At 36.9% G+C, this 141,703-nt stretch overlaps 1 protein-coding gene across 4 annotated transcripts; it reads right to left on the bottom strand.

The window, feature by feature from the left end:
• Positions 1 to 47,074: 47,074 nt before the first annotated feature.
• On the bottom strand, positions 47,075 to 139,577 carry LOC5578330 (FMRFamide-related peptides). 4 transcript variants are annotated; one of them, XM_021843996.1, is made up of 3 exons: positions 88,749 to 89,021; positions 51,161 to 52,049; positions 47,075 to 47,570 (listed from the first exon to the last, which is right to left on the bottom strand). In XM_021843996.1, the coding sequence occupies exons 2-3, from the start codon at positions 52,039 to 52,041 to the stop codon at positions 47,420 to 47,422; spliced, it is 1,032 nt and encodes a 343-aa protein (XP_021699688.1). In that variant the 5' UTR covers positions 52,042 to 52,049; positions 88,749 to 89,021; the 3' UTR covers positions 47,075 to 47,419. The 4 variants fall into 4 exon arrangements, with proteins under 4 accessions (XP_021699688.1, XP_021699689.1, XP_021699690.1 ...); XM_021843997.1 differs by lacking the exons at positions 47,075 to 47,570; positions 88,749 to 89,021 and adding an exon at positions 139,265 to 139,577 and having other exon boundaries at positions 50,665 to 52,049; XM_021843998.1 differs by lacking the exons at positions 47,075 to 47,570; positions 88,749 to 89,021 and adding an exon at positions 88,611 to 88,733 and having other exon boundaries at positions 50,665 to 52,049.
• Between the last annotated feature and the right edge of the window lie 2,126 nt (positions 139,578 to 141,703).

Genomic DNA, 141,703 nt, shown 5'->3' with positions numbered 1-141,703 from the left:
ACATTCGAATGCGAGAGGGTAATTCCTGAAAATGATCCCTCTAACGAACACTGCATGAGCGAAATCACCCCGGCGGACGTGTTCTCCGCCATAAAGTCCAGCAGCCCGAATAAATCCCCCGGCGGGGACTCTCTTCCTCGTGAGTTCTATCTGAAAACGTTCGATATAATCTGGAGGGAGATCACTTTGGTGATGAATGATGCGCTTGCCGGAAACTTTCCGGCAGATTTTGTCAATGGTGTGATAGTGCTCGTAAAGAAGAAGGGGAACGTCCAAACTGCTCACGCATACCGGCCAATTTCACTGCTCAACTGTGATTATAAAATATTTTCACGTATCTTGAAGCAGAGACTGGAAAATGTAATGCGTGCTCATCAAGTGATAAGTGACGGTCAAAAGTGCTCCAATTTCGGTCGCAATATATTTCAAGCAACTCTTGCTTTAAAAGACCGAATTGCGCAGTTGAAAAAACGAAAACAACGTGGTCTACTTGCTTCATTCGATCTGCGACATGCTTTTGATCTGGTGGATCGTGAGTTCCTCTCGCGGAACATGCGCTCACTCGGTTTTCACTCGGGTCTCGTGAGACTGCTCAACAAAATTGGAGAGTTGTCTACATCGCGCCTGTTGGTTAATGGGCGACTATCTGAAGCTTTCCCTATCGAGAGATCGGTTCGGCAAGGGGACCCTCTCTCGATGCATCTGTTCGTGCTTTATCTCCATCCTCTAATCAAACGACTCGAACAGATAGGAGGACCTGATCTAGTGGTGGCATATGCTGATGACGTGTCGGTGATCTCAACCTGCAGAGCAAGACTCGAACGGATGCGAGAGACTTTTCGTTGCTTCGAGCGTGTCTCTGGTGCGAGGCTGAGTTTAGAAAAATCCTCGTCAATATCGGTGGGGTACACTGATGACATGCCGCTCACCGTACCGTGGCTACGGAACGAAAATACTGTGCGAATATTAGGAATCACGTTTGCAAATTCCGTACGTCTTATGAGCAAACTAAATTGGGATGAGCTCGTTGGTAAATTCGCTCGTTTAGTGTACCTCCATGCTCAGCGCACACTCACTTTGCACCAAAAAGTAACGTTGCTCAACACGTTCATCACATCCAAACTGTGGTATCTCGCTTCCGTACTCTCAGCATCAGCTGCTCAAACGGCAAAACTGACTGCAACGATCGGAACGTTTCTGTGGCGAGGCATAACAGCAAGAGTTCCAATACAGCAGCTAGCACGTATCAAGAAAGAAGGCGGAATGAACTTACACTTGCCTGCATTGAAATTCAAAGCCCTGATTTTGAACCGGCATTTGCAAGAAATCGACTCCCTCCCGTTCTACAAATCCTTCTTTACCCAAACCAATCCTCAACCACCTGCAGACTGCCCGTGTCTCAAAATTATCCTGACCGAATTCCCATCACTCCCGCCTGTATTACAAGATTCCCCCTGCGCTGGAAGCATCTACAGTACGTACCTTGAGCGAACAGACCCACCAAAAATTTCGCAAAAATATCCGGCAGCAAATTGGCCTCAAATTTGGCAGAACATTTCGCTGAGACAACTTTCATCGTATCAACGAAGCTCTCTCTACCTGGTGGTGAACGCAAAACTTGAGCACCGTTCTTTGATGTTTCGTATGAACAGAGCCGACAGCGAAAACTGTCTGCATTGCGGTGGTGCACGTGAGACGATAGAACACAAGCTAAGTGGATGCGTACGAGTCGCCGCAGCTTGGCGGATGGTACAACAAAAAATTAATTCTGTTCTCAATGGATGGCGCAGACTGACGATAGAAGAGCTCTTGCGCCCGCAACTGCAAGGCATAGAAAAACTGAAGAAAATTCGAATTCTCAAAATGTTTCATGAATATATCATCTTTATTATGAATTGTAATAATGCAATTGATGTATTGTCGCTAGAGTTTGAAATTGATTGTGTATAAATAATTATATTGTAATTACTTTTTACGCTACGGTCAAATAAACTAAATTTTACAAAAAAAAAAAAAAAATCGGTAGGTCAGTAGTTCGATCCCCAGTCGAGCTGTTTTCGAGTTTCTTTTTATGATTTTGTTCAAGGATTTTACAAATCGTTCGGTAATTTTTCATCGAACCTTCAGCAGTTGAGATTACGGTGAAATTTTACCGTTATCCGTAATTTTCTTTCAAGTGTGTAAGATCCACTAATACATCTTAATACAACATGTAAAGCATGGCGCAAAAATATCGAAATTTTTGTGGCCAAAAATGGTGTTGTATATAGAGGGTTTAATTATTTATTAATGTTTTTCATACAAAGTTGTTCCTAATTACAAGATTACAGTAATATCAGTATACACCGGTCACGTAGCAGCCTTCCAAAAATTGTCGAATTCTTAGAAGTTCAAAAATAAGTTATGACGCGTCGATTGTATTGAATTTTACGCTAATAATTTGTGTTTTACTATTTCCTTATGAATGAAACATAAAAACCTGGCTCTATTCTTGTAAGGACGTTACGTCAGAAAAAAAGATAATTCTGGTAATTTTTATTGTCTGTTGGATGAACCAGTTCCAACTAGCCATCGAACATTTTTTTCTGAAATACAATTTGATAATTTATACTAAATTAATTAATAAACTATAACACTTCTTTTGAATTTGAGTACTTCTTATATAAGGCTCAGGTGATTTCTTCATTCCCTATTTTAATTGGATTGGAACACAATCATGCAAATGCATATTGGTTCTCGTGTGTATGCTCCAAATATTGAAGAATCTGTGAAACTTTTCTTATGAGACGTCCCATTCCCACTTGGGAGTAGAAGCGCCCTCTGAGTTATAGTAACGCCCCCTTCAAAAAGGGACGACTAAGAAGCTCAAATTTTGCGACGACAGGGCTGCTGACAGTTAATGGAAATATCTACGGCAAACAAAAAAATCTTTGCTATTACTATCCAAGTCTCGATGAACTTATTTATTTATTTCGTAAACCGACGTAGACTAGTACATGTTACATATACATATTTATGTTTTATTTGTTAATGCATAATGTATACATTACGAAATTTATAAAAAATATTGAAAAAAAAAAATATTTTAGTTTTTTGGATATTTTAATTTTGTAATACTGAACTTTCCTATGCTAAGCATTTCTCACTCATTTTATACCAAGAGCCCCCATCAAGAGGTATGACCCGGGCCTCCCGAAGCCCAAATTCGTCACCGCCCCTAGATGATTTGCTTCGATGCATTAATACCATATAAGGCTTCCACAATGTCAAGAAGAAGAATAGTTTACTTCAACAGAATATATGAGATATTTGCAGGCTGCATATTCTGTAAAACGAGCGTATAAAGCATTATTTAACGAAAAAAACTGCCACGAACTATCCAACGCAGAGCTGAAGAAAGGCTGCAAGATAGCATTCAAGGTATCGAATCAATTTTGACTAAAAAGTGGAACAACGGAAGCAAACACTCGCCTTTTATTTAAAACGGTATTATTGAGCTCAATTCCTTCGCTTGGGATCCATAATAATTATTTGGAGAACAAATATTTTTGGGTGAATTAACGGGTATTCAGTGAAACATGAGAATGATTTCAATACCTCTCTGTAATTAAAGTATAGAGCGTATTTTCTTCCGAGAGAATTACTCTCTGGAGTCCCTAAAAATAGTGACATGTTTCTTTTCGCTCGATTGCTATCAGTTCAATCGAAGATGACGTCGAAGACAACAAGCACTCTGCGAGCGTGTTGTATGGTTTTACAGATTTACCGTACGTGCCGAAAGAAAGGAAACCGACCAACTTGCCCCAGTGCCGTCCCATCGAGGATTTTAATGGACAAACGTAATTGGCGGGCCAAGAATACGAAGCAGTTGTCCATGAGGATCCGGAATTGTATCCGGAAGATGGACGTCATGAATCTGTGATGCCAAAGTCGATGAATGAAATGAAAACTCTAGAGAGAGTCACACTAGGGAGAGGGGTAAAAAATCGTTAAAATTCATACTCTTTCATAGGGTTTGTACAGAAATTGTAACATAAGAGAGATGACTCAAAATGGTATTATATTTGCGTGAAGTAATTGATCTGTGTGATGATGAATTTCTCCGACTGGATTTGGTGTAAGACTACGCATATTCAGTGTTGACCAGACTCATTTCCCCGAAATTCGAATTGTGAAGCAATGAACTGTTATAACTGTGCGTTGTATTCTTGAGATGGAGGGGGAGGTGGTTGGGCTTGAGTGTTGCACATGGGATCCGACAGTTTCGATCTCGGTAGGCCGCAATTCAAGTTTCGGTGAAATGATTCGCACTCACTCACTCACTCATTTCATTTCACCGAAACTTGATTTGTGGCTCTCTGGGATCAAAATTGATCGTTTTTGTGTGCAGTACTTAAGCTTAACCATCTGCTTTTCTATCTTAGGAGGATAGAGCATGGTTGTAGTAGTTCGTGGCTTCGTAGTTCAGAAAATGTTATTTTCGAGCAAATGAGTCTGAGCAACACTGCGCATATTAATAAAACATGAATTATCTAAACTATTCTATGATATTTCCCGGAATGCCGTTTCCCGGAAAGCATTTCCCGGAATGACTAATTTTACGGAAACTCATTTCCCTGAATACTACTTCTCTGAATGCACCTAAAATAGACTTTCGCGATTTATTTTTGCGGTGTGAAAGTCAATACTGAACTGTTTAGAAGAGCTTAATACTCGTAGCTATTAACGCGTAACCATTCAGTAAGACCACAGTTTATTGTCGCGGGTTTAAATCCCGCCGAGGGTATAGAGTTGGGGCAAAAAGTTGTAAAAAAATTGTGCGAATTAGTGATATGGAAACATCAATCAATCGAATCAATCAAAGTTTTCTATTAGGAGTAACTCACATATTTTACATACTCTCTTGTGCTGTATGTTAGAATATCCTACGGATATTGAAAGAGTTCCATTTGGACGTTATTTTTACTAGTCTACCAAGCCCAACACACTTTCTGGCGCCTTCAATAGAAACCAAAATTTGACCTAATTTAACATACACTCCCGTGCATAAGTTTGGGTTCACCCCCTAAAAAACATACAAAAGTGTTCAGTCTATATCTCTGTGACTACACGTACAATTGAAACTCTCTAAGCCGTTTTTGAAAGACAAAGAGTTATTCTTACTTTGTATGTATTTTTTTCAAAAACATTTTTTGCATTTTGTATACTAAATTTTTACTTAAAATTGTGACATTTTTCAAAAAACACACTGAAAAAACATAGCTAATTTCTTCAGCATTGGATCGACAAAGATTTTAAAACAAGATGTCATTAGAATCGTATTTATATATTATTTGAAGAGCAATCACGAAATTTTTGCGAAAAAAAATCCGAAAACTAGTCAAAATCACAAATTGACGCTTATATTGAGCTGTTCGGTAATCCAATCCGCATGGTTATTAAATTAGTTAACTCATTACGCGTGGTAAAGATGGACAAATTATGAGTGAAATTATGAAAAAAAATCCACGTGCTCGGCTGGGATTTGAACCCAGGACTCTTGTATGCTAGACGAGCGCTTTACCAACTAAGCTACCGAGCCACTTGGTGACCCAATAACTGAGTTGGTTACAAGTTTAGAATTCAAATCCCTAGTAGTAACATGAGATGGATGGATATGGGTTATGAAAAAAGTCCGCGTGGTCTGTAGGGATTTGAATTCTAAACTTGTAACCAACTAGGGTAGGTGTACCAATTATGGATGCAGTATGTCAACTGGATGGATAAAAATCAAGTTTAAACCGCGTTTCTAAGACGTAAGCATGACTTGTTGATGTTAATTACTAGTTTGAAGCCTTGCAAAATAGTTGAAATAAGCAGTTTAAGTACTAAATTGACTTTTAGCTTCTAAAAATTGGTTTTAAAAAACGTTGTCTTTGTACCAATTATGGCAATAGTGTTCCTAGCATTCGACATAAAAGTGTATCAATTATGGACTATCGAACGATTGCACGAAATGAACTCAAACGCCATCCAGAACGAATGATAATGCAACGCTAATATGTAATGAAGTGATTGCACATAAAATTTTCCAAAAAAAATTGTGTTTAATAGATGTTAAATCAATTTATTGCAATGAGTTCATGTGAGCAAATTATTTTTTGAAAATATGTCTAAATGCAGTGAAAATGCAAATTATTATACAAAACAGCATTAATGAACTCATATTACCTTTCCAGCGCCTAATTTGAACGAAAAAGTAAGGAAAAAATCAAAAATTGAGTGTCGCTGAAAACCCCTTTCTACCATGAAATTAGCATCTTCCGCTTACGAACGTTTTCGAACGTGTGATTCAAAAATCTTAGTAATTGAATATGAAGATAATGCCTTACCGAACCATCCCGTCGTGGAAGTCACCCGTAAAATAGCTTTACTTCTTTTATTTCACTGATCAAAAAATGTAAACAAACCACCTCCAGAGTATAGCCATAATTGGGCTCTCATACACTCTTTGTACCAGTTATCGACATAGTGGAAATAACACGATTTCCAACTTAAAACAGTAGATTTGATTGCTCACCAGCTAAATCTATTCATTTGTTTTCACTAGGCAACATACATTTATCGGCTGAAGCAGTTTTTCCGGATGAAAACATGAATTTCGTAACGGGTGTTCTTTAACAAACTGCTAAGAAGGTGTTATATGTGTGAGGCAAAATTTTCAAATGTTCATTTCTCGAAGCTTATTGCACGAATGATCTCATCAAGGTTTAGTTACCATCAAATACAAATAGATTTATCATTCCTGTGAATATTAGCCGTTATATTCTAGTGAAACAATAAGAAAAATTTCTTGTTGTTCCCACTATTGCCATAATTGGTGATATAATTGGTACTTCTACCCTACTCTACAACTCGATGGATTTTTCGGTCCCTTCATATTTCCATACATCGTGCTCTCCATAAGTCGATATTTCTATAACTCGATATCTCCACTAGTCAATGTCACGTGAGAGATGAATTTCTCTCCATACTCGATATATATTTAAAAATCATTCTTATTTTAAGAAAATTTGGTCTAATTCATGTTTGGAGATGAATAAATAATCGCCAGTTGTAATAAAAGTTGAAAAACATGAAAATAATGTCAATAAAAATAAGGAGATTTTTCGAGCATTTCGAAAAATGCCTTCAAATAATAGTTTGTAAGACACTATCAACAAAATAATATTGCTTTCTTATGGAACTGATCATATATGTATTGAAAATACAGAAATTTGTTCCTTCGATTTTGTAATTTTTTATGTCGGTATATTCTATAACTCGATAATTCTATAAGCCGATGGTCCCTTGAATATCGAGTTATGGAGAGTTAACTGTATTTAATCTGATACTGTGTGAACAACTCAGGTGGACTTGGTGCGCTTTAGTTGTTCAGAAAATGGCATTATCACCATCAAACCCCGTCGGACAAAATGCACGTTACTTGATTCAAGTGTATCACCATTCTTCGTTCAAGAAGTGAAGATGACCTATTGATAGCACACTAGATTACCACTCAGAAGGCACGAGTTCGAACCTCAATGAAACTTTTTTTTTCTGATGTCCAATCTGATGGTGATGGAAATCAAACAACTTTTAGATTCTGTGGTTATTTTTATATTGCAATAAAACATCAGCAGGTCAATTTACATCTGAAATGGTCATTCCTAGTGAAAACTTCACGCATTGAACTGTGAATCTGATCAGGAATAGTGTACCAAATGGGAGCAACTTGGTGCGCTTTAGGATCTATGCATGAACACGTGAGAAGTTACAATCTTCTATTGCCACGATTAATGCGTTATATGTTTAGGTTAAGTTAGGTTAAGTATATTAAAAACATTTTTTTTTCTCTTATAAGCAGGTGAAATCAACTCACCTGTAAAAAAAAAAAACTGAACTGCTACGGCAAATGAAATGTAATATGTTGTTAACAAAATGTTAATTAAATCTTAAATTTGTTTTACCAAATTAGGATGATAGTGTTGTCAAATAACACAGAACACCTAGATATAAGAAATGAATGTAATGTTTGGAATGATACTAATAAAGAAATTAAAAAAAAAAAAAAAAAAACACGTGAGAAGCTTAATTCAATACATACGAATCCATCCTATAAACACTTGTGAATGGATTCCAACATGCACGGTGATGATAAACATCATTTGTCTCCAATTTTACTTGTGTTGTTGAAAACTTTGAAACACTTCCAACCATACCGAACCAAGAACCATATTTTTCAATTTTTGTTCAGCCAGAGTGAACTGAGTGCTTCATATTGTTTAATAAAATCCAATTATATCGTAATTTTTTCATGATTTACTAGTATATTTAATCTCGGTGTACTTATTGAACACTGTTAATCGCATGTGAGCGATAAAAAAAAAATTAAAATTATAGTACGCGATAAACTAGTACAGGAAAAGACTTTTAAGTAAAATATCTCGGAATAAAGATGTTGGCACTTGGTGCGGTTTAGCAGAACCCCTACCAATTATAGGGTAGAAGTACCAATTATGGCTATAGCACAAATTATGGCAATAGTGGGAACAAAAAGAAATTTTTCTTATTGTTTCACTAGAATATAACGGCTAATATTCACAGGAACGCTTGCAGAGAAGCTTGAAAGGTCGGGCTTATGAAGTGGTCAAAAGTCGACTGTTACATCCTTCGAATGTCAGCGGGGTCATGTCGACACTCAGGATGCTTTTCGGGCAACCGGAGGTAATCGTCCACTCGATGATGGCGAAGATCAACTCTCTCCCTGCACTGAGAGAGGATAAATTAGAAACAATTGTTGATTTTGCCGTCAGCGTCCAAAACTTCTGCGCAACAGTGGACGCGTGTGGTTTGGAAGAATACTTTTACAACATGACCTTCCTTCACCAACTCGTCAACAAGCTTCCACCATCGATAAAGCTAAATTGGGCACAGTATCGATTATCTCTACCGACGGTCAATCTTTCGTCTTTTAGTACCTGGCTCTACTCTCTTACAGAAGCAGCTAGTGCCGTTACCATACCAAACACTACTTTCGAATCCAAGCCCGCACCTAGTGATTCACGTGCAGCCAAGAACAGCAACTCTTTTGTCAACACCCATTCTGAGGAAGCATCGCCAGGATATCACTCCGCATCGCCATCGAGCGCAAAACTTGCAGCTGCCTAGTGTGCAAAGGAAGCTGCAAGTCTATCCCGAAATGCGAACGATTCCTGGAGTTCTCTCGAGATTCCCGCTGGGCAACTGTACGAGATTTAGGCCTCTGCCGCCAATGTCTACGGCAACACAGTGGTGGATGTCAAGCAAAACTGTGTGGAAGAAATGGCTGCGAGCTGAAGCATCATGAATTGCTGCACAACGAGCAGAAATGCACACATATTCCGTCAAATACTTCTCCAACTGACGCTAGCAGATCAGCAAATCAGTGTTTAGAGTCTACATCACATCCAGTGGCAAATTCTACAGAGCACGGATGCCATACTCACCAGGTCACCTCTAATCAGGCTCTGTTCCGTTACCTACCTGTAGTGCTTCACGGAAAGAATAAGTCGATCGAGACATTTGCCTTCCTGGACGACGGTTTAGAACTCACTCTGCTCGACGCAGAACTTGCGGACGAGCTGCAGCTAGAAGGAGAAACAGTCCCGCTCTGCTTGATCTGGACTGGAGGAACGAGGCGTCGAGAGAGTGGCTCTAAGAGTGTACAACTTGAGATCGCCGCGAAACACAACGCCATGCATGGAGTACGCACTGTGGCCGAACTTCTTATTCCATCGCAAACGCTAAAAGTTGAAGAGCTATTCTAGCAATATCCACACCTTAAAGGTCTGCCGATCACTTCTTATCAAGATGTGTGACCGAAAATTCTCATCGGTGTAAAGGATCAGCACCTCAGCCTTGTTAAAAAAAAGCCGCGAGGGAGCGATACACGAGCCGATCGCGGTCAAAACTAGGCTAGGATGGACTATTTGTGGGGCAGGAAATAGCAACAATGCAGCAAATCTCGTGCATTCCGTTTTTCACATCTGTGCCTGTAATTCGTCTTTGGATGTGACCTTACATGATAAAGGAGTATTTCGCCGTGGATAGCTTGGGTGTTGTTCAACCAAAGAAACGTTTCCTCTCGACAGAAGAAGAGCGAGCGTAGATTCTGCTCGAGACTCGCACAGTCTTGAGGGAGAGCCGCTATGAAACAGGTTTGTTGTGGCGATACGACAATGTTCGACTGCCTGACAGTTTTCCGATGGCCCTCCAACGACTGCGTTGCCTCAAAAAGCGAATGGACAAAGACTCTTTACTAACGAATGCTCTTAACAACAAGAACAGCGATTTCGTCGAAAAGGGCTACGCCAGGAAGCTCACCAAAGAAGAACTTTCCGAGAATATCCCTCGGACGTGGTACCTTCCGATATTTCCCGTGATGAACCCCAATAAGCCTGGGAAAATTCGAATGGTGTGGGACGCTGCCGCGGTAGCTCACGATATGTCTCTGAATTCAGCTTTGCTCAAGGGACCTGATCAGTTTTGCGACCTGTTTACCATATTGGTCCAATTCCATGAAGGGCAGGTTGCTCTAACTGGAGACGTACCTGAAATGTTCTTGCAGGTGCTCATGCGTCCGGAAGACCAGCAATGTCAGCGATTTCTCTGGTATGAAGAAGATGGAACCTTGTCCGAATACGTTCTGCAGGTAATGACATTTGGAGCGTGCTGCTCCCCTAGTAGCGCCCAATATGTGAAAAACCTAAACGCCGAGCGTTTTAAGGACGAATATCCAGCGCCTGTCGAAGTGATCCAGAAGCGCCACTACGTTGATGACATGCTCGTGAGTGTGGCGACCGAAGAAGATGAGAAACACATCGAAGAAAAAAGCCTTGATTTGTCACCGGAACTAGCAACAGAGAAGATACTCGGTATGTGGTGGCGTACCGACTTGGATACCTTCACCTACAAGGTTGGGTGGGAACGATACGGTCGAGCACTGCTAGAAGGCGAATATCGTCCAACAAAACGACAAATGCTACGTGTACTCATGTCCGTGTTCGATCCACTTGGGCTAATTGCCCAGGTCCTTATGTACCTGAAAATCTTGCTGCAAGACGTCTGGCGCTCTGGCATCGGCTGGGATGATCAAGTGGATGACATCGTCTTCGAACGTTGGCAAACATGGCTCCAAGTCCTGCCGCAAATCGAGCAGATCAGCATTCATCGATGCTACTTCAGTGCTCGTAGCATCAACAACGAAGAGTTGCAACTTCACACATTCGTCGATGCCAGTGAAAATGGTATCGCAGCCACCTGCGGTTTGCGCTTGAATCGTGACGACGTCGTGGACTGCAGTATAGTTGCCGCAAAAACCAGAGTTGCGCCATTGAAGTTCCTCTCTATACCTAGACTGGAGCTTCAAGCTCAAGCAGCCTTGATTGGTGCTCGACTTGCACGAACACTCTCCGAAGCGCTCACTCTCCGGATCACTCGTGAAGTTTTCTGGTCTGACTCACAAGATGTCTTGTGCTGGATCAAATCTGACCACCGCCGCTATTCTCCATTTGTTGCGTTCCGGATTAGCGAAATTCTCGAGTTAACAGAGATGAATGAGTGGAGATACGTTCCCACTGACCTCAACGTTGCGGATGATGGCACGAAATGGAAGGGACTCCCGGATTTGAAACCTGAAGCAAGATGGTTCAACGGCCCCCCATTTCTCTATCTCTCCGAAGATCTTTGCCCACGCACGTCGAGAAGCTTAAGCACCACCGATCTTGAACTACGTCCCAGTGCAATGTCACACTTTGTCGCAGCTGAACTTATCGTAAGAGTGAATGATTTCTCCAGTTGGGTTCGATTAGTTCGAGTCGTTGCGTTCGTACAACGTTTCTCGAAAAATTGCAATTTGACGCGCCAGCCAAGAAATAATATGTGCGGAAGCATACCTACTTCGTCAGACGCAGCTAGAAGTTTATCCCGACGAAATGGTTCTTCTCCAACGTTGGCATCATGAGCCGAAGCTGTCCAAAACACCGTTGCCTAAAACAAGCCCACTACACCAAAAATCGCCGTGGCTGGATCAGAATGGAATTTTGCGAATGCGAGGCCGTATCGCAAACTGCGATTATGCAACCGAAGACGCCAAAAATCCAGTTATTCTTCCACGTGACCACCCCACCACTCAGTTAATCATTGCACATTTTCACCAAAAATTCCACCATCAAAATCATGAGACCGTAATCAACGAAATCCGACAGAAGTACAATATTCCAAGGCTTCGCGCTGTCTTCGCCAACGTCCGAATGAAATGCCAACGCTGCAAAAACCACCGAGTCGTTCCAAAGGTGCCGATCATGGCCGATCTACCAGTAGCCAGACTTGATGCCTATGCACGTCCCTTTACTCACGTCGGGATTGATTTCTTCGGGCCATACCACTATGGCTTATCAGGTGGCCAATAATCAAAAAAGTGATGTGCCCCAAACTTCAATTCTTGTTCGCCATTTCATTGTAAACATGTCTGCTAAGAAATCCCCAAAATATTAGGGCATGATTTGCATTGCACACTCTGATATGAGGTGCCAAAGTTGAGCCTATGGAGAAAAACTTGTTTTTATTAACAAAAACTATGGTTTACTCAAATGAATATAACTTTTTTTCTATAATACTTACGTAAAATGTTTTTACACCATTTGAAAGCTTACAAAAAAGGCTTCCTAGAAACACTAAAAAACTAAAAAAAAAGTTTCTAAATAGTGGCTTTTATGATGTTTTTTTTATAAAGCGTTTAAAAAATCGAATAATCTTATAGTTAACACATCAAGTACTTTTTTGTCCCAAGTTGTCCCAGGCTTAAATTCAGTTCCAAGGGTACTTTGAGATGTAAACTAAAGGATCGTGAAGAATTTAGCTGCACAAATTTGCACTTTTTTAATTAAAGGCTTTTTGAATTTTTCCAATATTTTTAACCATTTTCTATTAAAAACAGCTTAAAACTAATTTAGAAAATAACTGAATTTCGCTAAATCATTCATATCATCATTTCTATGTAAGTCTTAATGTTTATAATGGTTTGCACAACGTTAATCGCATAAATGGCTTATATGCATTATAAACAACAAAGTTTAATATTTCGCTATAGGCCCTATTCAAAAGTTAGCCTCGAAAACTTGTTTTTGAAAATAAAACATCAAATTTGTATCATAAAACTCATAAATACGACATGAGATGGAAAAAATATTTTTGGCCGCCAGTCTGTATGGAAACCGCCCATAGTGCATACGAGACCGTCATCGGCCGCCGAGTGGAGAAGCGTTGGGGTATGCTGGCAACTTGCCTCACTACTCGCGCAATTCACATCGAAGTCGCCCATTCTCTCAGCACCGACTCGTGCATCATGGCACTGCGTAATTTTATATCGCGTAAAGGGAAGCCGAGAACAATCCATAGTGACCGGGGGACGAATTTTGTTGGAGCTAATCGAGAGTTGAAGGCAGTGACACTCGCCGTCGACCAAGCAGAACTGATGAAGGAGTTCGTTGACGTAGACACTACATGGCAGTTTCTCCCCCCTTCTTCACCACACATGGGTGGCAGTTGGGAACGCCTGATTGGCAGTGTAAAAAAGAATTTAATGGACATCCTACCAATGAGAAAACTGTCAGACGAAGTCCTGCGAAATCTACTTACCGAAGTAGAAAACACCGTAAATTCTCGACCACTGACCCACGTTCCCGTAGACGCCGACTCCGCTCCAGCGCTAACACCCAACCATTTCTTGCTTGGATCGTCTAATGGGGTAAAACCACTCTGCACCATCGATGATCGTGGCAAGACACTACGACAGTGCTGGCGCCTGTACCAAGTCCTGGCCAATCGGTTTTGGAAGCGTTGGATCACCGATTATCTGCCAGAATTAACCCGACGAACCAAGTGGTTCACCGACACCAAACCAATGGAGATAGACGATGTGGTAGTAATCGTGGATCCCAAGCTACCCCGCAATTGTTGGCCAAAGGGCAGAATCATCTGTATCCAGTCAACCGAGTCAGCAACAATGGTCAACCGAGGTCAGCAACAGTGAAGACTACGACAGGAATTTACGAACGCCCGGTAGCCAAATTAGCTGTGCTAGATGTACGGCGCGTTGTGGAGTAAGCTGCCCTAGTAGGCATCGTACCTGGGGGGACTGTTGGCGAATTTACGCCAGCGCGCCTCTCTAATGTTGGTCTCTATAGACGGATTGTGTCCCCGTCGATAGAAACGCTTTGTAATGACAGTTTGATGGGCCGTCGTGAGATATTGTTTTGAGCCATCCATTGTGCAGGCCATAGTGAATTCAAAGGTGCAAATACTAATCATTTCCAGTGAATTTATTGAATTATCAAATTATATATTATTACCATCATTCAAAGGAGTCTACTCGCCGAAAGGCAATCATGCACACCTGAAGTGATTGATAAAACTTATGAACTATTGTGTACGATTGTTACGACGATTGATAGTACGGCTAGCGAACATACTACGAAAGAATCTGTATTGGATCTGGTTCTCCAACCCAACATTAGACTGGTTCAAATACTGAAAAGACTGGACTCGACACAAAATCGGGACTAAATGTAAGTGAACTAAGACAACTTTAGGTAACAGCAAACGTCACACTATATAATGAACACAAAGATGAATTAGTTAAAAATCAATAATTTTCCAGAGGAAAATAATAATTATCCGGATTGGAACCAAACTTAAGTCTCCGGTTGTTCCATTTCCGGGATTATTATTACGGAACCCCCGAATTCGGTTGGCAATTTCCAACACATCCTAAACCATGTTCCAAAACATTTGTAATGGCTAAAACTAATTAAGTATTGATAATGCGCAATTTCTGCCATGGTTTTGAAAAACTGGACCAATGTGCGACGATAAAAAAATGGTATGTTTTTAATTGAGCTAGAAAGCTTAGGAATAAAGTTTAAGTAAAAGTATCAATTTCTTTTACTTTCTGAATTCATGTGAGGCATGTATTTTTGACAATGGCAATCATAATCTGGTTGGCACCTTTTCAGTCAGTTCCATTGTGTTTTTTTCAAATAAAATAAACATTAATTAAATCATAGTTTTTATTACCTTAACAATATTGCTGTCTGCGTTAAGCGAACTGAAAATGAAACAATTGAAAGGATTTTGGAAGATTTTGCAAACAACAATACAAAGCATACTTTGGGTAGCTTTTTGACGTAGAAGTACGTCTTTCTTCTCTATACAGGAGTGAAATTGGAATTTCAAAACCAAGAGCGTTACGCTGGCATGAAATATTTACATTACGAAAAGATCCTGAACCGACCGGGAATTGAACCCAGACACCTTCAGCATGGCTTTGCTTTGTAGCCGCGGACTTTAACCACTCGGCTAAGGAAGGCCCCAACTTATTCACATGCATTTGAAACTTTTTCAATTTTCCATACAAAATGACCATCTTTGGTAAGTTAGATCTCAGTTATTTATGGAAATATTTTCGAATGAAACTTTCACAGAACATTAGATGTAACTTGAGTTTTAACATATATTTTTGAATAATTTTTCCAATTACAAGTTTATAAGTAATAACGGTTTGACTAAACTGTAATTTTCGATGAAAATTTCAAAACTTTTTATCTTAAAATCTGATAGCCTTACGCAAAAACTGTCTTCAGCAAACTTATTCATCTCGTCAAAATCTACAACTTTGCTCAAGATACCATGAAGCTATTCCTTCAATATGTTTAGTTACGTCAATTATAAAAAATCGTCACTTTAGTCAAACCGTTACTGCTTTTCAACGTGTGATTGGAAAAATCACTCAATAATATATGTTAAAATTTAAGTTATGTCTGATATTCTGTGAAAATTTCATTCAAATCGGTCCATAAATAACTGAGATATAGTCTATCAAAGTTGGTAATTTTGCATAAAAAATCAAAAGAGTTGCAGTTTTTTTTCTCAGCGAAGAATCACACCATCAACGAAAATAGCGCGAAAGCAATAACCAATCGCGTGCGAGTAGCGAACGGAGTGACGAAACAACCAAGCGAGAACCCCACCACTCGCCATCGGTGAACGGAGCTCGAGCAAATAAAACCACTGGTTGTTCTGCTCCCAGCTCATTCACAAATCGAACGGCATAACGAACGGATCAAGCAGCGGAGCAGCAAAGAAGAGCGCGTGAATGCCACAGCAGTGTGCGAGTAGCGAACGGAACCAGAGCGCAACGAAGCGAAAGCAACAACTGAAAAACATTCAGTGAACGGATTAGTAGTCAGCGCCAACCGGCGACCTGTTAGAAACTAACGCCAGCGAAGTATACACCATCTGCCTCTCCTTACCATTCATATTCTTGTACTTGATGAATTCAATGAAATGGTTTGGTTTGGCGATGGAGCAAAGAGTTATTTAGGATGATTTTACTTGACAAAGAGTTGTTGATAAATATTCCAATCAAAAAGAATTGTTTTGAAAAAGTTCACATTTAGCAGAATTTTCCTCGGAAAATTTCTGCTTTACCAAAGAGTTGTTAATGAAATTCCTGCAGCAAAGGGTCGAGTTTCTCCCCACGAATATTTCCAGCCAGGACCAGTCATGGAGGACAATCCATCCCGAGCATCACGGCCCCCGCTTCCAAAATTCTCGAGTACGGAAATTGGAAAATGTATTGAAACTGCGACAGATTTCAAATACTGTTCAATAAACTGTTTCTTGACCAATTGTAATGAGCAACTATTGATCTGAATCAGTGGTGCATTTGAACGCGTTCAGTTCGCGTTCCAGTTCAGTTTATTGAACGGGAGATCAAGTAGGCTTGCTCATTGTTCAGTTCAAAAATTTGAACCCTCGAGAGCAGAAAAGTGAACGCAGATTGTTTTGACACATTTTACGCCATCTCACCATGCTAATGTTGATTTTAAGGAGCTCAAAGTAAAAAAAAACACATTGATTTATGATAAAATTGAATGTATCATCAATTCAAGAAATGTTTCCCAGGTAAAACATTAAATTCATGCTTCAGTTACAATTGTAATGATTTGCGATCGAACGGCCCGAGAGCAGCGGCATGCTCTGGCTCGAAAGTTCAAAGTTTACTGCGTTCTCGTGCAAAAATTGAACTTGCTCCGTTCATTTTTGGCTCGCGTTCAGTTCAAAATGCATCACTGATCTGAATTGATTTTTCTACATGTTGTCTATTGCGTTAATCTGAGAAATAGGCTATATGAAATTGATCTTGGCAAGGGATGTACAAGATGAACATTATGCTGTTATGGCATCCCGACGGCACTGCAGCAGCGTTCTCGGAACATGCTACGAGATGAATTAAGAGACTATAGCTAGTATGTGGTAAGCACATTAAAAAATATTACTAGCTATACTGTGTTTATCATGAGAAGTTCTTACTAGCTCGAAAGTGTAAATGAAATGAACCGAATCCTGTTGTTGTTACAGAGGGATTTTAATCCGAAGGTCATTCGTCCCTTAAATGAACCGAATCTGTCGAAGATAGTTGCAATTGAATTGCAGACGATGCTCCTACCTTTCGTATTTATTTATTTATTTATTCCACCGTCTTCGACTGTAAGTCGTACAGACTGAACTAACTATATCTAAATTTCCTATGGCCTACTTATACGGTTTTTGAACAAGTTTTTGGATATATCAAAATCGAATTCGTTACAAATCTCGTTAAACGATCGAATGCAGGAGTCAAGCGGGTTGTTGTAGCCGTAATTTGTCCGGTGATATGGAACAGCAAGTAATGGAGAGTTTCGGAAACTACGAGGAGGGATGTAAAGCGGTGTTTGTTCAAGAAGCACGGGACAATCAATCGCATTTGTGATGATGTCGAAAACTAGCAACCGTTGACTTCTCTCACGTCTGCAAGATAGTGGCTCTAATCCTATCAGTTGACAGCGTTCAGCATATGGAGGAAGATTGTTTGGATCGTTCCAAGGAAGCAGTCGCAATGCAAAACGTACGAATTTCTTTTGGACACGTTCGATTGAGAGTACATCCGTAACATGATATGGGGACCATATCGGGGAGGCGTACTCTAAGATGCTACGTACTAACGCACAATATAGCACTTTCAATGCGTATACATCGGTAAACTCCGCAGCATGTCGACGTATAAATCCTAGCACTGAGAATGCTTTGGCACTCGTTGTCTTCACATGTTCCTTGAACGTTAGTTTTTCGTCAACGATAACTCTCAAGTCACATATGGATGTTACTCGCTGCAGTATATCGGTGTTCATGCGATATTGGTGGTTGATTGGAGAGTTTGAACGAGTGAAGGATATAACCTTGCATTTTTTGCAGTTCACGCGCATACCGTTATTGCTACACCAGGTTAACATTACATTGATATCCTCTTGCAATGCCGCACAATCGTGGAACGAACGTATGACTCGGAAAAGTTTTAAGTCGTCGGCGAACGACAGCTTGAACGAGGAAAGGAGATAGCACAGATCGTTTACGAATATGTTAAACAGTAATGGTCCAAGAACGCTGCCTTGGGGCACACCAGACGTAATGCTGAATGATCGGGAGCTTGCTGAGTTAACTACTACGTGTGCGGTACGTCCAGAGAGATACGAGCAAATCCATTCAGAAATTCAGTTCGGGAAGCCGATGCGGTTCAGCTTCTCAGTGACTAAAGCGTGTGCAACAGTATCGAAGGCTTTGGCAAAATCTATGTACACCGCGTCGACTTGCCTCCTCCCTTCAATTTCACGTGATAAATTGGTAACATAACACATTAGATTGGATGTTGTCGATCGATGCTTCATGAAGCCATGTTGACTGTCGCAGATTATAGGTGAGGCGATTGTATATAGTACTCCATGCATTAGCTTTTCAAGAACTTTGCTTAAACAGCACAAAATAGAGACGCCACGATAATTTTCAACGCGACTCATGTTTCCAGACTTATGGATGGGCACAACAGATGCTGTCTTCCAAAACATTGGAAACGTTCTTTCACTGAGCGATCGATTGAACAAATACGCAATAGGAATCGATAGTTCCGCAGAGCATTTTTTCAAGAGCACCGGTGGAATACCATCTGTCCCCGGCCCTTTTTTGATGTCAAGATCATCGATGGCTTTCAATACTTCTTCAGGAGAGAACTGGATCATAGGAAGGCGGATGTTATACGACGGAATATGAGCAAAGTTGTCACGACGCCATACGGGAGAGACCTTACTGAACACACTTTCAAAAAACGAGCCGAAAAGATTGGCGGCTTCCACGTTTGAGCTTGCATGAAGATCGTGGTAAGTTACGTTGTTAGGAACGCGAGCAGATGATTTTTGCTTTTTGATGAAATCCCAGAAACGAGATGGATTTTGCTTAACATTGTCCTGAACCTTGGTTAAGTAAGCTCCATAAGTCGATAGCAGTAATGTTTTGTAGGATATTTCCACTTCACGTAGATTATTTCTGTCGTTTTCAGATTTGGTGAGAAAAAAACGGTGACGAGCCTTTCGAAGCACGTTTCGAAAATGACGCAGTTCAGAGGTCCACCACGGTTTGTTGAACATAGAGTTGACGACCCTTCGTTTGAGAGGGACAGAAGAATTGCATACTGCGAAAATCTTATCGTAAAATAACGAAACCGATTCATCTACATTAGCGCCTTGCAGTTGCGAGTCCCAATCGGTATCTGCAAATGCTTCTTTTAGTTGGTTGAAGTCACAGGTGGTAAAATCGTATCTGAGATTGTCGTCACGGCTTTCAAACTCGATCGAATTCTCGTCGCTCACGTCAAATAGTAAAACAAGCGGCATGTGATGAGTGTCAATAGGTAAAATTGGTACAGGAGGTTCTGTCAAATCCAAAAACTCTGGTAGACTTACGAACACAAGATCAAGAAGTCTACCGCGCGTATTCATTACATTGTTGACTTGTCGTAAGCCAGATGAGAACAAGGATTCAATGAGACATTGTTCTTGTTCGGAAGAAATGTTCGTTGGAATATAACCATTTATGTCGTCGTCCAAAACCCATTGCAAATTAGGGAGGTTAAAGTCACCTAAGGACAAAATGATGTCTCTGCCCGATGTACGATTCAAGATTGTTTGCACTGAATTTGCATGAGCAGAATACAAATCGGCATTTGTGTTTGGAGGGAGATAAACAGCAACAATGTAGAGCGAACGAAATTGCGATTTCACACAGACTGCTATCTGTTCCAATTCTTCGCTGTTGGACAATGGAATCGCCTCACAGTGAAAAAGATTTTTCACAGCAATTAATACGCCACCACCGCGTGAATATTGACTAGTTGATGGACTACGGTCGCAGCGAAAAAGCGTATAGTCTGATGAGATTTCAGCACTTTCAATATCATCACACAACCACGTCTCGGTAAAAACAAGCACGTCATAGTCGCAGCTGGTTAGCAGGAGTCGCAGGTGGACAAGTTTGGTGCGCAATCCTCTGACGTTTTGATAGTACACCGAGATAGAACGATGTACGGACCTCGATGTTGCACGATTTTCAGTTGCTTCGGCAATGGAACAAACAGGGCTTGCCGACGATACCGTGGAATGATGAACAGAGCACGCGAACGAATCAGTTACGTTGCTGGAAACGGTAGGCATTACCGGAAGAGAATTGTTCGAATTACATGCATACTTGCCTGCAAATGCGGTTCGGAAGACCCCGTCACCAAGCTCATACACAGGACCGGGATGACTGCTGAACGCTGGCAGGAGTGGCTCGACTGTGATGAGAGGATTAGGGGCTTCCACGATACTAGCAGGCGTGCATCCCGGTGGCGAGAGAAGTGCTGAAGATGATACTGTCTGATCACGGTTGGCGAATACGTCGAATAAGCGTTGAGAATTGGAGCTGTTGTCGTTAGAAAAATTTCTGGAACCAACAGAAGTTACTGGAGGGCAGATGTTCAGTGTTGATGCATACTTGCCTGTGAGGACGGGTTGGAAGACCCCCTTTCCGAAATCGTACACAGGACCGGAATGACTGCAGGACGCTGGCAGGAGTGGCTCGACTGTGACGAAAGGATCAGGGGCTTCCATAAGGCGTGCAGGCGTGCATTCCGGTGTTGACGTAGCATTAGTTGAAGTGTGGGTTGGAACAGTCGAACTAAAAGCGTTTGAAGTAACTGATATGACATTTGATTGAATTTGATGATACTCGCCTTGACATTCGGTTTGGAAGACCCTTTCTCCACACCCAAACACAGGACCAGGACGACTAACGAACGCTGGCGGGAAAAACGGGACTGTGATGGGGGGATACAGGGCTTCCAAAACACTTAAATTGTTGCGTCCTGGGTTGAAACTCGGCTCAAATCCATGACGGGAGTGATTGGAGATAAATTTGTTCCTAGCGGTGTTGATTGCACATTGATCCTCAGAGGAACGCGAAATTTTGGGGCTCCATAGTCTTCGAATTCACGAAACAGTAGGCCCTCAGGCCATGTTTCTGGATCAAGCGCTTTATTCTTGAGCGAAGGGTCTAGTCCAATTTTGAACGAGACGAAGGAAAGTGATTCGATAGCTTTACCTTTTGGCACAAGTTTCACCACCATTGGATCATTTTCGATATTCAGGTTGGCTTTTGTCATTGCCCGAACAGCTTCCACGGTGACATCTGGGCAAATCTTGGAGAGATAAAGCCAGAATCTTGGTTCCACATCGGCTTTGCTAATTGGAACCGAAGCGACATTATCTTGCGTTTTTTTGCTGCCTACGCGACAAGCTTCCAATTGAGGCGCATTAGTTTCATGCACTCGAGGACGCTTTGTGCCTCTACGCTGATCAATAGCAGGCCAACGTATATTAGCTGCTGGTGATGCATGAGCTGTGGGCTTCACATTAAGCTGCTTTATTTCAGTGCGCAGTTCAGTGATGGCAGAAACAAGCGATGTAAGGGGTGATTTCTCATCTGCTTGATTTGAAATGACACGAAAGTGAGAATTTCCGAACAGCTCTGCACACTCATCACACATCCAGAACAGATTTTTGTTGGATGTAAAATATGATTGCAAAGCACGAGTAACTCCAGAACAGTCATTGATGTGGAAGAAAGCTCCACAGTATCCACGGCAGATTACAAAATCGATACCGTTTATGGCTTCTGAGCACTTTCCACAGGTTTTCGACATGGTGAAGCGCCTACGGGTAGATAATCTGGTGTACTCCTCGATATTCCTCCGAACAGGCGAAAGCTCAGATGCTTCAAAAACGAACAGCAGTTTTTGGTGTTGACCAGCAGATGTCGCTCCAGTTGGAAAAAATCGGCGTGGATGGTAGAAGGCTCTTGTGGTTTAATAGATCAAACAAAAACAAACTATCGCAAATATGCTAAATTTCACACGATCACAATGGGGAACCACGAATTCACTTCACATGAGGTAGATGCGAAACGGCAAAACAAAACGATGATTTAAAACTCAGAATTTCACAAAGAAAATCAATAAAAAAGCACGACCGAATTAATTGCATACATGAACATAGCAGTGATGCCAGAATATCTTCGTATTCTTCGCCTTCTTCTGATTGACCAATCTAGGATAAGATACATGAAGTTGATGTCTTGGTTAGGGATTTACATATCTTGGAAAATTCACATGCGCGTTCGTATGGACAGTAAAAATATCAACATTATTTTAACAGCTTACAATAAATTAAAATCACGCATGTTTTGGTTTCGTGCAAATTTTAAATATTTCTGATCAATGTTCATTGTGTTTTGATTTATATACTATGACATTTGCAATAGACTAACCTGTAGAAAAATTTCAGATCAATAGTTGCTCATTACAATTGGTCAGGAAACCAGTTTATTGAACAGTATTTAATTTTAATACATTTTCCAATTCCCATACTCGTTTAGGATTTAGGAAGTGTTCCCCCATTATATGATAAATCAACGATGCTGTTAGAAATACCATACAATGCCGAGTAGTATGATGTTATTACGGTCCGACGGTGCTGCAGCGGTAAATTCTCAAATTCTTGTAATTATATGGGGTAAATTATGTGAACCAAATTATAGTATACCGCGATATTTATATCATTATAGATAAATCAGTAAATATCATCCAATAAACCCATTTATGAACGTATGTTGGCCCTGAAAAGGGCCGATTGAGCTTGGATGCTGTGACCACGAGTTTACCACGAGTCGAAATTTAGAAGCGCGGATCGGTCAGCCTAGAAATCTTGAGCGGTTTCACAAACCAGATGCTGGATTGGCAGCTTGAAGATTAACAGCTCAGCAGATTTCTAGCAGCGAGGTACTTCTCGCTGAGCAAGTTCGGAGGAGCTCTTACCAGCTCGAAAGCGGAATTGGAATGAAACTGAATCCGACGAAGGAAGCATGTTTTATAACCTCAGAATAGCAGATGATGCTCCTCCCTTTTGTGCTCTTCGCTTTCTGATCGACCAATCTGGGAAATGGGTATGTGCCAATAATGTGTTGGGCTTGGAATTACTTGAAAATTGCGGAGAATGCTAATGCGTGAGAAATTGGTCGAACATGAATTGCTGGAAGGGTTGATATCAACTAAATATTCAATACGAGCTATTGATAATCAATAGTTTTCTTTTTTATGAAGGTAAATTTCCGATCCATGGGTGCCAAAATTATTACAATTGTTCAATGAGAATGTCTTTTCAAAAGCATTCTTAATATGTCGCAATTTTGTTACATGTGATAATTTTCCTAATCAAAGTGTTCCCTTAAAATATGGAACATCAAAGACGCTGTTGGAAATGCCACTCTATTTTACAATTGTTGTGCAGCACTCACCCCGACGGCACTGCAGCAGCGTCCGCGATTACAGTCTGAAAATGTTTATTCATAAATTATTCATGACAAATGAAATTTTGTATGAAGCTGTGAAATTGATTTAGGAATATTAGAAGTCATAAATAAAGTCGGAAATATTTCTCTTTTAACTCTTTTCCACTAATTTGATGGCCCTGAAAAAGGCCGATGGCTTTGTTAGCTTTGATGCTCGTGCACATAAATAACACTGCGGGATGTTATCAGTTGATTGCCATGGTCAAACGGGGAATCCTCAACTCAAATGTATAAATTTGAGCAAGTTATTTGCTTATACGATGAACCGAAAGTTTCGTGGCGTGGATGGCGCACAACAGTAACAGGTAGTGGATCACCGGGCTTAAGTCGAAATCTGATGATGGCGGCGATGACGATGGCTGGGTGAACGCAAACAAGCGGTGAAGCACAAAGCGAGAATGACTTGCCCGACCGTGTTCACAGTTCGACCACAAATTTTTCTGTGGACTGCTTCCCCTTCTTTTTCTTCTAGGCGGCGGCAGCGGTGATGACTTTGGCTTCGGACGGCATCTTCTCTCGCTCGCTCGACAGTTTGATTTGAGCGAAGCAAGACAAACGGGGAGGTCCTTTGCTATCGATGTCTGTGCCTGAGAAGCACACCCGGTCAGAGCCAGACGATCTATTGCCTGCTGGGATGCGATCCAAGCGGAGAATGGAAAGCAAATGACGTCAAATTTTCTCTAGCACCCCTATTTATAAATTTGCTTGAAATCAACGTTCTCTTTTAAAACAGTTATTAAACTATTTGGACAGGTATGTGGGATTCAGTAAGTAAACGACATGACCCTTTGATGTCTTGTCTTTCAATTGAGGTGCCATTCAAGGAATTTCGTTAAACCAGCAAACAGTTATAAGAGTTCAAAATATTTCATTCCAACGTAAGGCTCTTGGTTTTGAAATTCCAATTTCACTCCTGTATAGAGAATTTTTATTTTACTTTCAAACTGTGCGGCATAATCAAATGCAAACGCATTCAGTTCCCGATGGTTAGTGCCTGTGCTTTTACTGTTCATAAGTCGCAAGGTGGAACTTTCCCCGAGGTCGTGTACGACTATGACAAAAGCCAGGATCAGCAATTGGTATATGTTGGTTTGTCGCGGGTTACTTCATTGCAAGGACTATTTTTGACAAACTCTACTTTTTTCAAGTTCCATCACGCCAAAATCACTATCGAAGCACCCGAGCTATCAAACATCTAATCTACTGGAGGAGTTTGGCGAACTACAGTTGGAGCCAGAAACCGATCACCCAACCAAGCAACACAAGGAAGCAACGACCAAACAAAGTCAATCATCTGGCATTATTCCTGGAACACCAAACACTGGTTCTCGGAACCACAGAACGACAAATGGTTCTTTTCAGGACTACCAAAATGAGTCCAAAAAGAGTTAACTTCTGAAAACTTCATCCGATCAATAACAACACAAAACTAGTACACTTACAAATTCATACACATGACAAATCAAATTATTAATCATCGTAGTTCTACGTCAACCCCGCGGTAATGTAATAGACATTACCCGCCCCAAATTTTTTTATTTCACCCACGTCATATTTTAGAGCATGCTTGATGATGTAAATTATAGAGATGATAGATTATTGATCCTTAAAAAGAATCTTAATAGAATGACCACACACTCAATTGTTTAAAATACAATTCAATCAAATTCAGGAATTCAATTTTGCAATGAATTAATTTCCATACTTCCCTTTATAGTAAAACGAACCTATTTTATTCAAATTTCAAGATTGTGAACTGTTTTATAAATAAAGAATAGACCAATGAAAATGTCGGAACTTTAAACATGTAGAAATAATAAAGTGAAAGTGATTCACCCTGACTGCACAGCCAAAAATGTGTCATTTGAAATAATCTCAAATCAGCGTTAATTTGAAATAAACATGTGATTACCACACTATAAATGGCATTTTCTTGTTACGTCCTTCGTTTCCTACGCTGCCCATCCGATATCACATAACTTCAACCACCCTCTATTAAGGTGAAGGTTATGCACTAGGTTTCAAACGGTTCTCTTGGTCGTTAGTTTTGTTCTGAACACAGTTCGATTTACATGCTTTCACGCATCGGCAACCCTCAGAAGGCAAAAGTTTAAATCGAACATGAAATTGCTTCATACCTGTGCGGAGGAATCCTCGGTGCATGGTTTGGCGCATTTGGTTGCACAAAATCGACATTGGGCGGAAAAATTGCTGTGGGCAGTCATTCTGATATTTTCTATTTACTTCTCGTACGGTGTTTGTCTAACCACATGGACGCGATATCAAGAAAGTCCAACGGTTTTGACCTTGGAAACCGATTATAGAAGGTGGATGTATCGCCGACCGGCAGCCACGGTTTGCCCTATGCGAGTTGATCAAACTCAGTTACATCAAATGATTAGGAAGTATGTAAAGAGTGTTTCTGCGTTGCTATCTCAGTTCTAAACAAATTTGATTATCTCATTTCCAGAATCTGGAATATTGACGAGAAGGATGATAAGTATCAATACTACAGCCAGTATCTGGAAACCATAACCAATGCCACCTACCAAAACTTGAACACATTCGAACCTTTCAAAGACGATAGATCTTTGGCCAATATTGATATGCTGGAAGTTGCTCGAAATGTAAAGTATGAATTCATCCCCTCCAGTGAATTCTCACCTGTTGTCACTGAAATGGGAGTATGCTTCTCAAGCTCAAATTTATCTTATATACAAAAAGTAAGGTGAGTAGTTTCTGGTACCAACATACGGGATAACTTACAACAGTAGGAAATCTTTCATCACATAGATTTGATATCAAATTTATGTTTGTTTCTATTGGTTTTAGATATGTGATGACAGGTTGTAGTACTAATGTGGATATTTTTAGGCATATAAATATTTCTCCATTGCACTTCAACGTCTTTATTCAAAGTAACAGTAATAAGGAGTGTATCGAAAAGTAGTCGGAAACATTCAAAACGGTGTATCTCAGAGCATAGTTTATCTTTTTAAAAGCTTTTTTTCACGCAAATCTTCATCATGTCATTAAATATTGACGCAACTAAAAAAGTATTGAATAATATGCAGTTTTAATATAAATACAACAAGATTTATGAAGCATAGAAAATAAAATCTTGCACAAAATTACATTTTTGAAGTGTCTTCTGAAGATTCCATGATTTGTATTGAACAAAATGTATATCAAACAAAATAGGATGAAAAGCTTATTCTATCGGAAAATATGTTTACTTTTCACAGCATGTGAAACGGATTTCAAAAATATAAACTATTGCTGTAAGAAAGCTCAATTATTGGAATAATGTCGGTTTTAGAAAGTCACTTTTGTATAATCAATTTTTGAAGCTCTGTCATTTACAGCGGTACACCCGATTCTGTTTTTTTTTCACGGCCGTGCAAAAAAAGTTTCCATACATTTTTTTCCGCCAAACCCTTATTTTTGCATGAAACGTCGAGAAATGGTGTTACTTTTTTTGAACGGTTTTTAAAATTATGAACTGAAAACTTTTTTTGCACGGTACGCATCCCCAGTGCAAAAACAGAATCGGGTGTAATTATATAGAGTACCATTTTTTGCTTACGTTACTGCATAAATACGTAAAGAAACTTTTCCAATCAAAAAACATTTTTTTATTCGTAACAATCGTTCGATATTACCATTAACGTGTAAAAAGAAAATATGAAAAAACGAGGTCCTTGAAAAACGACTTTTATCGATTTTCGTATTTGCTCTCAAATGCTTGTTAATGAATTTTTCAAAATATTTTTTACAATATGTCATGAGAGTTGTGGCACAGAATATATTAACATAAACAATACCATTTTTTCTTAAAATTCAACACATTTATTGACATATCAATTTTTTAAGAGGTGTGCAAGATTTTCATCGACATATGTTAGCAATTTGCAAAATTATCATACAAAATGCCACTTTATTGAAACAATATCACCGCATCATATTTTTTGAATACATTGTAAAGCATTTCTGATCAAAAAAATTGGTTGTGGGTACAACCCAATTTTTTTGAACTGTTTTGAATGTTTGCGACTACTTTTCGATACACTCCTCAATGAGTGCACAAAAGATCCTGGTGAAAATTACAATAAATCAACAACAAAATATGAGGAAACATCAAAAAAAAATTAATAACCATGTTTTTTTTAACCTAAATTCTTAAAACTTCTGCGGTTTTATCAAATTAAAAACATATATGAACATTTTTTAAAACGTATTCCCAACTTAATTTCAAATTGTTATTGTGAACGTTCAATTCAATTGATTTAGATGCGGTTTTCCACAAATACAATCCAAAGGCTTCTATTTTTATATAAGTACTGGCACAAGTAAACCAATTTATTTCCTATGGCCGGAGTTATTCCGGTGTCCTCCTGGGTCAGGTAGGGTTCTTGAACAGATTAATCAAAGTAAATGGTGTTAAAACACTTCTAATTTAACAGAAACCGGAATTTATGTATCCTCAGCTAAGATTGTGACATCGTGAGGCAACCGATTGCGATCAAGATCATCTTATGGTCCTCCGGAAGATCCGGCATATCCGCGAAAGTGGACATTTCTTGAAAATTGCGCTACAGAACTTGGATTTTTTTTTTTCAAACGACTTGCAGTGATGAGCGTCAAGATAGTATACCATCGTTGTCCCTGAATTATCTCGAATGGCCATTTCTTGGTCCTCCGGAAAATTCAGAACATCCGTAAAAATGGACATATGCTGACAATTAACTAACAGAGCTGCGCTTTCTTACAAACAATTTTCATGTGTGGTTTCAGAATCGTATTAATGTCGTCGTTGTCTTCTGATCCTATATGGTAGTTTTGGTAATCCTTCGGAAGATCCGGAATATCCGGAAGAATGAAAATCTCTTGAAATTTGGTTTTGAGAGCTGTGTTTTTTAACGACCTCCGACCAGTGGATTAGACCAGAGTTTTAACAGATTTTGTTACTCAGTTAGTGCGTTTTTTCTAACAAAATGTGTTACAATTTTGGCTAGTTAGTAGTTAAAATAACAAAATATATAACACAATTTTCTCTGCACTTAACAAAATTGAAACAAAATATGTAACAATTTGAACAAAAATTCAAACAAGGTTTTAAATCAAACAAAAACTTTTTGTTATTTACGATAGCTGAATTATAGCAAAATTTGTTGAAGCAATTACTCCCAATTTTGTATAAGAAATTATGTTATAATTATGAATTAAATTGAAATAAATTTGAAACAACCGTTGTTATTATAACTCATTTTGTTTTAATGATGATATAGTTTCTTTCATCAACTCAAAGTGCTTCTAACAAACATGAAACAAAATTGTGCTACGATTTTGTTGGTCGGGCTGTTATATTTTACACTTGTTAAGTAGGTTTGATACTCCAGATTAGTGCTCTTGAAAATTTGAGGTTTGGCTTCGTTGCATCTTCACCTTAACGAACTAAGTTATATTTGGAGAAACGCAAAACTCGCGGTTTGGTGGAGGATTTTTAAACCGCTTGTAATGATGTCCACGTGGCTATCGTTGCCTCCATAAGATATTGAATGGCCATTTTTTTTGTCCTCTATAAGATCTGAAGCATTCGTAAAAATGAACAAAGGCTGACAACTGACCTAGAGAGCTACAATTTCTTTCAAATAGTTTACATGCGTGATTTCAGAATCCGTCTTCTGATGATGAATGACCACTTTGGTCCTCTTGGAAACCTGGAACATCCGGAAAAGCGGGCATTTCCTTGAAGTTGACCTAGAGAGCTGTATTTTATTATATACAATTTGCATACGTTGTTTTAGAATCGTATTAATTTTATTGCCATCAACAGATACTTAAGCTGAGGATGCATCGAGGCGAGTAAAAAACGTAGATGATTGGAAAAGTCCTAGAAATTCCAACAATTTCGGTTGTTATTCCATTTTATTATCATTTTAAATCAATAAATTCATGATGTATTTTATTATAACCAGTTTGTCCGAAAAGTTGTGATAAAATAAATTCTTAATTCCTATAAAAAATACTTTTTTGTCTATAGTTTCCGGCAAATCCGCGAAGAACTAATATTCGATTTTCTTCTGCAGTGACTTTACAGACTACACAAATCGAACATGGTCTGACAGTTGCTATTCATTTGATTTGTGCAAATCTGGTATCAAGAGGAACGCCTATGGAAAAATGAAAATATTCATGGTATGTTATTAATTATAAGAAATACTGATTTTCTTGTCCTATTACAAGCAGCAATATGTTAATAAGGATTCCAAATAACAGGTATAAATTTAAATAAAACTGGATTTTAAAGGCGTTTGAAACACAAAAAAAAAGATTTATTTAATTAATTTCATTTTCCGGTAATTTAATTCGATTTTGGAAAATATAAAAATAAAACTTATATTCACTGTTTTGAATAATTAAAAAAAATAAATGAACATATGGACGTGTACTTCATTCTATCTGATACTTCTAGATTTGAAGTGTGCACATTATTAAAATTAGAGACGTTAGTTAAAAATTGGCAACTACTTTCCTCAATACTTCTAGTATGTTCATTCCGAAGACGAGGTAATGATGGCGTCAAACGTAATCCAAATCGAAATGAAGGATTCCGAACAAATTGAACTGATACTATGGGTAGATCAGATTGTATCTTCGGCCAATCTGAAACATCTGACACCAGCTCGAAGAAAGTGTGTATATCCATATGAAACTACCTCCTACTATAAGGTAAGTGTAATAAACCACTTGTTTCGCAAAAAAAATAAATAATCTTTTTTTTAGCTCCATACTCCAAATTTATGCAAATTGGATTGTCGAATAAGAAAGGCGCTTCAAGTGTGCAATTGTGTGCCGTATTTTTATAATATTGGTAGGGAATGATGTTATGGTATCCTGTGTGGAAAACCACTTTTCCTCCTAGAACATTACCAATTTCGATTATTTTTTTCATTCTTGTGCTACAGACGGCCTCCGTAAATGTGATGCATCAGGGATGGTTTGCTTGTCAAAGAAATTCAAAGAATGGTATCATGTTAAATGTACATGTATGGATCTTTGTGACTCAACCAAATACACAGTAATATCTTCGAAGACAATGGTAAGCATTCTTAATTTACGTAGTCTGCTTAACATCGCTCAATATTCCGTACTAATAAATCGAGTTATTGAAAAGTAAAAGTTGGTTGTAAAGGCTACGTTGCTTAAACTACAGTTACACGTATTTTGTGTTATATAACTCTTGATATCTCGCTAAAATTTTTCACTGATTCCTTGCAGAAATTTTCTACAGCACACCCATTTGAACTGACATTTCTTTTCGACTGCGTACTGTGATAAGAAAAAAGCCCTTTCTTGATCGAATCCTTCCCGGAATTTTCCATGCATCAAGATAGGACAAGGAATTTATTTTCAGTAGCGAATCAGGCTTACGTCTAAAAGAGCAGGACCAGTAGAATAGCCTTTAGATTTGTTGGAACGAATCACATTCGTTACATGTAAAAGTTAATGAATGGTCGAATGACCATGTTGGAGTCCGAGCTGTTTATTGGTAAATATTTAATTTTTCGTAGATGTCGACCATCATTTTGTTCAAAATTACCTTTTCAAGAAGATTACTGATGGATGAAAGCAAGCTGGTTGGACTATAGCTGGAATCTTCAGAAGGATTTCGTCCAGTTTTAAAATTGGTACAACCTCGGCATTTTTCCATTTGTCAGGAAAATATGCCAACTGAAAATATTTGTTAATATGTCCACTAAGAATGATAATCTGGAAGTTTCTTGTTGAGAATGTAGCAAATTCCATCATCGTCCGGGGCTTTCACATTTTTGATATTTATTTTTTAATAATGCTTCTCATTCTTCCAAATCAGTCTCCCAAGAATATTCTGAAACATTCTCTTGATTGAGAAAGCTTTCGATCCTGAGTAACTTGATATTCAATTGGACTAGTGAAATTAAAATGATGCGCGCTTTCAAACTGCATAACAAGTTTATGAGATTTTTCGCAATTAGTTAGTAATAATTTGTTATCCTCTTTCAAGACCGGAATTGGCTTCTTTTTTTTGAAGTTTTTTTTTTCAAAATTTCCAAAAAGGCTTAGAGTCAGGTTCCAATCGAGAAATTTTATTTCCACAATTTTCGTTTCTTAGTTGAGAAAAAGTTTTTTAGTTTCTTTTTGCAGTTCTTGCCTTATGATTTTATATGAGGATCGCGAATGCGTTGAAATGATCTTCTCCTTACGTTCTTAACCCGTTAACGCCCAGCGTCCCAGGACAATGATTTTCGCAAATAACTTGAAAATGACTCAAAATATAATGATAATATGTTTGAAGAACTTGTTCATAGACCTGATATCTTCCACTCAGTGGTAATTATATTTTAGAATTCACTCACCAGGTGGCTCCACAGCTTGATCAAATGTACCTTACTTCTGCACATCCAACCTCCTGAAAAAGTCGGCATATGACAATGCATATCTTTGTTGTTTTCGAAGCAATTTTGAAAATTCTTACAGCAATGGGACCAAGCATCATGCAAGATCAACATTTATTTCAATTGGTTGTTAATAAATGCGTTTAACCAAAGTCATTTAGCAATAGACGCTTCCTAACAATTTGGAAAATATACTGCTTCGCGTTATAAAATGGGTAAACCAACGTGCGAAGTTTGATTTTTGACCAACTTCACCGCTTCGCAACTCGATTCTTAATAGAGCGCATAATGCACACGGTGGAGGGCGTAGATGCGCACTATAGCGAAATGACTCGCAACGCGGTGCGGTCAAAAATCGAACTTCGCACGTTGGTTCATCCATTTTTAGTCGCGAAGCTGTATACATTCAACAATAACACGAATTTCAAAGCAATGACAAATAAACTTTTTCGACATGAAATTTTTTGTAGAAGAGCAGTGAAACTGTTTTGGCAGAAATAGAGTTTTTGGTTACACTTAAATTTAATTTTACTAAAATATAATATTAAATCCTGTTTATTAGAAACTGTTTGCCTATAAAACAAAATTCAAAGCGATGACATGTGATTTTATTGACATCCATTTGCCTGAAGTAGTCCAGTGAACATTTTTGGGAAGAATTATAAATGATTGATTAGACTCAAAATTTGTTTTACTCTGTAAATTACGATACACTTTAGGTTTCCGATCTGTTTGCATATAAATTAAAATTCATAGCGATGATATCGGGCCTTTTTGCGCATAGATTTGCTTGTACATGCCCAACGAACATATTTGAGCAGACATAGTTATTTTGGATTACACATAAAACATGTTTTACCAAAAATTTACGAAAATTCCTAGATTAACAACCATGTTGCCTAAAAATCAATGTATAAAGCAATGACATATATTTTTTGGCATGAACATACTTCTAGAAACTCAGTGACCATCTTTGGGAAGAAAAAGTAAATAATGAAAACACTCAAAATATAGTTTACTAAAAATAAATATTGTAAAAACTTATTCTGTATAACTGAAAGCCCATAAATCGAGATGCAAAGCAATGACTTGTAGTTCTTAGTAATAAATTTAACATGTTTGGGGCAAAATTTAAATTTCAGATTACACTTAAAATTTATTTAGCTAAAAAATTCAGAAAACCCTCATTTTTTTAAACAATTTGCTTGTAAACATAAACTTGAAGCGAAGGCATTCGTTTTTTATTCGACGTAATTTACATTCTAGAACTCTATAAAAAATGTTCGAGCATAAATATAATTTTTGGAAAATACTCAAATTTTCTTTTAACAAAAAATAACTTAAAAACTTTGTTTTTGCCTGTAAATCAAAATTCATGGTAATTATATGTATTTTTTCGACAATGCATTGATTGTTGGAGCCTAGTCAACGCGTTAGAGCAGAAATAAAGCTTTTTATTTACACTTATATTTTTAACCTAAACTCAAGGTTTTAGCCTGTTAGTCTGTAAAACAAGATGCAAAGTAATAATATGTAATTCTTGTTTTTTTTTTTTGCAATGATTTGCTTTGAGATGTCTGGTGAAAATGTTTAAGCAAGAATTACATATCAGATAACACAAAAAAACTAGGATTCATACTATTGGGTCTTTCACGAGTGTTTAGATTTCTGTGATAATTCTGTGATAATCCCTCCAAGGGGTTATGCACAAATTACGTCACGCTCCAAGGGGGGGAGGGAGTCAAGTCGAGCGTGACAAGCCTTACAAAAATTTCAGAGGACTCATACAAAAAACGTGACAAAGGGGGGCGAGGGGGTCAAAAAAGTTGAAATTTAGCGTGACATAATTTGAATACCATCCCCAAGCATGATTTTGCTGCGACATTTTCCCCCGATTAGACTCAACGATTATCACAGTACGATTTATTGTGCACAAATCACACAATCGCGCACAGCAAGATCTGTTTAACTAGGTAGGCCAACTGGCCAACTGTCAAAAAGCTGGAACAACCTATCTTATGTCAGACCTTGCTTGTATACATTTGCACTGTGAAATTGTATGCAAGATTTGACTGTGATAATAAGAAATTTGGGGTGAGTCTAAATGGGTGAAAAAATGGCAATATTAATTAACCTTTTTTCACTTTAAATCAAAACTCAAAACAATAACATGTTGTTTTTTTTTCAATCTGAGATTGCTTGCATGAAAAGTTTGGACATAAATAAACGATTTCACGCATTACATTTTGGTGTATAAACAAACAATTGAAACAATTTCATTATTCGCTAAAAAATGAAAGAAAAAACAGCTTCAAGCTTTTTCCGGATCGTTTATCGGGGAGCGTGGAAGTCGAAAAAATTGTTTTAATTCTTGATTTGCAGGCAAAAAAATTAAAAAAAGCTTTTCGTAGTTTTTGAAATAAAATAAATTTTGAATGCACTCAAAAATTTTATTTTCTGGCCGAACAGTAGACTTTTATAATAAAATTTTTAACGACAAAACATCGTCATCGCATTAAATTTTGGTTAATTGGCAAATGATATAAACAGATCGGATTTAGACTCGATTCTAGTACACGACACTGAAGACGGCCTTACAGTTGAGGTCGAAATACGCGTATCTGTCAAAGGATACAAACTCTAGTGCCACGTTTCTCAACAGGGGGTCCGCGGACCCCCGACCATGTAAAAAGCACGCTGAAACGAACACCTCCCAGCGAGCCGTTTTTTCGCCGTCACCAAGGTTGAGAAACAGTGCTCTAGTGGAATTAAATGGTATAGTACAAAATTCGGTTTTTTCATCTACTTATAGGTATTCTACTAAACAGGTCGAAGATTTATTAGCATCATATATAATATTGTTAAAATGCTTGGAAATAGTAGAACTTTCTCAAAACAAAACCGATCAAAATGTCAATTTGCGTTTGAATTGAGGGGTTTCTTTCAATTTCCAGCCAAGAGTTAATTTTTTTTAGCTTCACTGTGCACAAAACATTTGCCAACGTTTGTCCTAGCCATGGTTTCGAACATGGACGCGCCTCTGAAGATTACTATCGATATGTTTCATATGTATTCCAGTCGGCTCGACACAAATCTTAAATCTAGCTCATATTTAAAACGGGCACTGGTTAATAGACTGAAGCAAAATTTGAAGTTTTTGTTCCCCTGTGTTTAAAAGGAATCAATTATGATTGAAATCGTCCCAATGTTTGAATGGCGTTTGAAGAAATGTGGCTATGTACTAGTATAATCATCTTAGTATCAACCTTCAAAGTTGTACCAAAATTTTAAAGGGCACAGATCTCACGAAGAAAACAACAGACAGCAACGACATTCTTATTTTAGTCTAATGCATTTGCAGATAGAATAAGAAGATCAGCTTTGTTGGCTCACCATTTTTTAGATTAGTGAGGGCATTTGAATTTCGGTCATCTTTGGATCCTGCAATGTTACACTTTAAATAAACTCCATCAATGTAAAGATTCCATTCACATTACATTCTATATACAATTCTGTTATTATTTGCTTTTATTATTTTATCATAGTTAGCTATTGTAATCAAAATCAGTGCATAACTGATATTCGACATTATATGATATCATATTGTTTTCGTATTTTTGTTTCAAGTATTTCCAACAATTGAACAGCCAAGCATCAATGGAGTTATTTTTTCCCAAGAGTCGCATCAAAAGAAGTGTACTTTTCAGTTTGAGTGATTTAGTCGGTAAGACATGCATGATAGAACCAAGGCGTAAATAAACTAATGTCACTACTTTCATATTTCAGTTTCTTTCGGAGGTGCTGCTGCTTTGTTTCTTGGATGTAGTTTCCTTAGTGGAATTGAATTTATATACTTCTTTTTAGAATACGTCGCAACAAAGTTTCATAAGTCTAAATAGTATCGTCAAACAAAAATCATAAACAATCAATCATAAATTTGACTTTTCTCGTTGGCTACCGTAACAAGTCTTAGTTCTAGGTTGAAAACACGTTTGAGAATTTTCTCTAACATCTCTCATCTAGGAGTCGGATCCTATACTTGGAACTTTTGATTCAGCAGTGGATTTTTTTTTTCATACTTGGCCACAATATAGGGCCACGCATTAAAGTGCTTCTTATGGCAAAGTTTCAGACAGTTCGGCCGAGAAAAACCCCTCATGCCAAAGTGAGTCATGGAAGTGCCCAAGTAGCTCTGCCTCCTATATGTGTTGCTTACCGATTTCACCAGGCAACAGTGTTTCACGCACTTTCACAATAAGAGAAAAATTGTTGTTTTGTTTACAAAAATGCATGTTTTCATGGCAATTTGACTTTTTGTTCTCCAACAATTTGCTGTATCTGATTATCAAAATATTTGCTTGGAATGTAATAAAAAAACTTTAATCAGATCATTCATAACTTAAGATTCAACATATTTTTTTTTAATTTTCTTTACTTCATTCGTACTTAGAGGAATGACATTTTCCAAAATTGTAAAATTTTGAAATTGCATAATATGGTTTGTTTGGGCAGGTCGTGGCTCACCTAGGTCCGGAATCATGCAAATCACCAGAAGCAAGGTGATGGTGGTACAAGCTGGTCCATAAACCTAAGCAGCAGTCGGAAGTGATATAACTTTCACTACGAAGCACTATTGAACACTCGCGTAACTTATTGAACTTTTATTGAGGTCGAACAAGAGGTATACAGTGCGAAAAGTAATCTTTATTTTCCAACGTTTGCCTTCACCGGTGGCTAGCGCTAAACTAAAAACTGAGTGGACAATCGGGATGTTGATCACCCGATCTCCTATCGTGTGCTGAGAGAGAGTATGAGAAACTCTCCACTCGATAAGGGGTATCAGACCCTTATCTATAACAGATAATTTCGGTGAAACAGAACATCGCCGCCACCTTTGAAATTACCAAATTTCAAATCAAATAACTTCAGCTAATACTAACGTTACAAACTATTACAAAAGAATTCATTTTTCATATTTGCTTACACACTACGTTACAAGTTTCTCTCATCTAAACCTTTTGGATGCCTTCGTTGTTTTCGGCCGGCTGATCATCATCTCGTTTTTCGTTGAAATGCTGTATGCCTTCTGCGTTGACTGCTTCGGTAGGTAGAAGGCATATTTTTGTAGTTGGTCGTGTAAATATGCCCTTCGATGTTCGCAACTTGACTACACGAACTAAACCATCAGCTCCAGGAAAAACAGCTTCTATGCGAGCAAGTGGCCAATGAGTAGGGTGTTGGAACTCGTCAACCAGCACAACCAGTCTGCCAGGGCGTATCTCGTTGTTAGATTGACACCTAGTGGTATCCCGTTGGAGTTCTTGGAGATACTCCGTTCTCCAATGATGCCAAAACTGTTGGAGTAAGTGCTGCAATCGTTGGTGGTGAGCCAGACGAGTCATGTTGATTTCGCTGACGTCTGGATCGGGTACAGCATGCATACTCGTCCCGATAAGGAAGTGCGCTGGAGTGATGGTAGAACAGTCGTCAGGATCTTCAGTCATCGGTACGAGTGGGCGGGAATTCATGGCTGCCTCTATTTCCGCCAGTATTGTGGACATGTCCTCAAATGACAGGTGCGAATGTCCTAATTGACGGTATAGCTGCGATTTGGCTACCTTCACGGCAGCCTCCCAGAGCCCGCCAAAGTGTGGGGCTTTAAGCGGGTTCAAATGCCAGGTAATTTGATCTTCGGTGCAGACTCGCTGGATTTTTTCGACCTCCTTGTGATTAGCCAACATACGGTACAGCTGATGCAGTTCATTCTTCGCTCCAATAAAGTTTTTGCCGTTGTCTGAATGTATGTGGGATGGACGGCCACGACGTGCAACGAAGCGACGAAGAGCAGTGAGGAAAGCGGGTGTCGAAAGATCGCTCACCAGCTCTAAATGAACTGCCTTCGTTGTGAAACAAACGAACAGACATATATACGCTTTCGTTGGCGAGTCTCGTTTGTGTATGGCCTTCAAGTAAACGGGCCCAGCATAGTCTACCCCTGTCACTGCGAAGGGTCTACTTAGGGTGACTCGGGCAGCTGGAAGTTGGCCAATCTGCTGACGAACCGGGACGGGATTTGCTCGGGCACACCTAATGCAGTTGCGAATGACGCTGCGCACCAGTCGTCTGCCATGAACTGGCCAATATTCTTCTCGCATTGCTGCCAGTGTTAATCGGCCGCCACCGTGAATCAATTTTGTGTGGAAATAGCTTGCTATGAGTTTAGCAAGGGGATGGAAATCTGGGAATCAAGGCTGGGTGTTTGAAATCGTAGGAACGTTGTGCCAATCTAAGCCGCCCCCCTACCCTCAACACACCTTTTTGGTCTAGGAATGGATGCAGAAGACGTATAGAAGATTGCCTTTTCAGTGGACGATTTTGCTCCAGATCTTTTATCTCTTCTTGGAAAGAATCTGCCTGGGCGAGAACAATTAATTTGTTTCTAGCATGCGAAAGTTGCTCAACGGTTAGCGATAGGCTAGGATTGGGACCAATAAAAGCGACAGGACGTGTTCGGGACTTCGATCGAGCGTTTTCTACAAATCGCATGCAGTATGCTACTATGCGGGTCAATCGAGAGAACTGCGAATAGCGGGAAAATAGCGGATTATATTTTGAATCAGCACGAGCTACTGCGGATATTGCTGGCTTGCGTTCACTATTTGCTTCGGCGGAGTCGATCTGCTTGGAAATTGGCCAATCATCTTCGGAGCGGGATAGCCAATCTGGTCCTGTTGTCCAAAGCGCACGTTCCAAGAAGTCTTCAACAATCATTCCACGAGAGAGTAAGTCAGCAGGGTTCTGTGAGCCAGCTACGTGGTTCCATCGAGCTCCGTGGGTTGTCGTCTGGATTTCGGACACTCTGTTTGCTACAAATGTCTTCCACGTGTTTGGAGGGGATTTCAGCCATTGGAGCGTAACCGTGGAAGCAGACCAAAAAAATGAGCACGCTATATTCATATCCAGCGCTTTGGTGATGTGGACGTGGAGTTGAGCTGCAATAACTGCGGCACATAGTTCAAGTTTGGGTAGTGACAACCTTTTGAGGGGTGCTACCCGGGTTTTTGCAGCTAACAGCTGGATTCTTACCCTTCCTTCTGAGTCCACAGAACGTGCATAAGTACAAGCTCCGTAGGCGGCTTCTGATGCATCCGCGAAGGTGTGAAGCTGGACTAGGGAATCTTGCTGGAAGGCGTAGCGTGGAATACGAAATTCTGATAGCTTCGGAAGTTGGTGATGGAAGCTCTCCCATTTCTGCTTCAGAGGATCCGGAACATCCTCGTCCCAGGAACAGGCAGTTAACCATAGCTCCTGCATTAACATTTTACCCCGTACGACGATTGGAGCCACAAGTCCCAACGGGTCAAATAGTTGAGATATTGCGGAAAGGATGGATCTTTTAGTTGCTCGAATGATATTTTGGCTCACGTGGTAATTGAATCGAAATTGATCTCGCTCGGGCTCCCAACAAATGCCCAATGTTTTTACGGTCTCATCTGGATCAAATCGGACACTGGATTGAGTGCCAATGGAATCGGCTTCGAGTCCTTGCAGAACCTCTAATTTATTGGATGTCCACTTACGGATTGGGAATCCTCCTTTCCCTAGAAGATCTGTGAGCTCCTCACGTAACTGGATAGCTTCCGGAAGAGAGTCGGCACCGCCTATAAAATCGTCGACATTGAAGGATTTTTGGAGAGCAGGTTTGCCGAGCATGGCCTGCATCGACTGCGAGTTGCGAAGGACTGGATCCCCAAACAATTCTTTGGAGTGGTGCATCTTCGGGATGAATAAGCACCTGACGATACATTTTCGCAATGTCCGCCACAAGAGCCACAGGATGTTTTCGAAAACGGATCACCAGAGTTAGCAGATCGTCCTGGACTACTGGACCTACGCACAACGCATCATTCAAGGAGTAACCAGATGAGGTTTTGCTGGATCCATCGAAGACGACGCGTGTCTTGGTGGTGGTGCTCTCCTCTTTTATGACCGGATGATGAGGAAGGTAATAAGAGAGCGTGGCGTCCTTCTCTTCCTGAACTGGGCGCATGTGGTCCAGGGCTAAATATTCCTTCATGAAGGATTCGTAACTTTCCCTCAATTCCGGATTTTTGAAAAAGCGTCGCTCAAGCAGTGCAAAACGTCTAAGAGCCGTGGACTTGGATTCCCCGATCAAGGTGATAAAGCTCTCGCGCTTTGGGTAACGCACCACATAACGTCCTTCCTCGGTTCGGGAAACTGTTGATACGTAGTGGTCCTCGCATGCCTTCTCCTCTACGGAATATGTGGATCTGGTGGGCAGCTCTTCGATTTTCCAGAATTTCTCCATGCATTCTTCGAGGGGATCCACTGAAACCGTAACTGTTTTGCAACACACTGCTTCCATGGATGGAGGAACAAGATAGGTACCGCCTGCTACGATCCAACCAAATTCGCTGTCAACTAATATCGGGAGAGTGTCCGACAGCTGGATTCTAGCTGCAGTAGGGAAGCAATCGAAGAAATATTGCGATCCTAGAATCAAATCTACATCACTGGAATGGTTAAAGCCCGGATCTGCCAAGAACAAATCCTTTGGAAGTTTCCAATGGTCCACTGACACGGAACTGCTAGGAAGATTGGAAGTCATCTTCCTAAGAACCAAGAACGTAACAGTTCGCGCAAATTCCCCCTTCCTCGAACGAACTTCGGTGGTTACGGACTCGTTGGAGTATTCTGGTTGTTCTCCGATTCCTTGCACTTGCACGTTGGACCTCTGTCGTTTTAGTCTCAGTAGCTGAGCCAACCGATCCGTAATCAAATTCGGTTGGGAACCACTGTCGAGAAGAGCACGAGCATAGTGTTCCTTCCCGTATACATCAACGATCTTCAGGACTACTGTAAGCAGGAACGCGGTGGGAGCGGCATCACGGGCAACATTGCTCTTTTGGACGTCATTCGATTTTGTGGTTGCTGGAGTGGACTGTACTCGGCGGTGATCGCTGATCTGCGAGTTGGTGGAAGCTACTGCAGCACTGGAATTACCATGGGGTTGGTTGGAGGGAGGATCTGGATTAGGTGAGTTGGATCCACTGGCAAAACCCAAATGCAGGAGGGAATGGTGACGCTTTCTACACACTCGACATGTATAATTCGATGAGCAATCACGGGCGAAGTGATCTTGGCGGAAGCAATTTACACAAAGGCGCTTGAAATTCACGAGACGCAGCTTCTCGGCGACGGCCATTGCCATGAACCGAAGACATTTCACTAAGAGATGACGGTTGTCACAAGCATGGCACTTGGGAAACGAATTTTCCGTTACGGAGTGGGATGCCATCTTGAAGAAAGGTTTGCGGAAATGCGATCCGCTCGGCTGGGTAGCGGAAGTAGATTGAACACCATGATGGTTGGCGGAAATTGATTCAAGCACTCGAACCCGTTTCTCCAAAAACTCAACCATACAGGAGTAGCTCTGATCGTCGACGGATGCGGCATGGTCCTCCCAGGCCTTAATGGTGTCATCATGAAGTCTTGAACACAGCAGGTGCTCCAACAATGTACTCCACGCATCCGTTGGCTCACCCAGTTGCTTAAGGATCTTGTTGTGTCGCTGGAATTCATCCAAGGTGGAGTGCAAAGCCGCTGCAGTCTCTTTCTTCATTCGTGGAACATCCATTAGGTCCTGTAGATGTCGCTTTTTTAATAAATATTCGTTAGAATACCGGCTTATTAATGAGTCCCATGCTAGAGGATAATTCGCAGCACTGATCGCAATGGATTCGATCAGTTGCGCAGCTTCACCTTTCAGCGCAGCGCGCAAGTAGTGAAACTTTTGTATCACGGGCAACTCGTCGTTGTCGTGAATGAGGGCTTGAAACTTGTCGTGAAACGTTAGCCACTGACGGTAATCACCGTCAAACTCTGGGAGCGAAATGGTAGGCAACTTCAAACTAGACAAGGTGGAGGGTACGCGAGAGGGGTTATCAGGGCGGCTGGTTTGTGGAATGATTGGCGGAGGCAATTTGGCTTTTAGATTGGCTTTAATTCGGAAAAGCTTCGGTTCAAACGAAGCACGGATTTCAAGGTTGGCGGTCTTACCCTCACTGCTTGTCTCCAGGTCCTCAAGAGCTGCTTGTACTTCCTCGAGCGATGCCCACAGTACGTCCAGATTTTCCATTCGTAGTGGTACCTCGAGCTCATCCCGTCCGGCGTCATATTTGGTGATAAATTGCTCAGCACGACCTAGCTGCGCCAACAATGTCGTCCTCCTGGTGGTGAGCTGGTCTCGCATCCGTGCGTTGCTTGCGACCGAGTTGGAACTACCACCCTCCATCTTGCTCGATGGATCGACACTCGATGCTGTTGACGGTGTTTAGTATCGGCAAGGAAGACGGAAAGTGCCTGGCAAATAAAAGACCAGGTAGACCTGGATGGAGACAAATAGGCAACTTGGACAGGTACTAACCTTTGCCAAGGCTATTCGAGCCTTGTATAATCAAATTCTGGAGCGCAGGAATAAATTTGGAGCCTCACACGGGTCCAGTGTAGGGAAGTTCGGGTGATTTATTCCGGAATGAGTGCGGATGATCGCTGAGATGGCATGCAAATATCCTCAGCTATGGCATGCAGGTGTCTTCAAAAACGGAAATGGTTTGTCGATGTGTATCCGAGCGGCCGCCACCTTGTAGCAGGTAACTATGGCCAGCAGCTTAACGAATCAAATGTATGCCGACGGGTGTGAATGGTCGGCGAGGATGATTTCGTATTGGGAGTGATCGTCTAGATGGTATATCACGCTAGCAGCACCGATGCAGTAGAAATCATGCAAAAGGAAAAACACATCTAAAAGCACCTAAAGATGCGCTTGGAAACGTTGGAGAGGTACATTACCTTGTACCTATATAAAATAGGCCTTGAAATATTTCAATCGCAGCAACGTGGATCAGGAACAATGGTGATGATGGCGACATGCAAATGGCATCTGCACAATACCCATGCAGGAACGGCGTCTATCTTCAACTGCAATGGCAATTCTTAGTTCGGGTAGCGTGGGTTTTGTAACGTGATGGCTGCTAAGTCACAACTCTCACTAGCTAGGTGGATAACAATGGTGCAGCTCACGATCCTGGTCACGGCACCAGAAAATGTTTGGGCAGGTCGTGGCTCACCTAGGTCCGGAATCATGCAAATCACCAGAAGCAAGGTGATGGTGGTACAAGCTGATCCATAAACCTAAGCAGCAGTCGGAAGTGATATAACTTTCACTACGAAGCACTATTGAACACTCGCGTAACTTATTGAACTTTTATTGAGGTCGAACAAGAGGTATACAGTGCGAAAAGTAATCTTTATTTTCCAACGTTTGCCTTCACCGGTGGCTAGCGCTAAACTAAAAACTGAGTGGACAATCGGGATGTTGATCACCCGATCTCCTATCGTGTGCTGAGAGAGAGTATGAGAAACTCTCCACTCGATAAGGGGTATTAGACCCTTATCTATAACAGATAATTTCGGTGAAACAGAACATGGTTGATTAACCAGCTTCGTATCTACCAAAACTTAAAATCAATGCGACATTAGAACCATATTTCTAAATCTTCTGAAGAGTACTGAATTTTGTATTATTGATCAATAACAACGCCGACCAAGTCCTTACAGTCAGTTGGGATGGGGAAAGAATATTAGGGTGTAATGATTGTTACTTCTAGAGACCGAGAATGCCTCTGCATCTCCACAATCACCACGGGAAGGGTGTTTATTAGTGGCGGAGGAAAAGATCTGGGAGTCACCTTTGGTCAGTGATGCGATTCATGGATAAGGAGGAAAAATACGACCTATAAAGCTTGTTTTAATTTTTGCCTCGAGAAGTTTTTGGTAGAAGATTTAAAACAAACGTCAACATCTAAAATGTCGAACCATTCAAAAGAAGTTTTTATACATGGCGAAAAGAGAAAAATATATGCATATATTTTAAATTATATGAAACATGAATAATGCCGACACTTGTAGTGACGAACCATACATAGTTTGTTTGAAAATCATATAAGAGTATTGCTGTGCATTTTTGCCTCTAGAAGAAAAGTCTGTGGTAGAAGTTTTAAAAAATACGTCACATTCATAATGTCGAACAATTCAAAAAATATTTTAGGTAATGTCCGAAAATTGTATATGTATATTGGAATTGTATAAAACAGGCATAATGCCAACACTTGTAGTGATGAACCATACAAAGTTTGATTGAATAGTACATAAAAGTAAAGCTTTCATGAAAAAATGTGTTATCAGAAGCATGAAACGAGCTCACCAGTTGGTAATCCATCCTCTACTGAACACGAATATCTTTTCGCACTCACACAGCGCGAACAGCAAACCACCACGAAACACAAAACCAAAGCGTCTTGCTTGGGCTTTCCAAAACACTCTTGGAACGAAGGCAACACTACAAAGTTTTGATAAAAACACAGAAAAAACGAACAAAATAGCAGAAACAACGAAAAAAAACTTTGAAAAACATGGAAAGAATAACTTGCAAGTCGGATTAGCTTTGATGTTGTCGATATCGATGACGATTAAGTTGTTTTTGAATAGTTTGACAGTTATTTCGTTCACAGTGCACAGTGGTCCAGCAAGCAGATTTACGCGGGAAGATGCATTAGATTAGCTTTAGATTGAAACATTAGAGTAAAACTGTCTTTTACAAAGTTGTTAGGCTTTTTATTTGGTATTTGTATTTGGTAATTTTCATAGAAATGGTATGTTTTTTTTATTTCTATAAACCTTTCGGTCGTCGCGCGAATTTTTGTAACGCGAGTAGTCGCGCGTTGTACTTTGTACAACACCCTTGGTTTTGCGAATATCCCAGGAGTCTGACCACTTAGAAAGATGACGTCTTCGGCAAACTTGTTCAGTATCTCAAGGACTATCATTATTTTAGCCAAAAAATTCTTGATTTTGCCACTAGGCGGCGCTAGTGAGCATGAAACTTTTGTATCGCAGATCTCAGAATCCTGACCACTTAGAAAGATGGCGTCTTCGGCAAAGTTGCTCGGTAACTTATGGTAACTTATGTTAGAGCTAGTTGATTCAAAATTTTGCCACCTGACGATGCTAGTGAGCATAAAACATTTGTTTCGCAAATATCTCAGGAGCCTGATCACTTAGAAAGATGGCGTCTTCGGCAGAGTTGTTCAGTAGCTCAAATTATTTCTTTGTTTAATCTTTAAAGTTCGAGATTTTGTAAAATAATGATAGTTCCTGAGCTTCTGAACAACTTTGCTGAAGGTGCCTGTCTAAAAAGTCAAGATCGTGCAGTATCCGCAAAACAAAAATTTTATGCTCACTAGCGCCGCTTGGTGGCAAAATATTCTATTTCTTGCCTCAAATAATGATAGTCCTTGAGCTACTGAACTACTTTGTCGAAGACACTATCTCTCTAAGTGATCAGGCTCCTGAGATATCTGCAAACAAAAGTTTCATGCACACTAGCGTCGCCTTGTGGCAAAATTTTGAATCAACTAGCTCGACCAATGATAGTCCTTAACTAACTAAACAACTATGCCGAAGACGCCTTCCTTCTAAATTGCCAGGACCCTGAAATATTTGCAAAACAAAAGTAAAACTTCCATGCCCACTAGTGCCACCTAGCGGTCAAATTCCGAATTATATGCGGTACCATCAGATAGCGCTTCACCTCCAGAACAACTTTACTAAAGACCCCAAGTTTCTATAGTATCTGGATTTTGAGATATACCGATTTAAAACTGTGGTTTACTCGAACCGTATATAGTGCGTTCATTATTATGCGACCTTCATGTATATTTGTTGATTTTACCGCATTATCAAGGGTCATACTGTAAATAAAAACCGTCGAGTATTGTTCTCAAAAAGATTCATGAGGAATACATTTTGGTTTGGTGTCGATAGATATCTTTGTTGCAAAATGATAGCATATAAATCACAACTGTTGTACAAAGTACAACAGCGCGACAGCCCGAAGGATAAATAAATTAAGTATAAATTATGGTTTTCTACACACTTAAATTATTTTACGGATTCCTGTGAAATTTCAACAGTTGAACAGTTCGGTAAAATAAATGAACGGAGTACGGTAAATTTTTACAGTATTCGGTAAAAAATCAACGGAATCCGTTAAATTCCGACGAAGTTACGGTGTTTTATTTCACCGAACTGTTCAGCTGTTGAGATTACGGTGAAATTCACCTTAAGAGCTTAGTGTATAATGTCAAAATTTTGGGAAAAAAATGATATGGATATAGCGTTCATTTATGCGGAATCATCAGCAAATATGTTCATCCTAAAGTAATAAAAAAAAGGTCATCCACGGGGATTCATTTGTAGCTATTCGCAATATTCAATTGTCAAAGTCACGTGATATTCATGACATTTATCAGCACTGGCTGTCAGCCAGCGTTCAAATGGTACCAATAAATAAAATAAGCATTAATGTTTATACCAGATAGTTCAAGTGTATATTACGAATTGCAGCAATAAACAATGAATCGTAACCAGTTGTGTTTTAATGACTTCTTATTGAAAAAGAAACGTACTTGCCTTACACAAATTAGCCTACATGAAGTTAAGCTTCTCCGTTAAACAGTTTCGAAAAAATGGGTCGGCTATCGCTGATTGTGATTTGGTGAAATTCACTCACAGGTGTAGAAGAGAATGAACTAGATTGAAAGCATTAAGTATAACGTTCACCCATAGCAAACATGACAGAATTATTCCAGGGAAATTCGAACAAATTAAAAGGCTGTATCATGTTTCCAATGCGTATTTTGAATTTTATTTTATATTACAGTAAATCAGTATGACTGAGATGATAATGATAATAACGACTACAATTTACGTGTAAATTTATAAATATAGCTAAATGTACAATAAGAATCACTTCATCTGGTTTGTTCACTAGGTATTTGGCATTCTCGAAGTTAAAGAGTGAAAAGATTCACCATGATCCACCATAATCAGATTGTTAATCCCAGCCTTATCATATCGGTTCAATAGCAACAGAACATGTATTGAACCAGTTATATATCATTAACAATTTGACTATAGTGAACTCTATCAGTTTAATAATAAAATATTTTGAGCCATTACACGGTCAACTAATAATTCGAAACGAAAACTGGGGTAAGGATGTCCTCTTCTCTCAACTGTATTTCATAATCCTCGTCAGATTTATAGGGTGCATCAGTTTTGTCCAGCGATAAATCATCATGATGCTTTGTTTCACTTATAATTTCATTGTTGTGAGATGTTGATGACTCTGACCGAGAGACCGAGAATGCCTCTGCATCTCCACAATCACCACGGGAAGGGTGTTTATTAGTGGCGGAGGAAAAGATCTGGGAGTCACCTTTGGTCAGTGATGCGATTCATGGATAAGGAGGAAAAATACGACCTATAAAGCTTGTTTTAATTTTTGCCTCGAGAAGTTTTTGGTAGAAGATTTAAAACAAACGTCAACATCTAAAATGTCGAACCATTCAAAAGAAGTTTTTATACATGGCGAAAAGAGAAAAATATATGCATATATTTTAAATTATATGAAACATGAATAATGCCGACACTTGTAGTGACGAACCATACATAGTTTGTTTGAAAATCATATAAGAGTATTGCTGTGCATTTTTGCCTCTAGAAGAAAAGTCTGTGGTAGAAGTTTTAAAAAATACGTCACATTCATAATGTCGAACAATTCAAAAAATATTTTAGGTAATGTCCGAAAATTGTATATGTATATTGGAATTGTATAAAACAGGCATAATGCCAACACTTGTAGTGATGAACCATACAAAGTTTGATTGAATAGTACATAAAAGTAAAGCTTTCATGAAAAAATGTGTTATCAGAAGCATGAAACGAGCTCACCAGTTGGTAATCCATCCTCTACTGAACACGAATATCTTTTCGCACTCACACAGCGCGAACAGCAAACCACCACGAAACACAAAACCAAAGCGTCTTGCTTGGGCTTTCCAAAACACTCTTGGAACGAAGGCAACACTACAAAGTTTTGATAAAAACACAGAAAAAACGAACAAAATAGCAGAAACAACGAAAAAAAACTTTGAAAAACATGGAAAGAATAACTTGCAAGTCGGATTAGCTTTGATGTTGTCGATATCGATGACGATTAAGTTGTTTTTGAATAGTTTGACAGTTATTTCGTTCACAGTGCACAGTGGTCCAGCAAGCAGATTTACGCGGGAAGATGCATTAGATTAGCTTTAGATTGAAACATTAGAGTAAAACTGTCTTTTACAAAGTTGTTAGGCTTTTTATTTGGTATTTGTATTTGGTAATTTTCATAGAAATGGTATGTTTTTTTTATTTCTATAAACCTTTCGGTCGTCGCGCGAATTTTTGTAACGCGAGTAGTCGCGCGTTGTACTTTGTACAACACCCTTGGTTTTGCGAATATCCCAGGAGTCTGACCACTTAGAAAGATGACGTCTTCGGCAAACTTGTTCAGTATCTCAAGGACTATCATTATTTTAGCCAAAAAATTCTTGATTTTGCCACTAGGCGGCGCTAGTGAGCATGAAACTTTTGTATCGCAGATCTCAGAATCCTGACCACTTAGAAAGATGGCGTCTTCGGCAAAGTTGCTCGGTAACTTATGGTAACTTATGTTAGAGCTAGTTGATTCAAAATTTTGCCACCTGACGATGCTAGTGAGCATAAAACATTTGTTTCGCAAATATCTCAGGAGCCTGATCACTTAGAAAGATGGCGTCTTCGGCAGAGTTGTTCAGTAGCTCAAATTATTTCTTTGTTTAATCTTTAAAGTTCGAGATTTTGTAAAATAATGATAGTTCCTGAGCTTCTGAACAACTTTGCTGAAGGTGCCTGTCTAAAAAGTCAAGATCGTGCAGTATCCGCAAAACAAAAATTTTATGCTCACTAGCGCCGCTTGGTGGCAAAATATTCTATTTCTTGCCTCAAATAATGATAGTCCTTGAGCTACTGAACTACTTTGTCGAAGACACTATCTCTCTAAGTGATCAGGCTCCTGAGATATCTGCAAACAAAAGTTTCATGCACACTAGCGTCGCCTTGTGGCAAAATTTTGAATCAACTAGCTCGACCAATGATAGTCCTTAACTAACTAAACAACTATGCCGAAGACGCCTTCCTTCTAAATTGCCAGGACCCTGAAATATTTGCAAAACAAAAGTAAAACTTCCATGCCCACTAGTGCCACCTAGCGGTCAAATTCCGAATTATATGCGGTACCATCAGATAGCGCTTCACCTCCAGAACAACTTTACTAAAGACCCCAAGTTTCTATAGTATCTGGATTTTGAGATATACCGATTTAAAACTGTGGTTTACTCGAACCGTATATAGTGCGTTCATTATTATGCGACCTTCATGTATATTTGTTGATTTTACCGCATTATCAAGGGTCATACTGTAAATAAAAACCGTCGAGTATTGTTCTCAAAAAGATTCATGAGGAATACATTTTGGTTTGGTGTCGATAGATATCTTTGTTGCAAAATGATAGCATATAAATCACAACTGTTGTACAAAGTACAACAGCGCGACAGCCCGAAGGATAAATAAATTAAGTATAAATTATGGTTTTCTACACACTTAAATTATTTTACGGATTCCTGTGAAATTTCAACAGTTGAACAGTTCGGTAAAATAAATGAACGGAGTACGGTAAATTTTTACAGTATTCGGTAAAAAATCAACGGAATCCGTTAAATTCCGACGAAGTTACGGTGTTTTATTTCACCGAACTGTTCAGCTGTTGAGATTACGGTGAAATTCACCTTAAGAGCTTAGTGTATAATGTCAAAATTTTGGGAAAAAAATGATATGGATATAGCGTTCATTTATGCGGAATCATCAGCAAATATGTTCATCCTAAAGTAATAAAAAAAAGGTCATCCACGGGGATTCATTTGTAGCTATTCGCAATATTCAATTGTCAAAGTCACGTGATATTCATGACATTTATCAGCACTGGCTGTCAGCCAGCGTTCAAATGGTACCAATAAATAAAATAAGCATTAATGTTTATACCAGATAGTTCAAGTGTATATTACGAATTGCAGCAATAAACAATGAATCGTAACCAGTTGTGTTTTAATGACTTCTTATTGAAAAAGAAACGTACTTGCCTTACACAAATTAGCCTACATGAAGTTAAGCTTCTCCGTTAAACAGTTTCGAAAAAATGGGTCGGCTATCGCTGATTGTGATTTGGTGAAATTCACTCACAGGTGTAGAAGAGAATGAACTAGATTGAAAGCATTAAGTATAACGTTCACCCATAGCAAACATGACAGAATTATTCCAGGGAAATTCGAACAAATTAAAAGGCTGTATCATGTTTCCAATGCGTATTTTGAATTTTATTTTATATTACAGTAAATCAGTATGACTGAGATGATAATGATAATAACGACTACAATTTACGTGTAAATTTATAAATATAGCTAAATGTACAATAAGAATCACTTCATCTGGTTTGTTCACTAGGTATTTGGCATTCTCGAAGTTAAAGAGTGAAAAGATTCACCATGATCCACCATAATCAGATTGTTAATCCCAGCCTTATCATATCGGTTCAATAGCAACAGAACATGTATTGAACCAGTTATATATCATTAACAATTTGACTATAGTGAACTCTATCAGTTTAATAATAAAATATTTTGAGCCATTACACGGTCAACTAATAATTCGAAACGAAAACTGGGGTAAGGATGTCCTCTTCTCTCAACTGTATTTCATAATCCTCGTCAGATTTATAGGGTGCATCAGTTTTGTCCAGCGATAAATCATCATGATGCTTTGTTTCACTTATAATTTCATTGTTGTGAGATGTTGATGACTCTGAAGATCTTGTCTCGTTTTTATCGACTGATTTCAATGCCTTGTCCGATCGTCCAAACCGCATAAAATTATTATCCATTTTTACGAGCCGAAGGAACCGCGGATCTGATCGTCCAAAACGCATTAAGTTTCCCTTTGCACGTCCGAAACGCATTAAGTTACCACTACCTCGACCGAAGCGTAAAAAATTCGTTCTTTGCAAATTTCCACCAGCCTCTGAACCAGCTCGTCCAAATCGCATGAGGTTAGCACGACTCAGTCGAAGGAATTTATTCGTATCATCTCGCTTACCGAACCTCATCAAATTTTTAGGGGAGTCTCGTCTGTAATACACCAATTGCTTGGGCTTAATTTGCTCTCCAGATTCACTAACTTCCGTAATCTCATCGGAATTGGGCGTTCGTTTAGAATACGTAGTCTCTTCGCTTGATTCTTCACTATCTCCGTTGTAATCCTGTCTGCTATCATCGTCGTTATGCACTAACGAGAGAGGAACATTTTCAGGAATCCTTCCAAACCTCATGAATCCCTGACCTGCTCGACCGAACCGCATTAGATTAGCTTGTTTGCTTGCACGTGCCACACGTTGCAAAGCCGTAGGATCTGTTCTTCCGAATCTCATAAAATTTTTGTCTAGAGCACTCCGCCGCCTGGCTTCTATTTCCGTGTTATCACTTTTGATACTCCGTCGGAATTCGAAAACCATCCCATTGTTATTGTTGGTGAAATCGTTTTCGCTTTCCGGATTGAGGTCCAATGCAATGCTAGGTCCGTTCACCGCCTGACTCGCTTCCGCCAGCTCATATTCAGCGCAGGAGAAATAATTGCTGCATTTGTAAATCAGGATCGCCAGAAACAAATACATCTTCATTGCGAAATCTGCAAGTAAGAAAAATAATTCTTCTGTAAGTCACTATGTCAACAGATTATTGTTGGTAAGATTGCGGGTTTTATGATTAATTTACGATACATGAGGGGGTAAGAAGCGAAGGGATGTAGAGTAAGGCTGGACAAAAGTTCAACCTTTGTATATTGATTCTACTATCCAGAGAAACTATTACAGTTGAAAAGAAATAAATACCACACAGTGAACCTTCAACGCCTTGGCTACAATTTCACTGAACAAACATGTATCAAACATGAAAACAATAATTTTTAGTTATAACAGCTTCAAAATTGATTATTCTTAACGAACTTTTGCCCGACCGGTGGGGCAAGAATTCGAAACTGACGGTAAATAAGTGTCGCGGATCGCGTTAGTAGTGTTAGATCGTTTGATCGTGTCGCTCACTCCTGCGAGGCGAGCGATAAACACTTGTTCAGAGTACAATGAAATTATTGAATAATATCACGAATCCAGTAGGGCGTAAATACATCATTTACCTAATCCCACAGAATATCCTTTCCATGACAACTGTGGAGATGCAGAAGATTCTTCGGTTTCTAGTAACAATTGTTGTCTAACTAACATTCCTTTCCTTCCCCTAAGACCGTAAGGACGTGGCCGGCACCGTTATTGAGTTTCAAATTTTGAGCTCTCACATTGAGAATAGTAATCTAATCCCAAGCCCCATTCAATAAATAACTGTGCAACTTCGATTGTTCTGGTCAATCACGGAGTAGCAACTACGAATTATACGGTCATCTATGCTCATGCTCGTGCTCACCGGTGGGGCAAGAGCTCGAAACTAGTAGGGTAAATCTGGATAATACGCCCCAACGGAACAACACGCCCTACTTTATTTTCAAGGGATTAAGGTTTCTTCAAATAACTTTAAACATATAGGGAAACACACAAGAAACAAATCGTTGAAAAATGCGATGGTGTCAGAATTTTAGGTGTAATTTCAGACTTGAATCTCATTATTATCGATCATTACAACATCAATAAAATAGAACATCTGTGTAAAATACTTTAAAAGTCATACATAATAGATAATAAGATCAGATTTTGACTGAGCCCTTCTCAATCAAGCCAAAAATTTAAAATGTTCCAGTTGAAATCAAGAGTATATGATTCATCGAGACTTGGATAACAATAGTAAATATTAAATCAATATTTTTCAATTTTGCTGCAGATATTTCCATTCAATGATCTTGAATGACAGTCGTTATTGAAGCAATAAATAAATCTTTTATTATTTTTTTTATTATATTGTATAGATACTATCTGATTTCTATCTATTTTTTTAGAACAAATATCCTATCGTGACCTGATTAAAAAATCTGGCACAAACGGAAAAGAGCATAGTAGAATATGTTAATTTTGAATTGCTTGTAGAATATCAGATGTGTTTGATAGAATAGTAGTTTCAGTAGTGAAATCAAGAGGGTGTATGAATTACTGATTAAGTCGAAGTCTCAAATATTTCTCCCGAAAGCTGTAACAGTTTGCTGTATATTAACCCAAGAAGAGTTTTAATGTTTTTGATATAACCTTTGTTGCTTTTCATAAGCAAATAGAATTTTCTTTGAACTGATTTTCTTTGAAACTGAAAAATTTAAATGAAAATCGTCACCAATTTACTACTGACTACAAAATGACATAATATCATATCATAATATCTCTGTTTGAAATCGTATCGCATTGTATCGGGGGGCCTCCTTGATCGGGGGGCCCGGGGCATTTGCCCCCTTGGCACCCCCCTAAATTCAGGCCAGATCGAACGCTTTGGTTTTAACTTCAACGATCTCACTTTCAAACTTTTGTGGGTTGCTTACGTGATGTCTATATTAGAGTATTTTAGTATTGTATGGTCTGCTTTCACGAAGACATATGAAGAACGTCTTGAATTAGCACAAAAGCAATTTCTGTTCTATGTTCTTCGTAAATTGGACAAGCCTTCCTTCCGTCTACTATTTTACGAATCAAGATGCAAGCTCATTAATTTTCTGACATTGATAAAGCGACGCGATATCGCTATGGTTTTATTCGTGAACAATATTGTTTTGCATCGTATTGATCCTCCCAACCAATTATACAGTTTAAATTTCGGCAATCAAAGAATCGTAACTTATTTTCTATCATCGTTTAACTAACTATGCAAAATTTTCTCCTCTAAATCGAATGGTGTGTTTATAGAATCAACATTGCGAAACAATTGACTTAACAATGTCGCGGAAAAACCTAAGAATATACTTTAACTCTGTAAAACATAGAAGTATTCACATTTAAGTGTGAGCATGTAGTCTACTTTTGATTGATTTTATTTCATCAATCTAAATAAAATACTAATTACCGTGTTGATTCGGATTGTCCGGACACTCGACATATGGCTACTCGAAGATTTCAAACAAAGAGCTTCTCCCAATTGCGAACTGCTTCATAAATGAAAAACCGAATGTAGTACTAAGTAGCTATACCATTTAATTCCACTAGAGTTTGCATCCTTTGGCCGTTTTCAGTGTCGTTTACTAGACTCGACTTGAAGGAATCCATCGTATGCACACATTATATATTTAAACAAGATATAGTTCTAATTCCCTTTCCTATTTTGTGGAGACTTAACTTACTAACGAATGGCCATAGCAGCCGGTGGTTCTAAAAATGCTTTTGGAACCCTCAGCTTTAAAGCTTGGAGTTTGTACATATTAATATGGTTCCGGGCATGTTTTGAATTCGCCACATCCCCCGGGGTACTTGGAACCTTCTATAGGGTGGTCATAACAGCCAGTGGTTCTGGAAATTATTGAGAAAGCATTACTTTTCAAAATCTTTAAATTTGTTACCCATATTGATATTATTCCCCACATGTTCCTAATTGGCCACTTCTCGCAGGGCACCTGGAACCTCATATAGAGTGATCAGAGCATCTAATTCTGCTTCTGGTTAATATATACATGATTGGAAACACAAACGAGACTTACCATATTTTCAGGAACAAGTTTTACTGAAAAGGTCATGTTTCGGAAGATTTCAATCTTCAATTGGTTCTTGTTTCATGGAAGAATGTTAACATCTATAGAACTTTATACCGCACAAAGTTACAAGCGCCAGAAAAACCAGCTCTTATCTTTGAATTATTCTATCAGTGTATATTGGAAAATTAAAACTTCTAAATTTTACAATCCATCCTCATATCAAACACTGTTGAATGCATTTTTTCTGTATCAAGAAGAACCAGTTGGAAAACCTTCAGGTTAGGTGGAACATACAACAGTTCAGTGATGAATTTTATTTCGTGGTCAGTCATTCCAATTCTTGACAGCCGGAATGATTCTTTTAAATAGTTTGAATGATATTGGGAACGTTCAATGAGAATAAGCAACATGATTGAGTGTATCTGAAGAAGTTTTAGAGATAAATTGGAGGATTGTTAAATAAAAAAAAGAAAAAAAAATTCATCGAATGGAGCGTGAATCGAACCCACGTTTCGTGGCATGGACAATACGCCCAAACGACTGACGTCGCTAGCCGCACAACCACTAATGTGAACCATCATTCCGTTCGAAATTATTTTTAATAAAGAGATTTTTGAGTATTTATTTATTTATTTTATATTGAATACCAAATGCAGGTTGAGGGACAAAATGTTGGAAGAAAAAGTGTCGAAAGACAAAACGACGAAAGCTGTGAATTTTCAACATTGTGTGCCAGACATCTTTTTTCACGTTGGGATCGATTAAACATGAGATAAATAACGTTTGGCACATAGTGTTATTGATTCTTTCGAAAGAGAATCATTCTTTCAAGAAATTTCGTTTCCTTCAATTTCTTTCTTTTAGACGTTTTGTCCCTTCGACGTTTTGTCCTTTCGGCGTTTTAGCATTCGACGTTTTGTCACCCAACCGTTTTGTAGTTCATTGATAATGTGTTTCTTTGCATTTTTATTGCAACCTAAGCACATAACACAAAAATTACGTTTTCGTCTAACATAATTCGAAAAATAAAGAAGCAGTTTCATTTTATCTACAGCAAGGTTGTAATTATGACGAGAAACTCGCTAAAGAAAAAAATATTGCGGACGTCTTTCGGATATTGAGTCTTTAAACACAGAGGATTAGCCTTTTCAAATTGACCCTTTCGTATGTGAAATTGATAAATGTTTTAATTTTTTTTCAAATAATTACCGTCTTGAACATGTAGCGGAATTTGGACAAGTGTGCCACCTTAAGCAAATTGTTCTCTAACTTTGTCTAAAGCTTATGAAAACCTACCAATTTAGCCTCATGATGTTAGTTTCGCATCTTTTCATAAACACTGTGCCATCTTCTTTTGAGATAACTTCAAAAAGTATTAGTTTTGGAGCTTCTCAAATATCATCCAAAATAACCTATTTTCCAACACTATGAGGCAAGTGTGCCACTCATATGGGACAAGACGGCCACTGAATAAACATCGCATGTAATTCTACTAGTAATTTAATTTCCTTCACTTCCTATTAATATTCATTTGAATACAGAGTATAATTGATAATTTAAAAAATATTTTTAGGTTTACCGTCATAAGGGGGTACTTTATAAAAAGGTTCATCACATGCGGAACTCTCTACTAGTCAATTCGAATGGGTCGTTAGGCCGAATGTCGTGAGCCGAAAGGGTCGTTCAACCGAAAAGGTCGTTAGGCCGAAAAGCTATTTTATCAATTACTACTCTTTTAAAAGCTTACACACTAATCAGTGTTTTTCCTTTTTTTAACCAAAGGCTTTTCTTTCTAGTTATATTTCAGAGCGGATATTTTGAGCTTCAATGAAATTGACCTATCCCTGTTAGTTACCCATTCGATCTAACGGTTCATTAGAATTTTCGGCCATTTTCGGCCTAACGACCCTTTCGGCCTAACAACATTCGGCCTAATGGCCTTCGGCTTAACGACATTCGGCTTAACGGGGTAAAACCTTTTTAGGTTTACCGTCATAAGGGGGCGCTTTATAACAAGGTTCATCACATGCGGAACTCTCTACTAGTCATTTCGAATAACTAAAATTATCATTTCAATACGATATATGTATTACCATTTTACTACGGTGGATATGTATAATATTGAACTTGATCAGCACTATACAACGATAAAATCTTGATGTAGACAAAACATGTTATAATTGAATATTTGGAAAAACCGAAAAACATGTTATTATTGAATATTTGGAGAAAAATCACTCAAGGGAGCAAATATGTCAGCTATTACCCTACTTCACTTCAGAAGTCACTAACCGTGCCTCATTTTGGTTTATTATTATGATTTTATTGATGATGTATGCATTTAATAAATATCCCTTCAACAACTTTTGTTAACCAAATAGGTGGCACACTTGTCCCAATAAGTACAGACTTCAACCAAACTGGATTTCATATGTACAACTAAATACTTTTTTCGTTAAAATGCCACAATAACTTACATATTTGACTAAGTGTAGTACGTTAGAAAAATGTGTATATAAATTACCTTTCACCATGCTATTTAGAAACAACGAAATCTTATAAAAATCCACTGAAATTTAGTTGTTTTTACAAAAGTTGATGTAAATACGTAAAAAATAGTGCAATTTTCGTCATATGTTGATCATTGTTAAGAGAACTGTAAGGGAACATATTGTTAAGCTCAAAGAGAAAATAAATAGTGTATTTTTCATATATGGCATTACTTGCTCCTATGGCATACTTAACCCCTAAGTCCACAAGTACGAAAACGATTGTAAAACATAGGAAGAGCGTCCAACTTAGTTTTTGTCTTTATAATTGAGATTTTATTCGCTGGGTTAGTTCATCTCTGGACTAACGGCTTTATTTCCCTTACAAAGGAAGTCGTAACAAACAACGGTGTACTAAGAAGGTGATATATTCCGTAAACTGACAGCTACTTGACGACGTCCATTCCTATCCTAGGACAGGACGTGACAGCTCAACTAAGACTGCCCCGTTGTTTTTCAGTCGCGATACAAAAGCCAGTGCTACCAGTGTCCTTTTTAAGCAAATTTTGTGAACATATTCAAATATCAAGACTCATAATTTTGTTATTTCTTGCACGCTTCATTCGTACAGTGCAATAGAGGATGCTAGCTTATTTAAAAACCAGGTTTATATTCAAAACCGGCGACATTTTTAGAGAAAATTTACACAATTTTCATTATACTGCTTTCAATTGTGTATTTATTAATAATTTTTGCATTGTTGCTTGAGAGACCATTTACACCCTCGGTGTACCACGACAGTCTGTTGAGGATGATCTTCTCGAGCACTTTCCCCACCGTGTCAATCAAGCATATTGGTCTATACGCCGACGGGTCACCGGGTGGTTTCCCCGCCTTTGACAATAGTACCAGGCTCTGCCTCTTCCACGCATCTGGAAATACTCCCTCGTCCAGGCATATCTGCAAAGCAGATCTGCACATACCGGGAGCCTCCAAGATTGCGACTTTGAGAGCCAGGTTTGGAACTCCGTCCGGACCTGGTGCCTTCCCCATGCTTAGGGATTTTGCAGGTTTAGAGATACGAATACCATTAATATTATGCAAAATTAACAGTTGTATGTTTTGTTAAAGATAACCCCCACGTTTATTTAAGAAGTACGGAAAATCACAGTAGTTAAAGCTGGTACAGCGGAGGGGCAAAATAACTTCTAATTAATATACCATAAAGTCAAGGCTCTGGTTTCCCCGGCAAGTTGGCAAATAATAACTGCCTGTAGCCAGTTGTCTCTAGACCCCGACCTACCACATTTTTAGTGGATGAATAGATTACGAAAAGAGAACAGGATAAACAAAAAAACGCTTTTTAGATAGTGTAGAAACTCCAGCCATTGCTTTTGAAACGTAGAAAATAAACTCAACCAACACGGAAAGAAGTGAGCGCCAAACGGGGAATTATTTCCTTTGCAATTGAAAGCGAACGCCACTTCCGGTAGCGCCAATGTACCTATTCTACACAGATGAATTTCACGCCAATTCAGACATTGCGGTTGGCTGCATCATCTCAGAAAATGAGTAAACTTTGAGAGTTATTTTGTATTGTTAAGTTATAATACTGACGATTGTGTATTTTTAAGCATTCAAACAATGCGAAACATGCTTTGAAAATATGATTAAATGGTAGAGTCAATTGAATTAAATGATTAATAATATAAAATGAAAAAAATAATCTGGGCTCTTCATATGAAACAAAAAATAACACAACAATTATCAAACTTACGCTAAAGGAAGTGCATTCGTAATAAGCGTGCCGTCATGGAGGAAGTAAGTTGGTCAGAACTATGAAATCAAAAATTTAAACCAACTTGAAAATTTATGGATGGAATGAGCACTTCTTGAAAACCGTATAAATTTCATCAGATATAGCATGTAACAATAATGCTGACAAGGTAAAAAGAGCAATAGGGTAATTTGCCCATTATTGCGGTATTCCCTATTATTGCGGTATAAGAATTAAACCCTTATTATTAATCGAAAACTCTATTTTCTATGGATATTATTGATGATGATTAAAGCTTATAGTATTCCCAAGTTGTACCAGATGAATGCTTTAAAAATTAAACGGTTTTGATCGTTGGAAGAACAGTTTTAAATGATGCATCAATAAAAGCCTATATTTTTAACCAGTCTCTCTATCTACGGGCGGGGTTTCATAAGCTTAAGTTTTTAAGTTTAGAACCAAAACAATTATATGTAGCGGGTATATCAGTTCAGTATGGATGTAAATACATGATAGATATTGAAATTTGAATAAAAGTTCTATATTTTTGAGAAAAAGCATATACCGCAATAATAGGAAAATGAAAATAGCTTTTTGCCTATTATTGCGGTATCTGTAAATCTCCTTCAAAAATTCGATATTTCAATAGTCATTTTAAATATAATTGCTGGAAACATTAATTATATTATTAGGATACTAATTAGGGACATAATTTTGAGTTATTCATACATTTATTTAGTCAAACAAAAGGTTTATGTTTATTTTTACCCTGTAATTCCTCCTATTTACAAATATTTTGCAAATAAACACAATGTTTTACCAAAAAATCACGTAAATCGAAACACATGCCAAAAATACGTTGAAAAACTAAGATATAAGATGATCGCAAGGAAGCAATCATTTAAAATTGTGTCGCTAGTGGAAAATATGTTTAAAAGCATCAAAATTGTAGGTTATACTTAAGTCAACAAATTCATTTCTTATATAGCAACTAGTGGTCTCAGATGGAAGAACCTTGTCTATTCACTTTAACATTGTCCACCTACGACGAAAGAGGAGACGAAACCGGCAGAAAATCATACGATTCTGTTGATTTGTTTTCGAATCGTGACATAAAGTAATAAATTAGTTTTCCTCATAGATATGTTCAAAGTCACACAAACTGACAGTACCGTGCAGTGTCATTAACATGGAGGGAGCACAATTTCAAAGCTCGAACATTGTATAGTATTGAATGTATATTGAATGTAATAAAATCTATGATTTTTGGTATACCGCAATAATAGGACGGCACTACCGCAATAATAGGACAAAATACCGCAATAATAGGACAGAGGAAGAGCTTCAAATTTATATCAAAAAAAAAGTATGTATGATTCCAAAAATTACTTTTTTACTTCACTATACTTCAGATAAAGGATAGTTTTAACACTTAACATTGCAAAATACTATAATATTTAGATTTCGGACACTGCAATACGATTTTAACTTCAACACCGTGCTTAAGTCCTCCATAATAGGACGGATACCCTATATTGGATTGTTCCTTAAACAAAAAAACTTTGCAAACTCTACGGGGAACCCCCTAGATATGATCCTTAGGATAAGAAAAAAGCTCTCTCAAAATTTCAACTCAATTGGTTGCTCCATAAGCTGTATAATATATTCGTGTCAAATATATTGAAAATTGCCCCTATGTCACTGTTTCGTTCCGTATACTTATTTACAGTCGAAGCTTGTTATAACGACATTGCAAGGGACCGTCGTAATAGAGAAATGTCACTATAGAGAACAATTATAACATCAAAATATTTTTCAAGGGACCAAAAAATGTCGCTATAGGGAGCTTTTGTTACTATAAAAGTTGTCGTTATAATGAGCATCGACTGTATTTATTTATTTACAACATCTTTGACATTATGCCGCACAGACTGAACTTAGGTTTACTTAATTCTATTCTTAAACATAAATTTACTAATATTAAAATCAAAAACATCACAAACATCATTAAACAATCTACAACATGAAACGAGCGGATTATTATATCCATAGATCGAGTGATGGGAAGGTATCGAAAGTAATTGTCGATTCCGGAGCTGCACATTTGCCAGCAGACTGCTGCAATCAATGTTGCCGGTGATAACGTCGAAGACAAATAATCTCTGCAGCAGAGTTCGACGGTTAGCCAAAGACTGCACACCTATCAGTGCGCAGCGATGCTCATATGGAGGCAGGTGAGCAGGATCATTCCATGGCAGACATCGAAGAGCGTACCTAATGAAACGCTTTTGGACTTTTTCGATACTTTCAACATGAACAGCATGATACGAAGCCCAAATCTGCACTCCGTATTCAAGCACACTGTAAACTAAGGCGCAATAAAGTGACTTAAGTGCATAAGCATCGTCGAATTTATTGAACTATTATTGTAAAAAATGAAATGAAAATCCATCACGTATTATTTAGGTATTACAATACCTAATCTAATTATCAGCTTGGTATTTGTAGAATATGCAGAAGGTAATAGCTGAGATATATTACCTCTTATGCAGGGCTCATTCATACCTCATTCAGGTTGTAAGTATTGGAAATTATCTGGTATGGAATACCTAAATTTGGTATTCAGTAGTTATTTTCTTCAAAATAAGTATTTTTAATTGTTTTACACATGTTTTTCATATACCATTATAATACCAAAATGAGGTATTGTCAACTGAACAATACCTTATTATGGTATGATACAAAATATGGAATGCATAAGTTATTGAGGAGTTATTCTTTTCTCCTCGGGTATCGACATCAGCTTGTAGCGCACAACAGTCCAGCAATGTTTTGATCGTACGAAATAGCTGCAAATCATCATCTTCTTCTTCTTCTTTCTGGAGTTTCGACCCCACTAGGAAAAAGCAAAAAAAAAAGGAACCGAAGAAGAAAGAAAAGCGACGGTCACCTCGCGAGAGGTTCAGGGGCTGCTCTTGTCATTGAGGCAAGCGATAAGACAAGCTACGCGGCGATTCTCAGGAGAGTGAGGGAGGACCCAGAGCTTAAGGAGCTGGGTGAAAACGTGGTGAGAACCAGGCGCACCCAGAAAGGTGACATGCTCTTTGAGCATAAAAAAGATCAGTCGATCAAGAGTTCGGCCTGCCGAGAGCTCGTCGCGAAGTCGCTGGGCAACGAGGCAAGCGTGAGAGCCTTATCCCAGGAGGCAGTGATCGAATGCAGAGAACTGGACGAGATCACAACAGAAGACGACGTGAGGGGTGCACTGTTATCCCAATGCAACCTGGAAGAAGCACCGCAGTCCATCCGGCTGAGGAGAGCTTACGGAGGTATGCAAATAGCGACGATCCGATTACCAGTCGCAGCAGCCAAAAAACTCGTCGAGGCTGGTAAGATCAAGGTGGGATGGTCGGTTTGCCCGCTGAAACTGATCCCTCGGGAGACAAATCCGGTGGAGAGATGCTTCAAATGCATGGATTTCGGCCACCGGGCAATAAACTGCAAAGGCCCGGACAGGTCCGAACACTGCAGGAAATGTGGTGAAAAAGGTCACGTTGGCAGGGACTGCCTGAATACACCTAGGTGCATGCTGTGTAAGGTGGAGGAAGGTAACGCCCATACGACGGGTGGCTTCAAGTGCCCCAAATATCAGAAGGCGAAGGCAGGGCAGTAATGATGATGGAGATAACGCAGGTGAACCTCAACCATTGCGACGCCGCACAACAACTGTTGTGGCAGTCGACAACAGAAACAAAGTGCGACATTGCGATCATTGCAGAACCGTATCGGGTTCCTCCCGATAACGGCAATTGGGTAGCAGACAGAGCAGAGACGACGGCGATTCAAGTAATGGGCAGATTCCCTATCCAAGAAGTAGTCGAACGCTCATACGAGGGCTTCGTGATCGTTAAAATTAACGAAATCTTCGTGTGTAGCTGTTACGCCCCCCCGAGATGGACACTGGAGCAGTACACCCAGATGTTGGATGTGCTAACCGACAAGCTGATCGGTCGAACGCCGGTAATAATCGGAGGAGACTTCAATGCGTGGGCCGTGGAGTGGGGTAGTAGACTAACCAACGCGAGAGGCTACAGTTTGCTTGAAGCTCTAGCGAAGCTCGACGTAAGGCTGTGCAACGACGGTCTCGCTAGCACATTTCGCAAAAACGGTAGGGAGTCCATCATAGACGTGACCTTTTGCAGCCCGTCGCTGATCACCAATATGAACTGGAGAGTTAGCGAAGAATACACCCACAGTGACCATCAGGCGATCCACTACTGCGTTGGCCAGAGAAGTTGTTCAGTATGGCAGAGGAGAAATGGAGAACGAAGGTGGAAGACGAAGCATTTCGATAAGGATCTTTTCGTCGAAGCACTCCGAGCAGTAAGCGACGCTCCAAACATGGATGCAGGAGAGCTGACAGAAGCGTTGGCGAGAGCGTGTGACGCAACTATGCCGAGAAAATTGGAGCCAAGAAATCAACGGCGTCCTGCATACTGGTGGAACGACAGACTCAGCACCCTTCGCGCAGCCTGCTTAAGAGCCAGAAGACGCGTGCAGAGAGCTAGATCCGAAGCCAGCATGGAAGAGCGTAAAGTGACCTACCGACTGGCCACAGCCGCCTTCAAACGGGAAATATCGACGAGTAAAACGAACTGCTACAAGGAGTTGTGCCGGGAAGCTGACGCAAATCCCTGGGGCAACGCCTATCGAGTAGTGATGGCGAAGATCAAGGGCCCAGTTACCCCAGCTGTAATGTGTCCCGACAAACTGAAGGCGATAGTGAACGGTCTCTTTCCTACGCATGCTCCAACAGCGTGGCCGCCCACACCGTACGCTGACGTAGATGAGGAAAATGCCGGTATACATGTGTCTAACGCCGAGCTGGTAACGGTTGCGAATGGATTGAAGCTGAACAAAGCTCCCGGACCAGATGGAATCCCTAATGTTGCGCTAAGGGCAGCAATCTTGGCGTTCCCAGACATATTCAGGACAGCATTGCAGAAGTATCTAGCGGAAGGCTGCTTCCCAGACAGATGGAAGGTGCAGAAGCTGGTGTTACTGCCAAAACCGGGAAAACCGCCAGGAGATCCTGCTTCATATAGACCAATATGCTTGCTGGATACTCTTGGCAATCTTTTGGAGAAGGTCATCCTCGGCAGGCTGACGATCTACACGGAAGGCAAAACGGATTGTCGAAAAGGCAGTTCGGATTCCGTAAAAAGACTTCGACGGTGGATGCTATTCGGGCAGTCATCGCGTGCGCGGAGAAAGCGTCCAAGCAGAAGAGGAGAGGCAATCGATACACAGAATGCGGGTTCCAGGATATCTATGTAAAGTTCTGCAAAGTTACTTTCAGAACCGGGTACTGGTCTACGACACAAACCAGGGACGGATGTCAATTGAAGTCACGGTGGGAGCTCCACAAGGATCCATACTTGGTCCAACATGTTGGAACATGATGTACGATGGAGTGCTAACCTTGTCACTGCCAAATGGAGTCGAGATCATCGGGTTCGCAGATGACGTCGTTCTTGCGATAACTGGTGAGACTGCGGAAGAGGTGGAGATGCTGACGGCGGAATCGCTAGACACCATCGAATCGTGGATGACTGGAGTCAAGCTGCAGTTGGCTCATCATAAAACGGAGGTGGTGCTGGTCAGCAACTGCAAGGCGGTACAGCAGTTGGAAATCAACGTCGGAGGGCACGCAATCCCATCTAAGCGCTCTCTAAAGCATCTCGGAGTAATGGTCGACGACATGCTAAACTTCAACAGCCACGTAGACTATGCCTGCGAAAAGGCAGCGAAAGCTGCTAACACCGTAGCCAGGATCATGCCCAACATTGGAGGACCAAGAAGCAGCACGAGGCGTCTTCTAGCGACCGTATCATCATCTATACTGAGGTATGGAGTCCCGGCTTGGGCTGCAGCGTTGGGAACCAAACGTAATCGAGATAAGCTGGCAGGTACGTTCCGGCTCATGGCTATACGGGTTGCGAGTGCCTACCGCACTATATCATCGGAGGCAGTGTGCGCCGGAATGATCCCCATCTGCATCACTCTGGCTGAGGACATCGCATGTTACCAGCAAAGGGACACCAGGAATGTGAGGAATACCATTAGGTTGGACACAATGGCCAGGTGGCAGCAGGAGTGGGATAACTCGGAGAAAGGAAGGTGGACCCACAGGCTCATTCCTAACGTGTCGGTGTGGACGACCAGAAAACATGGAGAAGTTAACTTCTTCCTGACCCAGTTTCTGTCAGGCCATGGATGCTTCCGGAAATATCTGCACAGATTCGGACACGCAGAATCTCCACATTGTCCGGCCTTTCCAAATATCGAGGAGATACCGGAGCACGTTATATTCGACTGCCCTCGATTCACGGATATACGAAGCGAGATGATGCCAGAAACCGCAAACGTCCTAAATCCGGACAACATCGTGCAGAACATGTGCCAGCATGAAAGCACCTGGAATGCGGTTAACAGGGGAATAACGGCGATTATGTCGTTGCTGCAAAGAAGATGGCGTGAAGACCAGAGAGCTCCGGGTCGCGATCCTCCGTCGGGGACTAGATCCTCCGTCGGGGACTAGACCGAGTAGAGCGGGCGTAGCGTAGTATCGGTTAATAGTCGTCCGGGCGCCTGCAAACCGGAAGCCATCCTCCAACCGGAATTGCAGAACCGATCCTGGCACTTGGCCAACCAACGTCGAGTCGGAGTAGGCTGAGTCCACCGCCAGGGTCCAGCTGAGTAATTCGCGAAATAGCACCGGCAAATGGTCGTCGGGGCGCCTGTGAACCGGAAGTTTCGCTCCATCGGAATCGCAGGACCGACCTCGGCATCTGCCCGGCCAGCTTCGGAGTAGGTTAAGTCCACCGCCGGGGACTAGTTGAGTAGATCGCGTTATTGCACCGGCAAATGATCGTCGGGGCGCCTGTGAACCGGAAGTTTCCCTCCACCGGAATCGCAGGACCGACCTCGGCATCTGCCCGGATAGCATCGGTTCGGGAGATCTTCCGCCGCCGGGGAAATCTTCGTCGGAGTAAGATAGATCCACCGCCGGGGACTACTCTGAGTAGTACGTAGCGTATCACCGGCTTGATTCGTCGGAGCGCCAGTGCACCGGAAGCCATCCCCCAACCGGAATCGCTGGACCGACTTCGGCACTCCACCGGCCAGTATCGAATCATGAAGAAGCGCGTAGCCGGAGTAGGCTAGTTCCACCGTCGGGGACTAAGCCGAGCAGCATCGATCGTCACAAACCAGTTTTGGGTCGTCTGGGCGCCAGTGAACCGGAAGTCATCCTCCAACCGGAATCGCTGGTCCGACCTCGGCATCCAACTGGTCAACAAGGAGAGCTCGAACAGCAGCAGCGGAGAACGAGTCGTCGTAGAGCAACGAAGTGCACATGAGCGTCCAGTAGAAGATCATCAGAGCTCTGACGCGAGGCCAGCTCAAGGGAAGTATGCGTCGTCGCACAGAAAGCTGTCCAAAGTCCCGGCGAGATGTTCAACCGCCAATTGGGCAAAACGCTCCAACAGCGAACTAGCAGAACAGTTAGAGGCTGAGATTGAAGAAGTGCATGAGCACAGAAGTGCATGAGCACATAAGTGCATGAGCACAGAAGTGCATGAGCACAGCCCTCCCCCGATGAAGTTGCCTGATGTAGTTCCGGGGGGGATCGAGGCACAGGAGCAGTAGGGAAAGTTTTTTAGTGGTTAAGCACGCCTAACGTGCTAACGTGAGTCACACACCGTGCCAACACACAACAGGCCTGGCTTTTGAAGCTTTTTTGTACCCTACTATAAAAAAATAAATAAATAAATAAATAAATAATAAAAAAAAAAACTAAAAAAAAAAAAGAAAAAGTGATAATTAGAGAGCTTACTATGTCAATGACCATTTTTGCATGTGTACATCGTGTGGCAGGTACGAAGATACTCTATGCCCTGTGAAGTCGAGAAAATTTCCAACTCAAAAAGATCCTCGACCGGTGGGATTCGAACCCACGACCCCCAGCTTGGTCTTGCAGAATAGCTGCGCGTTTAGCGCTACGGCTATCTGGACCCCTGGGCTTCAAATCATCTGCATACAGTAATTTGCCACAGTCCAGCTGATCACACAAATCGTTTATGAAGAGCACAAAAATAAGTGGACCTAGGTGACTTCCTTGTGGAACTCCGGAGGATATACCAAATATATCAGATCTCGCGCTTTGTACTTTCACAAAAGCTTTACGGGAGGATAAATAAGATTTCAGCCACTGGATGGTCCAACAAGGCAGTCCAAGGCGGTTCAGTTTTGCGATGGCTAAATTGTGAGGTACCTTGTCGAAAGCTTTTGAGAAATCCACATATATGGCATCAACTTGGCTACGTTTCTCGAACACAGCATGAGTAAACGTTATCAGACTCGACGTCGTTGATCGCTTTTTGACGAATCCGTGCTGAGACTCAGATATAGCGGACTGCACAACTGGATACAAAGCATCGTGTAGCAAAGTTTCGAAGACCTTCGCCAAGCAGCAGAGAATAGATATTGGTCGGTAGTATTCCACGTCATGTACACTCCCCGATTTATGTATAGGAGTGATAGACGCGAGCTTCCACGCTTCGGGGAAGACTCCCTCGATCAACGAACGGTTGAAAATCAATGCAATCGGCGTCGCAAGCGATTGAGCGCATTGTTTGATGAAGCTTGGCGTAATAAGGTCGGGTCCGGGACCTTCTGAATCATCTACTTTGCTGAGTGCTGCAAGAATACTATCGCCGTCAAACGTGACTCGATGGAGCTGTATGTTGTACGATGAAAGGCTGTTTACGTAGTCCTGAGATATTGGAGGTGGATTTTCAACATATACTGAACGAAAGAACTCTGCAAAGAGATTTGCGTTTTCTTCGGGTGAGCCGGCACTACGCGTGCGATAAGAAACGTCGGCAGGGATTGTGGCTGAACTTTTTCGCTTATTTATGTACGTCCAAAAGGATAATGGATCTTGCTTAAAATTAGATTGGAGGCTGTTGACATATTCCCGGAAACGATTATGTTGTAGGCGCAAATAATCATCCTCCGCTGTCTTAAGATAGAATCTTTTTCTGGCTTTTCGTGAACAGTTGCAGAGGTTACGAAGCTGCGGTGTCCAACAAGGTTGCCTGAACGATTTCGTAGACCGCTTAGCTTTGACGGGAACAGTTTCACTGATGATTCGGTTAATAACGTGGTATAGAGTGTCCATCCCGGGACATCCCGGGACAAAAAATCCCGGGATTTGACAAATTTCGGGATTTCCCGTTTCCCGGGATTTTATTTCCAATATCCCGGGAATCCCGGGATTCCCGAAATGTACGTTGAATTTGATGAAAACCGCTAAATTTCAATGGAAAACCATTACATTTTTCCTCACTATTAACCTTATTTGATAAAGTAGAAATACATAATGGAAAAGAGAATAAACGAGTAATTATTCTCATGAAAAGATCCTTTTACCAAGTAAGAAACACATATTTTTATTTGTCTATTTGGGCGATTTTAATGCTTTTCTTTTCTACATCAGCCATTTTTATAAGCCTATGCTGAGATAACAAATTTGAAAGTACACCTAAACTGCCTGTGAAAAGTAGGTATTGAGAAAATTGTTTTCAATCTCGTTTTCCATACAAAAATTCAAAAATTTCCAGGAGATTGGAACATGTTTCGATTCCAATGAAACTTTCATAATTTGCTTTTCACTCCGTTACCTTTTCAAGAAAATTATAAAGATGACCAAATAACGATTCATTTTTGTGTTACACGATGCGAGAATCTGCAGTGGGACTGATATGCGTTTACTTTTCATTATGGGACAATTCGACTTGGTGTTCTTTCCTAATGTTACTGAATAAAAAGTGATTTCTCGTTAGTTCAGCTGAAAGATCTTTAGAAGTTATAATGAAAACTGATATCAACTCAATTTCGACCAAAATGCAGATACCACTGACTTGCGATTCACGGCAGTAAACTTTAGTCAATAATTTTCAGTAATCAACTTTTAGCATGATCTACAATTCCTTCAATGAACTTTGATCGTTTCTTTTGCTCTAAAGTTTTTATGGCTTTTCAAATGTTTGTAGCAAATTGCTTTAATATTATGACTTAAGTTTTTTATCATACTTCCATTTATAAGTGTTATAGAGAATGTGAAAAAATCCATAGCAAACCCGTAATTAGTCAAACTAAGTTTTGATTTTTGTTAGGTTTCCTCATCAGAATATCTTAAATGTGGTTTGCAGTAATACCTTTTTTTTAAAGTTACGTTATCTCTTTATTTTATTGAAAAAACATTGTATTGTTAAATTTGAACTTCCATTTCAACTGAAATGCTAATTTTATAGAAACATTGACAAATCCCGGGATCCCGGGATTTCCCGGGAACAGCACTGATTTTTGTCCCGAATCCCGGGACGAGCAAAATGGCCGGGAAATGGACACTCTAACGTGGTAGAAAGTAGCCACCGAGTTATCAACAGAGTCTTGGTCAAGAAGCTGATTCCAATCCTGAGAAGCTATCAAGTTGTTAATAGCATGGTAGTCACAACGGGAGAAGTCATAGGGGATGGTACACAAATTATGTCACGCTAAATTTCAACTTTTTCGACCCCCTCCCCCCCCCCCCCCTTTGTTACACTTTTTGTATGAGTCCTTCGAAAATTTTGTAAGGCATGTCACGCTTGGCTCGACCCCCTCCCCCCCCCTTGGAGCGTGACGTAATTTGTGCATGACCCCTAGTCAGCACTAAGCTCAGGAGATGATTGCAGTCTTACGTGACGAGAACGGGCGTCCAACGATAAAATGATTGGCTTATGGTGAGCGTCATTTAAGAAGCGATGATGGTGACTCGAAGAGATCAATTATGCATGAATCACTTACGAAAACCAAGTCAAGTAACCTATCGTTCACGTTCAGAACGTCATTGATTTGATACAAACCAGTCGACAACATAGGTTCTACTAAGGCAATCTCCTGTTCGGTTGATACGTTGGTTGGTAAAAACCCTGAAAGATCCTCATCGAAACGCCAGGTCAAATTAGGTAGATTGTAATCACCAAGGCATAAAATAATATTGTGGGCGTTGACTTCCTTCAGTGTTTGATCAACAGATTCGACGTGTTTCGTGTAAATATCAGGATGACTGTTCGGTCGAATATAAACGCAACAAATATACACGGAAAGATGTGGTAAAACAATCTGCACGATAGTTTGTTCCAAATCGACAGGAGATGTCAGATTAGCGGCTTTGCTAATTAATCCCGTTCAATTGAGCTCAGAATGACAAATACACTAGTTGATACCATAGTAAACATAATTGTAAAAGGTTGTATAAGGATTTATGCTCATTTTCATTACCCTTTCAGTTGTTGATAGTTAGGCCCTATATGCATGCGCCTTGTGCACAAGCTCGCCCAGCGGTCATAGGTGGCTATGATACGCTTAGTGGCTACCATAGAGAGTTTGAATTAGATGTGTATTCACAGAGATATGAACTGAACACTTTTGTTTGTTTTTTAGGAGATGAACCCAAACTTATGCACGGGAGTGTATATAGAAGAAATACAAAGCAGTATTGCATGAGGTTAACAAATCTACTTCAGATAAAAACCAGCTTTCTCAATTTTAATCATGATACAATCTACAATATTGTACGTTATGATATCAAGTAGTATTTTTGACATTCTGTTATAGGTCAATGTTCTAAACTTTTAGAAAAAGCAATGAACAATGTTCGTAAAAGCTGTCCATATAGTCCTGGAAGACTCTCAAAAATATTAAACATTTAAGTAAGGTACCGTAATCCGGGGGCAAATTGATCACTGGGGTGAATTTGATCAAGTCGGTACCAAATAGCATTTCCTTTCAAGGATTTTTAATACTTCGTTGGCATCACATACATTCAATGTTCTCTAGTTTATAGATGTTCAATGATGATTTTAAACTATTTTATTTTTATTATGGTCTGTTTTGCATAGAAATATTCACAGTTTTTGATGGTGTAATCAATACTGTTAGAAATGTTGGTACTAAACAATCTGCTGGTGCTAAGCCTGCATGAAAACTTTGAGTGTTAAAAATGTTGTGTAAGCTTCAGTGTGAACTGCTGAACTTATTTTTGAAATCATATAGTATAACCAGAATAGTTTTATGCTCATAAATCCGTTTATTGTTGAATAACGTGCTTATTTCAAGGGAAATTGTATATATTTAGGCATATTATGCAGTTTAACAAAGTTTAATTTTGCAATAATATGATGATATTTACAAGTTGTAAGAATTTTGACATCAGTTTTGGATTCAGGAGACCCAAATTTAGTAGAAAGGAAAATTTTACATTCTAAAATATGCTTTATTATATAGTGATCAATTTCGCCCCAATGTGACATTTTCAATTTTTGATATTACAACTAATTTTATGATAGGTTAAATTTTATTTCATAAAAAATTGATTATATAAACTGATAGAGATCAATGAAGTATTGATTTTACCGAAATAAAGTTGACAATATTTAAATTCCAAAGGATAACATTAAAATAAGTTGTGAAATAATGATAAATTTACCCCCGGATTACGAATATTTGATTGTTACAATGTTCTTCAAAATTAAATCTTTATTCCCGTATTGGTTTCTAGTAAATTCCAAGTGTAGTTAAACAAATAATAATAGATTATAAGAGATACTTTCACAACCAAACATTTAATGAAAAATCAACATGAAAAACAAAATAATTTGAACAACTATTCGTGAACATTCCATTTTTTATAAATAATCCGCGGACTCCTGAAAGCATTTAAAATCAAATTTCAGCTGATACAAATTATTTCGCCAAAGTGACAGAAAACTTCAAGCGCCCACATAGTTGCAAAGAAAAAAAATGGAAAAACTGTAAAAAATTTTTGTTAATTTTCATTTAAACCGATAATTTTAAATAATTTTATTAACAAGAAGGGCTACAGTCTGGATCTTTTTACATTTTTAGCAGACGTGGAACAAAGATTTCTTTGAGTTAGGTGTTCAGAGTTCGCTATAAAATACATGGCAAAGAACACACAGACAATTTAATAAATACAGTTCGCACCCATATCTCCATTATTTCAAATTTGGGGCACATTGACATAGATTTCGCAGAATTATCAGAAATCTCGTGACAGTTTTGGAGGTTTGTTTTTATTGTTGTTGCAAATTAAATTTTACCAGTAACGTAATATCACAAAATCATCTTACGAACCTCATGGCAGATGTTTGTATGATGTTTATTCAAAGTGGAACAAAAAAAAATGCAAATAAATTTCACTCATGTCATAATAATTCTCAAGCATATTCGCAAACTTCAATAGTATTTGATGTGTGGAAATAAAGCTGCACAGCCTTTGAATCTGCAACTCTAAAATGAGCAAGAACGTGGATTTCTGTTAATCGTGATAAATCACATACATTTGCTATGTTTTCACGCCCCTCTGAGATTTCGTTACAGCCTTATTGGGGTCGGCAGACCACCAGTTTGAAAACTCTAAGCGAAATTTTATCAAAAAAGTTATTTAAAGCCATTTCCCATGAGTTATAACAAATCTTAAAGATAACATAGTGTAAGGTGGGGCAAAAGTTCGACCTTAGTGGTATAATCAAAGTTTCTAGGAAAATAATAGTAGATGAAACAAAACAAATACCATACAGCGAACCTTCAACATATTGGCTATAACTTTGCTGAACAAACTTGTGTCAAAATATTTACCCATTTTTTGTTATAACAGTTTCAAAATTGATTGTCTTAAAAGAACTTTTGCCCCACCGGTGGGGCAAAAGTTCGAATCTAGTGTGGGGCAAAAGTTCGTTGGCTAAAACACAAAATATCAATACTTTTATGCCAGGCATACTTTATACCAGCCGTAAACTTATGTTTGCCGAAAAATACACACTAAATTTACATAAAAAAATGCCAAAACACAGGGTTAGTTGTAATATACCCGAAAAATAGCAGTTTTTCGCAAAACTAAGTGAAAATGTAAAATTTTTGTGACATTTATCGCACGATCAGGAAAATTTCGCTAAACTTCAAGTTAATATGTAGATTTCAGGAAATTTGAAAAATTTTCCGTGGGTTTATACATGGGTCGAACTTTTGCCCCGCTATGGGCCAAAAATTGATTCCAACGATTTATGGAAAAACTAATACACGTCAAAACATCCTTATGATAGGCCTAGAAACGCCCTTTCATAAAATATTGAAAAATATTTTATCTTCATTTGGTTCCATGCATCGAAAGTTTGACCAAATATTACAATATTTACGTCGAAAAACAACAAATTGCCACAACTTTTCCAAATATCAATCGATTTTTATGATATTTGGAGTGAAAGTCTCTTACTTGAATAGCATTCGAACCACCATGACATTTTTAAGTTTTGATTTGATTTGAGCTAGAAATCTTAAAAAGAAACTCTTGCCCCACTCGAACTTTTGCCCCACTTTACTCTATGTTATTGCTTTAATCAAATTGATGACAAGATTCTTTAGAGTTAATCCTAATTGAAAAACATTCAATGATGTCAACAGCAGTTTATTTCTTCAAACTGGATAAAGGATAAAGCGATGGAAGGGCTGCATGTTTGGATGCTCATTTACTGATAAGCACTAGAAATTGATAATCAGTGCTAAACATGAAACCAATTACTGGTGTTTATTGGGAAAAATGTCAGTAAAACTATGATAGCGCGTCTGAACTAAGATGCGTCCCTTCTTGCTCTGATGGTAGCATAATCTTATTTATTTCAATTGAAGGAGTTACAATGCAGCATTGTATAATGAGACCATACTATCGTATCATTTACAATCTAGTAACAAAAGCTAGGTGTTTTTCCAATATTGCCAGATTGGGGTTTTGTATCTCATGTACTGATGGTACGAGTTAATTGAAATTTTAATGACGAACTGAAATTTAAGGTAAGATTAAATTTCAACTGCAGCGAGTTCATCACATTGCAATTACCATTTAATTCCTCTGGATTTTGTATCCTTTGACAGTATTTCGAGGTCGCAATACGCGTATCTCTCATAGGATACAAACTCTAGTGGAATTAAATGGTATACAGGTCGGACTCGATTATCCGGAGACTCGATTATCCGGTGACTCGATTATTCGGGATTCGATTATCCGGAATTTTAGACTCGATTATCCGGAATTAGTTTTTTGATATTCATGTTTTTAAGTTTTTATGCATAAATTTGAGATAATTCATTATTCCAATATACAATACTAGGTTTAGCAGTTTTGGACGTAGGTAGGGAAAAGGGGGGTTGAAAAAGGTTTTTTGTGTATGCCGGTCAAAACAAATATTTTTTTCTCAAGACCCCTAATGTTTCTAGAAATAATTTCTGGCTACGCTACTGCATCATATAAATAAAATAAAGATAAAAGATAATATTTAAGCTCTTTTATCGTGAGTTTTAATTTTTATTTTAGTTGATTCGATTATCCGGAGGATTCGATTAACCGGAGTGAAAAATAATTGATCCTCCGGATAATCGAGTTCGATCTGTAATACTAACAAGGGAAGGTCACGATGGTGTTACACGGGGTTTTCAACCGGACTATTTTTGTTAGATTCTACATGTCGAAATATGAAAAACCCCAAAGCCTTTCGGGTGATGGACCAGTGGTGTAGCCAGGAGGGGCTCTGAAAGGGGCAATTTTATACGTATATTATATTATTAAGCTAATTGGAAATTTGACAAAAATATTGTTTTAATATCTTTTGTGATGGTAGAGAATAGAATTGACATTAATGTATGTTTAAAATGTATTTTCCATGCCATAGGCGCAATTGGGATGGGTTTAGTATTGGTATACTATTCTAATAAAACCAAATAAGTTTTGGTGTCCATATTCCATGTTAGTTACTCCAATGGCATGGAAAATACATTTTAAACATACATTAATGTCAATTCTGTAATCTACCATCACAATAGACACTGAAAAAATATTTTTGTCAAATTTCCAATTTGCTTAATAATATAATAAACGTATAAAATTGCCCCTTTCAGAGCCCCTCCTGGCTACACCACTGGTCCATCACCCGAAAGGCTTTGGGGTTTTTCATATTTCGACATGTAGAATCTAACAAAAATAGTCCGGTTGAAAACCCCGTGTAACACCATCGTGACCTTCCCTTGTAAGTCGGTTTTTCATTTACTTATAGGTATGCCACTAAACGGCTCGAGAATCAATTATCATTGTAAAACTATAAACACGGAGAGCCAGTGCAGAAATTTACTACTATTTTTTACAAATACTATTTGCAGCGTTACAGCTGCATTAAAAAAAGGAATCAAGTCTCCTCAGCCTTCACTTCATTTTAAGAAACACAAAGCAAATTTTCTGACGTACCCTAAAACAACTTCATTTCTCGATCTTTAGAATATCCAAATCACTTATTTCTCAAAGAATGCATTTTATACTTTTTATGCCATTTATGTACGCTTAGATCTATTGCAATTTCACTGTCTGTCATAATACATATTTTGAAGTCAGCTAAGTTTCCTTTCGACTCAAGATGCTTTTTTTTCGCAATATTAAATTTATCCGTTTTTTAAGATTGGATAGTAGCACACTGCAAAATATTTTACATTACAGAGCCAAACAATAATCTGTTTGTAAAATGATTTGCTGCAGCAGAATCTCATCAAGGCCATTAAAACGAATATCCGAAGGCCTTTTCAACATGGGACATAGTTGAACTAATAATTAACAGCTAATTAGGTTTCTAGAATTTTTAATGTTCGTTTTGGAAACAAACCCCCTGCAAGAAATACCTAATTCATACGTCGAGCGCTTTTTTGCACACGTGACTGAGTAGCACGACAGGATCCTACAGCAGGATACTATTTTCTCACGTTATTCAATTATCGTCGAATTAGGAACAAAACTTTGGAAGTAGTACAAGTCCATTGATTGCCCGTTTGCTTGTTTACGTTCGTGTACTCTAGATAGTTACAGCTGGCAGTTGCACTAACATTCGGTAGTTGCAATAATTTGTTCCAGAAATCAAATCTACTCATAAATACTGTAGGGTTCGTTATGTAAAGCTAGAAAGTGCATGTTTTCGCGACACATTGTTAAAGCATTCGATCGTTATATTGGCACGGCACATTGGTATTATGAATTATTCTCCATGAGATTTGCACTCAATCTACCTTCTATCTGGTGGTACGATGTAGCAGACAAGCAGTTGAACATCAAGTACTGCTGTAAGAAGGCCCTTATTTGTCCTTATATGATAGTATAAAATACTAACATATAAGGACAAATGTCCAGTACTTCATACAACGTTATTACATAGATTTGAGCATTTACATCAAAGAGAGAGGTTTGCTATCGTAAATACAATTTTTCAATATTTTTAACAAAATTCTCATAAAAGAACACTAACAAGCATCACCTAATAGTTAGACTACTGACTTATTTCTTTTTAATGCCAGGCATGAAATATATATAAAAAATAATAATGAACAATGTATACGAGAAACAAACGTTATTACCTAAATGAGAAATCGATTCAATGCCGATGAAGCTCTGTATGATAATCTAAGTTTTATTCAAACACTGCACAAGTACAACATACAAACATGAACACATTGGCGAAAAGAGAACATTAGTTTGGAGAAGATTTACATAGTATTATGTGAGGACCTATGGTGCAAACATCCGTGAAATTAGGTCTGCTCGGGACATCAAGTAGTAATCCACCAACGGCTGTATGAGTTAATATATTCCAGTTCAGCAGATTTAATCAACCTACATCATTTTAGATGATGATAAAGCGATATGTAAAAATGAATTTCAAAACAACTTGTTACTGGAATATAATTTTTGTAATTTATAACATTTGTCCATGATGATCGAATTCAAAATAACCGAGTACCACATGTGCCGTTAATAATAATGAATCTATGACAAAAGGTTGAAAGGACAGAAGGTCGAAAAACAAAAGGTCGAAAGGACAAAAGGTCGAAGAATAAAGAAGGGACAAAAGGTCGAAAACTTGTTTTCAAAAAAGGACAAATTTCTCACCAAGTAAACCATTTTCGACCTTTTGTCCATAAACCAATAATAATATAGTATGTTGAGATGTGATGCAAGGAAACGAGCTATAATTTATTTTACTTAGACTGATAGCTTTGTCTCATATTGTGAACTAGATTGTGAGCAGCTCATTTTAATGTTTAGAATTATTATTTTCAACAGAGCAGCAGTTTACTACTTTGTATCATATTTCGGACAGATTCATATTATAAAGACTATATTTCGTTTGGTGATTTTGTGGAAATATTTCACCTAAACATATTCACCGTGCCTTTAAAAAATTCTGCGCATCAAAAAATTATACATTTTTTCCAAATCATTTGAAGCGAACTAGAATACCTCTACGAAGCGGATAAATCTAAAATCACTGATGCATAACAAAAAATTACTCAAAAATTATGTTTACAAATATCATGTTAACCCTCTAATACCCAACCCCGCCTTTAGACTTTGGAATTTTATGCATTTTTTCGTAGCTCGGATATCAAAATGATTTTATTTTTGGCTATGACTTTTGAAACTTGTTTGTATTTTTTAAAATTGTTCGAAAAATGGTATTCTTATATGATCTACAAATGCCTGGGATTCATTTAACGTGTAATATGAAAAATTGTACCTTTTATATTTTTCTATCAACCTATCACAGAAGAAGAGCCTGGTGGTGTTAAAATAATTTCAATCCTGTGTTTCCGTTAATTACACGGAAAACAAAAATATTTCCAGAAAAATATTAAAAATTAAATATTTTTTTGAATACCGCTAAAACTTGAATTTTTATAATTGCCAAAAATCAGTAATAAGAAGAGGCTTCAAGAAAAAATGAAAAAATATAGGGATGTTCAAAAATAAAAACTATAAAAATCAAAAACAAAAAAATCGGCAGACAATTAATCGTTCCATAAAAAAATATAAAATTTCCATAAAAAATGCAAAATTTGCCAGTAAAGAAACAAGGGTAAAATCAACAGAAAAGTTAAAAATTTACATAAAAAAAATATAGAAGTGCATAGAAAAAACGAAATTTTCCATAAATAAAAAAAATTTGAGCAATAAATAGATTCAAAAGTGCAATAGAATCGACAATAATCTCACTAAAAAATATCGAAATTTACATTTAAAAACCTCAAAATGTCCCTATTTGCTTCACAAAAAGCAAGAAATAATTATAAATTTTCCACAAAAAAAGCCAAAACTTGCAATAAATAAATAATAATTCGCCCACAATAAATCAAAAATTTCCATCCAAAAAATCATAAAGAGCAATAGCAGTAAATGCAAAGTTGCAATAAACAAACCCAACTGAGCAATTCAAAATGACAATCAATACATGAAAATGTTGTAGAAAATTCCAATATTTAAGTAAAACTTTCCATAAAAATTACGTAATTTTTCAATAATGAGTAATAATGTGTGAATGGATTTCATAAATTTTCATTCAAACTGAAGCATTGTTTTCACAATTGGAGCTAATTAGTCGTCGTATGTAGATGTAGTAGTTGCATTTTAGAGTTCGATAATTAATTACGTAAGAATTTAGGGGAGGGGAGAGCGGGGAGATTGGCCGGGTTTGAAAAAATATGTCTTGCCATATAGAAGAAAATAATGTTTCATACAAAAAATAATACATGGAGGGGAGGCGAGGTTTCGAAAAATCACAAAATAAAATGTTTTTTAATACACCCCATCGTTAGGCGCTACAATTTCAATTATTTCGGCAAAGTTGAAATGAAACATGGAACATGGGATATCTAATCTTCCAATATTAGGAACACTTATGTCACTGCTTGAGTTATGTCCAACTACATTGATGGTAGAAGCTTATGCTCTCATGCCCCACCAGCCAGGGAACTGGTGTTTACAAACTAAGCATCATTTGTGGCAACACTTTATGCGGCATGATGGAACTTTGTCGAGCGCGCTAAGTGTTGTTACACCACTGACGTAGTTGCATGAAGTGGGTGATGAGGTACAAAAGTAGCGTTACAGCATGCTTAACCATATTTGTAGTACTGAGACAACCCATTAGATCTAAATATGAACCTATTAGAAGATACTTTAAAAAGCGTTATATACGTATGCAAATAAAAAAAATAATTAGGAAAAAACTCATCAATCGAAGTATACACATTTCTGCAACTGCTGTGGGCAGTTACACCAAAGATGAAAGTGAATTTCCGTATTATGAGTTCGTTTTATGTTTAAAATCACTCACCACTAGCTCAGTAGAGAAACCTATCGAAGAACAGAGACTTACCTTGTTGTGCTAAACTCGTCTAACGCACCTTGGCCAACTCTGGTTCCTGAATCGGGAATCGTTAATAAACGCATCTTCCAGCGTGTCGCACATCTCTTCGAGCCCCTCGCATATTTTCCGCATCAGCATTATCATCAGGAGAAGCCAAATCATCTCCTCGACTACATCTACATACGACGACTAATTAGCTCCAATTGTGAAAACAATGCTTCAGTTTGACTGAAAATTTATGAAATTCATTACACACATTATTACTCATTATTGGAAAATTACGTAATTTTTATGGAAAGTTTTACTTAAATATTGGAATTTTCTACAACATTTTCATGTATTGATTGTCATTTTGAATTGCTCAGTTGGGTTTGTTTATTGCAACTTTGCATTTACTGCTATTGCTCTTTATGATTTTTTGGATGGAAATTTTTGATTTATTGTGGGCGAATTATTATTTATTTATTGCAAGTTTTGGCTTTTTTTGTGGAAAATTTATAATTATTTCTTGCTTTTTGTGAAGAAAATAGGGACATTTTGAGGTTTTTAAATGTAAAATTCGTTATTTTTTAGTGAGATTATTGTCGATTCTATTGCACTTTTGAATCTATTTATTGCTCAAATTTTTTTTATTTATGGAAAATTTTGTTTTTTTTTTCTATGCACTTCTTTATTTTTTTATGTAAATTTTTAACTTTTCTGTTGATTTTACCCTTGTTTCTTTACTGGCAAATTTTGCATTTTTTATGGAAATTTTATATTTTTCTATGGGACGTTAATATTTTAGCCCAAAAAAATCATAGATTTGCGAATAAAAACAAACCATTGCCCAAAACGTGTTTAGAACGATTTTCTATAACTAAAAATGATATTTAGATCGAAAATAAAAATTTAAGTATTAGAGGGTTAAGGTCGCCTCGTACCGTTCTATGTCACCATTCACCGTGCACGCTGGTGCACCATTTACCGTGCATATAGGTTTCATCATGATTTTATTTTGTATCCTGAAGAAACGTTGTTGGTGAAGCAAATATGTTGCTAATAGTATGCGCACTCATTTTTAAGTGTTTTCAAATGACATCTACCCTAACGCGGCGCGTCAAGCGGAGCGTGATACGTTCATTGTGCGATTTTCATATAATCCCCGAGTTACGCTATATGTGACATTGTGACGTCTTGTTGAAGTAAACACAATCAATAATGAAATGTTTCGCGAGTGCTCTGTAGCATATAGTGTAAATAGGAAACCATAAGAAAAATCAAACCATCATTGGTCATCGGAGAGTTCATCCAGTTCATCAAGTGTTACAAATCTGCATCGGGTTCCAACTAACTAGGTGAGATTGTTCTAATTTATATTGTATTTATTTATCTTTTTATATCATATATATAACTGGGTTGGGAGGGACCATCAGGGCACCCGAATGAAGCGATTTGGACAGGGAGCTTGGGACTGCCTCCTCCCTGTTGTTAACATTTCGTGGATTGAGGGCGGGCTCTTCGACCCCATCTATTGAGAGTATTCTGTCAATCGAGGGCTTGATTGTAAAATTGTTCGTGAAAACTTTCTTCTGGAAGGAGATTCTTTTCCCCTGCCGCGGGTTTCGTGCAAGTGTTTCTGCTTGCGGGTCCGCACATCCGTTTTTGGCCCTTCATACAGGAGACTGACTGCTCGCGAACAACAGCTCAATCTTAATTAAATCGCTTTTCAGATTATTCCAGTGCTACACAGTTCGAACGAAACGTGTAAATTTCTGAGACATATAATGCACATAATTGGAGCGTGGAATATAATGGATATTTACATGATATGTCATGTAAACTTCAGTTATATGTCATGTAATCCAGCAGGATCCTGAGTGATTACATGACATATAACACATTTTTACATGATTTCAGAATTAAATTTACATGACGTTGTGTTTACATGGCATAAATGAAGTTTACATGACGTGTAATCTTCATTATTTTTAACTGTGTATAGGCAGATGCCTTTCTACAATAGATGGTAGAACCAAATCATCATCATCATCATCATTTTTAATTGTTTTCAAATCTTATTTTACAATTTAAGGCAAAAAAAATAACTAAATCATTATATTTTCATCAAAATCGTTATGGGAGATTTGACTGTATTGTCCAAACCATTTCATATTGGCTCAAAAACTAAATATGAAGTAGTTAAATCACGACATAATAAAAAAAAACCAGTATTACCCAAAAAATTCAATTTTTTATAGTAATGCGCGGTAATAGGATCCATACATATTGAAGAGGATCCATTCACCGTGCATTTGTGTTTCGACTGAAACACAATAAAAAAATCTTATTTGCATAAAATCTCATGGTTCATGCGATGAAATACATTTTACTAGAAGTATCTACAGCGAAAACTTGTTTAAATTAATTAAAATTTGAAACTCTAACATTAAAATGAAAAATGTTAATTTTTGGCATTTCTACGAAGACTATTGAAAAATCCCATTATTTAACAGAATTTACATGATTTTGACTACATAAACTAGGTTTTTCAAAATGTTTTGTGAAAAGAACTACTTCATTTCATCAGTTTTATCTTATTTTGCTGACAAAAGAAGAATTTGCGAAAATTGTATGAATATTCTGTAGGAATTTGTATACGTGCACGGTGAATGGAGGCTGCACGGTGACTGGTGACTTAGCAGTATCAAACTTCCAGAAAAGGGTGGTCAATGGCCTTTAATTTTAACGTCTTCAAATCATTTTTAACACTGCAAGTTCTTATCGTTTTTAAGTTCGTCGTCAAAACTAACCCGGATATTTTTTTGAGACATTTTTCCTTTGAATAAAATAAATCCTTTCAATTTAGTTCCGTTACAGCTCTGGAAAACCTGTTCCATCAAGCCCTATAACACCCGAGCTTACCAAATAAATGAGACAAGTAAAAAAATACTACTGCTGTTCGAAATTTGAATCAAGTTTTCAGAATATGAGACATAACGAACAAACTGTTCGGTGTTTGGAGCATTCAAATGAGTAAAAATAACAGTAAAACAGAATAAATCATTATTTTATTAGTTGAATCAGTAGTCTACAGTTTTTTTCAGTATCATTCTATACATTACATTCATTTATTATATCTAGGTGTTCTGCGTTATTAGACAATACTATCATCCTAATTTGGTAAAACAAATTTAAGATTTTATTTTTTTGTTTACAAAATATTACATTTCATTTGCCGTAGCACTTCAGATTTTTTACAGGTGAGTTGATTTCACCTGCTTATAACAGAAAAAAACACGTTTTCAAATTACATAACATAATAATTTAAGCTAAATATATAACGCATTAATCGTGGCAATAGGAGATTGTAACGATTTTTGCCTGTAATTATTAATTATTTTATTTGACATTTGTTCCAATGTTACAACATTGGATATTCTATGTACTGGAACATGTCTACTTGAAGGTTTCAAATAAAGAGCTTTTGGTTTATGTGGGAATATTATTAGTTGAGTTTTTGAAGCACTAGGAGAAATCTTCAATTTTTGCAAGTATGAAGAAAAACTATCCAAACTTTTTTGCAATCGACTACAGATGACACGCACACGGGTAGAAATCAGAATCCAAAAACAAGATTATGACTCATGATATCATGATTCCAGCGTGTTTTCGTCTTATGAAAATACACCATGATTTGGACTCATGATATCATGAGTCAGATTGCCGTAACGCAACACACGCGTTAGGTTTTTGTAGCTGATTGCTCGGAATCATGATTCAAATTCCAAAAATGCTGAGTCGCGCATCCGTTTATGATCGAGAAAAATAAAAAAAAGTTAAAAATAGCACACTTTGAGATTCGATCCAAGAACCTTTCGATTGTGAGTCACGTGCTCTACCACACAACCGCTTCGTCATCTTGAATTGTGAGTGATCGATACGAATGTAATGAAGCAAAGTGCGCCGCTTAGTGTTTTCACACTGGATGTTACGCTTATGAGGAATCATGATTATGACTCCAGGAATCATGATTTGTGATCCTGATATCATGACCTAACCAATTTATGAATTTCATGATTTGTAAATCATGGTGTGGGGATCAGATTTTTATCCGTGCAGGCTTCGTCCTTTAACGGAGAGGCCTGTACCATCCGCAAACAAGGATTTTTGACATCCCTGAGGTAACTCAGGTAAGAGTTTATTCACAAACTTCATAACGCTGAAAATTGCCATTTCTGACACCCACCCGTCCCCTCATAACACTTCTTGTATGAATATTCCACAAACTTTGTATGAGCCGTAACAGCATGAGGACACCCACCCACCCCCTTCAGCGTTATGAAATTTGTGAATGAGCCCTAAGTCAGATGTAAAAATATTGTATAATATTGGTCCCAAAATGCTGCCTTGAGGAACACCAGCTCTTACAGGAAGACTTTCCGACCTGGAGTTCTGATAATTAATCTGAAGTGTACGATTTGACAGATAACTTTGAATTATTCTAAAGTTTTTTAATTTTACGATCAAACCTTCATGCCAAACACTGTCGAATGCTTTTTCTATGTCTAGAACAGCAAGACCAGTAGAATAGCCGTCAGATTTGTTGGAACGGATCAAATTTTTTACACGATTTGGTCATTGGCAAAAATTGAATTTTCGTTGATGTGGGCCATCATTCTGTTCAAAATGACCTTTTCAAAAAGTTTACTGATGGAGGAAAGCAAACTGATTGGACGATAGCTAGAAGCTTCTGCAGGATTTTTGTCTGGTTTTAAAATTGGAACAACCTTAGCATTTTTCCATTTGTCAGGAAAATATACTAATTGAAAACATTTGTTAAATACATCAACTAAGAATGATAAGCTAATTTCTGGAAGTTTCTTGATGAGGATGTAGAAAATTTCGTCATCGCAAGGAGCTTTCACGGAAACACATAAATTTTCAAAACTTTAGTTTCAAATGAAAAAAGTTGGTGTTGTATACGCCCATGAATGATGATTGCAACTCCCCCATATGCCCCATCAAGTCAATAAAAAAAACAGAAAATCTTTTGAGTTTGGATCCAGGTTTCAAATAGGTTTCTGTAACAACTTCTATATGTATGTTATAAGCTGTTTGAAAATCAAACTGCTCGTTCTCTTTACCACTAAAAGAACGAGCATTACAATTTTGAATATAAAAAAAATATTTGGATCCATTAGAAAAACGTAATCCAATAACAATTTGGTTAGTAAATTTTACATTACCTTGGACTTCTCAGTCATAGTGGTAGATTTGAACATGGCATCAATAATTTGATTCAATTGTCCAGAAAGAAAATTAAAATCAGAGGGAGACATATTACTAGAAGTAGGTACATTATCTAATGATTTTCGTTACGATTTTTGGAGATAAATAGAGACAAAGATGCGGAATAGTACTTCCCAGCGGCATTTGATTATTTGACTTGAAACAATTAGAACGGTTGCTCGTAGTATAATAAGGAAGGAATCTTAAATAACCTGCGACGATATCGGCATAGGATTTTCCATTCGAAATTAAAAGATTCGAATGGCTATCCGACGGAACAAAATTGATGGGTATGTATTATGGCGTGTGTTAACTGAAAACTGAGCATTGTTCGAGATTCTGCCAGGGGAATTCCGGCTACGAAGAACGCCACCGTTCACCTGCCTGGTACGAGCCTAAACGATTCGTTTACGCGAAGAGCAATACCAAAAGCAATATTAAAAAGAATCGCTGCAAATTACATTTAGCATCCATGCGGTAATATTTTGATCCATGACTTCACTTTTGGCACCGACGGCACTGAGTGGAGTTCTGGAAATTTCCTCCAAGTTTTGCTATTTCTAAAGATATAATATTATTTAGATCACTTTTGTTAAAGTGAACTAAATAATATTTTTGAGAAAGCCGTTTCCAAAAAATGCCAAATTGGGTTATTTTTTCACGATGATTACTTGGACTGGAGAAAATCCAAATAAATTATTTATTCCATTTTTGATCTCTTCGGGCACTTGAGAGACCTTGCAGTCACTTGAGCCTAGTCACTTGAGAGACCTTTCAAGACGACTTTGAACAAATGATTAGTTTTGTCGCCATAAGTGAAAAAATGTGCTTCTTCTCTTCATGATGTTTGAGAAGAAGTTCGCGATCTTTAACCTTCCAGTCGTCGTGTGGCTGGCCACCGTCAGAACCACCACGTTGCTATTGTGAACGAAAAGCGAGTTTTTTTCACCAGTGTTGTACAAAATACAACAGCGCGACGACTGAAGTGTTAAGGATTTCCTGCAAAATGCGACATTCTCTTTCTTTGCAATTTGGAAGGAAACCTTGATTCCCCTAATGGAGTTCACGATCTCCTGCCTAAATCCCCCGAATTCGGAACAACTGATCACGATAGGCGGCACTCTTTGCTTTTTTACTTGAATCAAAGAGCCTGGGCTAGAGGCTGCTTAGATTAGGTATTCGAAAAAATTATCTAAAGTATTTAACTGATTGCTGATTTCGATGCCATTAACAACATTAACCATTTCACCTTCGGAAGAAAGCGCGCATTCCGGAGAAACGTCCTTTTTTCCATTCTTGCCACGTTTAGTGACAGTTTTAAACCACTCTTTTTTCGAAAGGAAGTTGTGTATTCAGAGATTCGTCCTTCCTTTTGTTTGTATTTGCGACCATATATAGTAACTAAACGAAAGAAGAAGTGACCTTCTAAGAGGTTTTTTTTTCCAAGATGGGCCCAAGATGGATTACCACCGCTAGCTTTCGCTAACGGGTCCAACGCAAAATCGAAGGCACCAAATTCTTGATTATAAACATTATGGAAGGACTCGTGTTTACATTTTTATAAATTTTGTAGATTATTGCACTAGAAGAAAGTAGAATTGTAGATCCACACATTTTCTAAATCTCATTAGACGTATAATCCTCTTTTAAATAAAGGCTATGAAAATGTAGCATACTCCAGTTATTTAAACCATCGATTTCTTCAGCTGTTGAGATTTCGATGACATTTATCAGTACCTGTAAAAAGTGTTTCATTAGTGTATAAAATCATTAATTTTTGGTGAAACAACCTATGCTTTTTGTCAAATAGAACGCCTTTAATTTAGTCTGTTTTTCAATTTTCAGTTTTTTAATTGTTCAAGAATTAATATAAATAATAAAATTTTCACAGTAAGTTAGCTTTCTTATACCAGTAATTATCGTCGTGTTCCAGTAGTGATTGAACTGGTGGAAACAGCACCTAGTGGTGATCATGATAATTCCCTAGTGCAATAGATTTGAACCACTTTATAAGTAGCATAATTTTTTTCGTCCCATCGAGATCATTACAATTTTTTTTACAATTTCTCAAAAGATTCTTTTGCTTGCAAAGCATTGTCATTTGGTTTTTAAGATATTCCGAGTTCTGTAGGCAACCCGAAAACTCTCATATAACATCTGACTGCCATTTTGTTTCTGGTCAATTTATTAAAACATGAAATGAGATAATAAAGTACTTCTTTAAAAATCATAAAAGTTGGTTGAACTGTCTCCACGAAATCTGAATCTTGAATAGGATGGTTTTGTTTCTCAATAGGGAAATAGTGGTTCCAGAAACATAAACCCTTAATTATCCAAAACGGTTCCACCAATTAACTTATTTTGTTTTCCAATTAACAGACACAAAGATTAAATTGTTATTAAATGCCAAACATGATGAACATTCTGCAGCCTTATATATTTACGTGTGTTATGGCTACGCGTCGGTCGGTCTTTAAGACATTTCGGAATATTTCCGGATCCAGATGATACCCTGGGAGTTTTAGATGATAAAATAGATTGTGAAGAGTTGAACTACTCATGTTTGCTTTTTTTAATCAGAATCCTCTCAACTACGGTCGACAACAGCTATTAAAAAAAATAAAAACCAAAAACAAAATGCCAGGCGTAGTATAAGAATATTAGATTATAAGTATATATTACTATATGGGGTAACATTGCTTACCCATATAAGCAACCATATGAATATCACAAATCACTACAACTTGTGATTCCGTCAATGAAATGTCTTCAAATTCATAAGATAGATGCTTAGATATATATATCTATTATTTTATACATTATTATTATTTATTTATTTTTATACAGCTTTTAAATGTTGCATTTAAACCTGATGATAACTTGACTGATTTTTTAATTGTAAATTATGCAAATATCTTTTGAAAATCGCTCTAAATTTTCAAATCACTATAAAACATTTTGAAATATACGTGGATGCTGGAATACTATCTTTCGAATGGTGGGTGCAGAAATGACGGTCAAATTTTTTCGTTAATAACGCATTCAAACACACCGTGTTAGATGTTCTCTTGCATTTCAAATTGATCATTTGCTAAAAAGCTATTGATGTATGATCTGTCTTTTATCTTAAAAAAAAGATAAACATGCTACAATATCTCATTGAAAACAATTCTGTATCACATAGTATTATAGTGAGTCTTACTGTTATGAAGCCTCGTCGCCGAATTCATGAAATAATATCATATTTAATAAGCATTAACCAATATGTCTAAATGATTCAAATACATTACAGTTAAATAATTGTAAAGTACAGAATACACCGCAAGAAAACAAAATGTTATTCGGCATCGATTTCACCATACACATAATTATTGGGCGCAAAAAATGTAGGAAATGATTCGTTGATTAACTTAGTTTAATCTGTGCCGTAACAACTGTTCAAATGTTACGTATTAGTACCGATTATTGATGACATATGTTAATGATAGTTACCAACGATAATCGTGCACGTTTCATACTTTTCACAAAGATAATTACGAAACATTCTATTTCAACGATTTAACACAAACTGTCATCGGTTTTATAATTATAATTTTTTTTTATAATTCGTTGTTTTCAAAATCGATAAGAATAGAATGTAACGAATTTTGAAATATTTTTCCCGCATGTTAACAGTTACTTTATGCCTCTAGTGACACAAAAGTAATATCACTTTTTAGCTGCTATTCCTACACAAGAACGTTGAAGCTGCATAACCACCAACAGATCACCAGAACACATTTCCAATGTCACATTGAATGATTCATAAGCAAATTACATTTATGTATGATGTAACATGGTGCTCCGGAAACCGCTAGATTCGACTAAAAACTGCACTTTCTGTTGCACACGCGAAGCACATGGATCGGGCTAGACTGGCACCCGTTAGAATATCCTACTCTTCGAAAACCACGTTGAGAACTGACAATGTGCGAGATGATGGCCTCTGCTCCTGGGCCGAGTTCGTTGCTGTTGCACTCTTGACGGGACTGGTTGGAGTCCACTAGTCTACTGGTCCCACTGAACCATTTTCGATGCCATCCGTCTTAAAAATGTGGCGGCAAAGCATCGCTACATAAGTTTATGTAGCCTTTTGCGTCCTTCCGACTATAGTGGTGACTGTTTACCCACACATGCTCATTCGGGTGGTACCGCACCGAAGTGGAGGCGAAGGATATCTTTATCTCGTACAGTCAGTGCGTGGGATTGTCAGCTTCCGGAATCTTTCTAAATTGAGTAATAACGTATTTTAGACCTCATTATGCTCCAGATAAGGAGAATACATCGTAACGGCTGGTATATCTAAACTCTTGTTTGGTATTTGCGCAAAATTGGGCGCAATTTATTAAACATTAAAATATTAGAGACATGATCAAATTCCAATAAGTAACTTATAGTAGAGTAAGGAAGGGCAAAATTTCGACCTAAGTGAAATAATCAATATTTCAAAAATATAACTCGTACAGTTGCAAAGAAATAATTACCACACCGTGAACTTTCAACATATTGGCCACAATTTCGCTAAACAAACTTGCGTTAAATTATTTACCCATTCTTAGTCTTAAACGAACCCCACCGGTGCGACAAGAGTTTAAATCTAGTGTGGGGCAAAAGCTCACTGGCTGAAGTACAAAATACTAACACTTTCATGACACTATATCAAAGCCATAAACTTATGTCTGCTGAAAAATGCACAATTACTTTACATACATGTTTTCGTTAATTTAAGGTAAAAGGTTTTTATTTTCTAGCACGATCAGACAAATTTCGATAAATTTAAAAATAATATGTGGATTTAAGGCAATTTGAGAATTTTTCCGTGCGATAATATATTCTTTCCCCACTATGAGCCAAAAATTGTATTCAAGCATTTATGCAAAAACACCTCGAAGCATCCTTATGATAGGCCTTTAAAAGGATCTTATATAAAAAAAATCTAAAAAGGTTTTATTTTTTATTTACCCAATGTAAGTTACAATAAAATTACAATTGTCACGTCTAAAACAACACAATGCGATAAATTTTCCACATCTCAATCTATTTCTATAATATTTGGAGTAAAGGTCTCTTACTTGAATAGCATTCAAACCATAATAAAATTTATAACAGTTGTTTTGAACTTAGCCAGAATTTTTTGAAAGAAACCCTTGCTCCACTCGATCTTTTTTAAGATGCGGAAAAGGTTCGTCCTTAGTGTCATAATCAATACTTCCAGAAAAACTATAAAAGTTGAAAACTCTACTAAAGTCGAGTTTAAAGACACTGAAGACGGCCTTACTGTTGAGGTCTAAATACGGGTATCTGTCAAAAGGTACAAACTGTAGTGGAACTAAATGGTATAGTGCATCGTTTTTTTTTTCATTTGCTTAGGCTGATACAAATATTAATTTTCTTTTATGTCACCCCCCCCCCCCCCCTTCGAAAATCCGAAAATTTTCAAGGGGACAAAAAAAAAGATTCATCATTTTTTGACATTAGTTAGGTTTTTTTTCAATTTTTAAAGTAAAAAACAAGCAAAATAATGATCCAGAAAACGTTTGCAAAAAGTTTAACAATTGTCGTCAAAAATAAAATTTCGAAAAAATAACTTTTTTTCATTTTTATTTTTTTGTTCCTTATTTAGTTTTACCCCCCCTCGTACCTTCCAAGTGGTCTCGGACATAAAAGAAATTTAATATTTGTATCAGCCTTATGTAAGACAATTTTTCAACCTCCTCCTCCCATGGTAAGATTTTTTGAATGAAAATTAAAAATAAATTGTATGGCGCGTAAGAAATTTCAAGAATGGGATTATTGTTAGTTTTGAAAAAAAACGTTGCATAACTAATTTGGGGTCCTTGTATCCGAATATGCTTGCCAAATTCTTTACAATAATATATTTATGGAAATATGTAATCAATGATTTGACAAACTAATATGGAATTTCGCCCCACTGTCTGACACTCGGTAACTCGGTCGTTGAACCTAGGCCAACTTATTTCAATTTCTTGAGTGACTGTTTAGTAAATGTCCACCCGTTTATATCATTCTTTGGTCTTCGTGGCCGTACGGTTAGTGGCGTCAGTCAGGCGTATTGCGCTACGAAGCGTGAGTTCGATTCCCGCTCCAGTCGGTGGAAACTTTTCGTCAAACGAAAAATTCATCGCTGGGCTACTGGGTGTTTGGTGTGTATGTCCATTGCCTAATGTTCGTTATTGTTCAGTCTGTGCAGCCTTTGGCTAAAGACGTTGTAAATTGTTTTTTTTTTAAATAACATTATTTGAATCACCAAAAAAATTGAATTTGTAAACGGGTTGCGTCGATCCCAACGCAAAAGCGATCAGTTTTGCCTGAAAGATAAAGAATACCGTGAAAACCGCCTAAATGTGGTCAATTCCAAATTAATTTCCTAATATCTTACAGAAATTTAATTATTTCAACAAAATGAGCAAATTGGTACGATTTTTAATGATACAAACTATTTTTGGAATATATTTAAATCATCCTCATATAAACATTCAGGCTGTCATTATGTCCATGTTTTTGTATAGAGCAGTGTTTCCCGAACTTTTGTTTTACTTTCGCTCTCTTGAGGTCAATTTATTTCAGTATCACCCCCTAATATGTAGCTTCTATTCTATTCTGTAATGAATAATCACTATACTGTGTTGAGATTTAGATTTACATCTTATCATAGGCGTATCAAAAATTGATCATACTATTAAATTTGTTTCGCTTATACATAGATTACCCGATTTTATCAGCCCCCTTTTCGAAACTTCTTTTGTCTCCATTTCAAAATTTAAGCAAATTATCAATGTTGTTTCTGTCCGTAAACGTATTCAGAGTATATTTTACAAGATTGTAATAAAATTGGAAAAAAGTTGACGATTAAACGGTGACAGCAAAAAGTTGCCCGCAAAAAGGAGCTTACAAAATGGGGTTAAACAAAAACAATTTTGTTATCATAAATTAAGTCGCATAAGAGTACACACTCGCATTGCATGTTATTTTTCACCATATAAAATATGCACGTATATCTTTTCCACTTTTGTACGTATAAGGACTTTTCGCAATATCTTATACGTGAAACTTTGCGCATTTAAGCATCGCATAACGCAAAATGTTATTTCGTTAAACGTACATTATCATACTAGCACTTTCACAAATTTTTGGCCGCCCCCCACCCCCTTTACCAGGCTTGAAAATTGTCACCAGGCGGGCTTGAAAATCGCCCACTCTGAGAATTACTGGTTTAGAGCTTAAAGTTCATATATATGCCTACACTACACCGAACATGATACTGAAATGTTACACTATTTTCATAAAAATGAACATTATTTAACGCATAAAAAAATTAAGGCAACGTCAATTTATGTTAAATTGTCGAACTACTTCACTCCCCGCTCCGTAACGCTTTTTGTATGAAAGATGTAAATTGTTGGTATGATCCGTATCCTACTCTCCCACCCCCCTCCCTTTAGAGCGTTACGTAATTTGTGGATGACGCCTAACAGTACACAATTATACAACAGTTAAGGCAAACAACGTTCATTTACTACTAAGTTTCATTGATACTGGTGCTGTATTAGTAAGAAATAAAATTGGGTGACACGGTGGTCTATTTAACTCTACGGGTCAATTTCATCCGAATTTATGGTAATTTGATTCTATTTATTAATTATAATTTTATTTAACAACAATTATTTTGTATGTTAAAATAATCAACAGTATAGTAAGGGGGTGACCCATTTCGTATAAAGACGTATCGCATAAGAAGATTTCGCATACGGACGTTTTTCATAATGGACGTTTCGCATAAAGCAGTTTTATATAAGAAAAGGTAGCATTAAAAAAAGGCTTATAATTCTCTTTATGCCAAACGCCATTTATGTCCACCCATAAAATTATACGAAACGTCCTTATGCGAAACGTCTTTATGCGAAGCGTCCCTCCCCCGTATAGTAAACTTAACACAAACAAATTATTATCTGCAGGTTTAACTGAAAAATATTATTTTATTTAAACACTTGTTCCAATTGAACAAATTTGCTGAAAAGATCTCCAAATATTTGAACTATTGGAATGTATTGGAAAATGTTTATGTAAAAGAATTCCTACATAAATCATGCTATAAACCAGGATTCCAGATGAAACTACTCGAGGGATTCTGTAATTTACCTCAAGTATCTTTTTACATAGTAGATTCTTTAAAGAAGTATGACAAAAATCTCAGATGGTTGTAAGTTTCTCCATGTAATTCTTTGGACTTAGGGATGTCTCAAAAATTCCTTACAAATTCCCATAAATGTTTCATGAATTGTCTTAGAAAATCATAGGTAAAATAATTTAACCAGAAGTTGAGGTACTTGGTGTTGTTTTTTTTTTCATTTCTCGATTTCTTGATTTGAATATGTTTTTAACATTTCGCATTGATTTGTCAACGAAATAATTTTCTGATTTTCTTAGATAGTATTCTAATATTTTTTACTCAGCATTTATCCAAAACCATAAACAGAAATTCTTCCAACGTTACATTAGGAATCATTTCAGTGATTTTTTCCGTCTTTATCCAATGCTTTATGACAGAGTCTTATTAAAATTACCAATATAAATATTTAGAGAAATATCTTAAGAAAATCTCAAGGTAAATGTTAGATTTGAAGGAAAATTTAAAAAAAATCCTCAAATGATTCCTTTAAACATGCAAAGTATCCCTGTGACATTCTTTAAGGAGCTCCGAAAGTAACTCCTGAAGAAATTAAGAGGAAACATATCTTATATGTATCTTTTTACTATTCTACTAAAGGTACAGCTTTAAAAAAAAATCAATTATATTCCACCATTCTCTGACATATGGTAACTTTAGTGATTTACCCATTTATGGCCAAATTTGCTGATACACCATCCTTTCACTCCCAGCAAAAAAGAAAAGTAAAAAGCGACTTCAAAACTTGTTTGGATTACTAAAGAAACTATATTTGTATAAACGAGAGCTAAATCGTGAGTTTAAACCACAGTCTTAAGTTAAAATTTAACTGTTTATGGTAGTTTTACTAAAAAGTCTCATACTTTTAAAATCATGTACACATATTTATCGATCTACAGCAAATTATAAACGGTTTTCTCCGAATTTTTCAATTGGTAATCTCAGAATAATATGTGGAAAATAAAATCGATTTTATTACAGTGGTGTTGCCAAATTAGATAGTTGTCAATGTACTTTGATAGGTCTTCTAAGAATAAAGCAATTGTATTTCTAATGTGATTTAAATGTGACGTGGGGACTTCATAAGTAACTCTATGAAGGCGTAAGTTATTTTTATATTAATACTATATTAGCACTTCCGTCAGGACGTACTTCTAAACAAAAAATTCAACTCATATCAATTCCCTTCAAATTTAAAATATTTTTCTTTAAAAATATACGGGAAAAATGATTTTGTAAAATTGTTGTTTCAAAAACAACTTGTTTTTTCATCAGGCTTCAGATTGATGATGCGGTAGTGCTTCGTGAAGCCCAAGCAGGACAGTTCGGTTTTGCGTCGTCCGATCGATTTTGCTCACGATTTCGCGCGTTTTCGTCGCCGGAGAATTTTTTTTTCCTGTTTTGGAGCGTCTTGCTGGGTAGGTATTTAGGAAAGCCCAAGCAAGACGGTTTGTTTTCGGAACGCCAAGAAGTTTTGCTGTCAGTGTCAGTTTTGTGTTCAGTCGAGAATGGATTACCAACTGGTGAGTTCGTTTCATGCTTATGATAACACATTTTTTCTTGAAAGCGTAACTTTTATGTAATATTAAAACAAACTTTGTATGGTTCGTCACTATAAGTGTCGGCATTATGCTATTTTCTTATACAATTTCAATATACATATATTTTCCTCTTTTTGACATTATTAAAAATTATCTTTTGAATTGTTCGACATTGTGAATGTTGACGTATTTTTTAAAACTTCTACCATATCGAGACAAAATGCACAGTAATACTCATATGTCATTTTCAAACAAACTATGTATGGTTCGTCACTACAAGTGTCGGCATTATTCCTGTTTCAAATAATTTAAAATATATACATGTAATTTTCAGTTTTCGTCATTAATAAAAACGTCTTTTGAATTGTTCGACATTATAGATGTTGACGTACTTTTTAAAGCTTCTACCAAAAACTTCTCGAGACAAAAATACAAAACTAGCTTTAAATCTTCTTCTTCTTCTTTCTGGCGTTACGTCCCTACTGGGACAGAGCCTGCTTCTCAGCTTAGTGTTCTTATGAGCACTTCCACAGTTATTAACTGAGAGCTTACTATGCCAATGACCATTTTTGCATGTGTATATCGTGTGGCAGGTACGAAGATACTCTATGCCCTGGGAAGTCGAGAAAATTTCCAACCCGAAAAGATCCTCGACCGGTGGGATTCGAACCCACGACCCTCAGCTTGGTCTTGCTGAATAGCTGCGCGTTTACCGCTACGGCTATCTGGGCCCCTAGCTTTAAATATAAGTCTTATATTTCCCCCTTGTCCATGGATCGCATCACCGACCAGAGGTGACTCCCAGATCTTTTCCTCCCTCACTAATAAACACCCTTCCCGTGGTGATTGTGGAGATGCAGAGGTATTATCGGTCTCTAGAAGCAACAATCATTACACCCTAACATTCCTTCCCCATCCCAACTGACTGTAAGGACTTGGCCGGCGCCGTTATTGATCAATAATATTAGATCTGCTAAAATTGCACTTCGAGAGTAAGCGGAAACTCCCATCCCTTATTCATTTGGGTCGTAGTGCAATTCTTACCAGTTCCGATCAATCACGGAGTAGCAACCATTGACATGTACAGTCAGTCTATGCTATGCTATGCTATGCTATCAGGCTTCAGATTGATGATGCTTCCGTAGAACAAGCCTTTTTTCAAAATAAAAAATATAAATTATCGATTTTTTCAGCCAATTTCTAACAATCATTGATTTCGATAACCTCCAAAAATCGACCGATCTAATCGTTGTTCCATATTCGCGTGAAATTTTATTATTTTAGAGAATTTGAATCATCACAACATTATACAATACTAGTCGAACGATGTGCAAAAACCCGATTGAAAATTCATTGATAAATTAAAAAGATACAGCATGCCCAAGGTGCCCACTTTATAAAATGAACAGTCCTTAGTAAAATTTCTAGAAAAATACTTGAGAAACCTTCGGAGTTGTTTGCTGAAGAATCTTTGTATACATTGGTACAAAACTTATGAGCCCATACCTTATTTTTGAATGTAATTTGATAGGTTACATTGAGAAGTTTCTGAAAAAATTCTTTCGGAATCCAATCCCAACTATTCGGAGAAAATTCTAAACACAACTCTGCAGCAATTTTTAAACGAATCCCTAACTCATTCGGAGAACCACCTCCCCTGCCCCCTGATAGAAATCCTGGCTACGCCCATGGGTAATCTCAAGAATCCCACAAAGTGCCGCATGTGGCACGACTGAGGACGTTTGTCTTGTAAAAGCAGATACCGCCGGGCGGAGTTACATTCTTGTGGCTAGTATGAATGTTAAATAACTAATTGATGACCAGCTAGTGGCCATTTCTAACGTATTCTTCAAAATTCGCATTTTTTTATTATTCTGAATGCCCTTTACGCAAACGAATTGTGGAGGCTCATACCAAACAGATGAACGGGAACGTTTATCCTACCCCTAAGTCTGTGGGTAAGTTGAAACTAAGGTCTTCAGAAAACTAGTTTTGATCTAACCAACCTTGGGGGACTTTTTTTTTAATTTGAATTGTACTACACCTTGAATGCAGCGGGTACACATAATTTCGATTTTGCCTTTTCAAAAACGGAGCCTGCCCTGTTGTATGATGTATTAATATAGACTAGCTCACTAGCTGTTGTTATAGAAAAAGGCCTTAATATTTTTTGACAAAAATCTTTGCAGTCTTCAATTGCCATGATACGTACTTCGAATATATAGGCTAAGTTTGCTGAATAGCATTTTTTCTTTTTTTATAAGCAGGTAAATTCAAGTCATTAGTAAAAATTCTGACCAACTACAGAAAATGAAATGTTGTCAAAAAATATTGTCAGTTGTAAGTTGATCGCGAGTTTTTTTTTTTTTTTTTTTTTTTTTTTAAATCTTTATTTGAGTGTATTTTAACACACGAGGGCTAGTTCTACACTGTTGATCGCGAGTGTTTTGATGGCTTTCTACGGTATCTACTCTAAATTGTCAAAAATTTGTCAGTTATGGGCAGTTTGTTTCTTCTACCAAACTTCGGACATAAGAAAAACACAAGTACCTAGTGACTAATTATTCGGACTTCAGTGACGAAAACAACCATAGCGCACATGATGCTATACTTAATGGTTTATAGGACAAATATTGTTTTAATTTGCTACTACTGATAAATAACTATTAATCAAAATAGTTCCGAAACATTAAGCTCACATGAAATAATATTTATTCAAGCACTTTTCATAGAATTGTTATCCTGATACAGAAAAAGATGACGGGAAATAAAGGGTTATATATTCGTGGCAATTTTGAAATGTACTCAAAACATCACTTCCAAGTATAGACCAGCACTATAGGTTATGAAACCCAAATGGGTTCCTGCTTTTCACTCAATGACGGTCATGTTTTCCGTCAGAATCTTCGGCTCCTAGCGTCTCATGTGGCCGTCTGGCGAGTTGTGAAAATTCATTCATTCGTTTTCGTGTTCTTCCCACTGACGTCGTAGATTCTCTCATTGCAAATGTTGCCAAAAAAATCAGCACCGGACTGAAATACGACCCGCATGTCTTTTCCAACGCCGTTATGGCTAGTTGCCAATGTGCGTGGTTGTAGTCAGAAACGTGGATTGTTGCTAGATTCGAATAGATATGCGGAAAACACTTCGTTGGGGGGCTGTGAAGTCTTCCGCCGCCCAGTTCAGATTTTATCCAGAGGAGAAAAATCACGGCTACTGTCGGTTGCTTGCATTAAACGGATATACAAACTTGTAGCGGAAGGAAACTGAACATTTTACGCACCGGTGCAAATTCTAAGGAGCATGTTATATCGATATAAAATCAATGAATTTATTTTTTGATTATAGAGAGCAAAGAAAGAAAAACTTGTTCCACTGATCACGCAGTGTGAAACTTTGTTCTTTTAAACATATTTTATAAATTTTATTCATGAACGCATGAACACAATGAACACAAGCACGCAAATTGTATTAGAGGAATATAATTTTCCAAAATATAAAAATTAGTTTTCAATGTGATCTTAAGGTTTTTTTTCGAGACGTGTAGCAATAGAGAACTATCACTCTTTTCTGTTTCGCTTATTAGCTGGTAAACAATCATTTAATTTGGCTCATTCAAAATGTTAAAAAATAAAAGCTCTACGTCTTTAAAAAATAATGACATCTAGAGAATCCAAGATGCATTACATGTTTTTCTTTATATCACCTCGGGTAACATGGCTCAAAACGCACTGATGAGGTGAAATAGACCGACTGATTGAATCATTCCTAACAGAATTTGCATTCTTTGCCAAACGATGTCAAAAAATGCTAATCTAAAAAATGCCGCTTTAAGCCTTTGACATAAACCCATAGAAAAACCTTGTGTTTTTCTGTGTTTTTCTGTGTTATTCTACTTTTTTAATTTTTTGCCTAAGTGAAGCTTTCTCCATGATGTTATTATGATGATTCCATACAACTAAGCAAACTCATGGAGGAGCTTTGGCTACTGACTTTTTGTTATCCATATTAAATGATATTCTATCCCAACGATTGGGACATTTTGAATCAGGCCCATTTTAAAACCGTGATCTAGCTTAAAATTGCATTTTGTTTCATGGTGGTAGTTAGCAACAGTAGGATTCCGTTTTTGGCAGGCAGGAGTGGTCATTTTTGGCACCTCTCTGATGTTGATATTGCGACACTACCTCTATTCCAACATCTGAGGCTCTTATTTATCTCGGGGTGATCATGTGTTTGCAACGTTTCGTGAAAATATACTCATTTCAGCTGACTAAGCTGTTACTATTGTACTAGCTAACTTTTATGAAAACCCATAACATAATTTACGTTATTCAAGAAAATTTCAGATTTGTTAACAATTTGGACAGAAGCAAGATAAATTGATGAGCCACTTTTTTTCTTTGCTTGTTTTGGGGCCTACGCGTTGTGTCGCTTATTTTGAAATTCTTGAAAAGTATGGATAGAATCAATCAATATTGTGAGATAAGCAAAATAATAATACTCATTGGCGTAGGAACAAAGGGGGCCAGGGGGCAGACCCCTCCAGAATTTTGGGTAATAATGTACATAACATTAAAAAATAAAATTCTCATGTTTCTAACTTGAAGAAAAACCTTCTGAATCAATTGATAAAAATTCTTCAGTAGTTACGTTTATTTGTTTTTCATAACAATAGTGGGAAAACCTCGCTTGTGTTTTCAACATCAGTGTTGCGGTTCTAACTTCAATGAATCATATGACAACCGAAAGATTAACCACTTTCGTTATTATTTTTTTAAGTAATCCGTTATTTTATTTTTTTAATAATCCATTAGATCCACCTGTAGATAAAAGATAATAAGTAATTTCTTATCTTCCATTGCTTCGTTGTCTATCTGTTTTTCTGTTAATACTGAGAAAACTGTGAAGATGTTTTATGTTGAATAGATTAATTGAATTTTGAATAAAATATGTTTTTGAACAAAAAACGTATATATCTTGACAAATAATCGAGATAACTCTTGGTAGCTTCAGCAAAAATGTGCTCAATTGAAAGTTCTAAAAGTGTCTAATACAAAGTTATCATAAAAATTCGTTGATTTTATGATAACTTTGGATATATACTATAAATCAATTATTATTTGCTAAAAAGAGCAAAAAATGAGATAATTTTGCTAGAACAACCAAAATAATTGTAGGAAATGTCATTAGTAATTAAATAAATAAATTATTACATCAGATAAATCAAAGTAAGTATAATTATTTGCTGAAGCAGTTTTAAAGTGATCCATGTCTACCTTTTTGATCGATTACATAAGACAGACATTTGGAGCTTACATCTGACTTTTGGACAAGATTGAGGCATCCGTCGAATGCAATCCTGATTAAATCGTTGTGACAGATGGGATGGCTTGGATTGGATGGGATTCGTTGGATGCCTACCCAGCCAACCAAAATGAACGTAACGGAATCACCTGGAGACTTTGTATGTGCAAAATTTCACTTATAAGATGTCGCGAAAAGGCCTTCTACGCACGAAAGTGGAGGCGATATGCGTGCGTATATTATGTGATGAATATTAACATACAATGCGAGTGTATAAATTTTCTACCGAACTAACCTCTGATCTTATGCGACTTAACTTATGATAACAAATGTTGATTTGACAGCTGCTACGGATTGTTTCGACTTACTTTGTTCGAGTGTACGGGACGAAACAAAATGTACAGATGAACTCAGAAAAGAAGTGTTTTATGCGAGGAAACTCAGCAATCTGACGAGTTCATCCACGGTGTTTTGCGGGTTTGGTGTAGTTGGTATGAATAAACGAGCTGTAACGTGAACTTTCATGCGATTTCTGGTTGTCTGGGTAGATAAGAGAATTGAAGATACCTTTACATCATCTCATAGACATCATAAGAATACTCCAAATGGTATGTTTTGTTATGGGTTTGTTAAGGTGGGTTACAAAATAATGGAATTGAAATTGTATGCACGAACTTATGATAAGTAAGTCGAAACAGTAGCAATTTATCATCGATTCAATCATAGAAGTAGTTGTGTAAACTATATTCCACGTTAAATAACAAGACTCCATCTATGGATTAATACATCATAGACCACTATTAAAACTACTTTTACCAATAATTTTCCTTCTCTAAACTCCTTGATTCAGCTAACAGTGATTGATCTAATATCATTACATTTTACGTGTTGATTTCTTTACTTTTTACTTTTTCTCGTTATTTTGATTGTTTTAGCAAAAATATTTTTTGGTTTATATATCCTTTATATAAATTTATATATCCTAATATATATTTATATATCCTAATATATATTTATATATCCTTATATATATTTATATTTATTTATATATCCTAATGCGTTGACTTTTATGATTACTTTATATCAGACACTTTTAGAAGTTTTACTTGTGCATATTTTTGCTGAAGTCACCAAAGAGCTACCTCAATTGTTTGTCAAGGTATACACGTTTTATGTTCAAAAACATATTATTTTCAAAATTCAATTATTCTCTTCAAACAAAAAAACGTCCTCACAGTTTTCTCAGTATTAACAGAAGAACAAATAATCTTCCTAATGGCGTTAAAAGCTTAAAGTGCCTTTCAGAAATATTGACATTTGAAAACAACCAATTTTTGAAGAAAATCTTTGATAACTCTGCAACCATAAGAGATAGAACAGTAGTCTTCGGCAAAAAGTTGCGAAATCATGAGAACTTAAAGTGCTCGGAACAAAGCTTTTGCAAGAAATTGTCGCATAAAAAGTTATCGAGAAAAAACTGATTTTTCAGGACCACCCTAACTTATTTGTTTAAAAAAAAAATCATATCTCGCAAACCATAAGAGATATGAATTTGGGTTCTTCGGCAAAGTTGCTTCAAATTGATTTTTCTAAAACATTGTAGAACATTGTATTGGTCTAAATGCATCAGCAAAAAAGTTTGTATTCTGATCTACTAAAACACGTGGGCCACCCTAACTTCACATTACTGAAAAAATGTCTGAAAAATAAGGATAAATTTTCCCGGAGACACCACGGCTTAGGCGTAAATATTGTTGTCGTCCTATATATAGCTTTGGAACCAATGTGCATTGTCGATTATAAAAGACGAAGGCAAGAATTTTTGTAGTAAATTCTACAAAAACCACCTAATTTTTTCTGGGGGGTACATCGTCAGGAATTTCGTCAAAAAGTTTCAGAAATTCTAGGCTGATTTTTTGAGTTTTCCGACAAGAATTCAGTTTTTTCTCTAAATTTATTTTAATTTGAAATTAACAAAAAATTGAAGTTCTTCTATTTTGTTGGGTACTTTACTTCATAAATCTAACATAATTAGGAAATGGAGTGATTTGTGTTATAATTTGTAGAGACATCTCCAAAAATTATTGAGGAATTTCTGAAGTAGTTTTTGAACAAAATATGGAGAGTGGATAGATTTATAAATGTTATGTATGGAATAATCCCTGTATTCCCTGTATCCCTGTAGAGTATTTTTAGAACCTTTAAGAGTATCTGATGGAGTGTAGAACTAGCCCTCGTGCGTTAAAATACACTCAAATAAAGATTTAAAAAAAAAAAAAGAGTATCTGATGGGATTCCTGGAGAGTCTTTTTTTAGAAATTCAAGAATGAGTTGCATAATCCCTTAGTAAATCTGTTGGAAAATTTTGATTTGAAAACCCCCATAATTATCGCTAGTGCTGTTGAAAGTAAATAATCTCTCAAAAAACACTAGGATGGATCCCTGGTGATTTTTTTTGGAACAATCCCAGGACGTCATCCCAAGTGAAACAATAATATAATTCTTCGAAAAAAAATTCCAATTAAATTGCTTGGGAAATCTTTGAGTGTTTTGCGGAAGAGTTTTTGAAAAAAAAAATATCAGTTGAACATATTCCATTAGAAGCTTTATAGAAATGTTTTCATTTTTCATGATTTTCTTAGGTGGGTATTGTGCTTTTTAGATAATCTGAAGAAACACTAGAGAACTTCATGTGAAAAACTGCAGATATATTTGTGAAGAACTTGTCTGAGAAATCGTTATGAATATTTTTCCAATTGAATCCTGTTAAATTGTTTAAAAAAATCTCGTGGAATATTATAAGGAATCTTTAGAGTAACCTGTACCATTTTTTTTTATTTTGAAATCTTTTTGCTGCGTGTTCAAGCAATCCTTGAAGCATTTCTAAGAAATTTTCTGAAAGATTCGCTGCTAGAATCTGAAAAAAAAACTTAAAACACTCAAAGGCAAAGTTGAAAAAACTATTGGAACACTCTTTGAAGAATTTGTAGAAAGAATCTCTGCTTGGTGATCTCGAAAACAATTTTAGTGAGATTCTTAGAATTTCATGTATTATTTCTTAGATAAATCATCAGTAATTCAAGGAAATCCTGTCAAAAATTATTAATGAACGATTGGATAATATTTTAGACTAACAATCGGAATTTATGTGTAATAATTACGTAAAGGACCTTCATGCAGAAATGTTTAAAACTTTTTGAAAGGATTTCGAAAGCAATCTCTGGTGAAATTCTTCAAGACCAGAAAGCAAACTTCAGCAAAAAAATCTTTTGGATAATAGTTGGGAATGATTTTCCGTGTGCACTCCAGGAGAAATTCAATGAAATTTCTTTATCAGAGCTCTAGGAGAATACACTGAAAAAGTACGGATATAATATATGATGAAATCTCCGTGTGAATTCTCAGATAATCCTCTTAAAAGTAGAAGTTGAATAGCTAAAAGTTCGTGGAAGAATTATAAAGGGATATTTCTTGTGTGTTCTTTAGAAGCATTTTTCAAGGATTTTTTATTGCATTAGACAAATAATGAATATATTTCGTAGCCAAAATTGAAATTTACTATTATCAGTGATGTACAGCGATATGAGACACAAATAAAATCGCTGAAAATCTGTGCAAACTACGAAATTTGCGAAAATTGTCATTATTGTGATCGACATTACTTCGGTAAATCAAGAATTTTCTAAACCCCCTCCTCCCCTAGGCTCCCTCCAGAAAAAAAAACCTAGCTACCCCAATGATAATACTATGGGCCAAAACAGAGGTCAGTGAAACAAAAGGTATCCATTACCTAATGCCCTGTCATGTCTACACTGTGCGATTAACTTTCAATTAAAAATACTTAAATTTTACATTAAATATTAGTTTTATTCAAAATAAGGTATGGGTAATTGAAACAGTTGAAATGTACGTGAATTTCTGTTATTCAAAAGAGAGCATGAAATTAAACTTTGATCTATATTTTTTATATTATTTCAATTTGCAGCTTACTTCGAAACTACACTTTATTCTATATTTGTTAGTAGAACCAGTAGTGCTCAGGCTGAATTAAACTGAGTGCTATAACACCATTTTTATTCGAAGAAACGGGCCGCATAAAATAATCAAAATGTTCCTTACGAGATGCTGGGGATCCCTAGTTGAGTCTAAGAGTTTCCTCACTTCATTTCGGAAAATACTTACGGAATCCTACTGTGGAGTTATAGTGGTATTCTAGCTATATCTGGAGGATGTTAGCTTTATTTTGTCAGAAACAAAATTTTAGAAATAAAAATGTTCTCAACTCACCGAATTTTCTCGAATTTTATGCTATAAACTTACTTTTAGTGTTCAGCAAAGTATAAAATCATTCTATTTTGTAACACTTCGAATATTTTTTATGAACACGTGTTTGTAAGAATACAGAAATAAATTCATTGTTGGAAATGTCCAGTTCTTGAAGATCCCTTGTGAGATTATTGTTTTTACATGGCCCTTACATACAAATAGTATTTTAAGTTTATAAAAACATTGAAAATTAAAGTTGATAAAAACATCTGTGTAACATCTGTCACAATTAACATTACGGATCTATATAGTCATAGCATAGTCCTACCTTGCGGAATTCCATTTGGAAACTTGGATCTTATTACTTGAAAAAGGCACTAATCTTTAAAGTGGTATTTTGGACCATATTCGCTTACTATAAATCATATGAAAGTGGGCAAACACGGACCCGTAATCGAAATATCCGCTAAATTAGAATCTCTAAATGAAAGACTTGCAGTCTTCTTCAGTGTCAGTTACTCGTATCCACGATACGAGTAACTGACACTGAAGAAGACTGCAAGTGGTAGTCGAAATACGCGTATCTGTCAAAGATAAGCATTTAGGAGCAGAATTACTCCATCTACTTTAAAGTTTCACTGTAATCATAGTCGCAAAACTTACTTTTGTAGAACATTGTAATTCCATAATAAACAAAGCAAACAGTATGCTTGGCTCCATTGAAAGGTTCAGCAGCAATTTTAAATTTTCAACCCTCATACAATAGGGTCCTAAAACCCTGTCCCAATTTTGATACCAAACGCTTTAGTTTAAGCCAAAAACACATGTTAACTCAATTTATAAATGATTTTCGTTGGTTGAAGTCAATAAAACATTATTTTCTTGTTTTTGAGATTTTGTCACACCCCTTGGTATAAACTCAAATTTTTGGGTATATTTAGTTTTCCATGTCCCTTCCGAAATGTCAGATAGGAACAACCCCAGTGTTAAAACTAAAAGCCCTGTGGAATTTTTGTAGACCATGTCAACGTCAAACATGATCAAAAGTGTCATGGTTCATATTTGGAACAATTTTTTGAATTAAATTTTAAATATTTTACAGCCGTTATTTGAGCTGGAAAAATTGTTAAAGTAGTGCTCTTTCGTATTATTGAATAGAAACCAGAATTCATTAAACATTTTAGGACCCAATTTAAATATTGTATGTTACATATGTAAGACCAATTTTGGAATGTCACTTCCATCGTATGAAACACGTTGCATGTAGAGTGTCCATCCCGGGACATCCCGGGACAAAAAATCCCGGGATTTGATAAATTTCGGGATTTCCCGTTTCCCGGGATATACGATCTGCCGTCCCGGGAATCCCGGGATTCCCGAAATGAATGCAAAATTCATTGAATGCCACTAGGTTTAAATACAAAACAATGATATTTTTCTTCAGACTCAAGCTTTATTACATAAAAGGGCTGATTCCCATATTTCATACCGCTGAAAATGATCATTTTGGACACCCACTCACCCCCATGTAATGCTTTTTGTATGAATATTCTTCAATTTTTGTATGAGCCGTAACATTGTTAGGACACCCACCCACCCCCTTCAGCGTTATTAAATTTGTTAATGGGCCCAAATAGCTCTGCAAAGTTTGTCATTGATAACGTCGGATAACAACTGCAGCAGAGAAATTCGAAGACGTATCATTGCCGGAAGTCGTGCTTACTACGGACTCCACAAGACCTTGCGGTCTGGTAAACTTCACTTCCGTACTAAGTGTACCATGTACAAGACGCTAATAAGACCGGTAGTCCTCTACGGGCATGAGACGTGGACAATGCTCGAAGAGGATCTGCAAGCGCTAGGAGTTTTTGAACGACGTGTGCTTAGGACGATCTTCGGCGGAGTATGTGAGAACGGCGTATGGAGGAGAAGAATGAACCACGAGCTTGCGCAACTCTACGGTGAACCCAGTATCCAGAAAGTCGCCAAAGCTGGAAGGGTACGATGGGCGGGACACGTTGTGAGAATGCCGGACAACAATCCCGCAAAAATGGTGTTCACCTCAAATCCGGCCGGTACAAGACGAAGGGGAGCGCAACGAGCTAGGTGGTTTGACCAAGTGGAGCAGGATCTTGGAAGTGTGGGGCGATCGAGAAATTGGAGGATAGCAGCCATGGACCGAGTTAGTTGGCGTAACATTGTGGCGCAGGTCATGTCTTGAAGGACGTAGCGCCAGCAAAAGTAAAAGTAAGTAAGCTCTGCAAAGTTTAGATTACTTTCTGAATATATGAAGCAAGTTGTTTTAATTTTATGACTTAGATGCTTATCACACATTCATTTCTCGCGTTCAGTATCATAAGGGCGGAACTGTAGTGATTGATTTTTCTTTATCGATTTTATCTTCCGCTAATTTCGTGGCCGGGCGACTGTTTCCGACTGCTATTTTTGACTCAGTAGAAAGTTCTCATCATTTTTCATCGTGTGCATCGTGTTTCGAAAATCGATTGAATTTCATGTAATAATGCAAAGAGAAAATTGACGAAGAGAAATTGATCACTGCAGATATGCGAGATTTATATAATAGAGAATTTGAAAAAAATTCCCAGCAATCTCGTTTTAGTCAAGGTATTTTTTTTGTTTAGTTACCTGATGAAGTTATATATGAATTACAATATGATACAGTTAACCATTTATCTTTAAAAATTACTTTCTCCTCATATTTTATTGTTGGAATGTTGTATAGTTGAAATTATACTTGAATTTCAACTAAAAACACTGGTTTTATGGAAAATCTGAGAAATCCCGGGATCCCGGGATTTCCCGGGATAGGCATCCATTTTTGTCCCGAATCCCGGGACAAGCAAAACGGTCGGGAAATGGACACTCTAGTTGCATGCTCATCAACATGGAAACACTTAAGCAACGCTGGGAATTTGCAATGGATTTCTCTTCATCAACAACATTATACCTACAGTAATATGGTCAAAACGGACCAATTAATCATATGATGCGTTAGTATAATGTGCATTGCGAATTCATTGGCCTTACTTTGTCCAAAGAAAAGATTAAAAACGACTGAAGGACTATAGAAGTAATCCATATTATGTAAGAAATTACTGTAATTGTTGTATGAAGTCTATGCCTAACGAAATAAATAAATAAAGCTCCTTTTTTCGGTAAGCTGTTCTACTCCCAAAGTTATCAACAACCTAAAACTATGGTATTATGAAAACTATACACTAGCAAAAATGAAAATTGTTGAAAAAACAGGGCTGATGAACACTGTTTTATGCGAAATGTTAAATAATTAATATCATGAGCACCTTATTTTTGAGCGGTACCTACTAAGTACCAATTCCAAACGAAAATGTGCTTGTTACGTGATCCTGGGGTATTCAGTTGCACTTTGGTTTCTGCTATCTATAACTTATCAACATAATAACAACAACAACATAACTCATTAAAAGGATCGTATAATAATTATTACATAAATAAGAGCAACTTGAAAATAAATATGTAAAACCTTCGCCAAATAGCAAGCACCTGCAACTGTATGCTTCTAACATATCCCCCTCGACGGAAATAATAGATGGCATCGTTTCGGTTACCTTACTTCTAGCGCCTGATTTATCATCGCTGAAACCTAGGTGTTCTATTACCCCTTAATTAAAATGTTTTCCCTTTTCAACGTGGCACCTGTGTGTCGAGTTTGTGAACCGATATTCGGCTCCACAGAACCGCAAAATCTGACTTAGCGTGGCACACATTCCGGTGGCAACGCATGACCATCGCCAGGATGGTACATAGGGAAAATGCTCCCTTAGTGGAGGGAGCTCCAATAGTAGAGGGAGTGAGTTTTGATATGTCTCGCAGTATTAATGACTTTTGATATTTTTCTAGAAGTACGACACTAAAACGATTATCAAAGTAACCCCAATACCTGAAAATCGACTTTCAATTGTATGAAAAATTATCAGTCCATTTAAAATTAATCGTTTTGCAATCTTTCAACTGCAATCGATAACTGAGATATCAATACTTGTTTTAAAAATATATATATATATTTATTTTTTTTTTGAATCAAACAGAAACACTCAGATTGTTATTCAAGAAATTGTTCAAGTTACCCCGTTTTACGGTACATTTTAATGATGTAAGGATTCATAATGAATCGTCTAAATTGTGAAATCATCATCATCATGTTTCATGATTTTATCGGTATATTATGGTTGTTTTTCCTTAAATAGTTGTTCCACCATTGGTACACTCGCCCTATGTATGTATTCAGCCACCAAAGCCGCACAATTTATAATTGAATCTCAAAGGAGCCCCACTATTGTTTGTCGCTCGGATAAAGCTTTCGCTGGTGATGACGGTGGATGTGGTCCGTCCAACAGAGGTGCATAATTTAACCCAACTACAATCATTACAGTGATGACGATACATTGTTCGAAACGTTGACATCGTTAGAACAGTTAGAATCTAGCTCTGATTATACACGTTTTTTTTCTAGATGGACTGCGGAACTCACGGGAAAAAATGGCACGCAGAAGTGCGTTTCTATTCCCAAATGTCCACGAGTCCAATCAGCACGTAACATATACAGTTAACTCTCCCTTACTCGATATTCCATATCTCGATATCGAGTTAGAGAACGATAGTAAAAGTTGGTTTTCATGGCTAACTCGATGGTCCCTTGGATCGCAGTTGCACTGGATTTGTGTTCTGTAACTCGATACCTCCCTAACTCGATGGTCCCTTCAATATCGAGTAAGGGAGAGATGACTGTATTGATGAATTTGCTGCTCTGACCCGTAATTGTCTGGATGGTAATAAATTCTTTTACCTGTCGTTCCAAATGTGATCCCGAACAACAGAGCCGTTAATATCCATTTTTCCGCTGACATAGATATCCTTATCACACAGAGTTTCTCAAGTTATGGATCTTTGTTGATTGGCTATCAGATGGAGTCGAATGGTTGTTTATGCTGCCAGGAAAGTCATCGGGATCAAATTTATAAGGGAAAAGAGTTTATCAATGCGCACTATAATTTTAGGATGTTTTTGCAAACCCTTGACGGATGGCAACGACTTCCTCAAAACAATAGTGTAGCTAGGTGGGTGCTGTTTGTGCGGTCCGCACCGAGCCCCGAGTTCATAGAGGCCCCCTAATCGTGGTAAGAATTGCATCCAATATTATGATATTTATTTCTAGAAAACTAACACGTAAACAAGTAGATAAAAATTCAGTTTGAAGGTTAGGTTTTTTGGTTTCCATCCTCGTGACATGGTTTATGCACATTCAAGACTAGTAGTAGATCTCGTTTTAGATGTTTAGTCTCTATTTTAATGCAAGTCTCTATTTTAATGGTAGGTCTTCTTTTTAAGGAAAAATTGTCTTTAAAGTCACCTTTTTCTTTATTCTGCTTGCAGTGAATCTTGCTTCATAAGATTCCAGAGATACCTTCAGATACTAATGCGCGATATTTTCACAGGTTCTTCAGGAATATCTTTTCAGATGTCTCGAGGAAAAGCTCAAGGAATTCTTCTAGTGATTTATGCAAAGATCTCATCAGGTATACTTCTGGGAGCTCCTTCAGAAATGTCTGTATTGATTCCACCACCAAGTCTCCCAAAAAATCTTCCAGCGTTGTTTCAAGGGATAATTAGAGATATTTTACTGAATGTGTTCCAGGAGATCCATGAACACTACAACGCTTTTCATGACTATTTTGATTTTCCAAGTTTTAACTATAGCAGATCTTCCAAAGTTTCCTACAGGAGTTATCTTAAGAGAAAAAAATCATTCTAAAGTTTGTTAACATATTCATTTGGGAATTTTTCCAGCAAGATCTACGAGAATTCCTATGCCAGTTCCTCCAGTTATCCTTTCAGGAATTGGTTCCTTCAAACATTCATCAACATTTTTCCCTAGGAACTGTTCCTAAAATTCCTCCTGGGATTATACGAGGATAAGGTAGGTGTGCCAGTTATGGCCATAGTGGTTCCCTGTTTCGCCATACGTGATAATTTGAAAATTTCCATATTTCGAAAGGTTTTGAGTGTTTTAGCAGTAAGATAAAGGATATATCTTGATGTTAAAACATTCAAAAGTGTTCAATATGTGAATGTTATCTAGAATTAACCTATGGCCAAATAGGGAACCACTATAGCCATAACTGGTACACTTTCCCTATATACAGCCATTCCATGAAAAAACCGATCTAGTGGATCACCGAATTCCGTGAAAATTTGCTATTTTGTTCCTTATCCGAAATAAGGATACACGTGTTTTTGGATTTTTTGATTAGGGTGACCATTTCCGAAATAGGGTGACCATTTCCGAAATAGGGTGACCAGAAAAATCGCGATTTTGCAAAATTTTTATTTAAAAATAAATATAACTTTTGAACCGTTTGACCGATATTCAATCTTTTTGGACGACATGAAAGCTAATGATTTTGACTTTTGGAAAAATATTAAATTTCACAAAAAATTGTTTTTACATGAAAACAAATCAATAATTTCCGTTTTCCGTGTTTTTTAAGGCCTCGGGACCAAAGGGGCAATTGCTGTTCTCATTTTTTTCTTTAAAGTTCAGTTAATTTTACGTTTACTGTCAAATTTTCAGCGATGTGTGTTTTTTAGTTTTTGAGATATATTTTTTTGAAAATAAAAAATCAGTCATTTTTCATCGGCACGCACTGTAGGTCTCAGCGCATTAATATTTTTATTTTAAAAAATACCATAACTTTTGAACAGCTCAACCGATTTCCAATCTTTTTTATGGTATGAAAGCTGAAGATTTCAACTTTAACGTAAAATTTTTGAACTTTCAAGAAAAAATGAGAACTGCAATAGCCCCTTTAATCCCGAGGCCTTCAAAACACGAAAAAACGGAAATTATTGATTTTTTTCATGTTAAAAAAACATTTTTTTTTTAATTTAATATTTTTCCTGAAACGTCAAAATCTTTTGCTCTCATTTCGTCTAAAAGATCAAAAATCGATCGAACGGTTCAAAAGTTACAATTTTTTTTAAATAAAAATTTTGCAAAATCGCGATTTTTCTTTTCACTCTATTTGGGATATGGTAACCTTAATAAAAGAAATCCAAAAACACGTGTATCCTTATTTCGGATAAAGAACAAAATAGCAAATTTTCACGGAATTCGGTGACTTAATAGATCGGTTTTTCATGGAATGGCTGTATAATCAATACTTTTTCAGGAATTCCTCTTCAAATTTAACCAGGGATTCCTCATAAAGCTCCTTCAGACATTTCTATAAAGATTTCATCCATAGTGTTGAACTAGCTTTAAGTTAAAAAACACTAAAATAAAGAAAAAAAAAAAGATTTCATCCACATTTCGTGCGAAATTACTCCTGTAAAATCTTCATGGCTTCTTCAAAAGTTCATCTAAGGTTCCACCTACAGCTAATACTACAGTTAATATTCTAGAAATTCCAATCATCTTAGCAAGTCACTTACGAAATCTTTCGAGACTTCCTCAAGAGCCCAAGAGCTATTTCAAAGAGCTTTGTGGGAGTTCATCAAGGGTTACTTTCAAACTAAATCGGTTTTCATCAGATGTCACTTTGAGATTTCCTTCTGAAATATCTCCTGGATGTTAGAAAATCCAATAACTTCTGAAAAAATCTTTGATCTCCACCTGGAAATATTCCTGAGAAAATGACTGGAGAAATTCTTTGAAGACATCTAAGGGACATTTCTCTAGAATTTATGTGATAATTTCTGAAAGAATCTTAGCAACAATCACTGGATTAATTCCTGAAAGAATTCTCTGGTTTAAATCTGTACGATAATTTTGAAGAAAATTCTAGGAAATTGGAGGAAATAATAGTTGAAATCTCGAAAATGTTGTAAACGATGGAAGTTTTAAGAAAATGAAGGTAAAATCATTGGATGCATTCTTTGAGCCTTTATGATGTTTTTGTAGAATTTCTGAACGAATCTTTGAAGGAATTGATGATTGAATCTTTGAAGAAACTTTTATTGTTACCCTTAGATTTTTTTTGTTGAATTTTAGAAGGTCTAAAACGAAATACTTAGGATCTCCTGAAGAAATCGTTGGAGTTCATTTGGTTATTTATTTTAAGCAAACCTTGGGGAAATTTATCAATCTTAAAGGCATTTTTTCATCATGAATTTGAAAATCAACCCCGACTCAAAAACATACAATTGAGGAAATGTCCAAACCTTTTTATAATACCGTAAAACGGGTTAACGACGAACTGTAAACTAAATAAGATGAACTTGTCAAAAATATGGATGAAAATATTGTGCGCAAATTAATTACCCGTATTCCGGGAAAAGTCCGAACATTTCTTGTAAAAGGGGATGAATATATTTTTCTTATTTTTCCTTTGAAGCTAACAAGCAATGTAACATTTGAGTCTAAATAGAATTCAATTTTTGTTGAATTATATCCAAAATATTTCATGTCGTGTATGCTCCAATTCTAAATAGGCCACACCTTATGGAAACAAAGTTTTACGTTTAGTCTAACTATCGTCTAGAGTAGCATTTTGTCGCTAATACAAAAGTAATTGAATAATAGAAAAAGTATCAGCCATTTTACCATCAATCTCTATGCGATTAGCAAATTTTTATTATTCAATTTGATGGACGCTCTCCCAGCATATTGATCAACCTCTTGCATTTTTTCATACTGCTTTTTCGTTCAGACAAGTTCTGAGATTCGAGATAAGCCGATCTTAAATGGAAGCAAGCCAGCTTTCGTCGCCTCAATCAACTCGTCTTCCCAGAATTAACACAATTTTCATTTTTTTATAATTCAAAGCATCTACTGCAAACTCTGTTATTCACCCGAAGTCATCAACACTGTCAGCAAAGCCATATATTTGCTTGAGGAATGTTATTAAGCTGGAAGTCACAATAAGCCAATTGGTTATAAGTTGAGTTACCGACACCTAACATTCACTTCGCCATAAAGGTTGTCCGTAAAGCAAATTTTTCCTGCCGTTTTATTTCTGATTTCCGCATTCAAAAATCTTACCCACGTCCGTAAGCTGCAAGACCCGGAATTCAAAGAAGGATCCCAAGCACTCTTTCCGAATGCTTCTATCAGATGAATATCAGCAGTTCATTACGAAAAACGATGACATTCCAAAACAATAATGAATAATAAAAACATTATGTTCACATCGTTGAGTAATAAAATAACTTGTTAAGCAGTTTTTCAAGGAATGATGATGTTTTAAAGAATAATAAATTCACTTAGGTTCTCTAACTTTAGGTTCTCTAACTCGATATCGAGATACAGAATATCGAGTGAAGTAGAGTTGAATGAAAATATGAAAATTCGTGAATAAAAAAAGTCTTGAAAACCGTATGTTACGAAAATTTCGACAAAAGATTTGAAAGCAGCGGGTGAAAATCTATTGAATCCATTACAAATGGTTAAAGCACGTGAAACAATGTTGCCTAGTCCTGAGAGAGACTCGCGAAGAGGAAAAATATCAACGTCATATGCAGCCCAGATTCCCCTCTCACGAAACGTCAAATGCAGCCCACCGTTTTTATGGCTGAAAAAGTGAAAAGTATTGTGTTCAAAGTAAACTGTTATTAAAAATCTCAGTCGGCGGAGCAGTTTTTTCCAAAGTTGCTGATAAATCTAAGCAGAAGATTAATTATTTCTAATGTCTGCTACGTTTGCTGGCATGAAATTTCACTCAAATGGCTATTTATGATTCGATGTGATGCAAACTTAATCATTTTTTGCTGAGAGGTTCATGTGAGGATTTGAACAGCATGCGCATAATTGGTATGCGCATGCGCATAATTGGTATGCACAAAGTGGAATAAGAAAAAAACTCAGCAATCACAGAAAAAGAAGACCGTCTTCGCGAGTCTCGTCTCAGGCCTAGTCTAGTGGGCCAGTTAGGGCGATGACATATTGCAGGAGTAGAGAAGGGATAAAAGGAGAGAAGAGAAAAGAGTCAAAGCTCTCTCAATGCAAACTATATGGAAAACGCGCTTACCTGGTATACTGAAGGCGAAGCAAAGAGGTTCAAAGAGATCTGTGGAAATCATTTGCTGCTTCGACGCGCAAGAACGCTAGTGAACGCTAGAGGAATATGATATGACTGCGCTCGTTTTTGGCGTAAATGGAGCACGGATCAGAACGTTTGCTAGTAAATTAAATCCACAAATAGGAAATTTTATAATTAAATGAATTAACTTTTGTAACTTTTCATTATTACAACTGATTTATTGATAAACTGTTACCGTGATGAATCAAAATCCGGACAGGACCAATATCCGGACACTCTGGTGAAATTCAATCATTTTAATGTTAAATATCCTTCCTAGTGTGAGAATATTATTCCTACTATTAATGTTAACTATTGCTGACCATTGTAACATGAATCGACATCAAGTTAGCCTTGTAAAACATTAATAAAGACAAAAACAAAAGTCGGTTCCGGTAGGACACGCGTTTGCTTTCAAAATTAACGATAACCAAAAAAATCTACTCAATGCGCCATCGCGTTTCGGCGATTCATCACGCGTTTGTCAGTGCTTATCATATGTGATTCATGTTCTGTAGTGATTTGTTTGTATTTTGTTCTCGGTAAAGTCAATAGTTTCGAAGAAATTAATGAAATGCATGTAATTCTGTGCTAGAAGAAGACTGTCCGGATACTTATATGTGTGGTTTCGAATCCTGACACAGTGTGTTAGCATACAATTTTTCAGAGTTCAAAAAGAAATACAACATCGTAATTGTTCGAAAACCTGGAAAACTCGTTGAATGTTGTACCGTTGTGATTTTAAATAGTATTAACTGAAAATGTTTGTAAATTATGTGTAATTGTTGGGGGAACGATGCACATATCACAAGTATCTTCTGAAGACTTCAAAACCTACCTTTTATGATGTTTCTGTAACAGAGGAACAACATTATTTTTACAAATCCATGAATCTTTGTATCGTGATATCAAGGTATGTTAAATGGTTTTTATTTTTTTTTAAGAACAACTACGATTTTTTGAATGTCCGGAATTTGATGCACCGATGTCCGGATTTTGATTCATGTGTCCGCATTTATGGACACGACATGATGCAGAATTAACTCAATTTTCATTAAATTCATTGTAAATTTGGTGAAAATTATCAAGTTCTAACCTAAAAGCTATCATCTCAAAGTAATACATAATAAAATAACGATTAACCAATCGTATGCAAGCATTTGAATATGTGTATCATCTTAGGTGTCCGGGTTTTGATGCATCACAGTAATCAGTATTTTTGTTTTCTATATTATTTTATTGCTTTCTCCAGTTGATAACTACTTCAGAATATCTTTTATCATTAAATGTGGTGGAAGAATCCCTACTTGGTATTGTTGGCGAAATTGAAAAACTGTTTTCGATCGAAATGGCATTTGAATATAAACAAGAACAGGGGTGAATAATATTTTGCTTGTTCAGCACTAATCTCTCTTTTAAATATCTAGATTTATTTTCCTCATAAATCGAGATAAAAAGATGTCGAACAATATGATCTGTTGATCATGTAAGCTCAGGCTTTGATTTAAACTTTCATCAGTTTGAACATTCACTCTTGTATAATTTTCAGAGTACTCTTGGCTTTATGTGACTCCATTTTGCTGATTTGAAGAGCAGATTGTTCACTGTTAGATGATTTGACAGCAAATAAACAGAAATACAGAATGATAATACTGACATCTAAATTCGAAAAAAATATTCAGATGGATTTTCCATCGAAAATTGAAATTCAAGGTAAAAGTAATATTCTCCGTCCCAACCTCACCTATCTAAAATAATCTATCCAGCCCAATTTGAAACAAAACCAAAACAACGCCATTATGGGTTCCGGGCAATTCGATCGGATAAACCTTAAGTAACTGTTTGTAAAACGCCTCTAAAAACAAGACATCTTCCTAGAGTTCTTGATTACGATTCAATATTAAGCACCAGAGTTCAATAAAATTTTGTGAAATATTTGTGCAACACTATGGCTTACGTAAAACAAACTTGCTCCTTGTGGATCACTTGTCAATGCGGTATATAAAAAATCGACAAGGCATGTTTGATAAAATCTCAAACTATATTACTTAGTACAGACAGAAAACGAGGATGTGAAAGAGGAGCGTACGCGTTGAAGGTCTCTCCATGCATGTTGTATGATAATCGCGCTTACCTGGCATACTGAAGCGATGCGAAGAGGGATGGAAAGTGTGATCAAGCGTGAAAGCAGTTCGTGTGGTGCTTCGACGCGCGGAAACGCTTGAAGATAATTTGAACTATTATTGGCAGCACTAATATTGCGCGTGAATTTCGAACTGATAAAAACAGTTGGGAGTAAACTAAATTAACAAACACAAAAGAAAAGTTCTTTTTTTATATTTGAAAAAAAAATGTGTGCTTTATACCACTGAACTGATCTTATACAATAAAATTCCTCAACTCAAAATTATCACTCGGCCATTCCGTAGAAAAAAAAAAGAAAACCACAATGTTTCATGACTTATAAATAAGAGAGTCGATTTGTTATCAATCATTAAAACCATAGCTTTTACTTTAATAAAGCGGGAAATTGCTCTCAAATTTGATCGGTTATTACCCGTTCGGAGTATCAAAATTTACTTAAAAATTAACTGCAATTGGAGCCATTCGTGATCTTGTTTATAATATTGATGATTCAAGTTTAGAAAAGATTCCCATAAAACATTTACAGTACTCGTAGAAAAGGTATGCAATTAAAATACTATTTCATTCCATAGATACAAACATGATATTATATCTATAACTAGTGTATTGTTTAAACTTCCAGTCGTCGCGCGGTTCACCACCGTCAAAACCACCACACTGCTGTTGAGGACGAAAAGCGAGTTTTATTTTCAAAAGTGTTGTACAAAATACAACAGCGCGACGACTGAAGTGTTAGAGAATTTGAAGAAATTTTTCGTTCATAACAGCAGTAGTTTAATAATTTAATTTTGTGTGAAAAAAGGCATTCAATTTCAAAATTCTCGAAAATTATAACTTTTTTTAAAATATTCGGTAGGCTTGATAGATATCATTTTTTTTTTAATTTCTTTATTAGTATTATTTCAAACATTACATTTATTTCTTATATCTAGGTGTTTTGAGTTATTAGACAACACTATCATCCTAATTTGGTAAAACAAATTTAAGATTTAATTAACATTTTGTTAACAACATATTACATTTCATTTGCCGTAGCAGTTCAGTTTTTTTACAGGTGAGTTGATTTCACCTGCTTATAAGAGAAAAAAAAACGCTTTGAATATACTTAACCTAACTTAACCTAAACATATAACGCATTAATCGTGGCAATAGAAGATTGTAACGTTTTTGCCTGAAATTATTAATTATTTTATTTGACATTTGTTCCAATATTTCAACATTGGATATTTGTACTATATGTACAAGGGAGGAAGCTTCAGAATCATTTTCAAAATTTTATTTTGAATTCTCTGAAGAGTTTTTTTCCTGGATACATTTACAACAGCTAGTCCATATTGGTACAGCATACAACATGGTTGGCCTGAAAATTTGTTTGAATATCAAAAGCTTGTTCTTAAGACAAAGTTTTGATTTTCTATTAATAATGGGATAGAGACATTTTACATATTTGTTACATTTGACTTGAATGACCTCAATGTGACTTTTGAAAGTTGAATTCTTATCTAGCATGAGCCCTAGATACTTAACTTTATCTGACCAATTTATTGGAACCCCTCTCATCGTGACGACATGTCTACTTGAAGGTTTCAAATAAAGAGCTTTTGGTTTATGTGGGAATATTATTAGTTGAGTTTTGGAAGCATTAGGAGAAATCTTCCATTTTTGCAGGTATGAAGAAAAAATATCCAAACTTTTTTGCAATTGACTACAGATGACACGCAGGCTTCGTCTTTTGGCAGAGAGGCCTGTGTCATCCGCAAACAAAGATTTTTGACATTCCTGAGTTAATTCAGGTAAGTCAGATGTGAAAATATTGTATAATATTGGTCCCAAAATGCTGCCTTGGGGAACACCAGCTCTTACAGGAAGTCTTTCAGACCTGGAGTTCTGATAATTAACCTTAAGTGTACGGTTTGACAGATAACTTTGAATTATTCTAACAATGTATGTTGGAAAGTTAAAGTTTTTTAATTTTACGATCAAGCCTTCAGTGCCAAACACTGTCGAATGGTTTTTCTATATCTAGATAAGCAAGACCAGTAGAATAGCCTTCAGATTTGTTGGAACGAATCAAATTTTTTACACGTAAAAGTTGATGAGTGGTCGAATGTGCATGGCGGAATCCGAACTATTCATTGGCAAAAAATGAATTTTCGTTAATGTGGGCCATCATTCTGTTCAAAATGACTTTTTCAAAAAGTTTACTGATGGAGGAAAGCAAACTGATTGGACGATAGCTAGAAGCACCTGCAGGATTTGTGTCTGGTTTTAAAATTGGTACAACCCTAGCATTTTTTCATTTGTCAGGAAAATATGTTAATTGAAAACATTTGTTAAAAATATCAACTACCCGAGTAACATACATGTTATAATTGTGTATTATCAACTTATATATGACTAGTTTTGGTCATATATCAGTTGATAATACACAATTATAACATGTGTGTTGCTGGGGTAAGAATGATAAGCTACTTTCGGGAAGTTTCTTGATGAGGATGTAAAAAATTCCATCATCGCCAGGAGCTTTCATATTTTTGAATTTTTTAATCATAGTTCTCATTTCTTCCAAATCAGTATCCCAGGAATTTTCGAAAACGTTCTCTTGATTGAGAATATTTTCGAAGTCCTGAGTAACTTGATTTTCAATTGGACTAGTAAGTCCTTAATTAAAATTGTGCGCGTTCAACATCGAATAACTTGCCCAAAACATAAACGTTTACGTAAAACATATTTTTCCCATGTTATACTATTTGTCTTCTACCATTTGTAATGTTAAGCACAACATTCAACCGCTAAATAACGGTGTATTTGACAAATGTTTAGTTGGTACCACACAGCTATCATTATATGGTCGTTTTCTGTAAGAAGTGCCGTCAGCATCCATAAGCTCCCACAGGTGGTAAAATTCAAATGTTATAGCATAAAACATTTTTCTTGATTGTTGGTTCTAAATACCAAATATTAGCACTTCTAACTAGTGATCCATAATATGGACCAGGAAATGATTGTTTACCACGGTTATGGATCACATCCAAAGAATGTAGATTTCTGCCATTTTAAGCATTGGATTCGACATTTTTAGACAAAAGCACTAAGGATAAAACTAATAAAACATCGAGGTTTGTCAATTTCGTTTTTTAGCAGACAAAAATGGGTGGAAAACTTGGTATGGAGCGAAAACAGTTCATGTCTCAGTTACTACAATGCAGTATCACAAAAAAGGGCCTTTTTTCCTTGTTTCCAGCTCTAATACTGCTATTTTTTTGCAGTAATATGTGACACATTGTTAACTTTCGCCAAATCAAGCAATACAGATGCATTGAGTTGAAAATCTCTTGATTTTGCGCACTGATCCGTAATATGTCACAATTTGATTCATAATATGAAAATTGATCCATAATATGGTTTTCAGAAACCGATACAATTTTTAATTTTTTATGCAATCCATTCAAAACAGTTTACTATATGATGATCCAATTTGAAACGATTCAATTCGTGCTTTTAAATTACGTTTACCATGTAGTTTTATTGAATTTTATAGGTTGGACATAGTATATACTCTGAATGATAGCCTATGATTGCTATTTCTGCTTGTTTCATCCAAGTTGTATCGGCCCTACATTGTAATTTTTAGCGGACTTGAGTGCGGATGATGACGAAAAATAAACATGCTTAGTGATTCAAATGGTTTTCTTCGCACGCCATCGAGAAGCAGTCTTCCTGCTTGATGAGAAATGATTTTAACAAACTTGCTACATTCTACAGACTCGCCTTTACAGGCCTCTGTTGATGCGAATGGGACATGGGAAAGGAGAAGAAACCGAATAAAGCAGCCGTGCGCGCTCTCTCTCTGGTCACAGGCAGCATGCTGCTGCCGAAGCACAAAATCAATGAAAACACGGAGCGCATTGAAACTCTTTCGAAACCTCTCCCAGTATGCCATACCATTTTTACCTCTTCTCTTCTCTTTTCGCCAACACTTCACTTCACTTCTCTTCTCTTTCAATATGTCATCAGCCTTAGGCCGGTACAAAAGTTTCAATGCATTTTTTTTATTGTGAATTACTTTTCTTCATCTTACAATTATGCCTGAGCTGGGGCAGAGTTTGCTTCACAGCTTAGTATTCTTTAAGCCCTTTAATTTTTAAGTATGATAAAACCGAATCCTGGAACGTCTGGAAATCGAACGCAAACACCTTCAGTATGGCTTAGTTTTATAGCCGCAATTTGAAACCACTGTTTAGCTTTCTTTTTTTTTCCTTCAGGCACTCACATCATTAAATATGCAGACGTTTCGTAAAGACCATTTCCCGATAGTTTCCTTAGCTGTTTCATCCTTTGACATGCCAGTGACTGTTGGTTCCCATACAACAGTGGTACTGCATATTTCTACATTCCTCATTCCGCAAGATTAGTTAACATATTTTGACATGCCGCGACATCAACTCCATTTCCCATGCTCGTCTGATTCTGACGTGCTTGACTTCGCGGAATTACTTGGGCAGATGAACCATTTGAACTGAACTTTTATTAGTCATTGTAAATGTTCTTGCCCCTCGTGGATTTTCCTCCTCGGGCAAAGAATGGGAATGATTCATGCTGCTAGTGAAATTTGGCGCCTTCTGGCTCCCATGGACGACGCACTCTTGTGATTGAATGAATGGAGAAGAATCATCAACGAAATCCTGCCCTTCCTTCTGCGAGACAAACGAAAATTTTGTGTGGGCTAATGGACTGAACCGTGGTAAATAATGTGTAAAATAAAAATCAATGCCATTTAAAGCTTTTATTTGTCTGAGCTTAAACTTTCAAGATCGATTTTAAAATAATCTTGTTTGTGTCTGGAATGATGCCAAAACATTACATAACACTTTTTTTTTAATCTTATCGCTATATTCACTTTAAACAGAAAAAGTAATATGTTTAAGCAAAATGTATTTGAACTAAAAAAAACATTTTTGGAAATGCTAAAAAAAACAGGCTATATTACCGTAACATAAATCATCAATTCTGAAATAACAAATAAGTTCGTAAGAAATTAAAGATGAAGAAAAATTGAAATCACTCCACGAATTTTAGAAGCTCAGATCTAGAAAACTAAGGATTATTCACGTAAGGGGTTTGGTAGACGTGATATTTTGAGATTTCTTACGCGCCATACAACTTATTTTTATTTTCTTATCTTCTTCTTGGCTTTAATGGACTGCCTCTAAGTAATATTCGTAGCTGGAGATTTGATCAGATGGCCAAATTTGGCAAGTAACTTCACCACAAACATTTTGTCGGATATTTCACATCTCACCAAGAAATATCTCAATTCTTCAAAAATACATCTGTATGGCAACTACCGAAAAACTCAAACTGTCAAACTTCCGCTCGGCTGGTTAACCGTAAACCATGAATCATAATTAATTTAAAAACAAGTATATATCTGTATATTTAACGAGTACTTCTATTAAAAATTTCGAAAGAAACTATACAAAAAACTACTTCATGGTATATGTAATAAAACTATTCCATGAATCTTTCTGGATTATTTAGGGGAAAAGCGCTAATTTTTTACCGCAAGAGATCTGTGCCAATTTTCGGATTATTAAAAATTGATGCAACTTTAGCAATTTCGAGATGTTTACAAACAATCTGTTCTACAATCACTATTTGATGTAGTTCTGAATAGTTCATCACTAATATTCGACAGCGTAGTTATAAAAGAACATGAATATGGTCTCAAATCTAATAGCGAAAACCATTTCTTCAAACTGGGACTATTTTTTGTAATCGAAGTCAGAAATTTTCATATAACGTTAAACGCCTTGAGGTATGCAACGCCCTATAAATGTTACGTAATTCACTCAATTTTGTTCAATATATACCGTAATCCGGGGTATCATTGATCAGCGGGTAATATTGATCGGAATTACTTTGCCGTTATACGCATAATTGTCCCATGTTACTTCTTGTGTATTTTGACTTTTTGTCATCAAACAGTTCATTTTTACGTATAGTTTCAGAAAACACTTACACACTCAATCACGATTTGCTTGTTCGGTAATTTTTAATACTGGGTACGGATTGTAAATCAAAATACCGAACTTTCAGCTTTTTGATTGAAAACTTCTGACGTTCAGTAATAATCTAGTCTAATCGAGTCTAGTACACGACACTGAAGACGGCCTTACAGTTGAGGTCGAAATACGCGTATCTGTCAAAGGATACAAACTCTAGTGGAATTAAATGGTAAAGTACTAAATTCGGTTTTTTCATCTACTTAATAATTTTTACTTTTTACTGAACTACGGTAGCTGTTAGACCCAATTTTGCAACATTACCGAACAGGCCGAAAAATCAGTAAAAACAATTAATTCAGTAGTTGATGTTTTTTTACTGACTTGTCGTCAAAATCAAATCAAAACAAATCTCCTGCTGTAGAATCATCCGGCGCCGGGAGACACGGCTATTGCAACCAAACTTTTCCTGCGCCTATTTTGCGCTTTCTTGTGGTAAGTAGTCGGAATTTAGGGAGAAACTCAGCCATTTTAAGCGACCAAAAAGGCTCAGCACGATTTAACTGCTTACGTTGGTAAATTCGGTTGGTTTCCATACAAGAGGTAAATTCATCTGCATCATTGAGTTTGCCTCTTGTTTGCAAACCAACCAAATAATGATTTTGTCACAAATTTTTCGATTACTTCCACTGAGATATGAGCATACCGTAAATGTATATTCTCACGAAAAATGCATGTCGATTGGCTTTTAATTTGTATTGATTTTTGAAAAAGTGGTATCCGTAGAAGCAAAGCGTGAAGCATGGGAAACTGGAAAGCCAGTAAAAACGCTCTGCAATTTTACTGACTAAGTCAGTAATTCCCATCAATCAAAACATATTTTGGTTTACTGGGTTTTTTCGGTAATCGTAAAAATTACCGAAAAAACCGTAGTTCCAAAACCCAGTAAAATTTTACTGGGGTCGGTAATCTGAATTAGCTGTGTACCAAAAATTAACTTTGTTCGGAAACTCAATGAAAAGCAAGCTAAGTCAATTTGTCCCATTGATGAATTTCCACGCATAACTGTCCCACTACTGTATTTCTACGCATAACTGTCACACTATACAATTCGCTGCGCTGATCTCGAACAAAATAATCAGTACGCAGTTTTTATTTAGCTGCAGTTTGAGAAAATCGTTTTGAATATCTTCTTATGGTGGCTTTACATCCCATGTGGAACACAACCTGTTTTATGTGCTTGTATTATCGGGATGCATTCAACATTCATGCGAGGCCAACATCAAATTTGATTGAAATTTTCAATATCAAAGTATTATTTCCCATCCGTTTTTCAATGAATTTATTTCAGTTGAATTTTCAGGGTCAATCACAAAATTCTACTAGTTTTTGGAACCGCGGTCATCGATTAGAAATTTGCCGTAACTTTGAATTCATCGAGGGGAGTTCTGATGTAATCCCACTTGAAGAATCAGTAACCACTTTAATTTCGCGTCCGTGGCTTGCGACAAATCAACTTCATGATGGTTCGACCGTTTTTGGATGACTTTGTCATATGCTGGGTTGTTTCGATACCGGTTTACTGGTGGAAATGGCCATTATAATGGCGACTCTGAAACCTGGCTTGCGACATATCAATTTTCATGAATTTTCAAATTAAATCTAAACGTGGTTCAGATGTATTTGAATGACTTGACCACATGTCGGATTGTTCCGAATTCCCGGTTTCTGGGGGAAATGGCCACTAAATTGTTGGTTCTGAAACTTCATAAGTTCCCAAACTTGGCGGTTCTAAAACTTAATTTGCGATGATTTTGCAAACCAAGTCCAAAGAAATGTCAAATCGTGTGAAGATTTGTGTCGTGAATTTTAAGTTGATTATTTATCTCTAACTTATTCATTCACTCTTTCTTTCACTAGCTCATACATTTTCTCATTATCGCACAAACAAAAAACTTTGTTTTCCATCCCAAACTATAAAATTGTATTTCTTCACTTCCCCACACGTGGCTCCGTTTAAAACATGTCACTTGAGCCTTCATTAGGTGCCTTAACATAGCTTTGAGGATATACGTCGTCTACATTCGGAACAATATATACATAAGAAAGATCATCTACAGCAGTATGCTCAGTACATAATTAGTCACTACTACCAGTGGGACTGTTATGCGTAGAAATTCACCAAAAAACCCGTATTTCTAGGCGTAACAGTCCCACTATAAATTTCGTAGCAAAATTTACATTTTTCCCATAACACAAACTCTTGACTCTAATGAACACACTATTCTTCATACTATTGTAAAGATTTTAATTTAATTTACTACACACCTGGTCAATACGAGGCCTAAATGTGTTGAAATCTTTAAACGCGTTTTTTTCGATAGCATATTTTGGAACATGGGACAATTATGCGTATAACGGCAGTACTCATCTCGTAAAAAGCTCGTATTATCATTTATTGATGGAACATTTCCAAATCATGAATGGTTTTATTAAAAGTGCATATTTTTGCGAAAATTGTGTTTACCTTATGGGTGAATTTGGCAATTTTTCGACAAAATGATTTCAATGTTTAAGGATGACACTACCGAAGATTCATGTCTCCAATAAGTTGTGCAAACAATATAAGCAAGGAAAATTCGGTTCATACTAAAATGGCATCGCCGAAAACGATTCCGTTGTCAAAACATTCATTAGTATGCTCAGTTAGGTAACATTACCGAATTACTGTTAAGAATGTAAAATTCCCTTAGGAAATTGCGTATCTTTAGGCGTATTCCGTGGTTCGAGGTGTTTTTAATTTTTGAATAAATAAAAAAATAAATGACTTAACGTTTGGCCTTCATATTCGGCTTCGAAGCCATGATTCAAGTAAGTAACGACATTTTCAATATTACCGAACGTTGTTTACATACGTGATCAATGTTACCCCATATCAGCTAAATCAAAAAATCGTTTAAAACATTTTTTAACATGCTTAAACCTCTCAATAAACAAAGTACAGTGTATAGTCACGAGCTGTGGGTGGCAGTACTTGTTTTAAAAACATAAAATTTGCGACATTTGGATTTTCAAACGAAATATTTAAGAAATATTTAGGAAAATGATCAATGTTGCCCCGGATTACAGTACTCCATTATCAAAGTAACCCCAAAACAGAAAACCGGCTTATACCGAAAACCGAATTATATAAAAAAATATATCCATTCAAAATAAATCTTTTTGGCAATCTATCAACTGCAATCAATAGCTAGGATGCCAGTACTTGTTTTAAAAATATAAATTGTAACTATTTGAAACAGCATGCATATATATTCAAGTTTTTTTTCGAAAGTTACTCCGTTTTACGGTACTTGCGATCCTGCTGTGAAACACGTTTAACAGGATTTGCAATAAGAAACTAAAAAACGGTTGTTATATAATTGAATTACAAAAACTGTGTTAACAATATCTCACATTTGTATCCATTTTTTTAATCAACAAACACAAATTAAAAAGCCCGTTTCGACATTGTCATTTGCCATTGCTATTGCATTTCGGAATTCGTACGGTATTATAAACAATAAACGAATATTGACAAAAACGCTTTCGTCAACTGTGCAATCATGAACATTCTAGTACCGTTTTGTTGTCCCACTCTCAAACTTTCCAAACTTGATTACGGATGAGATTGTCGTTTTGAAACTGTCTTGTGCATATAATGTTATTAGCGTTTTCTTACTCTGCTCTCACATTCTTGTATACCAGCGAATGAATACGATTGGCATTGTGTGGAACTCTTTCAATCTAACTAATTTGGAATGATGAAGAAAAACTTAATCGTTTATCCTTAGTTATACCATGTGGAGAAACTTGTGTTGTTGCTTTTTTCATCCTTGACATTATGTTCATTATAATTTACGAATTCATTCGGTTGTGGCCGATAACCATATATTCTACATTAAGTTCACGTACGAATCAAATTGCCAAACAGCGTGTCCTATTGTGCTTAACAGTATCAGCGTTATTAATAGCTTTTGCTATGACAATATGCTTTTAGGCCAGCATAGAAGGTGCCTTCAACTTTCTTGGATCTGTCTGTTTTTATCGGCATGCAGGAGAGAAACTTTCTTTTGTATGGACATTGCGGCAAGTAAGTGCGTGGTGTGTATGCGGCCAAAGTCATAAACTGCATTTTCCTTGAGTAACTTTAGTGGACAACTTCTGGCTGCCGATGTTGTGCTCTGATATGGACGAACAAGTGCTCACCCCATCGTGACCTCTAATAGATGTGTACGTAGGAGATTTGTAATTTTATTGCAAAGTTTCAAGTACGACAATGGCATTACGCCAAAGTGATCGTACCATATATTTGTGCATGCTTCAGAGAGAGGCAGCTTTATCGGTTGATGAATGAATCACAAAAAGGATGTCTTGCGAAAGTATTAGGTAGCTGCTGCCAATTACAAACGAAGTCAGTAGGGATATAGTGCATTAGTAATACTTTTGCTTAAAGAAATGGATGATTTGAGAAATTAAAAAATAATTCGTTTTCAATAGGATATGAAACTGAAATACTTCAAGCCAATGGTGCAACCAAAGGGGGGTTTTGGGGGTCAAATCCCCCCCCAGAGCCGGAAAAAATACTAAGTATATTTTTGAAATTTATCACTACATAACGCACCCAAACTGCGGATCAGTAACTTAGTTTGTTCTTTTAAATTCTTAGTCTTCTGGAGAAAGTTTTTCTGCGTGTTGCAATAAAGCTAATAAATAACGTCATTTTTCTTCTATTAGGGTTCCGGTACCAATAGTTGTAATGTACCAGTAGATTGGACTATGTAATAAAACGTACATTTTTTGATAAAAACGACATGTGCTATTTTTGGTGGATAGATCGCCTCTAGTTTAGTCGATTTGCCAAATTTCAGCTTTTTATTTCATTAAAAAGTCATATAAATAATTAAATTTACGCAAAAAATTTGCCCCCTTGCACCAATAGTTGCCGTCGTGTTCCAGTAGTGGATCAACGGATGGAAGCAGTTTTTAAAATGGATGTATAAAAATGAAGAACAGTCCCAGAGATGTTCTTAATACTTCATTCGAAAGATATTAGTTGCTGTTTGAAGGGAAAAATGTAAAACCTGTGTAAAAATTTGCCTTTTTGTTTAAAATTCCTTGTATAATTCCCAAACATCTACTACTGGAGCACTAGCGCAACTACTGGAACACGTGTACCAATAGTGGCTCAAGCGATTTTATGTTAAAAAATTAGTGTTATCACTCTTTTTATATTTTTCCCATATAGAAGAGGTTGAAATCTTTCTGTTGACGCCAAAAGATCTCTGCTAAGGCTTTTCGTTATTTTGTTATGATTTTTTATAGCTTAGGTAGTCCACTAATGGCACCGGCACCCTACTGAAAAATAAACTGAAGACAAACAAACATTCAGATGTGCGAGACCGGATCCTTTTCTTGGCTATTTTGATTCACTTCTGTAGGAAATGGTTTTGAAGGCTAATATGCTCATATCAGGTTAAAATATGCGTCGTATTGAAGTGCTTCTTATGCAAAGTTCCAAACAATTCTACCGAGAAAAGCCCCCACATGCCAAAGTGGATCACGGAAGAGTCCAAGTAGTTCTTTACACCATTTTAACAGCTTATTGATGCAGCATTCTAAGCACCAAAGATCTTTCAATTGGTTCAGAACTTACCTAAATTTCACAACTTTCAAAGAAAACATCTTACAGTACGCAAAAGTCGAATTTCATTAAAAAAAATGGTCAAGTTTGGATACCTTGCTTTCAACAAACCGATTGATCTCACATTTGAACTGCATGCTGCAAATAACTTCAATTTTGATCTGTGAAGGATTCATCGAATTCTATGCAAGTAATGTAGAATAATTAAAACTGCCCATTTTTACAAAAATGCATTTTTTATTTTTAACGAACAATTTAGGATAAATATTATATTCCACATTGTTTCAAATTTCGTCATTTTACAATTATTTCAGTTTGAAAATTTCGGCACTTTTCAAAATAGTGTTTTTGTTATAAATTTAAAACTCTCGAAAAAAAATTCAATAAGTTTTTCATAGAACGCAGTCTAAATTTGAGGTTAATCGGTTAGCTATGTACTGCGATGCAGGTCCCAAACTTGACCATTTCGTATTTTATTCTTGCCAGTACTGTATGTCCCATAAGGAATTGCAACAATTTCATAGGCGTTAATTATAAAATACATCTTATTTTGGGTCAATGAATAAAAACATATTTTTGTTCTGATAATTGTAAAATTTGTGGCTCCGACTACAATCGTGAAATAATTGGATTACAAAATCATTTAAAAACAATGTTAATAAATGGTGTTAATGAAAATTCTAAGGTGGTATAACATTGATCATGAAATCTGCACAATGAAAGCAAAATACGTTGTTGACTTTCGTAGTCGGTTTTCTGGATTGTAAATTCTGTTAAATGTCACAATTTTACTGGAATCTTTTCAATCCATTTTGACCATGCATGTTAAAAAAAATAGAAGTACTTAAAATCCGCAGCATTTTTTTTTAATTAAACATTAAAAATACATTCTCAAAAAGCATTACCGTAATCCGGGGTAACATTGATCATTTTTTGAATATTTCTTAAATATTTCGTTTGAAAATGCAAATGTTGACAATTTTATATTTTTAAAACAAGTACTGCCACCCATAGCTCGTGACTGTATACTATATTTTATTTTTGAAAGATTTAAGCATCTTTAAAAAAATGTTCTGAGCGATTTTTTGATTTAGCTGATATGGGGTAACATTGATCACCTTTGTAAACAACGTTCGGTAATATTGAAAATGTCATTACTTACTTAAATCGTGAAGCCGAATATGAAGGCCAAACGCTTACAGATCATTTATTTTTTGAGTAACCGTAATCCGGGGTATCATTGATCAGCGGGGTAACATTGATCGGAATGACTCATCTTATCAAAAGTTCGTGTTATCATTTATTGATGAAACATTTCCAAATCATGAATGGTGCTTCTCTTTCTTATATTCATGAGCTAATAAAAGTTAATATTTTTGCGAAAATTGCGTTTACCTTATGCGTAAATTTGTCAACTTTTCGAAACAATGATTTCAATGGGTAAGGATGACACTACCGAAGATTCATGTCTCACATAAGTTCTGCAAACGATATGAGCAAGGAAAATGCGGTTCTTACTAAAACTGGCATCGCCGAAAACGATTCCGTTGTCAAAACTTTCATAAGTATACTCAATTAGGCAACATTAACGAATTACTGTAAAGAATATAGAATTCCCCTAGGAAATTGCCTACCTTTAGGCGAATTCCGTGGTTCGGAATGTTTTAAATTTTAATATAACTCAAAAAGTAAATGACTTGCAAGCGTTTGGCCTTCATATTCGGCTTCGGGGTCCATGATTTAAGTAAGTAACGATATTTTCAATATTACCGTACGTTGTTTACATAGGTGATCAATGTTACCCCATATCAGCTAAATAAAAAAATCGCCTAAAACAGTTTTTTAAACATGCTTAAATCTTTCAAAAAACAAAATGCAGTGTATAGTCACGAGCTATGGGTGGCAGTACTTGTTTTAAAAATATAAAATTTGCAACATTTGCATTTACAAACGAAATATTCAAGAAATATTCAAAAAAAAAATGATCAATGTTACCCCGGATTACGGTATTTCAAAATAAAAATCACCTCGAACCACTGAATTCTCCTAAAGGTAGGCATTTTGCTGAGGGAATTCTAAATTCTTAACAGTTACATACTCATATTTTGCGAATATGATTCAAATATCATGAATATTTTCGCATAATACACACTGCATTTATCATCAAAATTTTATGTTAGTTTTATTTTTGAATGTGGAACTTCAAAAAATTATCATTCATTCATCAAAATTTGCATTTTTTGTCAACTATACCGTGTGCTAAAACCAATCGAACTCAGGCAGTTTTTGTGTGTGTGTGTGTGTGCAGCAATTTTAAGCGGTGAACACTTTTTGTTTAGATTAGACCCCCTGAAAAATACATGTCTCTGTGATTACAAATTTATATAATAAAATTATCTGTTATTCATTTGAAACGCAAACAGCTATTCTTACTTCGCGGGTGTTTCGATCGAAATTTGTTTACTAATTGTTACTTGAAGTTGTGCCAATTTCGTTTTGCCCCCACTTCTCAGATGAAGGACCCAAACGAAAGCTACATTTTGGTCAGTTTTTAGTTAAGTATTTTATATTCAAATATTGAAAATCAATGAAATTTTATGACTTTTGAATAGCTTACAAACAATCTGTTCTACGATCATTACTTGATAAATTTTAAAGAGTTCGTCACTAAGTCCTCGATAATTTGGCATGGAGTCGTTTAGTATAAAGTCGATTGGCATAATGATCATTTTGCCAAACGACTGGCATCACGGTCGTTTGGCATAATGGTCGTTTGGCATAATAAGTCTGAAACAAGGGATTTCTTATAGTGACATTGGTTTTTGCGATTCTCTTGAATCCTACTGACGATATCAGGCTTATTTTGGAATTAATTGGTACAAAACAGAATGATAGTTTATTAAACAATCTCATGCTCTTGAATAAACTAAGGTATAAAACGGATAATTGATTATTGACAATGGAGAAAATATTGGAAGCAGTATATTTACTATCATTTACTCAGAATTTGCCCATCTTTCAAATAGGGTGCAGAACCTTTTGGGCACTTTCAAGAATCACTTTGGCATGGGGGGTTTTTATCGGCCGAATAGTCTAAACTTTGCAATAATAAGCGATTCAGTACGACGCATATTATGCCCAAATATGATCTCAGTAGCTTTCAAAAAACCCCACTGCTGAAGTGAATCAAAAGTGCCAAGAATAGGATCCGGCTCCCTATTAGTTATTGTTTGAGTTGCGCAATCGAAACAAATTTTGACATCAGAAATTTTCCCTTCTTTCAAATATTGGTTGTCCTTTTGAAATTTGATGCTGGTATCAGGTATCAGAAGGCCGGCTCCAGAGGCACGTTCCCCGTCATTTGGGAGATTTGTGCCATCGCCATATTTGAGCCTATTTTATCTACCCGATGGGAGAGGAAAGGGAAAGATTGGAGGAAATAGGAGGGGGGGAATTGCATAAACGAAATGAGGGCATGTTGCTCTATTCCACAATGGGTTCAAACAACGCCCTAAAATGGCACTGAAAAACGCATGAGCGTAAACAGAGCCTATAGCCGTAGTCCGTGTCGATTTTGGCAAATTTTCGAAATCGAAAAACCGCATAGTCACAAATGGTAGCAAATGGACCCAAACGAAACCCTGCAAAATTTTAAAATTCTAAACAATCGTATAGCTACTTGGCAAGCGACTTGAAGTTTAGTATGGGAAAATGATTCATTCAGTATGGGGAAACGGACCCTTTCAAAAATAAATAGAAAAAGGTACTTTAAGAACGTACTAAAAATTCTCTCCCTGGCTGATAAATTAGGGCATGATACAGTGAACATTTCGTTAGAACACAACTTTCTACATAGTAGCTCTTCGAATAAACGATTTTTTTTAATTGGGAAACACCTAAAATTTTATACGCATGATTTGTCATTTTTTAATCTGGCATCACAGTGCATTTTATGTAAGAAAGTGGGTGGCAAAGCCGTCTTCCGCATCACCGCCCGCTGGAAGGAGGTGCCAAGTAGTTGTTGAAATTAGTTTTACTTCAATGTTAAATATTCTTGTGATTTTCACTAGATAGAAGAACGGTGTCTTCAGCAGAGTTGTTACTTAGTTCAAGGACTACCCCGTGGTGAACCTGTTTTTTAGGAATTCAACCGCTAGACGGCACTGGTGATGATAAATAGCTCCACAAAACTCATAATCTGATCTATCAGAGTGAAGATACTTCATAATAAAATCTCTTTCAGGACTTTTTTCAGTTTGCGGAGGGGTTGAAGATTCTTATCATATTTGACCCGCTGACTATTCTACCAATTAAAAGATAGAAGATACCCAACTGTTTGATTTTAATTTATTTTCAAGCTTATATTTTGGCTAGATAATTGTTAATTTTTTTATTTAAAATTTTCTTAAATACTTATATAAGTTACGAGTTATTCAAAATCATAATTAAAATTAAAAAAACATGACATTTCGATTCTGAATAGCGGTTTAAATGATTCTACACATAAATCTAATTTGAGGTTAATTATTTATAGAATCATTATATATATATATATATATATATATATATATATATATATATATATATATATATATATATATATATATATATATATATAGAATAGAGCAACATGCCCTCATTTCGTTTATGCAATTCCCCCCCTCCTATTTCCTCCAATCTTTCCCTTTCCTCTCCCATCGGGTAGATAAAATAGGCTCAAATATGGCGATGGCACAAATCTCCCAAATGACGGGGAACGTGCCTCTGGAGCCGGCCTTCTGATACCTGATACCAGCATCAAATTTCAAAAGGACAACCAATATTTGAAAGAAGGGAAAATTTCTGATGTCAAAATTTGTTTCGATTGCGCAACTCAAACAATAACTAATAGGGAGCCGGATCCTATTCTTGGCACTTTTGATTCACTTCAGCAGTGGGGTTTTTTGAAAGCTACTGAGATCATATTTGGGCATAATATGCGTCGTACTGAATCGCTTATTATTGCAAAGTTTAGACTATTCGGCCGATAAAAACCCCCCATGCCAAAGTGATTCTTGAAAGTGCCCAAAAGGTTCTGCACCCTATTTGAAAGATGGGCAAATTCTGAGTAAATGATAGTAAATATACTGCTTCCAATATTTTCTCCATTGTCAATAATCAATTATCCGTTTTATACCTTAGTTTATTCAAGAGCATGAGATTGTTTAATAAACTATCATTCTGTTTTGTACCAATTAATTCCAAAATAAGCCTGATATCGTCAGTAGGATTCAAGAGAATCGCAAAAACCAATGTCACTATAAGAAATCCCTTGTTTCAGACTTATTATGCCAAACGACCATTATGCCAAACGACCGTGATGCCAGTCGTTTGGCAAAATGATCATTATGCCAATCGACTTTATACTAAACGACTCCATGCCAAATTATCGAGGACTTAGTGACGAACTCTTTAAAATTTATCAAGTAATGATCGTAGAACAGATTGTTTGTAAGCTATTCAAAAGTCATAAAATTTCATTGATTTTCAATATTTGAATATAAAATACTTAACTAAAAACTGACCAAAATGTAGCTTTCGTTTGGGTCCTTCATCTGAGAAGTGGGGGCAAAACGAAATTGGCACAACTTCAAGTAACAATTAGTAAACAAATTTCGATCGAAACACCCGCGAAGTAAGAATAGCTGTTTGCGTTTCAAATGAATAACAGATAATTTTATTATATAAATTTGTAATCACAGAGACATGTATTTTTCAGGGGGTCTAATCTAAACAAAAAGTGTTCACCGCTTAAAATTGCTGCACACACACACACACAAAAACTGCCTGAGTTCGATTGGTTTTAGCACACGGTATAGTTGACAAAAAATGCAAATTTTGATGAATGAATGATAATTTTTTGAAGTTCCACATTCAAAAATAAAACTAACATAAAATTTTGATGATAAATGCAGTGTGTATTATGCGAAAATATTCATGATATTTGAATCATATTCGCAAAATATGAGTATGTAACTGTTAAGAATTTAGAATTCCCTCAGCAAAATGCCTACCTTTAGGAGAATTCAGTGGTTCGAGGTGATTTTTATTTTGAAATACCGTAATCCGGGGTAACATTGATCATTTTTTTTTTGAATATTTCTTGAATATTTCGTTTGTAAATGCAAATGTTGCAAATTTTATATTTTTAAAACAAGTACTGCCACCCATAGCTCGTGACTATACACTGCATTTTGTTTTTTGAAAGATTTAAGCATGTTTAAAAAACTGTTTTAGGCGATTTTTTTATTTAGCTGATATGGGGTAACATTGATCACCTATGTAAACAACGTACGGTAATATTGAAAATATCGTTACTTACTTAAATCATGGACCCCGAAGCCGAATATGAAGGCCAAACGCTTGCAAGTCATTTACTTTTTGAGTTATATTAAAATTTAAAACATTCCGAACCACGGAATTCGCCTAAAGGTAGGCAATTTCCTAGGGGAATTCTATATTCTTTACAGTAATTCGTTAATGTTGCCTAATTGAGTATACTTATGAAAGTTTTGACAACGGAATCGTTTTCGGCGATGCCAGTTTTAGTAAGAACCGCATTTTCCTTGCTCATATCGTTTGCAGAACTTATGTGAGACATGAATCTTCGGTAGTGTCATCCTTACCCATTGAAATCATTGTTTCGAAAAGTTGACAAATTTACGCATAAGGTAAACGCAATTTTCGCAAAAATATTAACTTTTATTAGCTCATGAATATAAGAAAGAGAAGCACCATTCATGATTTGGAAATGTTTCATCAATAAATGATAACACGAACTTTTGATAAGATGAGTCATTCCGATCAATGTTACCCCGCTGATCAATGATACCCCGGATTACGGTTACTCAAAAAATAAATGATCTGTAAGCGTTTGGCCTTCATATTCGGCTTCACGATTTAAGTAAGTAATGACATTTTCAATATTACCGAACGTTGTTTACAAAGGTGATCAATGTTACCCCATATCAGCTAAATCAAAAAATCGCTCAGAACATTTTTTTAAAGATGCTTAAATCTTTCAAAAATAAAATATAGTATACAGTCACGAGCTATGGGTGGCAGTACTTGTTTTAAAAATATAAAATTGTCAACATTTGCATTTTCAAACGAAATATTTAAGAAATATTCAAAAAATGATCAATGTTACCCCGGATTACGGTAATGCTTTTTGAGAATGTATTTTTAATGTTTAATTAAAAAAAAATGCTGCGGATTTTAAGTACTTCTATTTTTTTTAACATGCATGGTCAAAATGGATTGAAAAGATTCCAGTAAAATTGTGACATTTAACAGAATTTACAATCCAGAAAACCGACTACGAAAGTCAACAACGTATTTTGCTTTCATTGTGCAGATTTCATGATCAATGTTATACCACCTTAGAATTTTCATTAACACCATTTATTAACATTGTTTTTAAATGATTTTGTAATCCAATTATTTCACGATTGTAGTCGGAGCCACAAATTTTACAATTATCAGAACAAAAATATGTTTTTATTCATTGACCCAAAATAAGATGTATTTTATAATTAACGCCTATGAAATTGTTGCAATTCCTTATGGGACATACAGTACTGGCAAGAATAAAATACGAAATGGTCAAGTTTGGGACCTGCATCGCAGTACATAGCTAACCGATTAACCTCAAATTTAGACTGCGTTCTATGAAAAACTTATTGAATTTTTTTCGAGAGTTTTAAATTTATAACAAAAACACTATTTTGAAAAGTGCCGAAATTTTCAAACTGAAATAATTGTAAAATGACGAAATTTGAAACAATGTGGAATATAATATTTATCCTAAATTGTTCGTTAAAAATAAAAAATGCATTTTTGTAAAAATGGGCAGTTTTAATTATTCTACATTACTTGCATAGAATTCGATGAATCCTTCACAGATCAAAAATGAAGTTATTTGCAGCATGCAGTTCAAATGTGAGATCAATCGGTTTGTTGAAAGCAAGCTATATATATATATATATATATATATATATATATATATATATATATATATATATATATATATATATATATATATATATATATATATATATATATATATATATATATATATATATATATATATATATATATATATATACAGTTAACTCTCCCTTACTCGATATTGAAGGGACCATCGAGTTAGGGAGGTATCGAGATACAGAACACATTATTTTTCAAATTTCAAACTTTTATTATTTTGACAAAATACATTTAGAACAGTTTTTTTCACGTGAAAAACAATACAATTTTACCACATTTACCTTTGTGACACTTTTTTACCGATCGGCAAAAATTAAAAATTTTAGCACCCAGAAATTGGCAGTAAACTTTAATTTGACTATTAATTTAATCATAATAATCAAATACATGACATTTATTAACATTTGGAGGACATTTAGAATTTTTCATGAAAATATCGAGTTAGAGAGGTAAACTTACTTGGGAAACTGAAACAGATAGCATCGAGTTAGGGAACATCGAGTTAGAGAGGTATCGACTTACAGAGGTATCAAAGCATGCTAGATTGAAGGGACCGCGCATTCCATCGAGTTAGGGGAAATATCGAGATACAGAATATCGAGTAAGGGAGAGATGACTGTATATATATATATATATATATATATAATTCACTATTCAATTTTGTCTGAAAAGTTGAAATTTTAAGCTTTCATTCCATACAAAAAGATTGGAAATCGGTTAAGCTGTTCAAAAGTTATAATTTTTTTTAAACATTTAAACATTACAAATCGAATGCGCTCAGACCTACAGTGTGTGCCGATAATTTTATTTTCAAAAAAATATATCTCAAAAACTAAAAACATACATCGCTGAAAATTTCACAGTAAACGTAAAATTTTCTGAACTTTCAAGAAAAAATGAGAACAGCAATAGCCCCTTTGGTCCCGAGGCCTTCAAAACACGAAAAAACGGAAACTATTGAGTTTTTCCATGTAAAAACACAATTTTTGTGAAATTTTATATTTTTCCTGAAAAGTCAAAATCTCTAGCCTTCATTTCGTCCAAAAAGATTGAAAATCGGTCGAACGGTTCAAAAGTTATAATTATTTTAAAAATAAAAATTTTGCAAAATCGCGATTTTTCTGGTCACCTTATTTTGAAAATGGTCACCCTTATCAAAAAATCCAACAATACGTGTATCCTTATTTCGGATAAGGAACAAAATAGCAAATTTTCACGGAATTCGGTGACCCACTAGATCGGTTTTTCATGGAATGGCTGTATATATATATATATATATATATATTAGGCACTATTTCGGTTTCTGACGAGTGTTGAATTAGCTGTAAGTTAAAAAACACTACACAGTTCGAACGAAACGTGTAAATTTCTGAGACATATAATGCACATAATTGGAATATCATGGATATTCACATCACATGTCATGTAAACTTCAATTATATGTCATGTAATCCAGCAGGATCCTGATTGATTACATGACATATAACACATTTTTACATAATTTTAGACTTAAATTTACATGACCTCATGTTTACATCGCATGAATCAAGTTTACATGACGTGTAATCTTCATTATTTTTAACAGTGTATAATAAAGGACAAACAAATTGTAAGGATTACAACACAGTATTTTCACCATGCCCACGAATAGCAAGTAATTCGCTCTTTGTGCTATTAAAGGGCCATTATTGAGCTGAGTAGTCCAAAAGACTTCCAGTAATATTCGATGAATGATGCCTGAACAAAAGTAATTTCAAAAGACTAAAATAATAATTTTATAATAACATGCTAATATTTTTACCAATACCTAGTAATGAAGCTTACCTACCCTTGCGGCAGAAAAATACTATTTAAAAATATACTATTTATTGCTCAAAGAGGACCTGCAAGCGCTAGGAGTGACGAGGTGTGCTTCGGACGATCTTTGGCGGAGTATGTGAGAACGGCGTATGGAGGAGAAGAATGAACCACGAGCTTGCGCAAATCTACGGTGAACCCAGTACCCAGAAAGTCGCCAAAGCTGGAAGGGTACGATGGGCAGGACATGTTGTGAGAATGCCGGACAATAATCCCGCAAAAATGGTGTTCACCTCGAATCCGGCCGGTAAAAGACGAAGAGGAGCGCAACGAGCTAGATGGCTTCACCAAGTGGAGCAGGATCTTGGAAGTGTGGGGCGATCGAGAAACTGGAGTTTAGCAGCCATGGATCGAGTTAGTTGGCGTAACATTGCGGCACAGGTCATGTCTTGAAGGACGTAGCGCCATCAAAAGTAAAAAAAAACTATGTACTGCTTAATCTTGGAAAGGATGCTCAAAGAATTGTGGATACGACTTACACGGATATCCTGGCCAAAATTCTCACAGAATATTCAATAGTATTCCATAGTGTTTTAACCAAGGTATTTATAGAATTTAATGCGTAATTTTCAAAAACTCTGGGCAATGTTACAACATAAACCTAAAAATAAAAAATTTGATAGAATCTTAGGCGGATTTATCATAGAATTATGAACAAGTGTATTTTACAATCTTGGACAGAATTTTCGATCAACTATGACCAAGATTTTCACACTTGTCATTATTCTCAAAATATGCAGGATATCAAATAATACTAGATGGGATTCTGGTAAAATTATGATTATATTGTTTATGAAATTCTAGGCACTATTCATAAAGGATCTATAAATGAGGAAGATTGTTCAGAATATTCTTAGCAGGGTTATAGCATGATTTCCAAATTGACTTTTCCAAAATCCATTTATCCAAAATAAATTTGCTTCATTTGCTTACTTTTGTCAGATTTCATGAAAATGCATTTAAAAATATGACCCGCCACTCAAAATCATTTCTGCCATTTGACCCTTAGTCAAAAAAAAGTTACAAAAGCCTGATTTGAATGAGTCATTTGCAATCAAATCGTAGTTTTAAGAAGTAATTAATTAGGTATCCATGAAATTCTTCACATACTGTTCCTACTTTCTTTCTGATTTAAGTTCTAGCCGCGTAAAGAATTCCAGTCAGTAATAAATCATAACTTATAATTTACGGCACTCACCAAAACTAATATTCCGTTGAGCTGAATATCCACCGACAGCAAATAGACAACGATTCTATTAAGTTCAAGTTTCCACCTTATAAACTAAGTTCACTACACATGCAAGGGTTCTCAGATAAATGTTCTCATTGTCGCAATGTATATCCTTTTCTCCGGCGGCAGCACCTGTGGCTAGTCAGTCCATCCGCCTTATCAAGCTTTGTACTCTGCTCCAGTCTTCGCCAACAGTTTTTATCTTCTGACCGCAAAGCGTAACATCACATTGGTTTTATAACTCTGGAGGGAAGTTGGTTTTCTTGCCGAACATGTGCTCCAGGATGAGCACAACAGCACGCACTTCTGAACGACGCCGTTTCCGGCCACAGTATGGGAAGGACACGCTCCCACATACTACTTACTATAAGCGCGAGCGGTTGCTGTGGGTATCACGATTACAGATTATCATTATTAGCTTTACCACAGTTATTAACAGCTTCACTGGTGCTTCCCTCGCAAGAATTAACGCTCACATTGCATCAACAATGTCGGTGAAATTTAAATCCTCATTTACGCAGTAGGATCACTTTCATATACATACTTACTAGAGCAGCCTAACACCAGACGAGTACAATAGGCCAGCCTTCAGCCCTTGGAAAAAAGACATTCAGTTTCGACATAAATGAAGTCAATAATTGGCCAACTCTTTTGTTAGTAAAATAATACAGACCAAATGCAGTTTGCATTAATAAGCACAAATTATTTTTAGAAAAATGCTCAAGTCTCAGCCTCGTTAGTGCCATAATGGTCAAAACCAAGTCTTCGAGAATTTTTGCACGAAAGCAGAGATCCATGCTAAACTAAACATCTTATTGAAGATAATTTATTGCGAACGAAAATACATCTACAGTTTTATAGCGTATTTCGAAGAAAAATCCAAAATCGGCGTTTCTTATACGAGTAATAAAAAGCTCATCATCGAACAATTTGTATTTTTTTTTATTTCGTCAAGCATAGGTAGACTACATACACTAATTACAATACTTTCTTACTTCTTATTCTTCATCTTCGTGGCATGCCTTTTTCACTGGGACAGAGTCTGCTTCTCAGCTTAGTGTTTTTATGAGCTTTTCCACAGTTATTAACTGAGAGCTTTCCTTGCCAAAGTTGCCATTTTCGCATTCGTATATCGTGTGGTAAGTACGATGATACTCTATGCCCAGGGAAGTCGAGGAAATTTCCATTACAAAAAGATCCTGGACCGACCGCGAAACGAACCCAGACACCTTCAGCATGGCTTTACTTTGTAGCCGCGGACTCTAACCACTCGGCTAAGGAAGACCCCATGTTATGGATTACTTCTATTGTTCTTTAGTCGTGTTTTGAGCTGCTATTTGTACATAGTGATGCCAATGAATTCAAAATGTACATTATACTGACGCATATACATATGAATATGAATACGGTTTATTGGTTCGTTATGATCATAATGTGTTTTGTATGACTTTTCTGAAAATAATTTTCTTGTTCTTAAATGCCGAGGGGGTGTGTAGAAATTTAATTGAGAGAGAAGTGCAGCAGAGTCTACGCGGTTCGAATTAATGTTGTTTATCAAGAGAATCATTGCGAGTTCCCGGCGTTGCTAAAGTTTTTTCCAAGTTGATGAGCATGCAGCGTGCTTCATACGACGGAAGTGGCAGTACAGTCCAAAGGAATTGCTTCTGTACTGATTATATGAGTTCTTCGTATGTGATATGAGTTTCTTACTAGGTGACAGTATTCCAAATTTGGTCTTACATATGTAATATACATACAACAGTTTAATAGTACGAGGGTCTTGAAAATTGTTGCTGAACTTTTCAATGGCGCCAAGCATACTGTTTGCTTTATTTATTATGGAATTATACTGCCCATAACTGCATATTTGTAACATTCGACAAAAGTAGGCATTGAGTAAATGGGATACCAAGTTTGCATTTTACTGCAGTATGGGAGGAAACTTAAATTTCTAAAAATCATTAAGAATTCAAAAGAGCTTATTTGAGGCTGAAATTTTGTACAACTCATTTTGCATATTGGGTGAATAGTCAGAAAATAATTCTGATAGAAATTTTGTTGCTACTACATTATGAGGCTCATGTATAGTCTCAATGTGACTGTTATGCGGTTATATTTGCCAATGTGACAAAACAACTTGGTATTTTTTTCGAATTTTCTAGAACAATCTCACAGATTTTAGTAAGTTGATCGAAAGTATATATCATTTGATGACTCTCCATGGTGTTAACTCCAATTTGTCAAAAATGTCGAATGTGACTGTTTTGCAGTTATGGGCAGTATAATGCTCTGCCAAAGTGAGTTTTGAGCCTAGGATTACGCCCAAATCCAATTTAACACTTCTGCACTACTTGATTTCCTAAAAATACTTCAATTAGAGGTGATTCATGTTTTCGACTAAATGCT

Source organism: Aedes aegypti, chromosome 2 (assembly GCF_002204515.2).
Source record: "Aedes aegypti strain LVP_AGWG chromosome 2, AaegL5.0 Primary Assembly, whole genome shotgun sequence".
In the NCBI taxonomy this organism is placed as follows: Eukaryota; Metazoa; Arthropoda; class Insecta; order Diptera; family Culicidae; genus Aedes; species Aedes aegypti.
This window is presented reverse-complemented; position numbering and strand designations above follow the sequence as displayed.

Bases quoted from the DNA above. Each gene is read 5' to 3' on its own strand.
- LOC5578330 (XM_021843997.1), bottom strand. From the start codon at position 52,041: ATGAAGATGTATTTGTTTCTGGCGATCCTGATTTACAAATGCAGCAAT.